The sequence below is a fragment of the Saccostrea cucullata genome, unplaced genomic scaffold (assembly GCF_032062105.1).
Source record: "Saccostrea cucullata isolate Sc308-1 unplaced genomic scaffold, CSIRO_AGI_Scuc_v1 ctg3014, whole genome shotgun sequence".
NCBI lineage: Eukaryota > Metazoa > Mollusca > Bivalvia > Ostreida > Ostreidae > Saccostrea > Saccostrea cuccullata.
The window spans coordinates 1-144,179 of NW_026918883.1; the positions used below are offsets into that span (position 1 = coordinate 1).

The 144,179-nt window shown below is 33.1% G+C and overlaps 6 protein-coding genes, 1 long non-coding RNA gene and 1 other non-coding gene across 8 annotated transcripts; 5 read left to right on the forward strand and 3 right to left on the reverse strand.

The window, feature by feature from the left end:
- Positions 1–376: 376 nt before the first annotated feature.
- On the forward strand, positions 377–11,332 carry LOC134274211 (ficolin-1-like; the record flags this gene model as incomplete). Its single annotated transcript, XM_062756463.1, has 5 exons — positions 377–516; positions 901–997; positions 6,917–7,081; positions 7,496–7,687; positions 11,226–11,332. Coding segments are annotated over 5 exons (701 nt in total), but the record flags the coding sequence as incomplete, so codon positions are not given.
- Positions 11,333–17,268: 5,936 nt separating this feature from the next.
- On the reverse strand, positions 17,269–17,351 carry Trnal-uaa (transfer RNA leucine (anticodon UAA)). Its single transcript has one exon. It is a non-coding gene; the product is annotated as a tRNA-Leu (tRNA).
- Positions 17,352–18,407: 1,056 nt separating this feature from the next.
- LOC134274241 (fibrillin-1-like) lies at positions 18,408–74,881 on the forward strand. Its single transcript, XM_062756504.1, has 24 exons — positions 18,408–18,754; positions 24,260–29,506; positions 29,649–30,539; positions 30,836–32,008; positions 32,873–32,999; positions 33,103–33,155; positions 33,727–33,852; positions 42,546–42,652; positions 43,199–43,286; positions 43,806–43,885; positions 44,077–44,113; positions 44,396–44,490; positions 45,343–45,468; positions 45,716–45,858; positions 46,060–46,195; positions 46,789–46,938; positions 47,043–47,133; positions 47,343–47,416; positions 47,793–47,927; positions 48,606–48,731; positions 71,572–71,598; positions 73,125–73,282; positions 73,693–73,828; positions 74,464–74,881. Exons 1-24 carry the CDS (start codon positions 18,691–18,693, stop codon positions 74,518–74,520), a joined length of 9,447 nt encoding a protein of 3,148 aa, XP_062612488.1. The 5' UTR covers positions 18,408–18,690; the 3' UTR covers positions 74,521–74,881.
- On the forward strand, positions 51,359–57,836 carry LOC134274175 (uncharacterized). The gene is made up of 7 exons (XM_062756435.1): positions 51,359–51,383; positions 51,648–51,744; positions 53,469–53,649; positions 54,673–54,758; positions 56,230–57,023; positions 57,269–57,408; positions 57,803–57,836. Exons 3-7 carry the CDS (start codon positions 53,549–53,551, stop codon positions 57,834–57,836), a joined length of 1,155 nt encoding a protein of 384 aa, XP_062612419.1. The 5' UTR covers positions 51,359–51,383; positions 51,648–51,744; positions 53,469–53,548.
- Positions 63,414–66,486, forward strand: LOC134274229 (uncharacterized). The gene is made up of 2 exons (XM_062756497.1): positions 63,414–63,681; positions 64,647–66,486. Exon 2 carries the CDS (start codon positions 64,727–64,729, stop codon positions 65,441–65,443), a length of 717 nt encoding a protein of 238 aa, XP_062612481.1. The 5' UTR covers positions 63,414–63,681; positions 64,647–64,726; the 3' UTR covers positions 65,444–66,486.
- Positions 74,882–75,797: 916 nt separating the features above from the next.
- Positions 75,798–78,907, reverse strand: LOC134274185 (neuropeptide-like protein 30). Its single transcript, XM_062756442.1, has 4 exons — positions 78,793–78,907; positions 78,313–78,327; positions 77,785–77,829; positions 75,798–76,054 (listed from the first exon to the last, which is right to left on the reverse strand). Exons 1-4 carry the CDS (start codon positions 78,824–78,826, stop codon positions 75,885–75,887), a joined length of 264 nt encoding a protein of 87 aa, XP_062612426.1. The 5' UTR covers positions 78,827–78,907; the 3' UTR covers positions 75,798–75,884.
- Positions 78,908–100,811: 21,904 nt separating this feature from the next.
- On the forward strand, positions 100,812–108,595 carry LOC134274220 (3'-5' ssDNA/RNA exonuclease TatD-like). Its single transcript, XM_062756472.1, has 2 exons — positions 100,812–100,943; positions 107,108–108,595. The coding sequence occupies exons 1-2, from the start codon at positions 100,812–100,814 to the stop codon at positions 108,035–108,037; spliced, it is 1,062 nt and encodes a 353-aa protein (XP_062612456.1). The 3' UTR covers positions 108,038–108,595.
- An 11,210-nt stretch (positions 108,596–119,805) lies between these two features.
- Positions 119,806–122,495, reverse strand: LOC134274202 (uncharacterized). Its single transcript, XR_009993564.1, has 4 exons — positions 122,347–122,495; positions 121,217–121,231; positions 120,309–120,443; positions 119,806–119,903 (listed from the first exon to the last, which is right to left on the reverse strand). It is a non-coding gene; the product is annotated as an uncharacterized LOC134274202 (long non-coding RNA).
- Between the last annotated feature and the right edge of the window lie 21,684 nt (positions 122,496–144,179).

Here is a 144,179-nt window from a genome sequence, read left to right on the forward strand (position 1 = left end):
TGTACGTCAGTAGCTATGGTTATGTATTTGACGTATAAATCTCGCGCGTCTGTCTTTGTATCTTACGCCAAGGAGGTTTGATATGCATATACATGTAAATCTCGTGCATCTGTCTTTGTGTTTGACTTCAGAGGGGCAGGAAGTATTGAAGTTGAGGCCTCTTGTAATTTAAAGCCTACTTTTTTATAATCGAAATTTACAATTTTATATTACAATAAATTGGAAATAAAAGGAAATACATGTAACTGATTAATTATATAGTAGGATATGCCAGGGACATCAGCGAAAGTTGACAGTGATTCCTTAGATGACGTGTATACACTAAAACCATGATATACAGAATGATATGAATTAATTCATGAATATTTTGTTTTAGATTCGTTCCCGTTCGACTGCTGGGAAATCCTGCATAATGGTTTTAATACCACTGGCATATACCAGATTTATCCCTGGGGATCCAGTGGAAAGTCGATGGACGTACTCTGTAATATGGATGTTGAACCAAAAGGATGGACGGTAGGGAAGATTATAATGATTGTTATTACAGATCTAATATCTTCTGCACTCAAAATGAACAAAAGAACTATGTCTTTTTTTACAATACGTTTTGCTTTCTTCTGATCCTTACAAAAACTTGAGATAAAACAATGATATGATTTGCACTTATTAAACATTGCTCTGACTCTGTTTAGCTAGAATATTGATTATAATTAAAAAAAATGATATTAAACATTTCCATTTGTATCATTTCCCTTTTTTTCCATACCTAAACAAAAATGAATTCTCACTGAATACTGCACAATATCACACAGCCGCCCTCTGTTATCTACTTATATTCTATGACATATTCTTTGTTGTTCATGAATACGAAACTGTTCATTGACGTAATATTTTTTCTAGGTGTTTCAATGGCGTCAGCCTTTAACTGAAAACTTTACTAGAAATTGGGAAGAGTACAAAAATGGTTTTGGGAATGTCAATGGTGAATTCTGGCTAGGTAAGGTTAATTATTAAATCACTCTTCGTCAAAATTAAATAAATAAATAATTATAAAACAATTTACAATTATGGACGTCAGTGTAGGTCGATATGTGGTAAAAAGGACTCATGGCAATTCATATTGACCGAAGACACAGAAAGTGATAGAGACCGAGCCTGCGAGGTCGCTATCATTTTCTGTGTCTGAGGTCAATATTCTTTCAGCCAATAAAAAATACGACAATAATCTTCTTATATAATATTTAATAACATTACACGCGCTTGCAGTATATGTATTGTAATGTTCTACCATTTGATTCCCCTAACTTCTACAAAAATTCCTCAAATTCAGAAAAGCATCATTCTTTAATTTCGTACACGCCGCTAAGAATCGCAGCCTTGGACCACAACGGAGACCCATGGATTACTCCTTTCAGCGTCAATTTCCAGTTTGTGGCCGATGTGGAATTGTCCATAGAACCAGTTGCCGTGCTCAAATGGAGAAGTGTTACAGATGTAAGCGTCATGGTCACTATGCTAGAATGTGCAGGACTGTCCTCTCTTCCCCTGTGAGGATGACCTTGAAGGCAAATACTAGTGCACCAATCCAAGAGCAACGTTCCGGTAGACGAAAGTCCAGAGACAAAATTCGTATGGAAAAATACATTGAAACAAAATCTCACCTCCGCGAATTGCCGTTCTACAATTTGAGAAATACCGCTTTCCAAGACGCCCTAAACATCCATCATGGCCTGAAAACAGAACTTCGTCAAATACACGCAAAAATAAAAGAGATTGAAATAATGTATACCGACGCAGTTAACATCATCATCAACCAAGAAGAAAAGCTTGACCAACTACTGACAAGACAACTGCCCGAATCATCGAATAACATTACCACTGAAGATAAAGTAAACATTTCAAAGTTGCAGCACGAGGTTAACACACTACGGATTGAAAACGCATCTTACAAACAATTAATAGATTCAATAAGTGCAAACGTCCAAGAAGAATGGATAGAAAACAGAGCGAAACTTCAAGAAAGGGACAACACCATTCTAACCCTGAAAACCGAAAATATTCAACTCTTGAACAACCAGGAATTTTATTTACAACGGATACGTGAACTAGAAAACGATGCTTATTATCGTTCCATCAAAATCCCAAATTACGGACAAAACCGGCACAATATTCATTTCGGACATCATATTCATTCAAGTGAACAAACATCTAGCGTACCAATTCAAAACACGAGGACGTGTTTTACTGGGGCAAGGGGGTATTGTCACAGATGAAAATGTACCATTGGACATTTTGACAATTTCTTAATTCTGTATTATTTCAATTTAAAATTCTCACATCTGTTTTTAATTTACTGAGCTGTCAGTGAGTTGCTTCAATCTGTCAGAATTATCTATTTTGTAATATTTAAGAGTCAAAATCAGCAAGTATCGAGCATTTAGTTAAAAAATGTGGAAAGTGGCATAGAAACAGATTTGGTTAAAACTCATATATAAATTTTCAGAACAAAGGGTTTGAAAGAAAAAAGCAAGTAAAAAAATAATTTTTCGCATTGTTGCTATGGAAACCACGCGCCTTTCAAATGGCGTGTTTTGTATACTTTATCATGACACTTGAATTTATGGTTAAACAAACACTTTTTTATTATTTGTCATTAAAAAAGCTTTTTAAATTATTATTTTATTTATATCAATATGCCCTATTTTAACAACTGTTGATTTTTGAAATTCTCTTCACCTTTTCATAAATAAATCTAGTTTTTGGAGGTTTATTTTGCTTTAAAAAACAGCAAATTTGAAGAACTCTATAAGAAATCTACAACCACATCAAAGCTTATCAACATAAAATATTTATTAAACAGTATCTGTTCTAGAAGAATCAAGAAAAAAAATTTGCAGGCAACTAAAGCATTTATATATGATAACTGATTTAAATCCATAATTTTCTGTCATTTTTGCTTCAAATTACGTCCCTTTGGTAGAGCTCTCTAACATAGGAGGAGTAAACGGTAGTTTGCTTACATTGTTTTCAATAACAACGTACAGAAGACTAGCAGAAAATTACAAACTTGGAGCAGTCTGAGCCTCAGTTTTGGCTCTTTTTATGAGTCTTAATTACGGTGAGTGATTGTTTTTACAATTTACCAGTACAACAGTTACTGAAGAATGTATAGCATAAATTAACCATTCAGTAAAATATGTAACACTTGGCAAGTGTTTTTGCATATTTCAATTTAATTCTGATTGATTATATATGCTCGCATTACTTTAGTATTTTATAACTAAAAAGAAAAGATTATGCTTGGCCTGAGGAACCTGGACTGGAGGAGGGGGGTATGCCCCCTCCCCCTCCATAATGTTGCCGATATTAATTTAAACTATATGATAAAATGAAATTAAATTCCCTAACTTAGATTGTTTCTGCGGGCCTAACGTGAAAAAGATGGTCATGATCAGTCACATAACTGTATCCCAAATTATAAAGTTTAATTTGAATTTAGTTTAATTTTAATTTGTTGTAACCAAAGTCACTCACCAGCTATAATGATTATAACTTGATTGATGGTCGGGTAAATAAAAATTTTGTATATAATAGTAGATATCTTTATTTAATATTTACCATTTAAGATACTACCTGCTTTTTACATGAAAAATTATGAATTTATGAAAACCAACACTATTATGAAATATTTGTAAAATGGAATGACCTTTGTTATGGCGTCCGTAAAAAAAGAAAAAGGGACAGGGAGTTAACGCTGTACTTAATATATCTTAGTTTAGGAAAGGGGATTACCTTGGAAGTATTGTGATACAGACAAGTATTGTGATACAGACAAGTGTATTATGTTGTGGACTAGTGGTAACTGAATTGTATATATACCACAGTAAAATAATTAATTAAAAAAATTAACTTTTTCATCCAGTGTTTACTTGTAAAAGAAAATTCATATTCAGCTAACATTTTCTCCGGTACCACTGAACTAATTTAAGTCAACCAGGTTCAAATAATAAGCTTTAGATTTAAAGCACGTAAATTTGTGAAATGAATATTTATACTCCATTTTTTCTTGGGGGGGGGTTATTTGAAAGAAATGAAAAACATAATTAAGAGTTTTGACAAAACCTAGAACCAATTGACCTTTTTATTGCAAGTATTTAAATTTAAAGAATATCTAAAATCAATACGGTCTCAACTTTGTGTTGTATACTTCTGGTTTTAGAATGAAATTCGGCACTTTGAAGCCAAACTCGGAAAGAAGCAGAAACAGAATTGGATGAGCTGATATAGAATTAGACAGGAAAAACATGTAAATAATACATTTAGTAAAAACGTTAACTTTTTAGAATAAAATGATAAATCATTGAGATCTCTTGGAATTTAATTGATTCCAATAAAAATGCTTTGCATTCATCATTATTGCTCAAGCTCAACTAGAAATGGTTCTAAGTATATGAAGGCAAAGCTGTATAGTATTATTACATTTTAATTTTATTACTTTTTCAGATTATGAGAAGACATTATTACAATACAGACCATTGATGCTGGAAGTGAGTGGATAGTGTTACCGGAGACTCAGGGATCCAGAAAATAGATCCATAAATTGTACAATGTATACATGAAAGTGGATCAAATAAAAATGTTCAATCCAAAAGTAACATTCTTTGTTTGTCTGTTAGCATTTTTTATTGATGTAAATCTAATAACTATCAATTTTTAGTATGCAGATTAATAATTAGACCATAGAAGAATCTAAAACATATCTTTATATTCTGCATTTTGAAGTATCATAATTAAAACAAGGTCAATATTAAATGATCAATCAACTAATTTCAAAACTGACAAAATGTTTTTGTTATAAAAAAGAAAGAGCGCTAGTTTATATATTGTACCTCACGTACTACTGATGTTGGTGTGAGTGAAATAAAAATGATGATGATGATGATTAACTAAAGTCAGTCGACACGTTCCTCAAATTTATGTTTTGTATCTCTTGGTATTATAAAAAAAGGTTCATATTCGTCATTCTCTTCTGATTTCTACATTGTTTTCAAAATGTTTTTAAATATGAGTACAACAAAAATTTTGATATATGCCATTCAAAAGATTGCCCATTAGGGTTATTAATGAATATCTTTTAGGGTCAGTTCAAGTTTAGACATTCATATACATTATAGCCCTTCCAGATTTTTATTTTAGGCACCAGTAGCTACTGAGGTCTTAGCTGTCTTGCAATATGTTTCTCAATTAGGACAACAGGAGAATATATCATCAGTTCAATACCAAAGGTTCCAGTCATTCGTTCTTGACAGACATGGTATCGTTTTTGAAAGTGCATGGTGTGGGGTAGGCATAAAAAACTGCAAGAAAAAAAGTGGGGAAATTCTCTAAACTCGGGGGTGGGGGGTTAAACATCAGGTTATGTTGAGAAAAAGGTTGGGTGGGGAATGTCATCCCCCCTACCCAACCCAAACCTGATGCTACATGCCTGATTGATATGGTTTTACTTTAAAATTATGTGAGCTGTCATAGTGACTCTTTCATAAACTAGAATTATTGTGAGCAAGCTCATAAAATGATACCCACTCTCCTGCTATTGCATCAAATGTTTTTTATTACAAAAAAGGTCTAAATATTAATTTAAAACCTTTTTTAAATTTTGTTAGTGCAGATATACATACCAAAAATGACTATGACATATACTAAAATCATAGGTAGTAAAACCGTTGTGTTGAGCACAAACTTCCAATTTCTCTTCATTCGAAGTTAAATATGTAAATGTGCCAAACTCATATAGTACACTTTTACTGCAGTGACCTTGAAAAAGCTATGTCCTTGAGTCAAGGTCAAACATGTCCAAATGAACTTTGGTCAAGGTCATGCAAAATGAAATATCATATTTTGTTCTTGGTATATGTTTTAAGGCTCTTTTTTCTATTATTTGGTCACATTTCATCCTATAATTGCTTTTTATTTTTACGTGTATGACTTTATAAAATTCAATGAATATTTTTTTTTTACTTTTGAATACTTTATTACCATAGTACCGTATGTAATAATTGATTTACCAAATATGTTTATCATGCATTTGAGACATCTGACCTTCAACTTTTGGAAACAGTCATTGCCAATTGTTTGCTTTGCCGCAAATGTTAACTATGGGGCTCTAAACATGTTAAAAAATGTCATTTTTCGAACTTTAAGACATGTTGCCATGGTAACTATAAAACATACCAACCAATTTCTGCCTGATTTCAGTTTAGGGTATCAATGACTTTTATCATAGAGAGTTTGGAGAAATTCTGAGACTATGCGTGCCACAGCTCCTATATAAAATTTCAAATCATTACAGAGAATGGCTCTTAATTAGCCATGAGTGATATGACCAGATGGACTGTGCTTTGTGTGACTTAATTATTGTTTATTTAAAATCATACTCTTTAACTCTACTTGTAAATCAAATTAACTCATGTCATATGTTACTCAAACTTGTCAATTATCAACATGTCTATAAATACAAATTTTTATTAACATTGGGAGAGTTGGAATCGGGACGTGCTTGTCCCTGATACTGTCCGACCCGACGAGAAATAAAGGTCTGCAAATCGTAAAGCGGTTTTATCTTCATTTACCCATTAGTCCACCTTAGTGGCTTTTACCGACAAGCCCACGCATCTAACGCAAGGGTGTGATACAAGTATAAGTACACGTAGGTCTTAACAAATTTTACTGTAATGTTCTTTTTTGTTCTTACTAAATTCAATCATGGCATAATATTTTTTAGTGAAAAAATGAAAAAAAAAAAATTTGAAATTGGTTCTTTGTTATTCTGAGCATCTCATCCAACATATTATGTTTCTTGAATGTGTATACACCCGTAGATGTTGGATATCTACATTTCCTCTTTTACTTTTGTCAGGAAACGAGATCGTTCATCTTTTGACAAAACCACACCGAACATTGTTTCACATTGGTATATCAAGTAAAAATGGAAGCTCTTGGTATGAAAGATTTGACGACATGAAATTAGCATCCGAAGCTCAAAAGTACATGATAACTCTCGGAAGGGCCTCAGGAACTGCTGGTAAACAATGATATATAACGACACCTAAAGTTACAAGACATTCTTCTTAAGTAATAGTCGCCCGCGTGGCGCAGTGGTTAGGGCGTCTGCTCTAGAGTCGCGGAGTAAGGAGTCTATCCTTACGTCGCGGATTCGAATCCCACTGTGGGACGTGGAGACCGGTCATTCGGATGAGACCGTATAAACCGAGGTCCCGTGTCGCAGTAGGTGCTGGCACGATAAAGATCCCTCCCTGCTCAATGGTCCTAAGTGCCAAGTGTAGGACAAAATTTGCAGCTCTCCATCGGCGAGTCCTTGCGTCTCCATATGAGTGGAGAATTCTCGAGAGGGACGTTAAAAAGTATACAATCAATTTTAAGTAATATCTATTTACAAAAAGAAATATCCCCTAATTAAACAAATGCAACTTTACAGGTGATGTAAGTTCAAGTGAATATGGTGGCGCTGGTACTATGGAGGGTCGTTCCTTTACGACATATGATAGAGACAATGATTTGTCACCTTATAACTGTGCAGCAAATTACAAAGGAGGATGGTGGTTCAATTACTGTCACTACGTTTTTCTAAATGGACCACGTTATTTTACTGGAGTCACCGTGTATACAGGTTGCCTTACCATGGCAACTTTTAACTCATCCATCCTAATGATAACTCGACTGTGACATCCAGCATTTTAACCAACATTCTTTGTTACATGTAGTCAAAAAAAACACATTTCTTTTTCTTGATAATAATTGTAATAATAATAAATAAAGATCAGACAAAATTTGATTTAGTGCATTTTTAATGAGGGTAAAATATTTAAATACTAAGTGCATGATTTCAGCTAGTAAGTATTCTGTACAAACGAGTGAAATATATACATGTGTATTGTTATAATGAGTCAGTTGCACATCTCTTTATACTAAGCTGAGCAAATATATACAAATTGAAACTTCAAAATCTAAACAGTGAAAGCAAACCCATTATTAATACGAGGGATGTCCCAGAAAAAAACGCAAACCTTTTGAATATTTCAAATCTATTCTACCAAAAATAATTATTTTTGACATGCTGTTGGGAAATCATCTTTTAGATATTCTGACAAAATATTATAGGCCTTTGATTTCATATGCATATAAAAACATCATTTAAAAGATGCTCAATATCGGTGGTCGGCGCACGACTTTTTTTTATTTTTACAAATAGCATTCTGAATGACGTTCTCGTTGTTAATTATTAGGCTATATGGCGATATAATGTCAAAAATTTTACTTACATCGATACTCTATAATTTGGTGCACTTGTGTTTAAAATTTTATTTATTTGACGTTATTAATGACAAATATATGACGATATATGCCAAAGCGCTTTGAATTAGATATTGTCAAAAAAGGTGACGTTTAGCAGTAATGTGAAGCACCAAATTATCAAGCCAACACATTATGTTGAGCGAGATATGACTCTTTTATATACAGAAAGGAGATTTAAAACTATAAAAAAAACTCAAACATAAGTATGGGAAACAGGTTTATATCTAGTAGAAGGTGTTTGAGGTTGACAGAACCACTTGAGAGAACAGACCACCTAAAAAAGACGAACTGAAAAGACAAGAGCGGGATGTCATACATTGTAGGCCTACGTGAAAAACACTGTTGATTCCATCGTCTCAAGCCACGGTCCAGAGTCCGCATATAGCTCTCTCCAGAATGGGAGAGGATCACACAATTTGGCCGTGGTTTGCGACGATGTGTTGATTCGATCAGGTGGGTTTATTATCGGGATTATGAAATTGTCTATGCAAAGAATTAACTCCCGAATCTTTTAATAACATTGGTATTTGAGATGTTTAACTTGGTAACTAAAACAAAATTAAATACATTGCCGAATGTGTGCTTAAATGAATATTTTTAGAGGCACAGTTTCCAGAACAAATTAGTAAACAAGTACATATATGAGGTACTTTTTGACGTCGTCATTGTTGCGCCGACAGCTGATTTGATAGATGCGTTTACAGGAGAGGAACATTTTATTTATAGAGTTATTTCACTGAAAGAATGACTCTTCATAACATTGCGATCTGGCCCCTTTTTAAACACGGATTTTTGCCTTTTTAAATCAGAACATTGACATATTTTAGCTAAAATGTACAAGTAAGGTATGAATACAAACACTTCAAAATCTTTTTTGATAGAGAGACTCTCAATATATACATCATATCAATGAAATAAAATTGCATACATCAGTGCCAAATCTCAACTTCGCCATTGCAGCTATGTAAGTCATTGTATTATTAGAATAAGGAGGCGGAGCGTCAGTCAAGCGTGCGACTGTTGTGAATATATTATCGAGTGTTCGACGTGTAGTTTTTTTAAGTGATATCTTTTTAAATAACTAAACAATCTTAAAACCCCCTCACCTTTTTTTCGGGCTTGGGACCGACAATATGTAATAATTTTGGCAGGTTTAGGTTTTGTTTTTGTCCCCCGCTTGAAAAGTGGGGGATATTAATTTGGGTCTGTCCGTCCGTCCGTCCGTCTTTCTGTCTGTCAGTTACGCTTTCGTTTCCACACGATTTCTCGAGAACCCTTTCAGCTTTTGCAATGAAATTTTGCATAGCAACTCCCTATAGACTAAAGAAGACCCCTATTGATTTTGAGGTCAAAGGTCAAGGTCATAAATTCGCAAATTCTCTCTGTCTGTTACGCTTTCGTTTCCACACGATATCTCGAGAATTCTTTCAGCTTTCGCAATGAAATTTTGCATAACAACTCCCTATAGACTAAATAAGACCCCTATTGATTTTGAGGTCAAAAGGTCAAAGATCAAGGTCATAAATTCGCAAATTCTGTCTGTTATAACACTTTCGTTTCCGCGCGATATCTCGAGAACCCTTTGAGCTTTTGCAATGAAATTTTACATATCAACTCCCTGTGGCGTAAGGAAGACCCCTATTGATTTTGAGGTCAAAAGGTCAAAGTTCAAGGTCGTAAATTTATACATTCTAACTGTATGAAACACTATCATTTTCGGCCGATATTTCAAGAAGATTGTGAGCTTTTGCAATGTAATTTTATACCAAAACTCCCTAGGACCTGTCTCACCCCTCTCAAAGTGTCCCGCCCCGTTTGTTTTATTAGTATTTATTGTATTACATGTCGCTAATTTTAGCACAGGGGCATGATGAGAGTTATTACGTATAAAACAGGTTCTCGGTGGACTTTACATTCTTATTACATCTATTAGAACTGTTTAACAAAGGTTAAATAATTAGATACCGTGCATTGTGTAAAATTTTGACAATATCGAACTTGAATATATACATGTATGTGACTTTATCTTTGCATATACATGTAATATTTTCCTGTTCGAAGCGTTTCCGTGGTGTAGTGGTATGTCTCTCGCTTCACATGTGAGAGGGCCCGGGTTCGATTCCAGAATGATCCATTTTTTATCTTTTTTCGAAATACACTTTTTTTTTTAACTAAATGATAGTAATCAGCATGTGAAATGAAAAAAATTATGAAGTCTGGTTTGTACAAACTCATAAAATCATCATTACAGTGTGATAAATATTCCAGAATCTTCTATACACATACATGTAATAAAGAATAAGCAATCAAACTTTTATATCCATATTGACATATTTTATTTGCTTCAGTATACATGTATACATTTAATAATTCTACAAATTCAGTCAAAGGGATCTAACCCCCATCCCCTCCCCTCCCCCGAACTGCGCATGGTTTACTTTTTCCCTAAGCGGGGGACACAAATTCTCTGAATTAGCTTGTTACTGCTTAGCTTTTAAACGAGTATATCAATGAAATAATTATTTTTGAAATTCGTTGAAATAAAATGTAAACACAATGTTATGGTTTCTGTAAACATAATGTCTTATAAAAGATAGTATTTTTAGGACTAAGTAAGTATTTTTAAGATTTTACAGTAACCTAGCTTATTTCTCAAGGGATAATTATTTTAATTCTAAAGCGATAATAATTTCATTAAAGTTTTTTTTTACATGTAGAATTGATTATCAATAGCATATAATTTTGCAAAAAATCTGAGTGTTCCATCAAATATATGTATGCGGTTGAATTTTAATAGAAAGCCAGGATATTCATGTAAGAATTAAATATCGGTATCTGTGTCTTTTGCACAGTCCAGAACGCTGTCGGGCATAATCTGACTCTGAAGCTCTGTGTCTGCGTGTCTCTGCACTGCTATGTACCACAGTACCGACTCAACATGCGCACAGCTGCCCACTAATGCCTAGGTCACATTTCCCGGCCAGTAGCTGTAGACCGGTGGTAATCGGTGGTAATCCGTGGTGTTAACGATGCCCTAACATCGGTCCACATCGGCCTAGTAGTCCTTACAGAATCAGTCACATTATCCAGCGATGAGTATTCGATGGCCAACCAATGCATTTTATGATAAAAATGGCGTTGTTGCCGGCCGGACTTTCAAAGGCCTAGCGATTTATTGCTAATTATAAAACGATGTTCCAGGATGATCGGCCGATGTTTATTACATCGATCATACATTGGTGAACATCGTTTGAACATCGGTTGACTACGGGCCAATGTTTGGTCGAAAATCGACCGATGATCGGCCGTTATCTGTTGAACACCTCTCAAACCCCGATGACCTCAGATTCAACGGATATTGGACGATGCTCGGCCATACATCGGCCGATCCGTGAAAGATGCGTTAATGATGGGTTGCCGATGAGGAGCGATGTGAGGCATCGTTGGAGACATCGCTGAATTTTAACTATGAATTATTTCCTACCGATGACCCCACCGATTCGCAAAATGGCCTCAGTCACCTTCCGATCACTAGTGGTGCCCGGCCGGCAACCACGCCATTTTCATCAAAAAACGCATCGGTTTCTCATCGTATACCCCATCGCTGGATAATGTGACTGATACTTAATGCCTAGGTCACATTTCCCCGGCCGGTAGCCGTAGACCGGTGGTAATCGGTAGTAATCCGTGGTGTTAACGATGCCCTAACATCGGTCCACATCGGCCAAGTAGTCCTTAAAGTATCAGTCACATTATCCAGCGATGAGTATTCGATGGCCAACCAATGCCTTTTATGATAAAAATGGCGTTGTTGCCGGCCGGACTTTCAAAGGCCTAGCGATTTATTGCTAATTATAAAACGATGTTCCAGGATGATCGGCCGATGTTTATTACATCGCTCATACATTGGTGAACATAGTTTGAACATCGGTTGACTACGGGCCAATGTTTGGTCGAAAATCGACCGATGATCGGCCGTTATCTGTTGAACACCTCTCAAACCCCGATGACCTCAGATTCAACGGATATTGGACGATGCTCGGCCATACATCGGCCGATCCGTGAAAGATGCGTTAATGATGGGTTGCCGATGAGGAGCGATGTGAGGCATCGTTGGAGACATCGCTGAATTTTAACTATGAATTATTTCCTACCGATGACCCCACCGATTCGCAAAATGGCCTCAGTCACCTTCCGATCACTAGTGGTGCCCGGCCGGCAACCACGCCATTATCATCAAAAAACGCATCGGTTTCTCATCGTATACCCCATCGCTGGATAATTTGACTGATACTTAATGCCTAGGTCACATTTCCCCGGCCGGTAGCCGTAGACCGGTGGTAATCGGTAGTAATCCGTGATGTTAACGATGCCCCAACATCGGTCCACATCGGCCAAGTAGTCCTTAAAGTATCAGTCACATTATCCAGCGATGGGTATACGATGGACAACCAATGCGTTTTATGATAAAAATGGCGTGGTTGCCGGCCGGACTTACAAAGGCCCAGCGATGCATTGCTAATCATAAAACGATGTTCCAGGATAATCGGCCGATGTATATTACATCGCTCATACATTGGTGAACAATGTTCGTACATCGGTCGACTACGGGCCAATGTTTGGTCGAACATCGACCGATGATCGGTCGTTATCTGTTGAACACCACTAAACTCCCCGATGACCTCAGATTCAACAGATATTGGACGATGCTAGGCCATACATCAGCCGATCCTTGAAAGATGTTTTAATGATGGGTTGCCGATGAGGAGCGATGTGAGGCATCGTTGGAGACATCGCTGAATTTTAACTAAGAATTATTTCCTACCGATGACCCCACCGATTTGCAAAAAAAGACTCAGTCACCGTCTGATCACTAGTGGTGCCCGGCCGGCAACCACGCCATTTTCATCAAAAAACGCATCGATTTCTCATCGTATACCCAATCGTTGGATAATGTGACTTATACTTAACCGTGCTCCAGACTAACACTGGCAGTACCAGTACACTGAAAAAAAAATAACAAGTGAAAGTCAAGAAGAAGACTAGTAAATTTACTGTCCATACAATCACTACCTTAAAAGTAGTTTTACTAGGCATTCGGTAGATTTACTAGATAATATTAGTAAATCTAAGAATTTATGAGTAACTTTCACTAGGTATTTAAGTATCTTTACGACCACTACTCCACTTTTAACTATCTTTGCTAGTAAATAGAGTGATTACTAATCATGAAGAATGCTTTACTAGGCATACTAGTTAAATCAACAAGGTATTTCTTTCAGTGTATATTTGATGGGATCTTCCTCGTCTGATGCATCAAATTGTATCCATAAATATTACGATTTTGACGAGACATGACTTGATTGTATTTTTGCTTGAAGAATATTTGACATAGTTTTAGTAACGAATATTTCGTATCCCCCCCCCCCTCATCCAAATCTTCGCGAGAATACGAAGACGCTTGCTTTATTTGATATATTCCGAATGTTAATGATCTTAAGTAGTTTTCTGACAATTTGGGAAAGTCGGGAACAGCATCAGCGGCATCAATTTTTGACATTTTATTTGATAAGATACGTTTTCCAGAAGAATTAATGAATAAGTCTTTTAAAGGATCTGTAGTAATTTTGGATTTTTCAAGCATTTTACGGGATATTTCAAGATCATCGTCCGAGTCACTCGCGAGAGATGGCCTAAATGCGTTAATTAATGAACCAACAATACGATCATAATCACCAGTAAATGGGATTTGAGTATTTGTCACGACGTTTGCCAAAAACTTCCACCTTTTTAACCTCCCATTTGCAGATTCTACAGCCCATCTTATTTTGGTTACTAATCTCGACGTATTTGCCTCAAATAGTGAATGTTGCTTTTCCCCCTTCCCTAGAAAATATGGTGACTCGGACCTCAAACCTACAGACTCGATTACATCTAACGAGTCTCTAAAACCTCTGTCTAATACAAAAATGTCATCTTCTTTTAACCAATTTAATAAAGCGTCATCTTTTAGTAAAGTTTTATTTAAAATATATATTAGCATCATTGTTTTTGCCATCCGCTAGATATGGACCCAGGATATCAACAATGTAGCCATCAGACGCAACAAACATCATTGGTTTTACAAGGGGTCGACCTTTGTACATACTAAAGGATCTTCTCTGAAAACTATATTTTGCGCTTTTCTCAATGTATATGTATGTACCATCAACTAATAATATGGCAGTGTCGTGGTCACCAGATGCAAGAAGTTCGCGCGCAAATATTGTTGTATGTTTTGCTATGATTTCATCCCTTGTAATGTGATTTAAGCCCATATATTTCGGAACAAACTGGTCCATCAAAACTGTTCTTGCACGTTTAACAATTTGACAAACGCACTTGCTCTTCTTGATGTTAAATATCGTCTTAAGCACTGTGCCTGAGAGACCTGTTCTAAGTTTCGTTAAAAGAATCCCTATAACCGTTTTCTTTGAATATTTCTTCTGTCTTAATCCATGAATCTGTGAACACAGTGCCTCAAAATCTTGTTTATTAATGCCAGTCAAATTCATATAATCCTCATCATTTAGGGATTCGTTGTCGAAATCTACTCCTGTACTATCGAATTTTAACAAAAGTTCCCTACACTGAGATAAATAATCACTTAATTCACCTGAGGACAATTTTTTAGTACCCATTTTCATCCTATGAAAATTCTCATTGATATGTTGATCTTTAATCATGCGTTCATTGGACAAGTGAGAGGGGCATACACGTGCTTTTTCGTGCAATATAACATTATGTTTAAGAAATACATGTGCGCAGGCTTTCTTAGAAACAGTTTTCATTGACTTTTTACGGGATCTGCAAATAGCACAATATTTGTGTGACTTTGTGCCGATGTAAAATGTTTTAGCGTCAACATTGCCCCCAGAAGTCTGAAGCTTCCCTCTATTCAAATCGAGGGTGCATTTTGTGCAGATGTGGTCATCCCCCGTGACTTTTCCTCCCGTAATACGCGCTAATTCAGTCCTCCGTACTTCGTTTATCTTTCCCTTAAGGGTTCTTCGATTAGATTTATTTGTGCGCTTTTTACAAACAACACAGTTTATACTTTTAGGCATGGTGAATACTAGTAAGTGTTTGCCGATTATAACACTATATAATGACGGTTTTAACAGAAAAAAGGACTGTATAACTTTAATATCTTCCAGCAGTTTAAGTGAGAGTTTTCTTGAAACAGACGCATGTGTATAATATATAAACATGATAAACACAGTAAAAAGCGGAATCAACGATACCTAAAGTGAATTTTTAATTATGTTTATTAAATATGAGCAGTGATTAAGTAACAGATGTATGCTATAGGCCCCCCGTAATAGATCGATAGATACTTACCGAAAGAAAAAACAAACGGAAATTGGCAAAAATAACGTTCAATAAGAGGTAAATAAAACAATTCAACCTAGCATATAGATGTATCAAGTATGCACTTTTTCAAAATATTTTCAAATAGAAGGGTTGTCCAAGTATTTTTAGCCGATGGAATAAGATTTGACAATGGATAGTTCGCAGACACTCTAGACACGATGTCGAAATGGTGTGCTCAAAGCGTGAAAGTGAATAGATTTAAATCACGTGTTTAATCCTTTGTTATTCATGAGGTCAAGACGGCTTTACTGTAGAGACAAGTACCCGTGATTTTGAGGTTTTTGGGAAAATAACACATGAGCGTACGATTGTTTCAATTTCTTTCTTGGATGTAAATGATTAGTATTACTTTTTACGTTGACCATAAAAAACGGCAAATTGAAACATCAATGCTCTCATATAAAAAATTGGCTTACAAAATGGGGGTGTGGCCTAAAGTCTATGAGAAATTGATGTAAACAACGTACCCCTGCTATATTAATTAGAAAAATACCTAATTACAGTTTATGAGAGCAAATTTTTAAATTGAAATTAATAAACTACAATGTTTAATTGTAAAATTGGGGCAAAATTATGTAGAAAATCTGAAAGTTATTTTTTGTGAATATTTGGGGGGCCAAATGTGGACGTTTAAACGATTCATTCTTTTTAAGGATCATTAATAAAATGTTTATCATGGCGTATGCCAGTTTTTAACTTTATAGTCGAAGTGAAACAAAAGACATTAAAATGTTCGCGTTTTTCTGGGACAACCCTGGTACATGAACCTTCTTAAAAAGCTGTGTTTTTTATGTGCAACATATCAATTAATTATTCATAACTTTTATTTTATACCCAAAATTATGATATAAACAATGTGGCTGCGGTCCAAACAAAATAAAAATCTCACTGTGTCTTGTTCAAAGGCCTGGTAGAAAGAACCTCGTTTTTTCGTATTTGTATGATTTTTTGCAAGACAAGTATTAATAAAGAAAGGAACTAGTGTTTTTTTTTCGTTATTTTTATTTATTTTTTTGTTTGGTTGTTTGTTTCTTTTAATTTAAGTTTGATAAGGTATTCGAACAAAACAATGAAGTTCTTAGGGTAAAATACATATTTATTCAGGAAAGTCTCGATTGTCTGACATATTTTCATCAAATTTCGGTGAAGAATTCTTTTTTTAAATACATGTACTAAATTTAACTGAACATGACTTTTATACATTTTGAAACTTTACAAACGTATGTATTATAGCAACTTGAAAGAAAATCTAATCGCCTTGTATCTTGCCTTATTATCTTGAAGAAACTTTACTAACAGATTAACATTATTTATATAAAACACAAGAATGAAATTATACATCTACATGTATTTTTAAAAAAAATTAATACTGTTTGTTTATAGTATATTATTACAGTTAATTTATCTCTAGAATTTTCAAACATTGTGGTGTATATAATAAGCTCCAATGCATAAGCAATAGGAAAATATATTAAAAAAAATTAGTACGGGTGGGGTTCGAACCCACGCGGACATTCGTCCATTGGAACTTAAGTCCAACGCCTTAACCACTCGGCCACCGTACTGCGTGCACAATTTGCTCGATAATTACGACCAAGCTGTAGGAAAAGCTGTTATCGTGGTCGGTATTCTGTTCAAAGCGGCATAACTCTTCTAATGATTTTGTTGAAAAGGGAAAATGTTTTCAATCAGTTCATTTAATTCACATGTAAGTTTTCCTTTTCTGATATTTTCTCACATTTAGTTTAGTTTAAGCTCGTCCTTATTTCATTTTATCCAAAGTTGTTCTTTTTTCTTTCTTTTTTTCTCTCTCTCTCTCTTTCTTTCTTTCTTTTGAGAGGGCGCGCATTTATCAATAGAAGTATATAAAACGGACAGCTCTAAGACTGCACATGGATCTGCATCAACAGTTCCCAATGCAGTTTCCACAAGTAATACTGAGTATATGTATAATAGATTGACGTTTAATGCGAGTGAATTTTTTATTTTTTAAATTATTTAATCGTCCGCGATCCAGCAAAAGCTAGCATTAAGTTTTTTGTTCTTGTTGGGGTCAAAAGAGAAGAAAAAACATGTTTCTCCTATGGTGATTAATATTTCACTTAAAAAAGGTCTTTTTGGCAAAATTAAATATATGCATGATCTGGATTTCATTTGATTTATGCATTAAATAATGTTTTATTTTTTCATGTACAAATTACATATTAAAGATAACAGAATAAGAAAATTACCACTTGTTATATATATAGGTCCAGGAATAAAAACAAAACAAAACAAAAAGAACAACAAATTGTGTAGAATTTACATTATATATTTAAAACACAAAAATATCTTTTTAAAAAGTTATTTTTTTTAAAAAAAAAATGGGGGAGGGGGAAAGACGACAAGCATATCGAAACGCATTATTTATTACAGGTTCCACTGTGCAATTATTTGTCTTTACCCATTGTTATGCTAGTAGAATAAGATTCCCAATACCCGCTGAACTGTTTAAAAGGCCCCGGCTTAGATCACAATAGGCGGCAAATGAACTAGAACCATTTACACAAGTATACGACCGACGACTTATAAATAAATTAAATATACGTAACTGACATACACCAGTTAGGGTGGGGACTTCGATTCGGACGAAGCGCGCACCTGCTGTGAGATTTGTTTAGGAGGGAAAATCTTGTCTCCGTCCCTTATCCGCGATTGAAGAGACGTGGAAATTAGAAACTCTGATTGGAGTTGGTATATGGAGATTTTTTCTCTGGGAATTACATCGATTTATTAGGTGCAGTTCCTGCTATAGATAAAATTTTACTTTTAACTGGAAGACATTTCTGTTCTGGGACACAGATCGATCTAATACCATGATGCTGTGATAAGTGATTCTGGAAGTTGATATACATTCATTGAATCATGGAGACGTTTAGATTCCTGTGTGCCATTTTATCATTTTATGTGGGAATTTCTGTTGTGAAAGGTAAAGTTGAGCTACTGATCCATTAAATATGCTTTCATAGGCTCTAAATCATCATTTAACAAGGATATACTGTCAAGTTTTCTGAAGCTGAAAAAAGCTTAGCGCAATTACTTTCTTTGAGGTGGTAATAAAAATCTGTCATCCCCACATATTTAGCGGGTATTTAAACCTACGAGTATAACGCTTCTCTTTTAATTAAGCTTCACTGACAGAGAATTCATTTACTTGATATATAAATAAATGAAATACTTTCCTTTTGCAGTGTAAATGCTGAAATATACTTGTTCGAACAAGACATGCATTCAATCAATACAAACGTGCACGATGTTTTTTTTTAATATTCAACTTCAAGCCGGATGTATTTTACGCTATGAATCGTTGGAGTTTTAAATAAAATTGAATCCTAGGGTATCTGCCAGTTTTTTTTATTTAACTTCAAAAGAGAATATTTATATAAAATATTTTACGAATTGATAGAATTGAGCACGCAATTACATGGCTAATAAAATTTAACAAAGAATAAACAATAAAGACCTGGAAAAAGAGTGATCTTTGAGCAATCTCTCGTAATTCACTACTCAAGCAACTCTTTAAATAATTCTTTTAAAGTAATGCATTATAATTTGACCTCTCCTTCATAAACGTATATATAAAATTGAGTTCAATGTACTTGGCAGTGTATATCTATCTGTAATTTATACGAATGTCAAAAGGGGAAAATGAGGAAAAAACAACCCCGTTACCCCTCCTCTGCACCCCCCCCACCCCTTAAATGGTTTCTGATTCATGTTTCCTTCTGTGTTCTCCGAGGAAGTTGGGCAGATGTTCCATTTTTCGAACAGGTTGCGTCACTTTGTTTACGAAATAGAAATACCAATGTCATTAATTAATTTCATCAATAAATAAGTATATTCATGAACATATAGTGCAATTAAAAGCCCACTTTGTATGAAGATTATTGATCAGAATCATTGATTTTTCAAAATATATTTCTATCAAATGCACGATTAATAATACATTAGCGATAATGGATTTTGAGATCTTATATGCTTCAGTCAGTTGTATGTGTGGGTATTCAGCTTGGATATGTGCATTATACATGTTATAGAAGTGGGTTAGAGCTAAACTAGGGTTAGACAAAGAACTGATCATCATGCATAAGGGGGGAGGGGGGGGGGGGGGGCTAGACAAAGGAGCGGTGCACAATTAACCGTAATAAGAAGTAGTCGATAATCATTGGAATTAACGCTATTTAATCCATAATGGTACGCGCCGTGCAATTCCTTAATACCTTTATCAACAATAAATTCCACTCAATGGAATGGTTGATCAGATTTTGATATCAGATAGACTGAGAGCTCTACAAATAGTTAAAGCGATTAATTCCAGCTGTAGTGCAGGTCGAAGGAGATATAAACAAATAATTTAAAATCATTTTAACGATCGACTGAGTTTGTTTAAACTTAAAAGTAAATATCATTCGTCAATGTATACATCCGGAAATACATTACCCTAGAATGCATGTATACCACAGAGTGGTAAAATAATACTAAATATGAATAAATTTCTCATCCACTTCCATTATATATTAAATGACACCCCCACCCCCAACCCCCACTCCCCAAAAAAGGGATTTCTTCATTTTTCATTGAAGTTTCGGAAACATTTTTACCATATATTTGGACTTAATTAATCCCAAGCGAAAGACAATGCTACAAATATGCATGCGGATATTAAGCCCCCCACCCTTCCCACGAAAAAATAAAATAAAATAAAAACGGCCAATCAGACTCATCAAAATAACGAGGTATGATATCAAAATTGAAGGACAAAACTGTGTTCAAGGTAATATCTAAAATCTAGAACGATTTTAATTTTTTCATCAGCGAGATGTGTTGTTAAGAGAATAAAAAGGTCTCAAAGTCAAGTCCAATTTCATGTTCCTGTAAATATGAACAAAAGTGCCGAGACAAAATTTCATTTCCTATTTCCTTTTTTGAATAGATCAGACAAACTTTAATATTGATTCTAGGGATAAACAAATATTTTAAACCTCAGACTTGACGATTGAGTAAATTGTACGATCAAATGACCTTCGTTTAAAATGATTCATTTGAATGACTAGCGTAATATTTTGACCTCGCTATGATATTGTAAAATTTGATGACTTGATGCTAAATTAAGGGACAATAATCAATTTGAAATCTTCCCCTTCCCCTATATGTTTAACTCAAATACACCATGAAAAAGAACCAAATTTAACGTAGCACGGATGCTCTCTCTCTCTCTCTCTCTGCTGATACTGTATTAATTTTTAATTGTAAATTTCTGCGAAGTTTTCCTTTCTGTTTCGTTCCTTTAAATAACAGTTACCTAATTTATTTGATATCAGTGGACATTGGTGTCGGAAATAAACTGAAAAAGGGGGGGAGGGCTAAACGAGGAAAAAAACCGTTTGGAGGTTTAAACCCAATTTTCAATGCTTGAAAAATGTTTATATCTCTGCGTAAAAATTTACAAGTTCGAGAGGAAGGGGGTTTTACCCTTAACTTGGTTCTTTTGGGGAGTGATATTAATTGTAGCCTGATCCAATGCTTAAATGATAATTTCTGAAAATTCTCATATGTCAGTATTTCCGTTTGAAATGATTCTTTGTTTCGAAGTTTCATAACTGTTCTATTTATTGATTATGAAATGTTATGACCTTTGTAATTGTATGACCTTGAGGAAGCCAAAGTAAGGTACATATATTTCTTTTGAGTTGTTCCCTTTCAATGTATATGTTTAAAAATACTAATTATTAGTGTTTTACAAAAAAGTTAGTATGATACCGACAGAGAAGAAAATAAAAAAAAAAAACCCTTCTCCAAAATGATCCTAATACAATTTAGATTTTTTTCAATGGAGGAAAATTAAATGATTGTTATTATTTACTGATACACATACATTTATACTGTCACATAATTTTACATTCCCAATCTAATTGACATAATCATGATAATTATAATTTGAAATAAAATCATGCCTGAATTTATCAAGAAATGCTATCAAATACATGTATAGTGTGTAAGATATCTCCAATATCATTCATTGTTTGAATGTTATGAAGTCAACAAAATAATGCATTTGAGACTCCTTTTATATCGGAACAATATAACAAGTATAAAGTTTCATAAATACATGTATTTGATAATTTAAACAAAACATTTGATTATGGTTCGGTGATCACAAACCTAGGACGTAAAATTTTCAAGCATGTTTTTTGTTGTTTTGGTTTGCTTGCTTGTTTGTTTTGTTTGTTTTTTTTTCTGTTGAAAGAAGGATATCTGGAATAACAAAACAACACATATGACTTTCCAAAAACCATTGTGCTGTCTTGCAAGCTTCTTCATCTTTTGTGAAGTACACATTACATAATAGAATAAAAATTTTCTACATGAATATGGTAGAACCGTAGAATATCAAAGCACATTAATTTCTTCCAGTTTATCAATTATTAGCTTACAAGACATAGTTAACTAGGCATTGCAAACATACTTTCCCCTTCTATGAGTAAAAGAGTAATTCTCAAACGATTGATTGATTGTATATTGTTTAACGCCGAGTCGGCAATTTTTCAGCCATGTTTCGGCGGATAAAAAGATACATGCCTGTATGTAAAGCAGCAATGAAACAAGTAATACATGTACGTGACTAGTTAGCATCATACATTTGTTTTTATTCATTTTTTTTTTTCACATGAGACATTGAAAGAGTCAATTTCTAAGGTGTTTTTTTTTTTTTTTTTTGGAAAATAGATACTTATATTTATTTAAAAGAATTCTCTAGATATAATTTACACAAATGAAGTTGTTTATAATATTTTGATAAGGATAATAAGTTTTAGAGGAGGAAATCAAATATTTTTAATTAAAAAAAAATTACTATTTTAGACGATTGGAATCTTCATCATTTCAATAACATACATGTGTATATATGCAAATTATCAATAAATGATAAAACCTCAGATATACTTCATGCAGCTAAAAAATATTCATTCATAATTTAGCTGACAGCCCCGCCTATAATATTTTTACACGTCGCTGATTACAATTGTTGGCTCGAGATATTGTTCTAAAATTACAAAACCGGTTTACAAACTTGTTAAAACAATGAGGACTGCAATCTGATCTGATTCTACATTTTTGACTGCATAGTATATATTAAATGGACACGATATCGCTCTTCGTTACTGACAAAGATAGGTCCTAAAAAGAATTTATCAATGTTTATGGAGTAGATTTTCCACTCTGATATTAAAAAAAAATAATGCAATTAATTCATTTGGAGGATATGTGAAAAAAGGCATCAAAGATGCACCCCGTCCCTGAGTTTAGTCGTTTGTTGAAGTAATATTTGTGTAATTTCTTTTAAATCAATAAATGCTGCCTCTTCCCTTTTTTCGGTAGGACGCAATTTCTAATACGATGTTTGTAAAAAAAACGATACATGCGCTGAATACAGATAATGATAACATCATTACAGAGTACATTGTATAAATTTAACATTTAACAACTATATACAGCACTCATAGCCCAGTGACCTTAATTGCCAAGTGAACGAAATGGCGAGACAATGAATTCTACATGTATTGGTAAAATTTAAAGACTGAAACAAAGAACCGAGCACGCATGAATTCCTCTTCACCCCGTAATGGGGGTAACGTGCTGTCACTTTGAGGTATAAAACTGTGTCACACGTTGACTTATCTAAAAGTACACTTGTTAATTTAAGTTCAATTCTTTCCCTAAAACTCGCCCGTGTATCTACGTTTCTTGTAAGTTACTTTTTTACGTTTAGCGCCCTTATCCCTGTTTCCGGAACAAAATGTAGACCAATACACCAATACAACACCAGGCGCTGTGAATCCCTGCGTGATATTTAACGAGCTCGAGACAGCAATCAGTTAAACGCTGATAAAAGATGTTTTTCGCAAATTTCTCTGACATCTCTATTGTAATATTGGACCACACGTGAAATCTGTGAATGGCAATTAAAGCGGGTAATTAGGGATACCCGATAACTGATGTGAATGATTATATGGATTGCACCTTACCTGTAGAATTACAAATAGCTCTATTCTCACGATGTCGGGAAAATGTAACCTCTTTCCCCTGTTATCTGACGGTAACACGTTTTTGATATGTTTTAAACTGCAGATATATATCGTGTCACTAAAATTTTACGTAGAAAACCAATGTTGCAGATAAAAACGTTAAAAAGGAAGAAAATACTAAAAAGTTAATAGAAGAATGTTGACCATTTCTTATAAGTACAACTTTTAAAGTTCCTTAAACCTATTTTTTTAGGTCATTTAATATCAAATATTTAATTTGTCACCTCCATTAGTTTGTAAAAGATTCGCGAATTAATCGTTTATGTTGCAGGCATTGTTTTACATTATTATCTTTTTTTTCAAATAAAACTTTTGACATTGCTTTGACAATACGTTTTTTTTTATTATAGGCCAGTGTAGTATAACGAATTGTCAGACATGCAGACAAGAATCTGGTGTGACGTCATGCTCACGGTGCAATAGTGGTTTCTTCCCCTTGTCAACGACTTGTCAACCCTGTAGCCAGGGATGTAGAGCAGTGACATCAGGATCAACATGTGATGGATCAACCGGAATTTGTGCCAGCGGTTGTAATACTGGTTGGATTGGAGAAAAATGTGATCGGTGTGATAGTAATTATTACAGTGCAGGTGGGAGTTGTTACCAGTGTAGTGCAAATTGTGCAAGTTCATGTGACGGTACCACTGGCAGTTGCTTTGGAGGATGTCGTCATGGTTACTGGGGAATACGTTGTGAAAATACCTGTAGTCCTTTCTGTGTAGGACAAAGCTGTTACTACACAAACGCCACCTGTACAACCGGATGTGTTAACGGATTTTACGACAATCGTTGTGAGTCTCCTTGCGGAGCGTGTCAGTGTGAAAGGCAGTCAGGAAATTGTACCGGGTCGTGCGATGCTGGATGGTTTGGAGAAAAATGTGACAAAAGATGTAATTCTGCTTGTTATCTTGAGACCTGTGAACGGGATGATGGCCACTGCACGTACGACTGTCCTACTGGTTTTTACGGACCTTTCTGTTCTAAGAATTGCAGTGACGGGTGTGATGGAAAGTGCAATCGAGACACCGGAGTATGTTCAACTGGATGCAAGCCTGGGTTTTATGGAGACATTTGCACGAATCCATGTAATCCAAACTGCAAGACTGGATATTGCTCAAGATCCGATGGATTGTGTGTTGGTGATTGCAAAGATGGATTTTTTGGTGATTACTGCTCTAGGAGTTGTGCCAGTTCCTGCAGTGGAAACTGCAATAAAGACTCGGGCCTTTGTTCAGGTAATTGCCAAGACGGCAGATTCGGCGATTTTTGTGAAAAGTTTTGTACCGCTGGATGTTCGTCTAACACTTGCGATCGAACCTCAGGGGTATGCACGTCCGACTGCATCTCTGGATTGTTCGGATTATATTGTAACCAATCTTGTGCGACTTGTGATTCAACTGGCTGTGATAAGTCTAGTGGAATCTGTAATAGTCAGTGCGATCCTGGATATTTCGGTAGCATGTGCACAAATCGTTGCTCCTTTGGTTGTCTTAATGAAGCATGTCAGAAAAGCAATGGAGATTGTATAGGAAATTGTAAGGTTGGTTATTTCGGTGCAAACTGTTCTCAGTTTTGTAGTTCTAACTGTAATAGCTCTGTTTGCTCCAAAACCTCTGGTGATTGTTTCAGTTGTACTAACGGTCGATATTATGGTCCAAAATGTCAAAGTGCATGTCCAAATTGCGATTCACAGGGTTGTTCGTTTGAAACTGGTGTGTGCATTGGGTCTTGTTTGCCTGGATATCACGGGGCTAAATGTGATCTTCAATGTAGCGCAAATTGTGAAAGTCAGTCGTGTGACCGAACGTCTGGGAAATGTTTAAAATGTAAAGTAGGTTTTCACGGGTTTAATTGTACAATGCCTTGTAATGGAAATTGTCCGTCAAATTTATGTGAACAAGATACTGGTTACTGTTCTCAGAATTGCTCAATAGGTTCATGGGGCCACACCTGCACAGAAAGATGCAGTTCGACATGTTTTCAAAACACATGCGATAGAGATACAGGGTATTGTCATGCTTGTGACGACGGATTTTACGGTTTAACTTGCAATTTAAATTGCAGTAATCAGTGCTCGTCGGGAACTTGTGATCGCTCCATTGGTTCCTGTATCGGGTCTTGCAATGTTGGGTATTATGGATATAAATGCGAGTTTAAATGTGTTGAGTACTGCAATGGCTCTTGCAACCAGGTTACTGGCATGTGTGACAATCCTTGTCCACATGGACGTTTTGGTGATTACTGCTCTATGCTCTGCCAGGAAACTTGCTATGGAGACGATAACAAATGCATTCGATCTTCAGGTCATTGTGAAACGGGTTGTGATGTGGGCTATTTTGGCAACTTTTGTGACTTAACTTGTCCGAATTGCGACGCTGCTGGTTGTCACAGATCGAATGGCTCTTGCATCGCTTCCTGTAAAATAGGATACTATGGACCATCTTGTAACCGTACATGTAGTCAGACTTGCAATATCCTGATGTGTGCCAAAGATACTGGTTATTGTACTAACGGCTGTACATTGGGGTATTTTGGCAACACCTGTGAAGACATATGCAACCCAAACTGCGATTCCTCTGGTTGTCACAGATCTACTGGTGTCTGTTTGGGATCTTGTAAACCAGGCTATTATAATCCAACTTGCTCAGGAGTATGCAGCCCACAGTGCAAAGGCGGATCCTGTGAACGATTTAATGGTACCTGCTCGGAATGTAATATCGGTTATTATGGGGCCTTCTGCAATTCAACTTGCAGCAAATGTGACAGTCAAGGATGCAATCAAGCTGAGGGAAAATGTTTTGGAGAGTGTCAGGTAGGATATTTTGGAGAAAAGTGCGACAGACTTTGTAGCCAAAACTGCGCTACCGCATCGTGTAATAAACTTGATGGTCAATGCTCTGCTTGCAGAGATGGTTATTTCGGTCCAACCTGTGCATCCACATGTAACTCATTTTGCATTAGTAATAAATGTAACCAAACCTCTGGTTATTGTACATATGATTGTCCAAATGGATACAAAGGCAATTATTGCAATGAACTGTGCGATTCAGCATGTGCAGATAATACCTGTGATAGATATAGCGGTGCATGTGTTGGTAGTTGCAACGCTGGTAAACATGGTCAATATTGTCAGCTAAATTGCAGCACGAACTGTGGTTCTGGAACTTGTCTTAAAGAAAATGGGGACTGCATTGGTGGTTGTCGTACAGGGTATTACGGTAAACAATGTGATATTTTGTGTAGCCGTCAGTGTTCGTCTTCATGCGATCAGATTTCTGGATTTTGTTTTGGCCAATGTAAAACCGGTCATTATGGAAACTTTTGTGAAACTCAGTGTAGCGCTTTTTGTAAAAGTGACACATGCGATAAAACCACAGGGGCTTGTACCATTGGATGTGACACAGGGTATTATAGTACATATTGTAACCAGACGTGTAGTACATGTGATGACAACGGTTGTAACGACAGAACAGGTGCTTGCTTAGCCAACTGTGATGTAGGTTTTTATGGCTCCCATTGTACATCACAATGCCAAAGCACCTGTCAAGGCGCTTGTCAAAAATCGACAGGACTTTGTTTAAATTGCCCTACTGGATACTACGGAGATTACTGCTTACAAAGCTGTGCCAACTGCGATAGCAACGGATGTGCCATATCGGACGGAACGTGCATTGGACTATGTAGAGACAATTTGTTCCATGGTCAGTATTGTAAGTCATCTTGCAATGGAAATTGTTTAAACGGTACCTGTAATAAAATCTCCGGAAATTGTGATGCTTGTATTCAGGGTTACTATGGTCCAACATGCACATTAGCATGCAATGGTAATTGTCAGCAGAATGTATGCAGAAGAAATGACGGATATTGCACGAACCCTTGCTCTGAACGGTACTATGGACCAACTTGTAATTCAATTTGCAGTGTATACTGTCGAGGCGGTTGCGACCGAGGAACTGGTGTGTGTAATGCCTGTATTGATGGCCGTTATGGTGATTATTGTGATAAAACCTGTAACACTACCTGTGGAACTGGATTGTGTAATAAAAACGACGGAAAATGCATTGGTTCCTGCGTACAAGGGTATTTTGGAGATTACTGTTCATTTCAGTGTAGTGCTTCCTGTGGAGGAAGTTGTAACAAAACAACCGCTTATTGCGTCGGAGATTGTCAGAATGGGTACTACGGGAACTTTTGTGAGTTAGACTGTAGCATTGGTTGCATAGGAGCAGTATGTGCCAGAAGTAATGGGGTTTGTGGCAGTGGTTGTAAAGCTGGTTTTTATGGAACCTTCTGCAATAACACCTGTCCAACTTGTGACGCTAATGGATGTCACCAAACAAGTGGAACCTGCCTCTCTCAATGTTTGCCTGGGTACTACGGCGGGGATTGTTCTCTTCCATGTAGCTCAAACTGTAAGGGTGGTCGATGTGCTCGGTCGTCAGGCATTTGTTCTGAATGCAAAGATGGTTACTTTGGAGAAAAATGTGAGACTCTTTGCAGTACGGGATGTACTGATAACGCCTGTGATCAAAATACCGGTGTATGTAAGTCTGGTTGTAAACAAGGCTTTTACGGCACAAGCTGCAGCAGGGCTTGCGTTGGATGTAATGAATGTTTTCGTGACACAGGCTACTGTGCCAACTGCACTTCGAATAGATATGGAACCATCTGTCAGTTTACATGTAGTTCTAATTGTAAGTTGTCTTCGAGTGGGCAACTGATGTGCGACAAGGACTCTGGGGCATGTCGTTATCAATGTAGAGATGGTTGGTGGGGAGCAAAATGTGATCAAGCCTGCAACAGAGGTTCGGGATGTCAAAGTTCTGCATGCGATATCAATACGGGATTTTGCTTAACGCAGTGCTCTGATGGTTATTTTGGAGATCGATGTGAAAAGCAATGCAGTGCCACTTGTGCTGGCAACAGATGTGATAAGGCTTTGGGTACTTGTTCAAATGGATGCAACAACGGTTATTTCGGATCAACGTGCTCTCAACAGTGTGGCCAAAACTGTTTGTCTTGCGATTTTCAGACTGGTAGTTGTAATGTATGTGATAAAGGAAGATACGGAAATACCTGCCAGTTCAGTTGTAATAGTAATTGTAATGTTAGTAGTGGACCGGATCAAACATGTTCAAAGGACTTAGGTTATTGTCTGCATAATTGTAAATCAGGATATTTCGGAAACGATTGCTCTCAAACATGTCCAGGCCAATGTTTAAGTGGAAGCTGCAACAGGGCAAACGGACAATGTGACGATGATTGTAAGAATGGTTATTACGGTCTTTTCTGTAACCACACCTGTCCTAACTGCTTAGAGGGAGGCGGGGGATCCTTGTGTCATCGAACAACAGGTGCTTGTTTAAATGGATGCAAACTTGGATTTTTCAACGATCAGTGTTCTCAGATGTGCTCTTTAGATTGCCAGTCCCATGCATGTTCTGGAACCGAAAGAAATTGTACTGTTGGATGTGTTCAGGGACTGTTTGGTTCCGACTGCACATCCAAATGTAACCCGAATTGCATCAACGACATTTGTGTACGGGCGACCGGGGAATGTATCGTCGGATGTCGACCAGGTTCATATGGATCTTTATGTATGTATATTTTTATTTGATTTCTCAAAGTTTCAAAATCTAGTTAATAATCGCCGTTGAAGAATAAAAAATTCTTAATTAGTTTATATTATTTTCAAATTTTAAGCGTATAACGTATATGAACACTATGCTTTAATCACAGGTGACTTTAACTGCAGTAACATAGGATGCCCCAGTGGAAATTGCGACCGGCAAACAGGCGCCTGTCAGTCAGTCTGTGGGGCGGGGTATTATGGTTCTTACTGCAACTTGACCTGTTCCCAGTGTGACAGTGCTGGCTGTGACAAATCCACTGGGTCTTGCTTGGGTTCTTGTAAAGCTGGATTCTATGGCGTAAATTGTGAACGATCTTGTAGCAGCAACTGCAATGGAATCAGTTGTGAAAGAATCTATGGAAAGTGCTCTGCTAATTGCATAGCTGGATGGTTTGGAGATAAATGTGATCAGGCATGTCATTCAAATTGTGCAAATGGAATTTGCGATCGGGAAACAGGGGACTGTGAAAGTTGCATTGCAGGTCATTATGGGGGAAAATGTTCCTTCTTTTGCAGTTCTAACTGCAATACAACAATCTGCGATCGTACGAATGGGACTTGCACTGCCTGTGCATCAGGTTGGTACGGCGAGAGCTGCAACATCAGGTGTGGAGATAAATGTGAAAACCTTATTTGCTTGCAGGACACGGGCAACTGCCGGAAATGCAAACCAGGATATTACGGAACGAAATGCGATTCGACATGTTCAGGATGTGCCCCTTACAACAATCAGTCTAACTGCGCACAGGTAGATGGTATGTGTTTGAACAAGTGTAAGACAGGGTTTTATGGCAATAAGTGCACAGGGGTTTGCAACAACAAGTGCAAAAACAACAATTGTGAAAATACAGCAACAAATTGTCTAGATGGCTGCCAAATAGGTTACTTTGGGACCGATTGTCAATCTGATTGCAGTACCAATTGTCTGAACTCAGAGTGCAGTAAAACAACAGGAGATTGTTCGCAGGGATGCAAAGCGGGCTGGTATGGACCTAGATGTAAGTGTATCTTACATGTAATTTAAATTTCTGTACAAGATGATCCAGTATAAAACGACTTTATTTCTTGATCTCCTTTCCGTCTTACTTTAAAAATGTTTTAGTGGCATTTTATTATTGATAAATTGAGACGGCTAAAAGGTGACAATTGTCTACTTTCCGGTACTGAGGCTTATTTCGTTGATTGGATTTTTCATGCTAGAAAAATAAATAAACCTTGACAAGTAATACAAACATAATATCACACACCACACATTTTCGATAGGTTACATTTTGTTTTATTTAATTCATTTTAGGTTCAAATGCATGTAATAGTGCTTGCCTGAACAGCTTATGCAATGCTGAGAATGGTATTTGCTTCGCTTGCCCCGACGGCCTTTATGGAAATCTGTGTGATCAGCAGTGCCACACAAACTGTCAAGGGGGTGTTTGCGACAGGAACGGAACTTGTTTGGAATGCAAACCCGGATTTTATGGCAAAATGTGCAACGAGACTTGTGGAAACTGCACGAACTGTGACCGAACGACGGGATGTAAGGCTTGCTCGACAGGAAAATGGGGAAATGCTTGCCAGAATGATTGCAATCAAAACTGCCAATTAAGTAGATGTAAGAAGGATGATGGAACGTGCGAGGAATGTAAGGCAGGGTTTTTCGGAGCCCTCTGTAATAAGGTCTGCAATATTACAAATTATTGTATTGGTAATGCATGCGACCAGTTTACCGGAGCATGCAGTGGAAATTGCGTTGCTGGTTGGTACAGTAGCCGGTGCGAGATCGCTTGTCCAGTGAACTGCAAAAATAAAGCTTGCAACCGTCAGAGCGCCGTTTGCAGTTATGGATGCAGCCCTGGGTATTATGATGATCTTTGCCAGACACTATGCCCAGTGGGATGTTATAATTGCAGCTCTACCGGTATCTGTTTATCTTGCAAAACTGACTATTACAATCAGGGGTGCCTTACCCAATGCAATACAAACTGCAAACAGCCTACGGACAATTCCCGAGTTTGTGAAGCCAATACTGGTAACTGTGTAGAGGGATGTAAAGATGGGCATTATGGTGCCATGTGTCAAATGAGTTGCTCTGTAAATTGTAAGGGTCTGTCTTGTGCAAGAGACACTGGAAGATGCACTGGAATTTGCAACGCAAATTTCTTTGGCCCCTTTTGCAACGAATCATGTAGTGGTTGCGAGACCATAGGTGGATCTAGTTGCGAGCAATCAACTGGAAGATGTTTACATGGCTGTAAATCTGGTTTCTTTGGCACGTACTGCAGAGATCAGTGTAGCACAAACTGCCTTAACCTGAAATGTGAAACTTCTAAAGATAATTGTATGGATGGTTGTATCGCTGGGAAATATGGATTTGACTGTAAACAGGACTGCAATGCTAACTGCTTTGGAGGAACCTGCGTTCGGTCCACTGGGGCCTGTGAAAACTGCGTAAGCGGGATGCAAGGTGCCGCGTGTAAGTATGCAATGTAGACGGATTTGGTCTGATACTGTGTGGCTTATAACACATAATAGCAAGTATTAAGTGTGAAATAATAAGGAGGTACATGTAGAGGTTTAAGGCAAGTAGTTCAATATGTTTATTAGAATATTCAATAGGAGTCTGTGCATTGTAAGTTTGTATATGTTTTATGCTTTTATGTAACACCGAGCTTATATGAATTATTTTTGACAAATTATTTTTTTTCTAAATTTAGAGCTTACAAAAATCTTTGTTTTTTATAGTATTCAAAATGGTGTTTCAATCTTTATTATAAAGCTTTTTAACAATAAACAATTTCATAACAAATTAATGTTGCTTTTTAATTCTGTGTGCCTGAAAAGACAGCAGGTTGATTTTGGACTAGATGTAGAGAGTTTTATGGTTGGTGTGTTTTGTTTGGATTTTTACAGGTTTTGGGGATTTCGTTTTGCACATGCTACCGGATATATATGAAAGACTATTTAGAGTTTCTGTCTATCAGGTTACATAGACAATTAATAGCTTGTTAACAAGATGTGAGTATGCAAGTAGAGGAAGAAGAGAAACACATGGTACAAATTGATATGGTTTTTAAACTTATTCGAAAGAAATAACGAAGAAACTGTTAAAATATTTAATAAAAAGACATGTTAAAATATATTTAATGCTGTAAATAAAAACCTTATTTGATAAATAAAGATAAAAAAGAATAAGTATTGTAAATATATATCTATAAAATATAATGAAAAGTAAAATGTACTATGACAATAAGTGGTTATAATCTTTGCAGATATTTTTTTCATGATAAATGCTTTTTGTGTATTTTAAGATATGACGTAATTCATTATCTATATATAGGTAGCCAGAGGATAGTTTCCTCAGACAACGACAATATTCCCCTTATTGTCGGTCTCTCAGCTGGTGGTGGGGCGCTGTTGATCATCATCATAATAACCTTGATATGTATGCAGCAACGCCGATCAAGGTATACATGTACAAAAATCTTTTGTAATGATAACACCTTGTTTGTTAATTTTATGTACATTGTTCATATAAATCAATTAAATTTTGAGATTATTTTCTTCCAGTAAGCGTCGACTAGAGAAGATCTTAGCCATGAAAGCTTTCCAAGACAATAATGGTAAATCTCTCTCTGTCCTGTTTGTCTGTCTGTCTGTCTGTCTCTCTCTCTGAAAAAGCACGTATATTATTTGAGTCAAAGTTTCGTGGTAAATATAGTTGTCTTCGAACAAGGATAACTGGCACATCGTTAAAAATTGAACCACTTATCATGAGTGTTGAGAAGGAGTAAAAAATATGAAAAGTTAAAATACTACCAACGTACAGCCATCCTACGAAATAATCCATGATGTTAACTGTTAACTTCAATACTACAAAATATATTAAATTAATTCATAAGGAGGGTTGGGACCCCACTCTAGTAGAAAATGAGATAGGGAATTTATCTAGATTTGTTCTCCTCCGTATAACATGTATATCCCCGGGGTCAAGTGGGATAAATTTTACTGTTGAATTGAATTTCCAGTAGGGAAATCTTATTGAAATAGAATGCACCAATCAATTCATGAAAAAAAAAATTGTACACGAAATTCATAATCTATTATATATTTATCTAAATATCACAAAAAGCCAAAAAAATATATAATATATATACTAAAGAATACTATAGAATACCGTTTTTTTCGATTTAGGCTGGACGTTTGATGACGAACGACTAGCCCCGAGCCAGTACGGAAGGAGTTCACATAACGGAAGTTTACATGGCAGTATCCATGGCAGTGTGCACGGAAGTCAGTTCCACGGAAGTCAATACTTCGGTAAGCCTTCCTCATGACCTCGACCTTAATATTTTAGAACAACACATATAATCTTTACAGTATTGCTTATGCATTGATGATAATTGTTATGATCTTGACAGTAATTTTGGAATGTGTGAATTTCAAAGATAACTTAGATTTTGTTATCTCGAACATCGATTCACGTATCCTCAACAAATTCGTAATTGTTTCTGCTCTTATTTCGATTTCCCAACCATTTATGATAGGCGTATTTTTTTTAAAAAAATTATCTAACCTTCGAAATCTCAAATTATCAGTTATCTGGGAGTTTTTATTCAGTCTTTTCCAGTTCGAGTTTCAGCTGTATAGAATATGAAAAAAAAATGAAAGTGGAAATGTTGCATTCCAACACAGTGGAAACGATAGAATTTCTTATATATATATATTTAATTCCCTTGATAACCATTTTTTTCATTCATACGTACATGTATAACTGTAGTCTCTCTTGACGTTGTAACTTCATTCAGAATTGAATATAAATTTTGACCTGAAAATAGTTCTAACAATGTCATACATCTTAGAGATACGTAGTAGAATAGCGGTCTATGCTATTTAACAACATCGTAGACAAAACTAGATAAAAGTAATTTAATAAAATAAAATATAACATGATTGAAAAGCCATTTTCTTATCTATATTCAATATCATGTAGACAATAAGGGGTTTTCATTTAGCATAGGAAGGTTCGAAGGTACGACTTTCATGTAAATATGTCTGTCATCTTGTGTTTGATATATGTATGATAAAATGTAAAGATAATTCATAAAAATTCATCTTTTAATAAAACAAAAACCAGGTGATAGACGCCAGAGTGAAATTAATTATCCTTATGAAGAAGAAGGTGAGAATTAGAGTGCTGTGGCAGGTTTTGGGCAGATCAAGTTAATGAGGCCATTTTTCTATCTCAGCAAGCTTAGTTCTTTTTGGCAGATGAAGAGTTATACGTACAAATTGTGATTTTTAAGGCTTTTTTTCTTGTAAAGAAAGTACAGTGGCCCAAAATTGAATAATAAAATCCTATATCTTGTATTAAGAGTTTGTAAACGTTTAAAATTGAAATGAAAGTAAAGGACACAAAATGGTGTAAAATGGAATGCAAGAGTTACGTTTGAGAAAGATTTCACTGCTTGTGCTACTTTAAAGAAATGTTTCTTTAATCATACGTGAAAATATCTTTTCTATTTTGATACTGGAAAATCCAAGATAAAAGTAAAATCACAGGAACAAATTTGTCTAAAACTTTTCCGAGAGATAACACTAAAAACTTGCTGAGATAGAAAATTAAAAATGCAACTGAAAAAAACTTTAATTTTGGCGATGTCGTGATGGTAGTAACAATTTGTTGCTTTTACTCAACGCTTATTGAGGAAAAGGGTTGTTGTTTAAAAATAATCAAAAGCATTGTATTGTTTGTAACTAAATTGTTTGGTTTTGATAAGTTAAAAGGGAGTGAACATAACTTGTTGTTGTTTCCGTGTAACTTGGTACATGTATATTGGACATTAAAATCGAGATATTCATTTATTTACATCCAAAACTTTATGTTTGCGTTTTCTAAATATACAAGCACTACCATTTACAGAGCATATGTAGTTTGCACCGTCGATGGTATAATATTACATCTTTGAACTATTCAAGGGATCGCGTAGTTGGAAAAAAATCTTTTCTACTATCAAGTTCAAGAATTCAGCTACATGTAGTTGAAATTATCACTGATAATATGGCTGTAGTTCAGATAAATTTGGAAACAAATGAATAAACTCTAGTTAATTACTGAATGCAAATCAAAAGGAAGATATTTTAATCAAAATGACGCCAGGGAATTTTTCACGTACATGTTGAACAACTCGAAGACCATTATTTCATCTAAGACTCTTGTTTAATTTGTTCCCTTGGATTTAAAAAATAAACTTTATTCAAGTGAAAAGAGACTGCTCAAAATCTTATTTAAAAAAGAGTATTAATGTTAATTTTATACGAACTATAATAGTTAAGCGTATTTACAATAAGGTGAACATGACATTCATCAATTTCGCCCACAAGTAAGACAAATATCTAACGCCTTGCGAGGTATATATTTTAATATGCCTATTGTTGTAAAAAGACTGTATTTTTTCAAATATAACGAAGCAAGGGACATTATTTTTCGAAAGACATCATTTTAGATCACCAGTAAAAGTCCTCCAACATTTATTTGAAAACTTGCAACTAGATGTTTCTCTGTAAAGCGGGGATGTTTTTAGTGTATTGTGTTGAAAAGTATGTGTAGCTTTTTATGTTTAACAAAATGCCTAACAGCTAACAGAAATGTTGTTTTCTGGATTTTATTTGAAAATTAAAGGAGTACACAACGCTTTTTTTTAATTTTCAAGTAAAATTTCCAGTTAACGACAGAGAGCGTAGTCAATCTAATTAAAAGATGTTAGATCCGCCCGCATGCTCTTTACACTAACTTCTAACAACATCATCCGCCGAAACATGGCTGAAAAATTGCCGTGTGTTGATTAATTCTAACAACATTGTGTGTAGATTTATGAAAAAAAATATCGATGATTTTGCGATGTGATGGCTTTATACATGTTTATTTGATTATGTATAAGGTTTTAAAAAATATTCAATAGAGAATGTTGTTAATTAATTCTGTGTGTATATTATGGTTTTAAACATGTATTTTTGGTGTACTATTTTTAAAAATAATTATATTTGACACATTATATTTATGTATCAATCCAATCATTTAATAAACGAAAAATGTATTTACGTTTTTCTAATATACATTCGTGTGGTTTCTTCCTTTGAATAAGAAAATGGAGAGTATCGAATGGACGGCGGCTCCGTTTCCGGTCAAGGTAAGTCTTTTACTGTGTGTTTTTGTGCTCTAGGAGTATGTGGGTTTTTTTTTTTGACGTGGTTACAAGGAAGATTTTTTCAAGAATGTTTTAATGTTATTAGTTTTTGTTCTTGATTATTTATTTCTTTTTCAGTAAGAGATTTTATGTGATATTTTGTGTTTTTAGTAAGGTTGAAATGGTAGAGGTACGGACATATATATACCAATAGTTGGCTATTTACACGTAGATCTATATAAATTTAAAGCTAGAAAACAGATTCTTTAATCCATTAAACAAAGTCATGAAATGCTCCTCTTTCGAAAAAAAAAGCTTTCTATCATATACATAGAAACATTAATCCTCATTTCAAGCTGAAATCCTGTTTCTATACTTATGAAAATACATGAGATTTATTTTCACATGTTGACATCGTATTTATATTCAAGAAAATATATGAATAGAATATATGATCCTTTGCATTAGTTTAGAAAAAGTAAACTTTCTATCGAGCTTATAGAAAATATTTTAATTAGAATCTGAAATTAGTGCTGACCTCTCTTTACAGAAATAGAAGATTCCTTTTCTTCAAATACTTAAATACTGCACATTACAAAAGATGGATTCACCTCTTTCTGTTTGCTTTTGCATCATCTATTGCTCATTTAGATAATACTAAGAATTGAATTATTTCTTATGTTTCTGAATGAATATCAAATAAACTCTGCTTCAACAAAATATCTGATTCAGTTATACGAATACGAAAAGAAAATATAGGTTTTAAAAATTGAGTTAAAATTTGTTATTACAATAAAGACTAATTTTTCAATAAAATGTTTCATTTGCGAATTAATACTACTCTACTTTTCATGCAGATGTAATTTTTTGTCATTATCGAAAATATAAATTTCTCTAGTCACTAAATGAAGCTGAATTGAGAAAAAAACTTTATTTCTTTGAATTTTGTCTTGTTTGTAGAAAAGTACATTATCAAACTTTAATTCATGCATGTTCTTATAGCATGAAGACGCTAATAATGATGAACTGTGACTTTTAGTAACATTTCTTTTAAAGCAATAAAAAGCAGTCATTTAAAAAATCAGTATCCATACATAAATCATTTAGAGATGTCATGCATTTTTAACCATACATAGATTATCCAATAAACAAATATATCATGGTTAATTTTTTGGTTATTTTTTCACCGGCATACTTTGAAAGTGAAAACTTTAGAGGGACGTTAAACAATATACAATCAATCAATCCAACTAACAGATATATCATGGTTTATTATTTTTTTTCTTTATTTTTCAGAGACTTTGAAAGTTTTAGAAGCCAAAAAAATCCAAAACTTTTATGACTAGATATAATTAAAACTGCTGCTTTTTTGACAACTGTTCAAAGAGCGGAAAACAAACAATTTTACATGGAGTTTCTGAATATATTTTTTTTTACTTTAAATGTTTTGAATAGTGGTAAAAATAGCATACATGAATATTGTTTACTTTATTTAAGTTTCAGTAATAGACAATATAGACAATAGACATTATAGACAATATTTTATTTCCAATCAAGGGCCCCAAGCGAAGCATGAATGCTACGTTATTGATATGTCATCTATTGATGTATTTCAGTCCAACATAGGGTCGTTTTGTTCGGTTATTAAAAAAATCAAAATATACCAAGAAGGTACATGTAAGGGAAAATAGCTTGAAATTATCAGCGGCTAAGATGTCCTGTTCTATTTACCAATGGTCTATTGCTTGATTTGGTTTAATATTCAGAAATGTGTGTTACAATGTATTTATGTGCATGAAATCAAAAGTTATATTTATGTTTGCCATATATATTTATGATGAGTGTGCTATATATGTTTTACTTATTATTATTTTTACCATTAATTGTATGTAATATTATCATAATGTTGACGTGTATGAGAGACAAAACACATAATCACGTCTTGGTCACTGTGATAATATCCTTTGAAATGTGCCATGAATTGCCGAAAAATACTTTCGAAATGTATTTAACTGAATATTTTATTTGTGGTTTTATTTGTATTTATCATTAAATTTAAGAGTGAAGATGTTTCCAATAAGCTTTCTGTTTCTTTTTTTTGCCGACATATGGCTGAATTACTGCCAACTTAGCGTTAATCAATCAATCAATTAATCAATCAATCAATCAATCAATTGTACATTATCTTAAGTTAATTATATATTTTTTATAAAGAAATCATCATTTAAAGATATTTTTATTATCTACGTGAAACATACTTATTTTATCTGGGTTTTGAAAGAGTTTCTATGGTTAAAGAAACGTTTTCATCTTTTTTATATTACATTCTCGCACAAACATATTTTTTGCTCAAAACTTTTTTGTCCCCATTAAAATTTACATGTACATGAATAAATGTATTTGTAATGATATATATATATTTTTTACTTTTTATATATGCCAGATATACGACTATAAAGGTACATGTAGGAGTAAGGGCACTCAGCCCGTCATTTGGAATCACAACATTTGCCTAAGTTTATATGGTTTCATAAGAAAGAACAATGACTTACAGAACAGTCAGTACCGGATGCTAATGAAGGTGCAGTCATTTCCTATAATGGTGCGTCTTAGTCATTGCTCTTTCTGATGAAAACATATAAATAAGGCTTTATGTCATGGTAGACGTTTGCAGGAGAAGAAAAAAACTCTTAAACACATATGGATATATTCTTTTGTTGTAAAGTAAAATTTGAAATTTTATCAAAAAAAAATTGGATTAAAGGTTATTTATACTTGTTCACTCAATATTATGAATTGAATTAAATCGAATTTTACCTAAAAGTAAATTTATTATTTTAAACTCTGAATCCCACTGTGGGACAAGACCGTATTGGATAATTCAATAAGACCTTTTGAACCGAGGTCCCATGTCGCAGTAGGTTTTGGTTCGAAAAAAATACTTCATGCACTGCTCAATAGCCCTGAGTATCGAGTAAAGAACAGAATTTGCAGCTCTCCAGCGGCAAATGGTGGTGTCTCCATATGAGTTAAAAATTATAGAGAGGGAGGTTAAACCACTAAAAATAAATAAATATTTAATCCCACACCAAACCATGTGCAAAATCATATACCAATTAGCTGATGCTTCTAATCAAACAAACCTTATGCTTATCAACCTACAAAAATTATGAACTTTTAAAACCTTTGCAATTTAAAACAAAATCGGATGTTTCAATCCTGTCAATTACTTTTTTCATTAATATTTGCAAGTATCTGATTATTTTTGAACTACACAAAATATAAACACATAAATAAAATAATTACATTTTTTTCTTGACTATGTAAAATATAAGCATACATGTCAAAAAAAATTAATTGAATTCTTGCATCATAATTTATTATTATATCATCTATTGATGACGACATAAACGTGTTTTTAAAACAAAATCTAAACATTTCATTAAAGTTTTGAATAATCCTTTTAATTTCATATGATGTAATCTAAAAAAAATAATAATCTTTTAAGATAATCAAAGACAAAAATATAGATACATGTACGTGCGCATAAATGTATAAAATCCTTAAGTAGTTTGTTCAACAAGTCATGATTATTTTCACTGCTGATTAAATTTTAAATATAAATTAAAACAATAATTTCGAACACTTGCTGCTGATTGAATCTAGAATTTATCTCGATATTTGCTTCTCCTTATGTAACAATTATCAAGCTAAAACATACAAAAGCAGTCAGGAACAGTAAAAGTCTAACCGGCTTTAGGTCATATATTATGATAAGATAGATATAATTATTTGTCGTCAAATTCAGTACTTATAAAATCAGTAGCGATCTCATCTCAATTAAGGGACGGATAGGTTTATATCTTCAAACAATTCATTAGAATTCCTATGGAATTCCTATTCCTATTCCTTGTAAGCAGACCTATTTCTGTATTCATATGAAGCAGAATTAATTTAAAATATTCAAAATATTTTACGTATAAAGAACAAAAAACTTGTAAGGTTCAACACTACATTAAGATATATCTACAACGTATTGTCAATTGTCAACAGTTATTTCAATTGCTTTGTCTATAACACCCAGGTCACCTTGAAATAAAAGATACCACAGAGTCTGACACATCTCTTACATATTTGGATATTTTACTAGAAAAAGAAATCAATGGTTGTCTAACAACAACGTCTTTTTGATAATTGTGTTGAGTATACATTTTCAATCGTCTTCTTCCCTTATGCAGCAATATACCCTTATCAGCTGCGTTCGGGGTTTTTAGTTTTCAGTAGATTTTGTAGGCATATAGTTCTTATTTTACGTATGACCAATTTCTAGAGATGTAAGCTATTGACAACCAAGTTCATGAAACAAAACTTTTGACAATCTCGTTAAAATTCATCAATGATAGATACAATGACCTTGTTAGCAAATACAATTTGTCATTAGGTCAAATGCTGACTGGTATTTTTTTTTTAAATTTAATGTTAGTCCATTATTTATACACTGAATTGACGACGGATTTGTCCGCTATTTCCTGATCATGACAGTTAGCACACGGCGGGTGTGACCGGTCGGCAGAGGATGCTCACTCCTCTATTGCACCTGTTCCCCCTCTAATGTTTTGGAGGTCCATGTTTGCTCTGCTCCTACTTTGTATTGTTTTATGGATTTTTGATCTGGAATACTGTTCGTTATATCGTTATGTTTATTTTATGTTAGAAAATTAGTTGCACACAGAATTGTCGACGGATTTTTCTATTATTTCCCGACCAAGACAAAGAGCACAGAATGGGATTTACCGGTCAACAGGGAATGTCCACTCCTGCATTGCACCTGATCCCACATCTGATGTTTTATGAGTTTGTGTTTGCTCTGCTCCTGATATGTAATGTTACACAGACTACGATCAAAGATAAAGAACACATCTTTAAATCCAATAACTTTCACATTTAAAAGCAAATAGGTAGCATGAAGGGCCTTCGTGGGTTGGGGTGGTAACTGCATTTTCGAAATATTTTTACTATTGAAAATATTCATTTAAAGACAGATGGTCACATTCTCCTTGTAGTATATCCAAATCAGCATAATGTGGTTAAGTATTCATATCGAAGCTTAGTTAAAATTTTCTTCTAAGTATCCGTATATACTTAGTCTAATGTTTATTAGCATGATATTACATAAGAAGTGATTAAGCGTGTTTTGCAATTATACGAAATGCTTAATAAAATATGCATTTGAAAATCATTGATGTAATAGTAAAAGTATGAATATCACGGAATCATCCCTCAAACAGACTAAATACCTTAAATTTTTCATAATTAAATGCATCTGTTAATCAATTTTGAAATAGGAAATGCATAGTATGTGTTTTTCTTAAAAAACCTGAACATTTATTGAAAATTTACTAAATTGACCTAATTAGGTGAAGTTTGAAAAGTTAAAATTGGTAAATAGATTGTACACAGTGTATGAAATTTCAGAGGCATTTTCATTTGTATTTTCAAGTATTCAATCCCAAATTGTCAGAACCTGAGGATCAGAATACTTTAAATGAATCATTTTTATTAACCGGGACAAACTGAGTTGATTAAGTGTGTATTACTGCTCTTTTGATTATGTTAAGCAAATGAAATATGCACGTTAATATTCATCATGTTTGTTTTCATCGATGCTACAAAAACTGATACAGGTAATCTACAAAGATTAATAGAATATATTTATTCCTACGTCGACAAAGGGGATTTACACGTACATCCCTTGAACGTGAAATCGATTATAAATTAGTCATACACATAGACAAATACAGTTCAAAATTATTATATGATTTTCAGGATATGATAATGTGGTTGTTGCTGGTGGTGACATTGCTGTAAGAGACTTAAACCAATATGTTGCCAGAATGATAGCAACAGAGGGCGCTTTTGAAAAGGAACACAAGGTAGATAACTCTAAGAAAAATTTCAAATTTTTATTTCTTCACATGTTGTATTTTTAAGCTAGTTACTATGCAGAGTAAAAACTTTATAAAAGAATGAAAAGTTTTCGTAAATATTGATTAAAAATGATGCTGAATTAAATAATTTAGCTGGTTTTGCACCTTCTATGGAACTCAGAAATCTGAAAAAGAAAATTACGGATTTAGATTAACGTGTTTAATATATTTGAAAAATGAATTTTATGAAACGTTACATCATCAACTGATTTTCATTATTATCTATTCCCCAAAAAATAAGGCGTTTTCACTCATAATCACGCACATGCAAAGACTTTAAAATATTTTCATAAAATTTGAAAATCTTAATTTCATTCTTTTTTGCTTGATATCTTGTGAATGTTGTACATGTAGGATATGTAGGTAATCAAATAAAGTTATTCAAATTAATTTAATTACCGATGTTTTATTTAAAAATTGACAAAAAATTAGCCCAAATGATCATTACATGATATCTATCCGGAATTACGTACTTTCATATACGTATTTCAGCGGCTTCAAATTGGATTAATTGCTCCATGTACAGAGGCAGAGAAACAGGAAAATGCCAGGAAAAATAGATACAAGAATATATATGCTTGTAAGTTTATAATACATCATATAAATACTTATCCGGAAATTTTATTTAAAAAAGACATATATTAAAAGAAAAAGAATCATTAAAATAAGTCCATTTTTGATCATGATTTATTGAAATAACGAACAATTACAGCTCCATTATTTAAAAGTTCGCTGAATCATGCGGTTATTAGCGCAAAGAAAACTCGGACCACTATATATCAAGAGATGAATCAGGTGCAAGTAATGTGAAGGCATTCTGTCGATCGGTTACAACCACCTTGTGCTCTCTGTCATGAAGGGGCAAACAAAATTTTCATAAACAATTCAATGTGAAAACAAATGGTATATGTTACTGAGTATATAAGTCCTATTTATCATTCGATTTAATGAGAGTGGAGAAGCTGACAAGGTCCTGATATCGTCACTAAAATTTACAAAGTGTTGACGTTAGACGAGACTATTCTTTCCTTGTTGTGTCAACTTGTTTGTTAATAGCTCAAATTAAATGTATCTATTATTAATATCTTCCCTTTTTTAGATGACCATAGTCGTGTTTTGTTAAATAAAGAAAGTGACACGGATTCCATGCCAAGCTATATTAACGCAAATTTTATAAATGTAAGTAATTTTTTGTGTATTTTTGTGATTTGATAGAGCTATGGGAAAAACAATTATGGTAAAGTTTGATATAATTAAAATACGTCGAAAAAACAATATAAATTTCAAAATATTTTAATTTACTAATATATGTAAATGAAAAGGAGAACTCGATGTTTGTGTTTTTATTTATTTTTTTTTTATTCATACAGGGGTTTGAAAAAGAAAGCAGATATATTGCTGCTCAAGGTAATTTGACTTAAAACTTACTATTTTATTATTTTAAATTAGTGTGGAGTATGGAAATAATTTTAATGATAATTTGATATCAATACTTCTTCTAAAAGGTAAACACGACTCGGATATGGATGTGATACGCGTATTTGTATTTTTTGTCATAGCTTACATTTATACACAAACTTCAAAGACGTTTGAGAGAGTCGTTTGGTACATCTTTTAACCCCCCTCCCCCCAAAAAATGATATGACATTCTTGCTGTCAATGAGAGTTGATAGAAAAATCTATTTCCAGGACCAACAGAGAATACAGTAGATGAGTTTTGGAAAATGGTGTGGCAGAATAAATGTTCAGTTATTGTAATGTTGACAAAACTGATTGAATGTGGGGTATGTATAAATTTTACACATAAACGTTTTCCTGAATGTACACATACATACATCTAAATATATGTTCAAGTCATTTCAACACCTATATGCAAAAAGGAGAGCTGATTAATTATTTGTAAATGGACTTTATTAGTTACATAATCAGAGGGACCTATTCAATACGAAATCGAGTCCAAATACGGAGTTCCGTTTCACACCCTGTATAACTCTGTATAACTCTGTTTCAGGTCCCAAACTGAAATTGAAACTGCTATGAATTAAAACTGAGATTTTTTTTTTCAATTATTAAAGAAATTTTTGAGAATGTCAGTCAACATAAAAGATCATAACAAGTGACAAGAAACGTCTTACGCAAACCGTTTTTCATTTTTATTTAAAGAAATGTTTAAGAAATCACGTGTCCATGAAAATATTTAAAGTTTTATGTGATAACCTTTTATAAAATCAGTAATCTACAAAATTGTCTGAAGCGGGATAAATAAGTTTATGTATAGATACTTAGAAAAGCATCCCTTTATCAGTAACGTAATATGCTAAGAACGACACGTATAGATTTGAACAAAGCAATACTAAGTATTTCTGATGTAAAAACATGATGCATTATTTCCCTCCTTTTGTGATAACGTTGCTTCCCTCGCGGCACTAAAACTATAAAATCATCTGCAATTTAAAACGAAAATTAATCTATGAAGTATGAAAATTTACCGTTCACATTATCTAAGTCTTTTAATTGTTGGTTAAATGTTTAGGAATATTTTATTAAAGACGTATACTTTAGGAAATGTGTTTAATGACATTGAAATCTGAATGCATTAGTTAAAGTGATTCAGTAGTAGAATTTGATATTTGTAGGTTAGTAAGTGCTTATCATACTGGCCGATAGATGACAATGAATACGTGAATGCTGACATTCGAATAAAGTTTAAAGGCAAAGAAGAGTTTGCTGATTTCACCATTACTTACCTTTCCCTAACAAAAGTAGGTGCTTGTATTAGAATTATACCTTCAAATTATTTTTACAATCGTGATTTGAATATATATTTTATATTAAATTAATTTCGAAGTATTAGAGACGTAATTTCATGTAAATCAATAATATTTGGAAAGAAATTATGTGATTGATTAAATTTTCAACTTTTTAATACTTAAATGAGTAAATTACATGTACATATTTTTGAAATCAAAATTTCTAAATATAGAAAAAGATTTACTTATTTTTGCTTAGGGTGCAGATGAACTGGAAGTCACTCACTGTCAGTTTACTACGTGGCCAGATAAAGGCGTTCCCATTTATGTCACGCCCCTTGTAGAATTTCTGCACAAAATAAAGTCTATCGAAGATGATTCGCCATTATTAGTTCACTGCAGGTGTGTTACGTTTTCCCAAAATTTCTCCTATTGTTTTCATACGGTGTCTTTAGTAAAATATATGCACATATGCATATATGCAACATTTGCAACGAATTTATATCTTCCAAAATATTGTTTCTTGAAAAAAAAACTTCCTTTTTATTCTTATTCCTTTTTATCACGATCTGTCAGGGTTTTTGATTGGATATCTATTTTTAGCGCTGGTGTTGGAAGAACAGGTGCCTTCATCGCTGTACATTATCTATGTGAGCAAGCAGAAAAGGAACAAAAGATAAACATATTTAATTGTGTAAAGAGCATGCGCGAACAAAGAATCAATATGGTGCAAACTCCGGTAAGTAAACTAGGAGAACGTTTATATTAGTTCATTTAAAAGTGGTTAATCTGAGAATGATTTAAATGTCAACATAGGGTACTGAATTGCCTGATGCATGCGTGTTAAAATGCTGTGGGATTTCAGTTTCAATTTAATTGCAGTTTGCTGAAATACTAGTCTGTGAATACATTCTTGATCAGCAAATCTTGGTTAAAAGGAACACTTTAAAAAAATTCTTGCAAAAGATTGTGTATTATAATCCTTATACAGTTTTGTGTATTATTATCCTTATACAGTTAGATAACGTTTTGTTTGAAGGAAAGCAAAATTTTTTTCAATCGTGATTTCATTATAGCTGTTTTTATCTGGGTAAGTTCCAGAAGAAAAGGACGATTTTTTACACTTAGAAAATTTACGTTAAAATGTTTGAAAGTTTGCTCCCAAACAGGAAATATTAATACAAGATTAAAAGATGCTCAAAGTTAAATAAAATGTGTATTATAAAATTGTTGATGAATTTGTATCATCTACTTATTATCTTATTGACATCCCCAGTTTTAGAATAATTTCACTTGTTTGACAGAATAATACAACTTCAAGTATCATTGTAGGAGCAGTACAGGTTTATACACGAGTGTGTCTTAGAGTCGCTTACATTTTCAAAATCCATTGTTAAATCATCAGAGTTTAGACAATACTATGCTCAAATGATGGAAATTCAGAATGGGTCTACAACTCGACAATTAGAGCTACAGTTCTTGGTAAGAATTTTTTATTGAAATATATTTGTGAGCAATTTACTAGTAAGTGTTTTAACTTGCTGTTTGGAAAATACATGCACTTATCCAATTTTGTTTTCTTTTAGAAAATAAAATCTTTATCCAAGAACATAGAAAGAGAAGATAGTGCCAATTTACCAGAAAACCAACCTAAAAATAGAACAAATATAGTTGCCCGTAAGTACAAGCGAATTAAAAAAATATATAGTCATTTACTTAAAAATACTTAAGTTATGAGTTGATAAGTAACATAAAATATTTTCAGATTCTAAATCTCTAAGACAACGATACTTTGCAACTGCTTAACATTCTTTTTAAAATTGATGCATTGGGCAAAATACTCTTTTGTTTAATTAAATTTAATTTCAAGTTTATCTTTTTGGCAGCTGATTTTTGTCGAGTTTTCCTTTGGTCAAGTGTTCAGGGTTGCAACGATTACATCAATGCTATATATGTACCGGTAAGTACAAACAAGTAAACGTTTCACTGTCAAGTCCAAACATAAGTGCATTGTTACAAATCTTGTTTATTTATCTTTCATACACATGAAGATACAGTAAAACACGATTATAGCAAACATGTATTAAAACGAATTTACGCATACAGCTATTTATTTTTCATTCTCCGTGATGTTAAAGCGTGATTTATTGTACATATGTACATATAGCATTTTAAGAATGAAAGAAATATCCATCTCGCTATCATCTGTTTTCTTTTCCTTCGTCTGGGTTTTCTAATTAAAGAATTTTTTTTGATTGATGAAATGGTATTGATGACAAAGTTTTAAGTTGTTTGTAAGATGACATAAAATACAACTACCCTACTTGATGTTACAGACCTACCGGCGACGATATGCCTACATTATCACAGAAATGCCACAAACACACACAATCATTGATTTCTGTAGACTCCTACAGCAAGAGGAATGTAGAACCATTGTGATGCTCAACAGTGATAAAACAGAAACACAGGTAAAAATAAAGATTGATTGATTGTATGTTGTTTAACGTCCTTATCGAGAATATTTCACTCATATGGAGCCACCACCACTTGCCGGTGGAGAGCTTAAAAGGTGTCTAATACTTGGCAATTGTCAATTTGAATTCTTGATTGCGTAAAAAAAAAACTATTCATGCATATGTATAAAAATTATCCGAGATTGAGAAATAAAATTAACATGGACAAATCCACTTGATTGCTTGGCATATAAATTATGACTGCAAATACCGTTTTTAAAAATAAAACAATGGAGAGATATTTTAAAAGAATCAAGTTTCATTACATTAATTTGTGAGTTAATAATAAACAACAACGAAATACACACTCAGCAATAATTCCACAGATGGGCATTGAAAGACTCTTGGAAGATCGTTCAATTGTAGAACTGCTATTCAGTCGTTTTTTCCAGACACTTAATCGACTAAACTACATGTACATAACTTTAACCGTGAACAATTTATTGCTGACAAGCATAAGTGAAACTATTTATTCTAGAAATGTAGCACTTTAAAAATGGTAAAGTTTTCCAAAGTTTATGTAAGTACACATTTAAATTTTATATTTATCATGTAACTCTCTAGGATAAGAAATACTGGGCGTATCAATGAGAGAGCGTATTTAAACTGTAAATTTGTCATGTGACTTTATAGGATGGGAAGTACTGGGCGGATCCAGGGGAAAGTGTGGTGTGTGGGCCGTTTCGTATTGCAGTTAAGAACGTTTCGGAGGAAGAGCATTATATCTGCAGGACAATAGATCTTCACTATAGTATAGGGGTAAGCTGGATCATAATTTATTCATATTTATTTTGATTTCCTAAAACAGTTCGCTGAGAATTTTTTATCATTACTTTAGATTTTAAAGGAAGTTTTTCCAAGATTTTTATAAAATCAACCACTGTTTATTTTTCATGTTAATTTGAAAATGCGTGTTTTTTTTTATCAGTTTGTTCCTTGGATATTTAGCATATTTAGTTTCCAGATTGCCTTGATTCCTTTCTGAGGGATATGGTACAGGAACATTTGTCATTTATAAGATCGATTGATTGATAACTATTGTTTAACCCCCTTCGAGTCACGCATTTTAATGCATTTTAACGCATATACCATTTCCTATTTCTAACGCAAAATCATGCATACACCTTTTCTCCGCAATCCCGCATTTTCACGCACTTTAAAAAGTTCATTTCATTTTTAATTAAGGTGTTTCGCTTCTGACGAAATTGAATTCACCGCGCAACTCGAACTGCCGGAAATTGGTCTGAATGTCGTTATAATAAAGAATTCAATACGGCAGAGAATTAATAGTTTCTACAAATAATTATAATCATCATCCATAGAAAGTAACATTATAACGATTTTTTATGCCAGAAAACAAACATATAATAAGCATTTTACATTTCGCGGATGTGAACCGGATTACGATAAATAATGTAAACAAAAAGCAGACGAGAAGTCAAGGTCTGCGCGGTAACTTTGGTTGAGATGGTGAAACCAAAGTACAGACGCCATGGGTTCGTCTCGAAAAAGCAGAAGGAGAGATATGATAAAGTATCTGCAGGGCAATTGACTCGATGGATTAGGGGAGCTATCCTTACAGACCACAATTACTCCGCCAGTGCAACCCCTGTCAGCGTTGATCACGATCACGGTTTGTACATGTAAAATACGTAATCTAAAAGACTCGTTTTCATATCTGCATCTAAATTACCATGATTACACATAGGTCTATTAGAAATATTAGAAATATTAAAGGGAGGTACATGAATTTGTTGATGTTCATTTTATATACCAGGTCCAATCTAAAGACTTTTTGAACTATGACTACGTGTAGCTATTTAAAAAAAAATTATAGTAGTTAAAGATGTGCACCAAAAGAGAAGATATTGAATTTTTCTCAATATTTCATTGAAAAACAACATGACATAACTAAGACATTGAAAACTTGTTTTTATCAAGTATATAATTGAATTTTCAAAGATATATTTTGATAAAAACAAGTTTTCATCTGATTGACAACAAAGTTTTAAAAATATAATTTTTTTTTGGGGGGGGGGGGGGTATTTTATTGAAAACCACATGGCCTATTGTAATCAAAGTGCAACATGGAAATTTGAATCATATTTGATAATAATAAATTTAACTATACATGATGTTATATGTGGATTTCAATAATATATATATATATACTAGGCCTAGCTGTTACAAAAAAAAATTACATTTGCTGATGTCTTACCTTACATGACAATACTAATCAAAGATAATTACTGTATTTTATTTTAATACACTGCACGTGATGAAAGATATACTCATTTGACCCACAGGCCTTTAGATCACTTAGAAAAAAAATTGAGGTGTTAAAAAAAAAAATAAAGGTATGGAACTCTTTTCATAGGGTACCTACTTTCACCAATAAAATTCTTTTAAATTGAATGCTTTACAAATTTACTTTTTATCCATATATAAACAATCTTCATTCCTTCAAATTTCATTCCATAATTCCTTATACTTCTTAAGATATTATGAAATCAATTCCGAAATTGACCTGAATTTTTTAAACTGACATCAGCTTGCCAATGGGCCCAACACTAATTGTTAAGCGGGAACGACAGGACAAATTTTCTCCAAAGTCTATTCTAAACTCAATGAATATTTGCTCATTTGAATTTGAGATTTACATGATTTTTCTTTAATTGGATCATATGATCTTACTAAGTCACAAACAAAATGTTAGCAGTCTAATTGTTTTGAAAATAGAAAGGTATATAATCATGATAATGCATTACGGGAAAAAATTGTTCAACCATATAGCTTCTTTTACATTCATAATCAAAATGGCGGTGTAGTTGTTGATGCAGATTTTAACTTATTAATACAGACTACTTAACCTTACAATCTGGAGTAAGAAATCAACTTTAAAATGTTGAAAGATCTTGCAAATGCTATGCAACTCTTCGCTGCACCTCACACACCGTCTGTTTACATGTGAATGACCAGGGGCCCAAGCAAATGTAGAGTAAAAGAAAGTAGATCATATTTTAGATTGATTTCAGAATATCTTGAGAAATATCGGTATATGGAAAAATATGTTGGCACTATGAATTATTTTGAAAACTGGTTCTTGGAATTTAGTAAGTGTATCTAAACAGTAAACTAGTCAGGATGTGTTACAGTAGATAATAAAGAATGTGTAATGGTGATAATTTTTATTCATTATTCATAGAATTGCCAAATTTGAATATACTGGAAAGAGAGGAGATGGTGGATGGGGAAGAAGTGACTACATCTGAGGATTGGAAGGAGGGGAGGAGAGTAGTAGAACTTGGAGTGTTAGCTGAGGGCTTGCGGGGATGTTGTAAATGTGGCTTACCATTACAACTTTCACACACTATTTCAGTGTTGACATATGGTTTAGCTTCTTTGTTAAAGGTATGAACTCACCAATTTTTGCACAGTTTGTATAAAAACAACCTTGAAAGGTTTTTCCTTGAATTTTTCTCCATATCAAACAGGCAGTATTCCATATATCCATATTTTTAGTTTTGAAAGATGTTACATTTTTTTCTTTGAAGTAATATGAAGTAATGCATATTTAAATTCTTTTTTCCCAAGCATTTGATTTCATTAATGGTGAATGAATTTAGAACAGTGACCTGTAATTAGGGATTCATTGATTTTACATTAACATTTCAGGTCTGTTGCAGCAATACAAAGTGTAATCATATTAACCATGTAAAAACGGGGAAAAAACATGGAAGAGTGTGGGATGTAAATACAAAGCTATCAGCAGGTAAGAAGTTTAACGTACACATCCCCTACATCAGTTACATGTATATTTATTATTGTCAAGTCACAAGAGCCTGATTGAGTTTTACCTGTATATTCCAATATAAGCAAGTTTGTTGTCCCCCTCAACAGCAACTTGGACGCACCTTGAGAAATTGTTGCTGTCTTGGGGGACAATAAACTTGCTTTTGTCCTCATAGCCAGTAAATAGGTATATGTATCTATAAATTGATGTAATCAGTGGCGGATTTAAGGGGGGGCACACCCGGCGTGCACCCCCCCCCCCCCTGAAATTGTCAAAGTTAGCATAAAACATAGTTTTGTCGAGGAAATGTTTCTGATGTCTACTCGGTAGACCTCATTTTTACCCTACAAAACCTCTAGAATCCAAGAGCTTCGGGGGGCTTCGCCCCCTTGGCCCCCACCAGGGCTTTGCCTCAAGGCGGCCCCCAGAACCCCTGCCTGAATCTGGCGCCCAACCCGCCAGGGTTCGACACTAACATTTTTCGGCGTTGGTCTAGCCGGACTAGTGCATCTTTAATTTTATTAGTCCACAGGCAATTTTATGAGTCCGTCAAAAATATAATTAAACAATAGAATTTACATTTCAAGGTACTTTTTATACTTTTTTTGTAATAAACAAAGCATGCGTTTACATGAAATGTTTTATACCAATATTTGTTGAAATTGCCTGATCAGGAACTAGGATCGTGTTCCCGATCTCATTATTCTCTATAAATGATTACGACATCCAAATGCCCGACATCTTTCTTTATGAGTCATAATAAATCATAATCCCTAAAATGTTTAATTTCATTCCAATGAGTCCTAAAATTAAGTGCCGAATTGACTCAGAATTACATAACTTTCCGCCAAGATGCAAGAAAGCTAAAAATACATACGGGTTTTCCAGTGAAAGTTGTCGAGAACTTCGGTAATTTTTTCCCCCAGAAAACTTTATTAGTCCATTCGGACTAATACGCCACAACTTTTATTAGTCCAAATGAAAATGTATTAGTCTGGGACTAACGGACTAACGTTAATGTCGAACCCTGCCCGTCTAACTTCAATTCCTGGATCCGCCCCTGATAATGTTTAATTCAGAATAAAAACTTGATGAGAAGGCAAGCTATTTTTAACTTATTGAAGCCAGAGGCTCATTTCAGCTTTCTGATCTTTTTCCATTTATCTGTCTGTCAACTTTTCAAAATATGCTTTAAAGGAGAGGGAAGTGGGTACTGGTATACTGTTTTACTCTTGTGTTTTACCACACAGTCACACCTTGTTTTGGCAATATGCCATATGATGGAATTCACTTTTATAGAAATCCAATGTCTGCTTCCTATTTATCCATGTGTCTGCCTGTATATTCACAAAAGAACCTATATTCACATCATAGAAAGGGTATAACAAGTTAGAATGGGACTTTTTTTGATTTGTTCTCTAAACCACTTGACTATTCAGATGGAAAAAATTCTCTGTAGAACAGCAAAGCCTTATTACTGTATTAATCATATTGATATTGAATCATCCTAATGTAGATCAATTCAAGTTTTGTTGCCATTACCCCTAGGGGTTTAGTTTGTTAAAAGTATGGGTTCTATTTTTAATTTCTGGTAATAAAGAGAGAAAATAAATGAGACTAAGGTGAGTGTTGTATTTCACAAGCTTCTTGTTTTAAGTGATTAGATTGATTTTTTTTTTACATTTATGAATTTGTATTTACAGCAATTGTACATGTTGGTATTGGTGCAACGCAAGTCAACAGTCTCCTTTCTGAGCTGAATATACCACCTGTAAGCCATGCCATGCTGGACAAAAGACAGAAAGAGATAGGCAGAGCTGTTGAAGATATTGCTGCAGAGTCTATGTCTGATGCTTTGCAGAAGGAACTGGAAATGATGAATGAGTGTGTAAACAATATAAATTCAGTTTAAATCTCACTATTTAGCTCAAATGAGCCAAAGGCGCAATAGAGCTTTTTTGATCAGATCAATGGGTGTCCAGCATACATGTGTAGTGGTCATATGGTATAACCTGTGTTGGTTAAGTCACAATTACTAACATGTATGTCACAAACATAACAACCCATTTAATTTTACATATAAGATACATGTATGTACTAATTGCATGCATTTTTGAAGGAAAAATTGTCTTATTTTCTTTACTTATTGATGGAGAATTAAATTATAAGGAATTAACTTCATAGTTATCCAAGTTATAATAGTGTAACCTGCTTTGAAATGAAAGCCTCGCTGTATAGAAAGCCAAAACTGGCACAACCCAGGATATACAGTATAACTTGGGTAGCTATTAAATTCATTCCTAGAATGAATTAAAAAAGGAAAATTTGATTGAAGAAAAAAAATTGAAGAGTGACAGAGACACAGTCTAATCAAAATTAGATGTTAGATCTGCTCGCATAATTGCTACACTAGCATCTAACAACATCCTATAGAGGGTCACTCAGAGTTCAAATTCGGAACAACCCTAGACTTATTTTCTTCAATTACGTCAACAAATAAACAATGATTTTGCAAGAGACAATTTGATTGGTTGATTAGAATTTGACCTCTGACGTGACCCTCAATGAGATGTTGTTAGATGTTTGTGTAGCGAGTATGCAAGTGGATCTAACAAATAATTTTAATTAGATTGGACAGAGACAGTGACTTCCTAGAGTATTGTGGCCCAAGCCCCAAGAGCCTCGTGTTTTAGTTTTGATCCCCAAATGAAAATCATAGGGAATACCTAATAATAATTGATAGTGATCAAGTTAATAGAATCTGATATACTGATAAATATAAGGTTTAGTCATGTACAGTATAATTTGTGTTGATAAATATGCAGAATGTTATGCACATTAGGGGGTGTTCTAAAGGAGACAGGTTCACAGTTAATAACTGATGTCTGTTATTTAACTATTTTTCAGAGAGATGAACGAAAATGGACTAGTTGTTGCTGTAGATGCTGGATGGCAAAAACGGGGTAGCGGAAAGACATATGATAGTTTATCAGGTAAAAATACTGTAAAAGCACAAATATTCGGGGGGATCAAATTTTGTTTATTCCGTTAACAAAATTCAACAAAATAAAATCCCACACGAAATTTTATATGACTATATATTGAATAGGGCTTTAAAAAAAATATGTTTGTTTCCTGTAACATTCCAAAAAAATTAAGGGTCGGTAGGTCGGGATTTTTTTTTTCTTATGAATTGTCAAACATCCCTGGACTCAATATACCAGGTGTCATATTTACAGTGGACATCCAACATGGCATCCAAAATGGCTGCCTAGCGGCAGAAAACGATCTTCAGAAAGTTGTAGGGGGAAATTGTTGTTATAATAATGATTACTCTTTATAACTAATCAAACTTAAATGTAAACTAGGTTGACATATTTTATGTCTCAAGTTAAGCTACAAGCTAATTTTCTTTTTTTAATAAATGGAATCAGCTGATTGATCAAACGAAGTTTTGCCATTTGTCAGAAAAAAAATTCACCCGGGGGTAATTTGAATGGGTCGGTCGGGTTACAGGAAACAAACATATTTTTTTTAGACCTAGGGTTAGTTTTAAAACAACGACGAGATTATTTTTGATGTCAAAGCAACAAAATTTTATGCCCACGAAAATTTATGCTTCTACAGTAGACAAATTTTAGGAAAATAAAAAAAAATATTGATGATTAGAGTGATTACTTTACTTCGTGCCCAACATAAACTATGCATTAAGTTTGCTTAGGACTTGATTCCATTAAATATGTATGCAAACAGATGCAGTAAATTTAGAAAGACACATATCTCAAAGTTCAACTGTCAAATATTCTTCTAAAGAACAGCCATGAATAGTTATGTTGCTCATGCAGGTAAAGCATATTCAGTTTTGTTCGAAATATGGACCCAAGGTGGGATAATGGAGCCAAAAAAGGATATAATGTTTACACGGGAATATATATAGGAGAAAAATCATTAAGAGTCATAATGAGTCAAATCAAAATATTAAAATATTAGGTGATTTTACACAGTTAGCGTATTCGCTAATCGCTCTATGGCACGCAACCAATTTTTAACGACACTTATTAAAAACATTATTTACCAAAGCATTGTCAATACTTAGAACACTAACTTCAAAGAAGTAGGAATTTGGTCCCTATTGCATCCTGCAAACACGTTTTATAGCAACTGTTTACTTTTTTAAAGTTAAACGATTTGCATTAATTATACAGCACCCCTCATGAAAAATAAATATTTGACCTACATGTAATTATGCTATAGTGCACTGGACGCACAGGTTCATTGCTGACTAAAGGGGTTAAAGGTTATTACCAAATGCATACATGTAACATCAGTGATCGAGTTTGATTTTCCTTGCCAAAGTATTAAGACATACATTTTATCAAGTTAAGAAATGCATGAAAAATGCTTTAATAAAAACAACGAATACATCTATAAGTTATACAGTTTTTCTAATTTGTAATTTTTCAGGTCATTGTTCCATGGTTGGTCCTCTCTCCGACAAAGTATTGTCATACTCTCTGAGGTCTAAGAATTGCAGAGTATGCAGTGTAGCTGAATCAACCAACAAGAATCCAGCAGCCCATGAGTGCTCAAAGAATTGGGAGGGTAGTTCAAAGGCCATGGAGGCAGATATGGTTATTGAGATGGTCCAAGATCTACAGAAAAGTAAAGGAATAACCATTGATGGAATCATTGGAGATGAGGACTCTACCACTATTGCAAGACTGAAAGCTAATGTCAATGCTGATATTAAGAAGTTGTCTGATAAAAATCATCTAAAGAAACTGTTTACAAACTCTTTGTTTACCTTGAAGAAAAAACATTCATCTCTGACTTTGTCTGTGATAAAGTACATTCAGAAATGCTTCAGTTACTCCATAGCACAGGGAAAAGGAAATGCTTCTCAAATCAAAGAAGACCTTTCATCAATTCCATTACACATATTTGGAGATCACCAACACTGCTCCTCAAGGTGGTGCAACTTCATTAACAACCCTAACCTGAGGTACAAGTCACTTCCACATGGAAAACCCCTGAAAGATAGGTTCCTTCAGGATGATCTGAAAGAAGTCTTCAGTTCATATGCAAGTCATTCTGATCGTCTTTCATGCTTAGGAAGCACACAGTCGAATGAGAGTTTTCACAGAATGGTGTCTGCAAAAGCCCCAAAGACCCATCATTACAGCTCTTCTTCAAGCCTCAGATATAGAGTTGCTGCATGTGTAGCCCAGAAAAATGTTGGACACAGATATCTTGTAAAGGTTTGTAAATTTTTATTTTTTCATGCTTATTGTGTCATATCTGAGTTGAACCACTCAAGTTATCTCTTACATTTGAAAATTCTGCAAATTTTAATCAAAAGCAGATTGTATTGTATATCTGAGTTGAACCACTCAAGTTATCTCTTACATTTGAAGATTCTGCAAATTTTAATCAAAAGCAGATTGTATTGTATATGTATGTACATTGTAGTTGTACATAATAGATTCTTTTATCCTTATTAAAGGTTAACAAGAAATTGGGCCTCTCTCCTGGCTACTATACTCGACGACAGTGCATTCTGAGGGATTTACAAAGAAAGCGACAGAAGGCCATTTCAGTGACACAGAAATTTAAAAGGAGAAGGAGAGAATTGAAAGCCAGGAAGTACGTACTAGTATACTTTGATTGTCATTTGTCAGGTGTAAAAAACCTTTTGTCAACCTCAAAAATGAAAATAATAGTCCAGTCAATTTAGCAAAATTTGGGGGGTGACCTTAAACAAATTGCAACAGAAAAAAATTTTGTGGCATACGTCTCTATACTTTCATATTATACTTAAATAAAAAATCCACCAAAATCCTCTTGAGGGAAATATTTTTTTTTTTGCTTGAAATAAATGATATTTTGGGTCACAAATTTGTCCAAAAATAATTCAATTGATTCATTGTTACAAACTTTTATCTTAGAGTTTACCATCAAAATAAATACAGACATAAATGTATTTTAAAAATTAATTAATAAATGTTTAAAATATAAGGATTTTTGAATTTTTTGATAGTTTGAGTCGATTTCAAGTCGATAAAAGTTCATAAAGTGATCCTCATTCATCATCAAAATTAATGTCTCCATCAATAGAATTAGAGCAACTCGTACCACGGCATTCCCCACAACTCATGGAACAAACAATACCATGTCGTTTACAATTGCAACGTTTGGATTCACAATTTGATTTGCAGTTACAGCGAATTATTTTCAATAATTCCTCAGGTGCAGGGGGGAGATGTGTTTTTGTTGGAACCAGAATCCCGTTTTCCAACTTCCATCCCCAGTCTTTTGGCTCCAGGTTATTACCTATCCATTCTTGTACTTGATGGTATACTCGGTAAATGTGATATATTGCAGCTGCATATGTCGGTGGCAGACTGCATACTTGTACCTGTTTTTCAACACGGGATGTTTTGGTGACAAATTTCCGAAATCTCAGTAGATCTAGTCCTTCGCAAGGTTGAGCGCCAAACAAACCAGCTATAACCTCTTCCCCTTGAGATGCAAGCATTTCTTTAAATGGCATCGGCGAATTTGTTAGAAAGTAAGAGGAAACCTCCTTGTAATAAGCTGAATTAGCTTTTACTTTCTTTAACATTTGTCCCTTACTCAAACCATATATTCTAGAGGTAGTGTCACAGCCTGTCAATGCATGTAAAAACAAAATACACTCGCAAACTTCGTCTGTTAAATGTATCTTTGTCTTTTTAATGTCCCATATTTTTCCAGTTTTGTTAATTCTGTCAGAGAGAAAATAAACTTCTTTGCTTTCCGCAAGATCAATATGATGCAATAAAAGCACTAAAAGGTCTGTGTCTTCTCCAATAAGAGCGACATTATTTTCTTTTCCTTGCGATAACGTCGTTTGAACAATCAGAAGATCTGCATCACAGTGTGCATTTATTGTGCAACATCCTGACTTTTGTAGGTCATTCTGTAAGAGCTCGATAAATTTCTGTTTGTTTGATTGATTAGACAGAAACACTTCTTTTTTGGAACGAAACGGTGTATTTTCATTGAAGAAAACATCACGTCCTGTCAGACCCTTGGAGCGTCTGATGTGAGCAACATCTTTGGTTGTGGGGCCGTTTGAGTAACCATCAAAGACAACCATGCAGTTTGGAAATTTGGAAGCAACGTATCTTGAATACATTTTGGATATATCGCCAAATGTTGATTTGGAAGTCCATGGTAATTTGTGCAATAAAGACCCACCATCCAGTACATATTTAGTATCGACCGGTAAGGCATCAATCCCGCATTCACCCGACGTCCAAATTGCATCTGCAAGGGTGCTTTTGTGCGCTTCTCGTGGCATTCCCGAATTATCAAACAGAGAAGAGGGATGACTTGACAGTTCAAATTTAAAAAGTTCACTCATTTCGGGAAATGCGTCTCGAGCTACAGTTGTTATCCTCTGAAATAAAAGTTGGGGATCTACTTGGGAAGTTTCATTATCGATTGTTACGGCTTGTTTAGTGTGCATGGTTATGACTTTGTTCTTTTTCTTGAAAGAGAAGGTGGTTGCATCATTTCCAGGCAATGAAGAAATTATCTTAGATCCAATCTCATTGCATCTGTCAACATTCACATCTTTTTCTGTTGTCATCCCTGTTTCCATACTTCGAAGTTGATCAACATTTCTATCAAAAGGGTTCCGCTCCGCTATCCGATTCACAAGCACTAACAGGTCTTTATGATCTCTTTCTTGTCTGCTTTTTGAAGTTTCTTTATGCTGCTCACTTGTGCTGTAGTTTACTTCTGTCAATATCTGTAGACTCTGAGTAATCTCTGCACATATTGGGCTGGACAACAACCACAACGCTCTTTGATACTCGGACATTCCTCTGCCTCTGGTAAGTCCACCTGTTGTTTTCAGACTACGCATCAAGATCTGTTCAATTGATAAATCGGTAGATAATCCTGCCCAGTACTTATTGGATCTGCGAACAACATGATAGCCTGCTGCAAAAAGACTATGGACATCAGGATGTGTCTCTTCTAGTTCGCACATTTCACTCAAGTAAATATATGCAGATTTAACATATAGGTTATGTCCAGCAGCAGCTAAATATGGCAGCATTTTTTGAACTGTTTGTAGGTGTAGAAACCAATCCCCTGTCCTTTCAGCTTTTATAAATGTGTGCAGGAGGGAAACCATGTTAAGGTATTCAAACCAAAGGGTAGCTGTGCGATTCGTGGAGAGATCTCTCATAAATCCTGACATTTTGTCTTTTATGCCCTTAAAAACATCATTTTTACAAGCTTCATCCGCTGATAAGTTTTCATTGCACATATCGTCATACAGTGCACAAATAACTTGTAAGTCAGGATGCCACATGTGGAAGCTATCATCTCTGCCACTCAAGTCCTCATCTGCATTACCGCTGTCCTTCTGTGCAAGATTGCAATCTGACGAGTTTTCTGCAGAATGATTCTCCATATCTAAATCTGTGTCATCAGGTTGAAGTTCCCTTGATTCATCGTTTGGATTTTTTTCCCCTCCATTTTCTTCATTTGGAATTTGTATTCCATAAATCTCAGACAGAATTAGGGCATAAAGAGTAGATTCAACCAAAAAATGACCTCTGACGGCTCTTGAAACAGCCTTTCCACTGAGCATATGTACAACGGCATTTGGAGCATAGACACATTCAAGAAGCTCTTGTAAACCTGATCCCCCCATGATATGTCCAATGGCACCGAGGAAGCTCATCTGTAAATGAAAACCTCCAAGGCGTATTACTATTCTATTTAAGTCACTTTCTCTTTCATTTCTAGTAATAAGAAGCGCTTTCCAGTACAAGGGTTGATCGAAAGTTATTACGGGCGTTTTGTTGTACCTCGAAGCTTCCTTACCAACAAATTTGAGTGTTGTGTAGATGCAAGACATGTTACTTGGATCAAGGTCTATCATTGGGAAAAAAAACTGACGAAGACTGTCCAGGGAAGGTTCCACTACTAAACATCTGTAAAAATCCAGACCATGCAGGTCTTGGATATTTCAACGGCCAAATTATGGATGACATGAAGTCTAATTCCCAAAATTTATTTTTTGCTTCCAAGATTCTGAGTTTGGCAAATGGTATCTTTTCAGTCTTTGTTTTCTGCTGGTACAGAGATACATCAATTGTTCCAATGTTCAGTACTTCCTCTTTTGAAACATCTCTTCTTGGAACTTGAAAATCTTTTTTCACAACTGGTGTTATTGCTGCCATGATTCCCATTCCATGGAAAGTATTCAGACCATCAATCGTACAGGAATTGTGATCAACATTGTCTGCGACAAACTGCAAACAAGACTCCTCTCCAACATCAACCTGAAGTGAATTGCCCTGTACCACAGCAGCGGATGATTGGAACTTTTTAATTTCAGAGTAGGATGTGCAGAAGCCAAGATTATGCAAGGTGTCGATAAGGAAACGAGAGGCAAAGTGTTGATGCAGAACAACACCCAGGCTGATTTGTAATGGTGAAATAATGACCCTTGGCCTTGCCGCCTGAATCATCGCTTAACCAATAGCTGCTATCTTCAGACTAGGATTTTTTTCTATGAAAATGCTATCTAAAAATTTTTTCAGTGACAGCGGTAAGAAACTTGTATGAAAATTCATCGATCCTACTTCTGTTGGGGATGGATAAGATTGCTTTGAAATGGACATGCACTTAATGTCACTGCGTATGATCTTGGATGCAGCGGTTATTAGAGCAATCTTGTCTGACTCAGGATCTTTTTTCTGTTGCATGTAGAAGTCATGAAGAATTGATTTAGCTGTGTAACAAAATGTGACAACATCCACTTTGCCATTCACATCAGTGAAGACAATGTCTTTGTTATATTTTTGTTGAAGCTTTTGCTTCATGTACACAACACTGTAAGGGATTTCACAAAATTCTTCCATTTTTTTAACAAGATCTACTATGGTAATTTGCTCATCGTCATTTGCTTCGAAATAATCAGTTTTTTTCAAGAATGCTTTCTGTTGTATGAGCTCTACTGGTCTACCTGAGGTACATTCCTTTTTTTGTTTCGCTGGTGTTGGAGAAAATGTGCTTGGAATGTTTTTTCTGGTACGGAAATTGACACTACAGGTTTGGTGATATACAGCATCAGCTGCATGTAAGTCATTTATAACTCTCAGCCTTCCTTTAACTTCACGGCTCCAACTGTCATTCCTTTCTTCGCAAATTTTCCCAATGGTCTTCTGAAATTCAAATGTTCTAACACTAAAAGCATCGTTTCCACGTTTCCTGTCATTTATTTTAGCTGGAAATCCACAGAACAAACAGTGGTCCCGGAAGTCAAAAAATGAATGAGATCTGAGTTTTGGACGTTCTGAGGTATCGTTGCAATTTGCTATTCTCCGCCTTGCTACAAGAATTCTTCTCTTATCAGTAAGGAATTTTCTGCAGTCTGTATGAACGACATCACCAGGGATACAAAGTATGTCCTGTCCTCTTTCTTCACTCGCTGCATTAATAGTTTTGCTTCCTTTCGAAGTCAAGCATACAGTGCTGCTGGTAGCAAGGGGACCGTGACATATTTTGCAGACCTCCATAATTGCTGAAAGGTTTGAAAAGAAAATACATTTGTAGACGTGTTGCATTTGTCACTCTTGATCAATCAAAATTAGTATTAGTAAAATCGGCAATTAAATTCTGATTTTAACTTTAAATCTCAAGCAATACACTGAGTATAGAATTATAGAAGGTACATTTATATCAACAATTTGATTTTTAAAACAAAATTAATTTTAAAATGAATGAGATTGGGATACGTCATACATTTAAAGTTGAAATACAATTACATACACTGTATTTGATGAATATAATCATCTTATTTATTCAAAAAGAAATTCATTATTCCATTGCGAAAAAAAATAAAAAGAAATGAAGCCTTATGCTGTATTTTGTTACTTTTTGACTCAAATTGCGTTCCATAATTTTTTTTTCCAATATGTATGACCCCCAACGAATAGGTTTAATTTCGCACAAATTATAAAAGATAGGTTTTATTATCTAATGCAGCACAATATAACTCTTAAATTAAATGAAAACTTTTAATTTTTTCTAAATAAATATGGGCATTTATAACATATGCCATCGTATTCGAGATCGTACTACTGACCTATTCACGTCTGCTGTGGATTGATTATTTTTTAAATGTAAGAGGATCAAAACATGTAAAAATGTTTTACAATGTTTTACTGCATATTCAATTATAACTTACCTCCTAGAAATACGGCAAGGTACAAATAACTCTCATAAATTCTCATCTCTCATGATGTTGTTGACGTAAGATCCACCAATAATACGTCATAAACTTGAGGTACGGTAGCGCATAAAAGACATTGAACGTAAGCAAAATATAGCGAGTTTTATTCGATAAAAAAATATTTTAAATTACAATATTTTGAAGTGGATTTTTCTCATTATGATTACTAACAGAACACCTTTGAACTGCTGTAAAAAAAATTTTTGTTGCAATTTGTTTAAGGTCAATACTTCTTCTTTACTGGACTATAAACCAAGAACAAGTGAATGATGATAAGTATGAATTTAAGTGGGAATTAATATCAGGATTTTCATTTATTTACAACTCCTAATTTATTAGCTGTACATTAGGTGATTGTTTATTTTGCTAGGCCTTTTGTAAGACCTCAGTTTAGAATCATTTGTTTTACAGTATACATCTTCTTTACAGAATTCAAAGTATTTCTACAAAAGAAACAAGGGAAGGCATCAGTTATTTAACAGGATGTGATCTCCAGCAGGCCTCTGACATCGTTGAAATTCCAGCTCCAAAAACAATTCCAAAGTATGATCATCTCCCTTCAAGTCAGCTGTTAAATGCTGAAGAGATCTATTTTGATTTGGAAACTACTGGACTCGGTAAGAACCTAGATTTAAATGTTAAGTCAATGCTGATGGTTATGGCCCTCTTCCGGTATTTCTTTTGTATGCATTTTGAAGGAATAATACTAGAGTTATCATAGAAAACGAATAGAAATAGAGACTCTTGCATAATTCCGGTATTGGTACAAGTAGTTGAGCATGTTTTATATCTTTCAAAACTTTACCCTTCCTTCTGAGGACACTGATTAAAAAGAAATTGCATATTCTGAAAGAATTCAAGCATCTTTGAAGGAGTTAAGTCTTGGGGAAGAGGGTTACTATTATTATAATGTTTCAAAATTTTTTAAATCATGCATACTGTAAACGGATTACATTTGGCTGTGTATTCTAATAGCGGATTTGGCGAAACGCAGCAACCGCTAAATCAAGTACAACGCTAAATGTCTTGCACATATACACATAAAGAAGAAAATGAAGAAATGCGCTAAATCAAATCTACGCTTACTTATTCAAAAGTCAATTTCTGCCAAATATCATACATGCTAAATATAATACATTTACAATATATCAATTTTTGTATGTATTTTTTTTAATGCTTTTAATTTTAAAAACTTGAATTTACTTAAGGAATGAATTAAATAGCAACCCAAATTATACTGTATTACCTGGGTTGGGGCAGTTTACGCTTTCTAAACCTCAAAGCGGTTTATAAAAAAGCGTAAACTGCTCCAACCCAGGTTGTAGCAGTATAATTTGGGTTGCCATTTAATTCACTCCTTATGATTTAATTTTCAATCATCAAGAATATAAAACAAGACAAATTTTCTCTTTATAACGCCTTCAAATAGTTCATATTTTAAACGTAACGTCAAGCGGATTGATACAATTTGATGTAAGTCATTGTGACGTAAGCAAACCAGATTATACAATTTAGATTAATTTTTTATCCAATCAAATGATGCGTTACAATCAAAATTAAATTATTTGTTTTTTATTTTCAGCAAGGGATTCTCATATTGTGCAGTTGTCTGCAGTTAGAAATGATGAGGTTTTCAACAAATACATCATTCCAGAAAAACCAATGTCCTCAAAAGCTACAGAAATTACTGGAATAAAAGTAGTCAACAATAAAATGTACCACAATGATGAGGAAGTTGAGACAGTCAGCATTAAGGATGCACTGATCCAGTTTATCGACTTCATGAAGAAATCGGAGTCAGATGCTGTTCTAGTTGGACACAACTCCAAAGTGTTTGACCTTCCTGTGCTGTTCAACATTTTGAGTAAATTAAACATTTTGGAGGCATTCTCATCTGCAGTCATTGGTTTCATTGATACCTTACCTCTTTTCAAAATTTCGCATCCAAACCTTTCATCATACTCACAGTTACACCTCTTTGAAGAAATTCTACAAGACAAATACAGTGCGCATGACTCATTACAGGATGTCTTAGCCTTGAAGAGATTGTTGGACCATACAGGACCTTCCCCTGAAGTCAAACTTGCTGCATCTTTCACTTCAAACTCTGCCTTTGCCATATTCCATCACAAGAACACAACAAAAAGTCTAATGAGCACACTAAAGCCTTTATTGGACCAAAAGGTGATTTCGAATGGAATGGGAAATAAGATTGCCAGCAGTGGACTCTCCTTATCACACTTACAACTGGCTTATCGCAGAAATGGTAGGGAGGGAGTACAGGATGTGCTGACAGAGATAACAGATAACAGTGTGCGTGTGACAAAATCTAGAAAAATCATTGATTCTGTTGCAGATTTTCTCAGATCTGAGCAGTAACGCAGTTGTATGATGTTCTTTGTATGTAACTATGTTATTGTTTGTTTGGTTGTTTGTTTGTTTGTTTGTTTGATTTCTGTGAGCCAGTGCTCACTAGTAATACCCTCACTCTGATGTGAATATGGACAGACAGGAATAAACAAAGTTAATTGACAATGGATTCGTACAAAAATGAATCCAACCATATTTCATGTCTAAAAAATTTCAAGCATCTGTGATGAGTAGTTGTGGAGAAAACTGTGACAAAAATTTATTATTTGTGGTACAGACAGATGCACAGATAAACAGGAAGTTGAAATCAGATTCGTCTAAAACCAATTCCAACTGTGATGAGTAGTTGTGGAGAAAACTGTGACAAAAATTTGTTATTTGTGGTACAGACAGATGCACAGATAAACAGGAAGTTGACATCAGATTCGTCTAAAACCAATTCCAACTGTGATGAGTAGTTGTGGAGAAAACTGACAAAAATTTATTATTTGTGGTACAGACAGATGCACAGATAAACAGGAAGTTGACATCAGATTCGTCTAAAACCAATTCCAACTGTGATGAGTAGTTGTGGAGAAAACTGTGACAAAAATTTACTATTTGTGGTACAGACAGATGCACAGACAATCAGGAATTTGACATCAGATTCGTCTAAAACCAATTCCAAATGTGATGAGTAGTTGTGGAGAAAACTGTGACAAAAATTTACTATTTGTGGTACAGACAGATGCACAGATAATCAGGAAGTTGACATCAGATTCGTCTAAAACCAATTCCAACATACGGCATGGCTAAAGAAAGAGTGTGCTAAAACTTAAAGCATCTGTGATGAGCAATTGAGCATGATGAGTGATTGCTGAGAAAAATTGGACAAAAATTTGTTACTGACAGAAAGACACACAAGTGTAGAAAGAAAAACATTATAAACCCTGTGCTTCAGAGCAGGGGTATAATTATGCCATGTACTATTGTTTTTTTCAATGTTTATTGTTATAGGTAGTTTGTAGTTGAACAAAACATTTTCTTTCCATTCAAAATAAATCCTTATTTAGAAATTGACAACATTTTATTTTCATTACCCATATTTTGAGCATACATGAAAAATTAAAAGGTGTTCATTGATATTTATTGAAGAAGACTATGTGCATATTAAATTGAAACATGCACAAATGAATATGAAAGGAAATTCTGTAAATGTTTAATATTGTGTATGACCTATACTTGGCAGTAATCTATTTTTCAACAATCGGGCTAGGTTTGATTTCTAGCAAAATTTTTATTGTGTACTTATAAATACGCAGGTCATAAAAATAGCGATGTTCTTGATATAGCAACAGCAGTTTTCTGTCAAAGGCACAAAAAATCTAATGTTTACAGTATATAAAAATGTTGTATGTTACTTGTAAAGGTAACGATTTGATAGATCTCTATCACAAGGAACATGGATCTGAATAAAGTTAAATAGTTGATCATTTTTCATCTTGAATAAAGAACATTTTGTTTGATACAATGAAATCAAGAGAGATTTACATTGCATGACGCAAATTAAACTAGCTGTTAATTATTGGTACAACTAGTAGTTCAAAACATTCATTTAGTCTTTTTTTTATTTCCTTCATTTTCAATAACTGGAATTTTCCCATACCAAACCATTCTCACAATTTGCTCATGAGCAGCTCACGTGAGGACTAACCAGATTTCCTCACCTGAGTTGCTCACGTGAGTCTCATGTGCAATTTAACATGCAAATTAGGTGAAATTTGCTCACGTGAGCAGGGTTCTGCACATTAGCATTTTTTGCTCACGTGAGGAATCATTTTGCTCACCTAGAATATTGCTCACGTGAGGCTCATGAGTCTCATGAGACTCACATGTGCAACAATTGCTCACTTGAACAAGCAACAATAGAACAAAATTCAGATTACAAACATTATATAATTATATATGTAATTTTAAATTTGATTCATCAATTACATTTTAAATAATCTTGAGCAACATTTACATGTAAATAGATGCATGCATAATTATGTACGGTGAACTTCATATTTTAAACTTAAAATGAAATAAAAAATTAAATTAAATTATTATAATTATGTAAAGTACATATCAATCAAAGTATTATTATTCAATAGTTCCATTTCCAGTAGATTAACATAGAACATCCAATGTAAATGTCCAGTCAACATTTTTGACTGCATTAGTACTAGATGGATTAAAATTGTCTTAAAGTTGTCTTGGAGGCTTATAAGGTAGATGTTTCTGCCTTTACTGAATATATGAGTGGATGCAGTCATACTTGGGTGTAAAATAATAATCCAGTGGTCATAAGAATCATAAATCAATTCATTCTGTTCCACTTTTTTTCCTTGCATTTCCTTTAAATGAGTGCTAACATCAGAACTCCGTCATGTATGCAAGCTCAGCTAGGGTCCGTTATTAATCTGCAGATCCTATGATTCCAACTTTTATCTGCAAAAAATTTGAAGTTATAGTTAGCTAGTATATTTTCAAGGTTCCATTGGTCATGAAAAGCCAGTCAATAGAAAAATCATATGCATCAATATTTAATTAGCAACATAAATACAATATGTACATGTAATTCATAGCTAGAATACTAGTACTGGACTGAGGCTGTCAATTGTACACTCTGGCCTAATCTGTTCTTACCATATTTATAGTTCTTAATTAAACTGTAATTCCTGATAAAATTCTGCATTAAATACATGTATATCAAAATTAAATACACTGATAATTAACACACAAACATATTATTTTTCTAATTAGTAATATCTGAAGTGAGAGGGGGGATAAATTTCAAAGCACTTACCCTAATCTCAGATCAGCAAATCTTTGTAATTTTCCTTCATTGTGGCTGCAACATGGTAATATCTAATTGATCTTTAATCATTTCCTCATCCCATGGACATACTGGATACATTAGTAACTTTTAAAGGCTGGCTTCTAGTTCAATATGGTGATGACATGTATTTCCAAAAGCATATTTCAGTTCTTTACTGTATTAATCCATATACCCGGTACTTTCAATGTCCTTCACAAACATTTTGTATTGAAATTTTGAACTGGTCTGAGACTAGGCGCACAAATCCTGACTGGCTCTCCTCATTGGATAATGCACTACTTCAAGTAACAGTGGGGGACACAACAGGATAAAGCATTTTCAAATTGATGGGAATATGAAGATTAGAAGCTCAAGAAATTAAGATATTCCTGCCTGGTCCCCAATCATTTGTGATGCTATCAACAGGAAGTGTTAACACTTAACACATGGTCAATTGTAATAAAGGCTTGGGAAAGCTTGGACCACATAGAGTGTCAAAGTATTGTATTTCCTCACGTGAGTCTCACGTGAGGAATTGAGACTTGTAATTCTTTGGTTTTGGTTCTACTTGTAATACTGAATTTTGACTATGTCCAATTTCCTCACCTCTTGCTCACCTCTTGCTCACATGAGAAAACTGAACTTAGAATATAATCACTACCAATGTAAGGCTGTTCTTAGGTGAGCAAATTGAATAGACTTTTGCTCATGAGCATTGAGGTGAGCATAATTTTGCACATGTGCATTCTGGTTAGTATTTTCCTCCCTAACAAAGACTAACAATCTGCACATGAGCAAAATTCAATTCTACCTGATTTGCATGCAATTCTTACCTGATTCTCATGTGAGTCTCATGAGCTGCTCATGAGCATTTGTTAGAATGTTTGGTACGGGTTGCTGTGAAACGTTTATAGTGAAATGATTACTATGTGGTGGTTTTTAGCTCACCTGACACGGAAGCCCGAGTGAGCTTTTCTGATCAAAGATTGTCTGGCAATCGGTCTTTTGTCTGGGGTGTGTAAAGTTTGATATATTTTATTTCTTTGAAAGACCAACTGGCCCAATTTCAATTAAGGGGATTTAACTTTGTTCATAGGAAGTGTCTCGCCCTCTTGAAGTGGGGGATAATTAAGAATTTTGGTGGCATTATTCAAAAATCTTCTGAAGAACTACTGAAGAAAAGATGACATTTACGTGAAATTTAGCTTCATTACATACCCTATATTCAATCATTCCTGGGGGAAGGATGGGCCACAAGTGGAGCAAAGTATGCATAGAAAAATATTTGAAATGTCTGTAAAATTCTCTCAACTCAGAACAGGCAAAGCCATGATTAGTCAAACTATTAAAGAATTATCCTCAGGTAATGTGAGTGGACATGAAAATAGATATATTAACCCCCCCCCCACCCTCCCCTCTTTCCCCATAGTCTTAAATAGTCCCCCAAAAAATGAAATGTCCCTTTTCTTTTAAAGAAAAAGATTGAGTTTCAATACACTTATTCATTTAGGCAAATAGAAAATCCCCCAAAATCATGGAAGAGGCAAACAGAATCAATCCGAATTTCCTCTGGTCAAAATTTGAGAAAAATGGGTCAGAGGAAATTCAAGTTAAAATATCTTTAAAAGTAACTCATATTGATATACAATTTTTTACACCATTTGAAAGCACTTCATCTAAGTAACAAATATATAGAAAACAAAATACTTGTTAATTATTTCTAATTTATTTTCCAAGATCATTTTATAAGCCCTGTGAAAGGAAAAAAAGGCATTTTTTTGTATGAGGGTGTGTGCTTTTTGATAAGAATTAAATTTTATCTTCTATCAATTATCATTATTATTTTATCAATATTTATATTCCCTATGACTACTTTTAAAAGATAGCAAAAGGTTGGAATGATTTGAAAACATTTCATAGTTTAAAATAAATATTAAATATGTTGGACACAAATTTGGTCTTTTTCTTTACTAAAATGAGAGAATTACCTCCCTTTGTCAGGAACACCTATGGCTTGAAAATTAAATCATATTCATATGCATTTTTCTGGCTTAAAATAATTTATTATGTTTATTCTTACAATTAAAAAAGAAAAAAATCATTTTCAATTATTTTTAATGTCAGAAGCCAAACACCTTAATTGCCTAATTTCTTCTTTTTATACTTGCATAAATCTCATAAAAGATGACAAGTTATTTTCTTATTCAAATATTACGTCATTATATTATTTACGCTAAACTTTAGAGAAACTTGTACCACGCTATAAAGTGCTTGCGGAGAAATGGTAACGTCATATAATAAAAAAAAATCTTTTTGAAATTAATTAACAATGTACGTAGACTACAAAATCTATTTTATATTCTGTGAAATCACTAATTTTCGTTGGAGTTTAATTTTGTTTGTTTTCGAGGCATGAAGAGATCGACGAATTTATGACCACAACGAGATATTTAATTTAATTAAGGAATGAATTTAATAGCTACCCATTTTATACGGTATAAACTGGGTTGGAACAGTTTACGCTTTTTCATAAACCGCGAAATTCATTGCTTATAATTTAATTTTCATTCATTTGATGTAAGAAAAAAAGATGATTGTTCTAACAAAATGACTTCAATTTGTACAAAATTTGAATGTAACGTCAGGCGGATTGATACGTTTTTGACGAAAGTCATTGTGACGTAGGCAACCCATTTCATACGATATGAAGTAAATTTTTTATCCAATCAAATACAGCGTTACAACCAGAATTGAATTATTATGTATTATTACAAAACATTCTCCAGCCACAAAATCAAGTCCCCAGAAACCAATATTTTTTTTCCTCAAACCTAGAAAATTTGACCCAACGAAAATATGTGATTTTTAAATACTTTAAGGATTAATTATTTTTTATGATACATCATATCCACAAAAGAAAATGCAATAAAATTACAAGGAAATCGAATAGGATGTATGCATGGTATCTAAGTATTCATTGTATGTTCAATCAGTCTATCTTATTTTTTTCTTTAGCCATGACACAAAGTTCCATATTCTTTGGATAATCTTACAAGAATGGTTTTGTCTGTGTCTTCTTTGGTTAAACGATAACCATAGCTAAAATTAAGCAATTTAATCTTGAAATTCAAAGTTTTAATTATTAATTCAATGTTGATACAAATTCTGTTGAAAATTATTGTTAAAAGTGATAGAAAGAAAACCAAGCTTCATTTTCTATGTTCATATCATACTTATATATATTTAGATTTTCAACATTCCAGTAAGATAAAAGTGCTTTCAATTGTTCGCCTTTCAGAGTGATCGTGACAGTATAAATATAGTAGTGAGTAAATTTCATTTAAAGATCACAGTGTGCTGTTCATTTTATAATTCACACATCTTTTTTGTTTAAAACAAACTTATGTATTTTTTCAACGAATTGTTTGGTCTAAAATTTATTTATTTGCTTCATTGATATAACTTCGCTTCACTTCGCAGTTTAACGCTATTTACAAGACGGAGGAAAAAATATGTTTTTCTGCTTATTTATACAAATATAACCTTGTTCTTAAACTCAATATAAGCTTTTGCTTGGATATTGTTTTCTTTGCAAAAAATCCAAGCATGAAAATACATACCTTATTAAGGACAGATGATAGAATGAATTTTTTTCTTTGAAAAAGATATAATATCATGTCACAAGTTTAGAAAATTGGATAGTTCGTAGAATTTATTCTCCTAAGAACTGGAATATGAAAAAAACTTGGAAAATATTAGTAATATTTCAATGAAAAAACAAATATAGACAAATCACATTCAGTAAAGGTTTACAGGTGAAAACTGATTTCAGAATATGTTAACATGGTGTTAAAAATGTAATATAAACTTAAGAAAAATATACCAAGCCAGGTGAATTTTATTAGGAAAAGCTAAATGGTAAAAATCAGCCTATGTGATATTGCTAATTTTTTGTCATTTTGATCTTCCTCTTAAAATTCACCTGGCTTGGTAAATTTTTCTAAAGTTTATATTACACTTTTAGCGCCAAGATAACATATTCTGAAATTTGTTTTCACCTGTAAACCTTTAATGAATATGATTTGTCTATATTTGTTTTTTTTATTGAAATATTACTAATATTTTCAAAGTCTATATCATTTTCCAATTTTTGAAGAAAAAATTCTAAGAACCATCCACTTTCCTAAACTTGTGACATAATATCAAATCTTTTTCAAAGAAAAAATTTGTTTGTATCATCTGTCCTTAATAATATAAGTACAAGATACTCAGAATATTATGCTTCTTAAAAAAGAAAGAATTGTGTGACAATATCAAGGTCAGAGAAGCAAAAGACTTCCTGACTTTTTGTTCGATAGACTAAGTATATTTGATACTGATATTTATTTATTTTTTTTGGGGGGGGGGGGGGGGGGGGAGGGGGGCTCTTTCCTAAAGAATTCGAATAAAATGCTTGAAAAAGAAAAAAAGATAACGAACAGTGATTAATCTAATAGAAAAAAAATTAAACACAAAACACAAACCCTTGGAGTTCCAGGGGTGGGAATAGGTGCCTCCGAAGAGTAAGCATTCCCTGTTGAAATGCACTTGATAGAAATATGCTTAATCTTATTTGGAATGCATCATTCATCTTACATGTACATTATGTTTCAGTCATATAAATCCTATTTGATCAATTATTACATTTTTTGGTAAAGATTTCGTACATAAATCTTTTTGTCATGTTGATAATCTATTTTGCAAGCATTTAATTTTCTCCCAGTCTCCATCATAACATCCATAAGCATAAAGGAAAGCATTATGATATTTAATTTCTGCTGGATTATTTCCCTTGTACAACATTTTTAACAGGACATGGAAGGTGTAGTGGAAGTTCGGCAGTATCAGATAAAATCCTGGTTGGAATCGTCGCCTGTTCCGGGTTCCGTATTTTCTGTACTTGATATCGTGAAGGACATGTTGCCGTGGCAAAACCAGTCTGGTAATCATCCCGTCTTAGTGCATTGCAAGTAAGTTTGATTGACTGATTGATTGATGTATGTTTTTTTACGTCCCATTTTGGAATATTTCACTCATATAGAGACGTCTCAAGTAAGTTTGCAGAGAAAGAGAAAATATGCATTTTTGTTTTTATTGATTTATTGTGCTTTAATATCCATTGAGAATTTTTCAGTCTTATACCAATAAAACGTCATAGCAAACCAGTGAATTTTTGATGAATAAATTCTTTTCTCTTTTACTATATCAGGGGAAATATTTTTGCAAAATTAACGTTTCTTGATTTGAAGTTGGAGACCATATTTCTAGTATCATAAAAGTGCAAACCGTTTCCCGTATTCATTAATGTATTTTAAAAGTATTTAACTTTTGTCATATATTTCATTACCCTATTTATTTTATATAAATGTGTTTCTTTAAGAAATGGTGCAGATCGGAGTGGTCTTTTTTGCCTCTGTGCTTCTGCAATCGACAGAGTTATTTCGGACGGCAGTGTAGCAATGCCATACATGCTGAATCATATAAGAGCGAGGCGAAGGGAGCTAGTTCCATATTATGTAAGAAAAAACATTTCATTATTTACTTAAAGTATCCAATTCAAATTCAATAAATTAATTCTTTAAACAGCCATGTATGAAACGCAAATGATATAAATTCTTATATTTGCAAAACGTTATTGCAAAACATATTCACCGAGAAACCATCATCTATATTGAGATAATGATTTTTAAAAAGATATAAATACCTATGTTAACTGCAATTAATCTTCAAGGGACTTTCTGTATAGCGGAAAAGCAACCTCGAATGTATTATGTAGACGCCATGACACCCCCCCCCCTTTCACAAACTTTGAAATAAATGTCGATAGACCTCTTATCTGCAGAGTTTGGAGATTTACGTTATTTAAAGTAAGAAATCACCCAAAACAAACTGTGGAAGAGAGTTTTAACTCCGTCTATCTTATATCTATAAACAGAAGATGTATGAATTCTTAACATCCAATGATGTGAATACATTTGAGGTTGTTTTTGCGACCTCTGACGGAAGGACCCGAGATGATGCGATTGATATTAACTGTTTATTTCGCTTGTTGGTCTCTGATTGACCATCTACTTGGCATACAATAAATCCTTAGATTTGGTTGATTTTTTTTATGTTTGTTCTTTCACAAATTTGTTTTTTTTTATTTCAGGTACAATACAAATTTTGTCACGACGCTGTTGATAGATTTATAGGTCAATGTGATTAGAAGCTCTCCTTAAAGTCATAAACAAATCTTTAGTATTGATATATTTAATCCTTAAGAAACAGTATTATTTATTTGCTATTGAGTTTTTGTATTTGCAACATTGATTGGTGCTTGACGATTTGAATATTTTGCATTAAAATATCTGTTACTCTTAAATTGCTGAATGTATACATGTATGTCGAGTTGTCTTTTTCAGTTTTCGTGGATGTCATGACCTTTCTCCAATTGGGTCGAATAGTGTTTCCCTTTTATTTTTTCAGTTTTGATTCGGTGCTATCTTGAGTTTATCGTATATGTTATTTGAGGGTAAAAATGATTGTTTTAAATGGTCATATTACAATTGCGCATCGGTTTGCTTATTTATGGAGGAGATTAGTTAATTATTTGAGAAATAAAGATATTTTATAGTACGTATACAGTACCTTTATTTTTTTTATCGTTGATTTCTCGTCCAATAATGAAACAAACTTTAGGTTACTAGTATTAAGTACCTCTTTTTAGCCGAGGGCTCAGGTGAGCTTTTCTAATCAAAATTTGTCCGATGTCTGTCGTCGTTGTCTTCGTTGTTGTCGTAAACTTTCACATTTTCATCTTCTCAAACACGTAGCCCGCATGGTGCATTGGTTAGAACGTCTGCTCTAGAGCCGCGAAGTAAGGAGTCGTTCCTTACATCACGGCTTTCAATCCCACTGTGGTACGTGGAGACTGTTCCTTCGGATGAGACTTATAAATCGAGGTCCCGGATCGTAGTAAGTCCTGGCACAAAAACTCCCTCATTTCTCATTAGAATACAAAAGGCAATTTTTTAAAATCTTCTCAAAAACCACTGTGCTAGAAAAGATGTAACTCATGTAGAAGCATCCTCTGGTAGTGTAGATTCAAATTTGTTCAAAACCTGACCCCCGGGGTAGGGTTGTGACACAGTGGGGTAAGAAAATTTAACTTATGAATAGAAAGGAGAAATCTTTAAAAAATCTATTCAAGAACAGTAAAGCCATAATTCGTCGTAGTTACACTGAAGCATCCTCTGATGGTGTAGATTACAGTTTGTTCAAATCATGAGCCCCAGGGGTAGGGTGGGGCCACGATTGGGGATTCCTAAATACGTGCATAGATACACAAATATAGTTAAATAGATACCATTGTATACATCTGATGAGGGATTTGTCCTGAGAAAAAAAATGATTCTGATTATTTATGCAATGTATATCATTCATTTATCCCAAGGCTTTTAAATGCAGTTGAAATTCCCTTTTTAATTTCATAAAAAGAAAGTATTATTATTTTTATACAAATTTTAATAATAGTTGAACAATTAACATCAATCAGTAAAACCAGGTCATTAACCTGGGATAACAGCACGATCAGTAAACGGGATGGTCAAAATCATGGTGGCTGTGGGTGTGAAGTCCATGGACTGGGTTGTAGTACAGACCTCCGTGGTACCCACCATAACCGTACCCGCGGTAGGGATATCCATAATATCCACCAAAACCACTGTATAGGCCACGACCAAAGAATCCTCCATATAAACCTAAAAAAAAGAAAAAATGGTATGAAATCTGTAATTTGTTAATGTTTATAAATGCTTATGAGGAGTACAATATTATATATATATATATATATATATATATATATATATATATATATATATATATATATATATATATATATATATATATAAGAAATATCTTCCATGAATGCTTTAAGAATAAAGGGATATGTATATGAAAGCGTTTCTTTAAGGATGTTTGCCTTCCCCTTTCCTGACCTTAGATAAAAAAGAGAGGGTATGTAGGTGAAAAAACCACATTAATAAAAAGTTAAGAATTGATTACGTGTGATTGGGAAGATAATTTTTTCTAAAGGAAATGAGGTGTGAATACAAATGTATTTCCTTATTTTTGAAAAATTTTACAAGAACTTTAAGGAAAAAAATTTGACACTCTCCCAGTCATACATGTATCACCTAAAGTGTGTATTGCCGAATATGCCATTTTATACTAGTTGTTCAAAGAAGTGCATAGCTGCAGATCTCTAGCGTGTTTGATATTTGCATTTCTCCTTTACAAATGAGTCGTTGAAAGAAAATCAAATATCACCGATTAAAACCAATGTTCCGTGTCGAAGCTTAAAAACAACAAAACTGTATTTTGAGGCACGTGTTTTGTACATTTAGCATCTTTTTGTAATCATTATCAAATTTTAAAAACTGGTTTCTCTAAAAACACAAAACATTGGCCAAATGACCATTGAGAAAGAATGGAGAGCCGTTGGAAAGTTGATATCTGGATCATCATTGCACCATGTTTTACTTTTTTTCAACCTCTAATTGTCTTGGATATTACTTTTAAAAATTAACAACCAGTATCAAAACCCATTTAAACCCATTTCTCTTTATACGGCTGTGCGTCATTTTCATCGCAAATTTATTACAATTTGAATGCTTTGGACAAAATATAACCAAACAGGAAGTGATTTTGATCTTCGTCCAAGGCCAAGGTTTCGCATCACACCAGGTTAAACGATAGTTAAATTGTCCTGAAACAATCTTAGAAATATGAAAACAAACAATTTCAATGTTATGAAAATGATAAGAAATCGGTGCTCGATGCAGTCTAACATCATCTCAAGCAGTCTAAACCATCCTAAAAGCAGTACGCTTACATGCTAAACCTCCAAGGATATTGACAAAAATGTCTCTATGTGATGATGCACTGTCAAATCCCCGGATCTGAATCCCATTGAACACATTTGGGATTTTTATAAGAAATGTCAACCCCTTCCCCCTCTACAGAGTTTCAACGGTTTGGAATGATCAATGCAGCAGGTGTAGCAGCAGATGGGTCAACCTCCTATTCAGGGGTACATGTTATGCAACAGTAAAGGATGTCTTTATGTAATGAGAGCGAGTGGAGGTCTAACGCCATGGAGATAATTTCGTATGAATTTTCATTTTGAATGTACATCATTTCCTCGACACTTTGCTTAAAATTCTGGCGAGATACTTACATGAAATTTACTCAACATCGAACTGAAATATGCATCATTAACTATGAATTAAAGAAATTATTAATTATATGCTTTTGTTCTTTAAAACTTTAAAATTTTAACACTTAGAAATTTGATTCGGTGTATATTTGTCTGTAATAGTCAGAGACAAATATTTCATGCAACAGTTCTACAACTTTGAAGTGAACTGTTATGGTGATCATATATTGCACAGGTACATGTAGTATGTATACTATATATATAAATACTAACCTCTGCCATATCCACCATATCCATAGTAATATCCTTCAACAGTAACTGAAATAAAAAACAAAATAAATATCTGTCATCTGTTCTGTATATTTCTTATCTTAATTTCATGCAAATAAATCTTAAGTTATGATAATTATTCAATACTTTTTCCGAATAAAACAAATTGAAATATCAAAGCTTAAATAAAATAAAAAAAATACTAAGTATCTGGCGGTGATTGTTTATAAGAGAAATAATAAATAAAATCGTTTGAATTCATTAGAAGAATTCAATATTTTTTCTTCGTAAATTAAAAAAAAATTCATTACGAAGCCATTACAGTCGTATATAATGAAAAAAGTCACATGATGAAAGCAAAAAATCGTATAACATAGGAATATATATAACCGACATTAAAGATGTGAAATTTGTCTTATTACTAATTTATTATTAGTAATAAGTTGTTAATTAATCATTTGAAATTCTTTAGATAATTATTGGAAAAGATTAAATTAATTTAATTACTACGAAAAAATGAATGTTACTCACCAGCTGCCAATGTGCCTTGAAAAAAAAAGTTGGTTCAGAGATCAAATTCTTTTAAACCAAATAATAATAATAAAAAAAAGCAATGACCATTTAGATTAAATATTTATAAAAAGCAAACATTTCACAATTATTTTAAAATGCTACACATGTAAAACTTTTACCAAAAGGATAGGTATAATGAATTTTTATTTCTTTTTTATACAAAGTGTTACATTTTAAATCAGATATATAATATTAATTATTTTTGATGCAATAAAATAACCTTGTTATTTTCAGAGTGACATTAAAATATTTTTTTTCTTATTTTTCAATCGTTTTTATTTATACTTATGTATAACGTATTTAAACAGCGGTATCTAACTAGATTTTTAAAAGCATTCTTCGAAAAAGGAAATATTTTTTTAATGTAATCACGATCGATTGATCGACTGTATACAGGATATATCAATATAATAAAGTACATAAATTCAGAATACTTACAGAGTAACAGAGCGATAGCCAAGTAAGATTTCATTCTGGACCTGTCTAAAAGCTAATCACCGGAGAGGATAAATTTCACTTGCACCTGCTGACGATGTAACTGATGAGCGACGATTAGTGTACTAAGGTTTATATACAAATCCAAATCCGATGGATTCATGCAATATCCTTATATATCAACCTCGCGCTATTAAGCGTAAAACCATCATCTTTAAACGAACTCTGGTTCTGTGTGGATTTTGACTCATTTGTCTTAATTTGTCTTCATGTATCTCAATTTAAATTTCGTTCCTCTCATATTTGAAAATATTGGATAAGAAATGTATTTTTTCCACTAATGATCACTGAACTTTAACGTAAACAATAACTTGCACTAACCATGAACATGAATTGTTAAATATATATTAAGTACATTTTCTTTCATGCAAGTTTATTATTCAGCTGAAAACAATATAGTCAAAAGTATATAAAAAAAAGTTCCCTTCCTTGATATATCTCATTTTATTTTCAGATATATGCGAGGATCTTTTTTTCTCCTCATAATTCGCATTACTGCCTAATACAGATTCTGTTTATTGTTCATTATAGTTTTCATTAGCAAATACTCTAATATTTAGTTTACTATAGAACCAAACTCTACATTTTTCTTTCGAGAGTTACAGTCTCAATGTTTATTATCTATCTTTTCAGTATGTAAAATCTCAAAATTACATCTTTATTAATGTCCTTTAATATCAAATCTCTTTTCATGTTTTCCTCCCTTAATTCAGATTGACCTTTTGAAATTCATCCTATCAATGATGTTGGTGAATTAGTTAATAATAGAAAACTTCATATATGAATTTTAATGATTAAAACTTTTTTTTTCTTTTTTGTTATCTTCTTGAATGTCGCAAAATATGTTACAATATTCTAATGATTTTTTTTTACAATTAAAAAATTACTCTTTCTGAAATGCAAAGTTGAATGCAATATTTACTCATATTTGGAACAAATATTATTTTTTGGATATACTTACCAAGACACATGCACTATATTAAAACAATTAAATTATCAACATCCTGGAATAAACCTTAGGAATTTCCATGTCAAAATATCTACTCTACCGCAGATAATCAGTTGTAGTTAAGTCAAAGGTTGATGGCCGAGATAATACAATTTCAAAGTAGGGAATTCTCAAGTAGCAAAACAGGTTTTTTTCTTAAGGTACAAAAGAATTATTATAAAATAGCACTGACAAGAAGGTAATCAAACTGAGGGGAACACACATAATGGGACAGAATCAAAAGGTTTTTTTTTTTTGACAAAACTTAATTAGAAATAGGTTTGTTTCGTAATCGAGGATTAAAATAAACAGTATATTTTTACAAATGTGTCTGTTTGTTTCATCTATACATCATTCCTGAAATGAGCTGATTGTGTTTGGATGGGATTATTTCTTTTTAAAGTAAGACACGCGTCTAGTGGGAGTTACAAACAGTCTTTGAAATAACCTTATATAGAAATTACGCATGAGATGGTCCTTCTTTTAAAACATTTTTTCAATATTTTTTTCATGATGATAAATCTTCTGAATTGGTTACATATTCAGAGGAAAGAAATAGGACATTGTTTTAACAACTTGACTTGTCGACTACTTCCAAAATACTTTCTTGTTTCTTAGGTCTTCTTATTCTTAAAAGGACGTTTACTTTAAGGAAATGGATACATTCTTGTGTTTCTTTTGATAGGCTTTTCACTAATTAAAATATAAACTTTCTGAAGATGAAGAGGTTTTTAATAGAAAAGTAAGCTAAACAGACAGAATCTAGTCACCAGATGTGGGCTTTGTCGAGAAAAAATCACATCTCTTTATCGTCTCCAATGAATCTGAAAAACTAAAAAAAGTAAACAGAAATATATTAATTTAAAAAAAAAATCATGAGGCCTTCATATTAATTTAATTTTTTTTTTTAATTCTTTATGTCCTTCTCAATTTAAATTCTATCAAAAATTGAAGTTAATGATACTTGTGACATACATTTTAATCGAATTCCATGGACGAAGACATTGACTGGTCTGAACTAAATCCGAATGGAAACCCTCCACCGTAGTATCCGGATCTTTGTCCATAGCCGTACGGACTAAGGTTTGAAGCTCGACCGCGCATGTTCAATGCATGGCCATAAAACTGACTTACGAAAGGGTTGAAATCACCTTTAAACAAATTAACCAAAGATCAGAATTGTAGAGAAAATTTCGATTAGCTGTAAACATATGTAATTTTTTTTAATTTTTTTATATGATAAACTTCATTCTTAAATCAACAACATTAATGAGCACAAATCTAGTTTGGCATGCTACATCAAACTAAATTACTATGACACATTTTTGCGAATGACATTTTGTAACAGTTTACATTTATTTATTTCATATACGGGAAATGACACCTTAAAATTCCAGAAAACATTTTTTGCAGTAAAATGCATACAAATGTATCATATAGATTTGACTAACAAAAAATGTCTTACCTGCTACAAATCCAACTAAAATAAAACAAGAGATGCTTTAATATACGAGAAACACAAACGAATTCAATACATTAATTGAATAAATAAAAGAATTAATGAAGGCATGCCATTCCGTCCTCCTCTCCGATAAAAATCCGTCACGGCATCATTTCAAAGTACATGTATAACTGAAGTTTAAGAAAATTATTTCATGATAACGGTTTATCACTTGAAAAAGAAATCTGAGGAAGTTAAAAGCATCGACTTGATTCTTACACCTTTTAAGGATTATAAACAAAAATTTTTAGTGTTTATTAAAGATCTTTTTGTTATAGAAATTTGAGCGTGAAAACAAATTGAAGAGATACATCTGCTCTAGGATACTTATTAGTATTATTGAAATCAAAAAAATTAAGGACTAATTTTTATTCATGAAACTAGCTTTTTAAAAAACACTATCTTTCATTTTTAACAACCGATTATTTAATCTTAATCTAATAGCCAATTAATTTTATTTATTTGTATTTTCATTTCATCTATTTTTTCATATTATATTTCTATTTTTTAAATTTCGCATTAATCTGTTAAAGCATAATGAGCTGCATTTATGACAATTTGATTATGCTGTTAAAATATGCTGTTTTGGAAAATTTGTATGTAAAAAAAAACCTTAATGATAAATAAGAACAAAATAGAGTACTAAATATAATAGTTTCTGAAGAAAAGAAATCTGTTCGATTGAATGTTTAATATTGTATACAAAATTCATATTGTGAAGGACGACAGTCAAACCTTATAAATAATTCTTCGACTGCAAATATAAACTACTAATTATTTTTTATGTTCTTTTAATGATATATGAATAGTTAATTACAATGTTTTAACCAGAATTTCTGACATCAAAGTTGCTTTAAATTTGCTGATTGAATTTATTCTCTTTTTTCAATATAATGATACTCACCAACCACAAACAGGAGAATGAAGATACCTATTCCCTTCATTGTCACGGTTGAATAAACTTTTAATGAAGTAAACCAATTCTATTTATCAATGTGGTGACGTCACTTATCAATTGACCAAATCTGTCATAAGATTCGAACAGGATTATGGCTCAAGGCTAATTAAATCAAAGTTTGATTGATTATGCGACTAGGGAGGTATCGTAGACAGCAACAATTTGTCCTTCCAATGTAAAATTATCTGTTCCTTGTAGCATTCTGTCATTGTCTAGAATCCTGGGCACGTAGTCGTATTTTGAGCTTGGAACAATTTTTCTTGAGTTCTTTTTATATAATCTAAGGAGAGAAACGAGTTAACATTGATTTCCTTCTAGTTAGTCTGAATTATACACAATTGACCCAGGGCGGCTCAGTTTCCAAGGAAGATTTAAGCATCCCGTTTTTACCAGTCAGGACTTTGGAATCAAGATTATTACATCGATCACGTTATGTGGGAAATGGTGCCTTTGAATGAAAATTGTTATAAAATCAAATCACCCGGATAAAACTATTAAAAGGTTATAACTCTAAGAAATAATAAAGAGGTTTGTAAATTACACACTATAGAGCTACATGTTTTGTTGTTAGATGCTACATATACACATTTAAAAAGATCAGGTCAAATTTGACATGAGATGAAAAAATGTTCGCTTTTTGTTTCCTTATGACGATTTCACATTTCAAAAGAAAAGAGAGAGAGAGAGAGAGGTACTGTTAATGGGATTGAGGATGTTGTTCTGCTACATTTTATTGATAATACAGAAGTTAAGGGTCCTCCACACACCCACAGCTTATGTTTTCATATTACTGAGCATTGCTTTTAACAAGCATATCAACCTTTAAAAAGTTGCAGGATATTTTTCACAACACAGCTAGGTTTAGGACTCCTTTGGGTACCTCAGCTAATGCAGAGCTTCAGAAATCAATTATGACGTCGCGGTAAAATAAATCTCAGGAAATAAATACTTATTTTCTTTTTTAAACAATCTTACATGCAGTCATTTATCATAAATATTGTAAATATAAATCAATATGTAACTTATCTTGTCGTAAAAAAAACTACGGTATTTGAATGTAGAATTAAAGCCACCTTGATCTCGCTGTACTGACTGCGATGACGTCAGGGACTAGTTTGACTCGCAGTTTCTCTGTACTTAGACATAGATGAAGCTTCTATGAAAGCTTTTTAATATGAAAATTAAGATTAAATAGGTGTGCTCTGACAAAAATTGAGTTATATTTTTGAATGCATCAATCAATAATTCCAGTCTTATTAAATTGAAAGCGATTATGTCTCATAGTAAGCCACAGTAATGCACATTTATATATATTTACAATTGCAAATGTTTTCCCTTATATAACACTGTTTGAACAAGGCGTTTTTACATCTACGTAAAACACGTTCGTCAATGACCATAAATTGATTGTATAGTCATAAGCGATCTACGTACATGTAATTTGATAGTGACGTCAAAAGCGATAGACGTTATCAACACATTCAATTTATACCGTTGAGTTTTGAAAAACTAACTTTATGGATTTCAAACTGTACTAAAGTACTTTATTATTTGTAATAAATTAACCACAATTGTAAATATAAGTAATAAGGTATCATTTTTTTGAATTTTATTCGGATGTAAAAGGGGTTGGCACATGATCAAATCTTTCATAAAGCCATTCGGGCTTAATGAGATTTGATCACGTGACCAACCCGTTTTACATCCCAATAAAAGTTAAAAATGATACCTTATTTCTTAAATAAATGCACTGAAATCATAGGCACAACCACTCAAGAACCTCAAAAGTTCAACGATATCCGCTTAACTATAGATTATGATTTTTTTGTACACTTGTAGCTATTGTCCCTACTATTTTTAGAAGTGCTGGGAGCAAGTTGTGAGCTGTTGTTTTTTTTCCCCGAAATCTTACATTATTTCAATGTGTATAAACCTAATATACAAAGTTTATCAAAAGACGGCTAGATTTTATCTCATTCCCGGGCATCAAGAAGTTGCTCCCAGCACTTCTCTGGTTAAGGAATTTATCCTAAACAAAACACAATCAATTTTATAGTGAATAAATTATTTGTATATCGTTGTACTTATACGATCTTTGGAGTCCTACACTCCTTTTCTAATTTTAGACGTGTCCCATGACAAACAGCTGATGGAAGTGAAGTCGGTTTGGCAAACTCAGCAGAGACCCCATACATGCATATGCAATAGTAAAATCCCCATTGAATAAAAACTCATCTTTATAAAATAATATCAACTTTATATTGATCTTCACGGAATATTTTGAGATGTATTTCATATTGGCGGTCTTAACCTAGCTGCGAAGGCTTTTTCATACGTAGAACAAAAAAAAAATGTCTTACCCTATCGTATATTTTTAAGCTCACAGAATAACCATAAAAACGTAATTCTATTCAATCGACATATTTTTTTTTAGAGAAATTTATTTAATTTATAAAAAAATAAATGAAACTCAATTTCTCTAAAATACATCTTTAGAAAAATCAAGGAAGACCCATTTTGTATAGAAGAAGCTTTAATGAATTAGATTACATGTACACCAGAAAATTCAATTGAGATTAGATGCACTGATGTTGAAAAAATATTCTCAAAATTTTTGGTATCAAATTTTCTTTTTGGAGTTATCTTTCTTGTTGCCCGGGACTCAAACCTTTCGGCAAGTTTCCGCATACGTCACCATACTATAGAAAGTTTATCATTATTGGCTACTGAACTGGACAGATATAAAAGAGGAAAACTAGAAACACACACTAATGCATCAATATTTATAAACATACAATGGGATAATGTTTTATTAAAACGTACAAATGAGTGTGCAAAAATATCAACTTTCAACACAGACTCTGTTGACGATCGTATGGCATTGGGTTTATTAGCCTGAAAGTATAAATAAGTATCCTAAAAGTTCTCGTCATACCGGCACCTGTTATTTACGAATTATTATGTATTATTATACCTCTATTGATAATACTCCAATTTGATTGGCCGGTAAGAAAGCTTTAAAACACAACGATGACTCCAAATTGTATAGTTTACCGCAAATAATGACCTAGGAATCACTGCACATGGGATATAATGTCCTGGTCATTATAATTAAAAATCGCTTAATAATGACCTCTTAATCAAAAATTCCTTTTTGAGTGTATTAAATGCATAAAATAATAATTATTCGAGAAAACAACATTTTTTTTAAAATTGTGCATGGTCTGTTTCGAATTGACATGCAGAATACGGCAAAATTTTATCGTTAACTTAAACGGTTTAAATTTACTTATTTCAATATATCGTTTCAATTCAGTTCTGGAATGTAGAAGCGGCTCTGTAAAGAGTTGAATTCTGTGTTAGATTTTGACTGGGTAGAGGAAATATAATCGTTAGTTATAACAATGTATGTCGCTATCAACCAAATATAATTTTAATCAGTAAAACATTATGCAAAAACTTACACGACTTGCAGACGTCAATGTAAACAACTTCACTATACGGAGTGTAGCAAATCCTGACCCGATCAAAGAAAGAATTGATAACGGTTAGAAATTCATGTTTTTCAATATATATCGGTTTAACAAAACAATTGATTACCCCTTTTGAGGTCAACATGGTGAAATAAGGACCCGGGACCTGGCCCACGAGGTGACCTGACCTGACCGAGGCCGCGTGGGCCAGGTCGTCATACTGGCACCTGTTATTTACGAATTATTATGTAATATAAACCCAGATGTCTGTTGTTCTTTTATAGAAAAAAATCGGACATCTTTTTCTATCGGTCACTCTTGACCATGCCATGTGTTCATTGTTTATGATTAGGGTGTCGCTTTCAGTGTACTGGCTACTTTTCCCATGACAAAACCCTATCTCTAAAGCGTTTCTAAGTCTCTCTTATAGGCGACGCTGGGCAAATCGTAACCGCACAAACTACATAAAACCAGAAGTAAAAGTATTTTTTCTCTACATACGTCACAAGTCACATGGTGTGGAGGACCCTTAAAGGAATATGAGCTGCAATTTTGATGTCGGAAATTTTTGTTGAAAAATTGCAATTAGATCTATCCATTTTAATAAAAGGAATAAGAACGTATTTAAACTTCTGTCGTTCATATTTGCGATGGAAGAACTATTTATGAGCTTAGATTGACGCAAAAACTCATAATTGTCGTCTGGAACTTTTTAATCATTTCTTTATGTTGTCTAGCTTATCATAAAGGTTTAAATTACATCAAAATATCTTAACAGCACTTTCGAATAGCAAAATAAAATTCTCAAAATATGCAGCTCATATTGCTTTTAACTAACGTTTTTTTTAACAGTTTAGTAGTCCGTTTATCTCAATGTCTTTTTACAGAAACGCAACAGATTATAAATCAGCTATTCTAGTTGAAGGAAAGTTGTTAAATTTATTTGTAGGAATAATTGCAAAGCTTTTCGATGGATAACTTACTGCATGCTACCTTACTGCATGTGGATATTCATAAATAAATTTTGTTTCTTATGAATTCCATTCCAAAACAGGACTGCTTTTAAAAGTTTTCAGTTAGAACCCTTGCTTGAAGACTTTATCTCCTCGAGAACATACTAAACATCAGTATCATATCATGATTGAGATTTTCATGTTAATTATTTAGCACTAATACCAAACTTTTACGTAGAATTTAACGTATACTTGCATTTTTTATAATACAAATACATGAATTAAATCTGCACAACAACAGATAGCTATACTGACTGCGTATGAGCAAAAAAAAAAAAAAAAAAAAAAAAAAACAGAAAACATAAAAAATAAATAAATAAATGAATTAATAATAATATGAAAAACCTTAAAAAGCACTTTATTTTCTAGGTGTTGAAAATTTGTTAATAATAGACTGAAACATGAGATGGGAAAAAATACATGACTGATTGTAAAAATACGTCAAAAAACCTGACTTGATAATAACATTCAGAACATTTTAAATCCTTCGTTTTCAAAAGAGTTACCTTTCTTTAAAAGTGTACAAACTGCATTTATGTTAGTCTGTAATAATGGGTATTCTAAACTTCTCGTGTATTATTAACAAGAATAAACAGACACAACTTGTAAAATGCAACTGTGAATCTATAGGATAGGAAGGTACAAATTAACTTGTTTAAACGATACATTTGTTTTTCTATCGTTTTAATGTTCATAAGTTTTGGTCGTGTTATGTGGTTGAGATTCATATTTTTCTTCGAAAATTGCTTTTTCTTCTTTTTTAATGTGGGGTTAAGGAATTACTTCAAGGTAAGTTTTATAATCAGGATGAGAATAATTGTAAAAATATTGTGATAGTACAAAGAGCTAAGTTATTCAAGTTTCAGGAATATATGGAGATAAATGTAACAAACAAGATTAAATGTCCATTTAACAATAAAAAAAAAATTAGAACAGAGTAATCACGGACCTCCAAAACATCTGATATGGTGACATAGAGGATTGAGCATCCATGTCGACCGGTCACACCCGCCGCGTGCTCTTTGTAATGATCTGAGGAGGGGGAGGGATCTGTCAACGATTCCTTGTTAACTTACTATACATCAAGAAGTTCAATGGTGAGTAACTTGTTTTATACCAGTTATAAAAAATATTTTTAAGTACTGTTCTTTGTGGATTGTGTAGTATGTTCATTAATCTTCGTTGTTTGCTTATAAATATACTCACAAGCTTTAATTGACTTCGGTGACACGGAAATGCAAATAAACTTTAAGATAACAAAAATCAGGTCACTTGTCTACTTATTCATAAATGAAAAACAAAAGGGAAATTTATGTAATAAAAATGTGCAATCAGGAAAGCTTTAAAGAATCTTTGATGTTTTGAACTAAAACATTAATGCCTTACGGAAAAAAAAACAAAAAACAAAAAAACATACAAACATAATTATTTAAAACTTGAACCATACTGCTATTTGCTATTTCTCATAAAAAAAAGCATCAGATGATTATAATAGATGTTACATTACGTGGCTTAAATGTTGTAATGTATTTAGTGATTTTACTTAAATAAATGTTTCATTGATGCAGATAAATCCTTACATTTCCCAGACAAATTATCTAATAATAATACAATTGCCCCAATTCTCTTATTTTCACTGATCTATTTTATATATTACATTACACACTTAACATGACATTAAATACTTTCATTTTTTGTTTGATAAAATACATGTACAAATAAATATATTTCTTTTTGAATGAAAAGTCCAAAAAATGAAAAGAAAAAAAAAAAGGTTCTGGAAATTCTTCCTTTAAACTTTCAATATGTCTTCTTCATTTGTAGAAGAAATTATCTCCGATTCAAAATACTTAATATACAATGACAAATGCTTTTCTGGTCTAACGATTCCCTTAAAATACCGTATAAGTAGAATTTTAGCGAGGGTTATTGGCAATATTACCGAGGGTACTGAGATCGCTAAATTGAATGTCGCTAAAAATTAATTGCATTTTATTTGTTATAGCTTCTTTAGTAAACATTAAAAAAATCGCAAAAATTACCTCTCGCTTAAAATGAAGTACCCATTTGTAAGAAGAAATCGTTAAATTTGCTCTTCGCTAAAATTTACACTAATACGGTAGTAGATTCGAAAGATATTTGTAAATAAAAATTTCACTCTTAAAGTCCAATTCATTTGTAAATCAAGAGTTTAAAGGGGATTGTGGTAAGGGGAAACGGACACTCATCCACTGTAATATTTTTGTTTTACCTTGAAGGAACATCTCGGAGCTTTTCCTGTCAATAATTATTGAGTGGAAGAAGGACCTGAAGCTGAAAGAATACTTGTCATTTAATTTTTTTTCATATTTTGTATATTTCTAATTAAGTATGTCCCACATATATTAAAGTAATAATATCAATAGGTTTCTAGGCGTGTTTTTGAGATATTGCGTCACATTACTATGCCTCACAATGTCTATGTGGCGTTTTGATTCTCCATGTTTCTGGGCCAATTTCTCCGTCCATAATGTGCTTTTTTCGCGCATAGATAAACATATGTTTGTAGACATATGTCTTGTAAGAGTATGAATAGGGTTTAAAATTTAAAAATTAAAAATTTAAAAAGCAAGTTTCTTCTGTCACACTGCATCTGGAGAAGGAAAATTGCGTAATTTTTAAGACAACTTAAACAACAAAAAAACTTATTTTGAAAAAAAGTCTATCATTCAATATTTGAAAATTTACATTTAAATGCAACTTCTTCATTTTGTTGATAAACTGTAAAAATATCAAATGGTGAAGCTGACATCAATATTGCACAGGGCATAGTTAATCAAGATATAAGAATAAAAAAAAACGTGTCATGTTTACATTCCTCGAGCACGGGAAAAAACTACTATGGTTTCACATATTTTCAAAGTAACCGAAATAAGACGTGGTTAAAAAAGATTTCCCTCAACAACCATGTAAAGTCATTTTCTGTGTGTTCCGAGATCATTCTTATTCACAAAATACCCAACCATGTTCTTATCATGGCTCAATTTTCATGTTTTAATTCTGTCCGTATTTTACGGTGTAACATCTCACTGCACTACAAAAACGACTCGTTGGACGCACAGAGCTTGGAAACAGAACAATGGACCAATCTTTTCCATAATTTGTTAATATTTACAAGAAAGTTTAAAACTTTTAAAATGTTTTTACAAGATGTTGAAGTTAAAAAAACTGACACAAAATTATACAAGTACTTTTGTTCAAATCAGGTTATGTACATACATTTATATTATGAGAGACTATGACGTAATTAAACTGAGTCATGTGACCATGTATCCTTCATTGCCTTAACATTGCTTTTCCTATATTCTAAAGTTGACGTATTATTATTCTTGTGTATATCTTTGTGGATTTAAGTAGCAAATTTATCAAATCCAAAGCATTTAAAATATTATTTATAAGAAATTTTTTTTTAAAATCATTTTTAAAATTAAAATTAAACCATATATTATATTTTATGGAAAAGTAAAGTTTAACAGTTTATAGATATTTTATACAATTTGGTTTATTCAAGATTATTTGATTTTATATCGAATAGTAAATTATTAATTTAGGACAGGGTTCTTAATGTTTGGTTAGTTGGGATGAAGTGTTCCAAGTTATTACATCAGGAATATACAAAGATGTATTACGAGTCAAACTACGTACGAATTAATTATAAAGGTGCACCGGAAGTTATATCTCTTTTCAAACCAGCAAATTGTTGAAATCAATTTTTCAACACTAAAGCAATCAAAAGCCATCACGTTACCAGAACCGAAATCATGCCGCCAGTTAGAACGAGAGTGACTAAGAGAGCGTCCAGGAAGCGGAGGGAGACCATGGACACCCCATCGAGAGGCAGAGGGCACCTCTGCAGTCAAAGCACTAGGCCCAGGACAAATCTCACACCAACACGCCCAGCCCCGGCCGAGGCAACAGACGCCGGTGGAATTCCCCCAGAGGCTCTTCCTCTGCCATCCGATACTATACGCTGACACCATAAATAGATCAAAGCATCCCTGAAATCCCCAGTGGAAGCGGTGAGTCAAATTTAAATTTTTCAAGTCAACCACTACAAGAAATCAGTTGTTATGATTCCGTAGGTTCACACGTCCCTCAGAAAATTAAAAACCAAATATGGGAGGGCAAAAATATCGATCTCTTAATTACTGCTTACTAAAACAGCTTGTGAATTACAAGATTATGAATCACAAGGGGACATAAAAATTAAAGAAGGGCGGCTATGCATTGTGAAACCAAAAAGAAACACTTTTCTCACAATCGATAAGTGGACATCGGCTTTTATTATATTTACAAGCATAATGATGGAGAAATTTCCAAAACGGGCTCAAGAACTACTCAAGTATCTCAGAGATATCAGAATCGCTGCTACTAGGTCAAATAATTGGTTTAAATATGACGAGCAATTTCGTTTAAAAATGGCCAACCAACCCCAGTTGTCATGGGGTCAAATTAATCAGGAATTTTGGCTTTTGTACATATCTAACAGGCATGAAACTATTCAAACGTATAATCGTACCTCTTCTCAAAGTCAAAGTTCTTACCCAAGCAATTCAAACCGTACTTCGGCATTTTATTGTAATCATTTTAACAAGGGAGTAAGTTGCCCTTTCTTCCCCAGGTGAAAGTACAGACATGCATGCAGCAAGTGCGGAGCTAACCACCCAAGTGCCAGGTGTTCAAAATAATGGTTCAATATATTCTTTGGGCACAACACCAATCAAGTTACAAAATTTATGTAAACATTTAGTTGGATACTCTGATTGTGAATTCATATTCCAGGGTTTTAAGTATGGTTTTAATCTCCAATATTTGGGCCCCAGGGCACCCCGCGAATCTTGTAACCTCCCTCGCCTCAAGGCTAATACAGTAATAGCTGAAAGTAAAATTCAAAAAGAAGTAGCTTTAAAACGAATTGCAGGCCCTTTTGTTCACCCACCATTTCCAAACCTGCAGGTCTCCCCCTTAGGCCTTGTGCTTAAAAAAGATGGTGACATGCGACTCATACATCATCTCTCTTACCCAGAAAACAAGTCAATTAATGATTTTATTGACTCTGAAGCATGTACAGTACATTACAGCAATATTGATCAAGCAGCAGAAATGATAGCTAAGGTGGGGAAAGGGGCCTATTTAGCTAAGACGGACATTAAGTCAGCATTTAGGCTGATCCCAGTATCCCCAGGTGACTTTGACCTGCTTGGTTTCAGATTTCAGGACAAATACTATTTTGATAAAATGTTACCTTTTGGCTCTTCAATTAGCTGCGCATTATTTGACAGGTTTGCATCGTTCCTACATTGGCTTACTCAAAACTACTCCCAAAATGATTTGATAATTCACTACCTTGACGATTTCCTTTTCTGCGGCCCACCAGGCACATCCACTTGCCACAATGCCTTAAATGTTTTTAAATCCATATGTTCAGATATTGGTGTCCCAATTGCTCACGACAAAACAGTCGAACCTACACAAGTCCTAACATTCTTGGGAATAGAATTCGACGCGGTCAATATGACTATGAAACTCCCCTCAGAAAAATTAAACCAGATTAATGGCGTATTAGAACACTTTTTGAATGCAAAGAAAGTCTCCCTGAGAGAAATGCAGTCACTTATTGGCTTATTAAACTTTGCGTGCAAGGTCATTGCCCCTGGCCGGGCGTTCTGTCGCCGCCTTATAAATTCAACCATAGGTATTACTAAACAGCATCACAGAATAAGGGTAACAAAGAACATAAAAGCTGACCTCACAGTATGGAAAACTTTTTTGCAATCTTACAATGGTATATCGGTTATATTTACCCAACCCTGGATTCACAATGACACAATTAAACTTTTCACAGATAGCTCAGGGAGAACTAATTGAGGGTTTGGTATTCACTTTAGGGGGAAATGGGCTTATGGGGTCTGGCCAAGCCTTTGGGTTGAACTAGGTATTACTAGGGACATGACTTTCCTGGAATTTTTCCCCGTCATCGTCGCTATTATGTTATGGCAGAGCCACTTTGCCAATTCAAGACTTGTCTTCCACATTGACAACATGTCAGTTGTCCACATCATCAACAACTCAACGTCTAAATCTGATAGGGTCATGAATCTTGTCCGCAAGCTTGTGTTAATATGCCTAAAGTCAAATATCTGTATTAACGCCTTACATATCCCCACAAAACAAAACTTCATTGCAGACTCTTTATCTCGATTTCAGTGGGGCAGATTCAGGTGACTGGCACCGCAGGCAGACCTAGGGCCCACCCCACTACCAAGCCACATATGGGAAATATAATGCTTGAAGCCGATCGATTACTGCAATGTTCAATAGCACAATCAACACATCGAGCATATTCAACAGCTCTGAACAAATTTCAAAACTTCCTTTCAGAATTTAATTGCCAAATTATTTGGCCAGCACCAGTGCAACAGCTCGTGAATTTTATTGGTTTCCTCTCACTTAATAATATGTCATACAGAACAGTATCACTGTACCTAAATGCAATCTCATACATACACAAAATGCATGGCTTTCAGGACACAACAAAATGTTTCATAGTTTCTAAAACCCTGGAAGGGCTGCGTAGATCAGTAGGTACAAACAAAGACCAAAGAATCCCTATTTCATTTGAGCTTTTTCACAAAATTATCCATTCCCTGCCAAATGTTTGCAATTCCGGATATGAATCCGCTCTCTTTTCAGCAGCATTTACTCTTACATTTTATGGTTTGTTAAGAGTGGTTGAAACACTGGCACTCAATTTCTCAGACATTACAATAAAGAATCAAAACCTTTGCCAAATTAACATTCAAAGGTCTAAAACGGACCAAATCGGACAATCTGTTATAATAGATATCGCCTCTCATACGGAATCCATTATCAGCCCAATCACAATCTTAAATAATTTTATGCGTTTAAGGGAGGGGTTGCAAAGAAATGACAAGCTTCTTACACATCTAAATTCTAAGCCCCTTACAAAGTACCAGTTTCAAGCCATTTTACAAAAAGCATTACAATTTATTGGGGTTACAGGGCACTTTAGGTTACATAGTTTCAGAATTGGCATGGCAACCGAGCTTGCCAAACAAGGTCTCTCTGATACTAAAATAAAAGCAAAACGAAGATGGCGGTCAACTTCATATTTAACTTATATTAGGAGACAGTAAAGCTGTCCCCTGTGATTGTAGCACATACTAACTCTACCAAAGATTTTTCAGGTACCCCAACCATTTGGATACTCGGATCATCAATTCCATTCTGGGCAGGCCATCATGCTGCAACCTATCGATCAGGGGGAAGTAACCTTAATTTACCTGCCACAATTTCTTGGCTAGGGCGTAGGGGTATGCTTTGATCAGTTAGACAAGGCAGTTTCAGATAATTTACTTCAGTATCCTACACCCAAATTTCTATTGATACACCTTGGGTCTAATGATTTAACTACACCAGATTTAACAAGCATCAAACTTATTCATCAAATACAGTGCAACCTGTATCGCTATAACGCACTTCTCCCAAGTACCACTTTAATTTTTTCTTCAATATTACCTAGGCTGTACTGGCATGGTGCCCCTCCCAAAGCAGGTGCAAAAATTAACAAGAAAAGGCTCAAAGTTAACAAGTGTATCAAAAGGTTTATAACTACTGAAGTTAATGGCTGTTACATAAACAATGACTCAACCATTAAAATCTCTGAAATACAATTGTTCAGGCATGATGGTACCCACTTGTCAAAAACTGGTCTTGAGGTTTACCTTAATAACCTGCAGTCTGCTCTACACATGTTTTTAAACAAGAGAACCAATGTATATCCTCCAAATTAACTCAATGTTTTATTACAAGTACTTAATTTTTGTGGGGGGAAATAGTGTCTATGTCCTGTGGCGGGGACTGGGGGATACTTTTGTGTATGTTGGGATCAAGTGGCCCCATAACCTGGTTGTCTCCCCACCCTGCCTCAAAGCAGGGGGGCGTTTTGGTATGTAATACATAAGTACATGTAGCACATAAGTTGTCTAAAGTAACATTATATGGTAGCATCCGTGGTTCATGGCCTGTCATGGCTGGTTCCACCTCCACCTCGCACAAGCGGGGTGAGACCACAGTCTAGTAAAGTAAGTGGGTACACCAGGTGGCGCTGGAGACAGGGAGAAGGGCAGTCCCGCATTCACTGGTCCAGAACGTGGTGACCGTTCGGATCGGGCACTTGTGCTTACACTCGGCCCCCCATGTGCCCATGGTTATTTTGGTACATTTGTAGGTATCCCCCGTCCCCCACAAAAAATTGCGGCCTTTTTATCTCCAATTATGTTGATTGTAACAAATGTGTGTTTTGTGCTCAAAGTGTCAATAATAAAGTGATAAAACTTAATACAGGTGTTATCATTACAGGTGTTTACATGATAGGATGGGTCTGGTCTGAGTTGTCTGTATGTCTTCTATCTTAGTAGGGGATGGACTCGAAGCAAAGCGCTTGCGCTGCAAGTGCATTGTATAAGGGTAGTGTGATAGTATTGATTTTATAGTGATTTTAATTTATTGTATTTTTCTTTCAGATGCCATTGAAAGTTATAAAATAACTTTCAATAATAAACTTGATTTAAAATAAATGTTTTATTTAAACATTAAACATGTGAATGAATTTGTAACAACTTCCTATAATTAAAGTCTAGAAATCTCTAGAGCCCTTAACTTAAAATTTAACTTTTAACCTTGAATAAATACATAAGTAACTAGTGCTAATTGTAACGGGAACCGTTACAGATGTTCCCCAAACGCTCCCCAACTCCCTTTTAGTGCCATATTCCCTGTAATATACTATATAGGAAAGCATTCAGTCCAAAAGTATTACAAATCACTCATTCAAGTGTATTTTTTATTTCATTCGTTCCAAATGCACGCACGTGTGTGCACGTGCATGATGACCATACCTTCTTGTAGGAGTCCCTTATATGTATCTATGTTCTGAATCCCATCCTGTTTGGTTGAAAAACAAGGGAGTTATAGCCATTTCAAGTTTCAGCCAATCAGATTGCAGCACACGTGCATGCGCATGATTTCATGATTTTTTTCTATATCGCATTGTAGGATATCCCAATGAATGACTATGTTTTAAATTTCAAAGCATTTCGTAAAAAAACAAAGGAGATATATAGTCATTTAAAGTTTCAGCCAATCAGATCGCAGCACACGTGCATGCGCGTAATTTCTTGAAATTTTTTGTGTATCATATTGCAGGACATCCTAATGTATGATTATGTTTTAAATTTCAAAGCATTTCGTCAAAAAACAAAGGCGATATAGTCATTAAAATGTCAGCCAATCAGATTGCAGTACACGTGCATGCACGTGATTTCATGAAATTTTTTCTTTGTTTGCATGCGCGTGAGATCGTGCTAATTTGACAGTGTCACATTATCTACACTATTAATATATCTTTATATAATGAGTTTCAAATCATTTCATTAAAAAATGTAAAAATTATAGCTATATTAAGTAAATAAGTCATTTCACGTGTTGCACGCGAACGCACGTGCAGGCGTATGCGCGCAAAATGACCTTCGTTCCGCACACCTACAGTACACACCCATTAACCCTAAAAAGGTTTTAGGTCAGTTGGGTGAACAGTTTCTGAGAACACTTCCGGACAAAAAAGTACCGGAGAACAAATAAGAAAAAAAAGAATAATAACTAGAGCAAAGCTCGTTGCAAAGCAACGAGTAGGTCTTCCGTCCGGTTTTTACCGGAAATGCCGGAAGTGACGGAACAAAGGAAAGCATTGAGCTAAGTAGTCTCCAGTGACTTTATAATTTCAATTTTGCATCAAAAACTTCAAAATGAGCCATTTTTTGCGACTTCCGGTTTGACCGGAAGATACAACGACGGACGGAAAAATTACCTTTCATGCTCTCAGAGACATATATAACCCAAAAAATTGTTAAGAACGGCAAAAAAACATGATTTTCCACTACTTCCTGTTTGGCCGGAAGTGACGACGCCGGACGTATTTTGACGACTCCAATAGATTAAGCTTGACATTTTGAACAACTTTGCTTCTTTGACGTATTACAAGTTCTCAATACTTTTTGAGATATAAAGGAAAAACGTTCGGCCCCTCTAGGTCCCTTATTTTAGGGGCCAGCCCTTTTTTCGAGATATCATTTGAAAGATCTTGAAATTCTACACTTCTTTTGTTCTATGTGTTTTCACAAAATATTTCTAGGTAAAAAGTTAGAGATGAAAAGGTGATAAAAATTTTGAAAAATGTGATAGGACTATTTTTGGGCCATAGCGAGCGCCGATGTGCGGCACTTCCGATAAAAATGAAATTTGTTGTACATATCTATAGACTTTGGTCTATCTTACCTGAAAGTTTCAAGTTTCTATCTTGAGCCATTATTGAGAAAGTCTGCGGACAAACTGACCTTTCAAAAATCATAAAATCAGCAATATCTCCAAACCAGAAGTGACGTCATCAAATCGGAAAAAAATGCATAAGGTTCAAGTAATGTAACATAAGTCCTGAAAGTTTCATGGAAATCCATCGAGCCGTTTTTGAGAAATCGCGTGCATAATATCGGTAAGAAAAAAAAGAATAATAAAAGTGGAAAAGAAACCTAAGAATAACAATAAGGTCTTCCGCTGAAGACGGAAGACCTTAATAATAATAATAATAACTAGAGCAAAGCTCGTTGCAAAGCAACGAGTAGGTCTTCCGTCATGTTTGACCGGAAGTGGTTTCATTTTTAACAGAAAGGAGAAATAACGTCCAAAAATGGTTTGATTCCTCTAAATCCATGTTAATTATTGCAAAAATAAGCCATTTTCTGTTACTTCCGGTTTTACCGGAAGTGACGACGACGGAAAAATTAATTTTAACGCTCCCAGAAATATGTGTTACCAAAAAACTTGTCAAGAACGGCAAAAATACGCGTTTTCCGACTACTTCCGGTTTGGCCGGAAGTGACGACGCCGGACGTATTTTGACGATTTCAATAGATTAAGCTTGACATTTTGAACAACTTTGATTCTTTGACGTATCACAAATTCTCAATACTTTTTGAGATATAAAGGAAAAACTTTCGGCCCCTCCAGGCCCCTGAATTAAGGGGCCAGCCCTTTTTTTCGAGATGTCATTTGAAAGATCTTTAAATTCTACACCATTTTTGTTCATAATGGTTTAACAAAATATTTCTAGGTAAAAAGTTATCGTTGAAAAGGTGCTTAAAATTTTGAAATTCTTGATAGGACTATTTTCGGGCCATAGCGAGCGTCGGCGCTTCGTACTTCCGGTAGTTGTGATATACTTAGTGCACTTCTCCAAAAATGCTCTAGCATCACTGAAAATTTCAAGCTTCTGTGATAAGTGCTTTTTGAGAAAACTGCTGGACAAAGTGACCCTCTAAAAATCACTAAATCGCAGGAAACTCCGAACCGGAAGTGAAGTCATCAAAATAAAAAAAATATATATCTAGATTTTTTGATGTTCTATCAGACCTGAAAGTTTCATGAAAATCGATCGAGCCGTTCTCGAGAAATCGCGCGTACAAAATCGGTAAGAAAAAAAAACAATAATAACTAGATGAGATCTCGTTGCGAGCAACGAGTAGGTCTTCCGTTGTATTTCTCGATAAGATGAGATTTGATTTTGACTGAGATATTCGTTAAAAGAGAATGACATTAAGTATTCCTTCATTAATTTGAAAGTTTCTGATTTTATTTCAAGATTTTCCGAACATCTTTTGTTCAATATGGCTTATAAAAATACTCCCACTTTTCGAGATGTAAAGCATAAAAAATCGACCCCTTATTACGTAAGATATGACCAAATTTTATAATATGTTGTTGCAAATCGTAAAGATGAATATCTTTGCTTCTGTAATGTATTACAAAATATTGATCATTGAAGTGGTACAGATGCAAGATATTTAGCCCCTTTAAACACTTAATTTAAGGAGTCAGCCCCTTTTTCTTGATATCAAATGAAAGGTATTAGGATTTTGAAGATTTGTTGTATCACAAAATATTGATCACTAGAGAATTATAGATAAAAGAATTCTGGCCCCTCTGAGCCCCTAATTTGAGGGGTCAGCCCCTTTTTCTTGATATCAAATAAAAGGTCTTGTGATTTTGAAGATATTTTGTTCAACACTTATTCAGAGATTTCTATTTGTTGTTGAGATATGCTAAATGGGAATATTAAGGGACCACCCCTAAAAGTCCTTAATAGGTCCATTTTTCAAAAATGGAAAGTATGCATATTGTTTTGAACATTATTCTGACCATCTTTTGTTCAATATTGCTTATCAAAATATTCCCCCTTTTTGAGATATAAAGCGTCAAAGATGTGATATTCTGGCCCCTTGTGACCCTTAATTACGTAACATATGATCCAAATTGTATCATATATTGTTGCAAATCGTTAAGATAAATACCTTTGCTTCAGTAATGTATGGAGGAAAATTGATGATTATAGAGTTATAGATGAAAGACTTTTGGCCCCTCTGAGCCCCTAATTTGAGGGGTCAGCCCCTTTTTCTTGATATCAAATGAAAAGTCTTGTGATTTTAAAGATTTTTTGCCCAACACTTATCTAGAGATTTCTTTTCATTGTGGAGATATGTTATATTGGAGAATTCTTTAAAACCACTGACAGTAAGTTGACTTTTTGACACTTCTATTTCATATTAATACTTTCCTATTAATTATTATTATTATTATTATTATCTGATTTTATTATGACAAAAGATTATATAAGATTATATAAAGTTTAGTTAAATAGAGAAATTTTATTTTCAGGAATTACATCGTGCGTTTTCTTTGAATTATTTTCGTGCGTTTTCCGTCATACTTAATCGAGCGGTTTCTTTATACTTTTCAAACATTTGTTTTATTTATTTTTTTTTTTTTGCATTGCTTTGCAGCAGCTTGCGCTATATAGAATTTATGCATTGCATTTATTGCGCAGCATGCTTGAGCTTGCTTGCTTGAATTATTTTTTTTTGCAGCCACTGTTGTTTACACAACATTATCATTTGCTTGCATAAAATCATTTGTGTGAAACATATTGAATTTTTACAATGTCTGACAAAAAGACAGGTGATGAAATTCTTGAATTTCAAGAAAATGTTGAAGAAGATATTCAAGAAAATGTTGAAGAAAATATTCCACAGACAACAGCTGGTGAGTTGTCAACAGCAGAAAAAGAGAAAGTCATTAAGTACCTACAAGATCATGAGTACAAAGTCTTTACAAATGAAGCTTTTAATAATGTTGAACAGCATAAGACTGTGAAGAAAGAGATACCCAGTCCATCTCCTTTCTATTTACCAACATTTACGGCACCTATCACTCCAACGAGTTATAAGGACCTTAAACCAGCATCACTTCAATCATCAACAATGACTCACATTCCAAAGTTATCGACATTCTCCGGAGATCCAAGCAGATAGAGTGATGTGCCATACGAAGTGTGGAAGTATGAGGTTGAATGTCTTTCACGCGAAGGATACCCTGAGAGTGCGGTCCTTCAAGCTATTAGAAGGTCATTAAGAGGTCAAGCGAGTCAATTTCCTATGAGATTGGGTCCAGATGCACCTCTAAGCCAAGTCTTACAGAAATGGAGAGGATATATGGAACTATGGAGAAAGGTGAATCATTGTTGACTCAATTTTACAGTGCGACGCGGAAACCAGATGACCACACCACGTCATGGGGATGTCGTCTTGAGGAACTTTTGAGTAGAGCAGTCGACAAAGGAAAAGTTCACCATCAAGATGTTGATGACATGTTGAAAACCAAATTCTGGTCAGGATTACGACAAGACTTCAAAGACATATCGGGTTATCTGTATGATAAATGTGAAACATTTGATGAACTCAGAAAAGAGATCAGACTTATTGAGAAAGAACACCCTACAGATACGAAGAAACTATACATGAATATTGCAGCAAAATGATAAGATTTAACATCTTCCAGTGAAATATCAGAATTGAAAGCGATGATTAGAAAATTATCTACAAAGGTCGACGCATTAGAGAGTAAGAAAATTCCACAAGAGGATACCCATCAATTCTATCAAAGAAGGACTGACCAACCACCATCAACTTGGTTCAGCAGAGGTAGACCAAGAGTCAGATCATCTTATCCAAACAGAATGGGTATGAGAGGAAAGGATAGACAATCATGTTATCATAATGAGCCTATATGCAGAAGGTGTGGACAATCAGGACATTTAGCCTTTGGATGCTGAGTGAATCTACAAAGAACATGAAGAACATAAGAACATGAAAAATCAACAAGACCTGTAAGAACGAAGACCAAACCTGCTTGGATGAAGACAGGAGAATACTCTATGTCCGTACAACCAGCTAAAGATCCAGATTGGATATTAAAATGTAATTATTTAAAATCTCTTGTTTCAGATAACTATCTCTCTGGTGTAGATCAGAAGCAGCTATCCCTCGCATTCCTTGAAATCCTGTTGCAGAAATGATTTTTTATGACTGATAATTCACTTTGATTGTATTTTTAATTTTCAGATTATTCGTTCGCACTTCTACAGAGATGAGATGACGAGGACGTCATTTCAAAAGAGGGGAAGTGTGTGATAGTATTGACTTTATAGTGATTTTAATTTATTGTATTTTTCTTTCAGATGCCATTGAAAGTTATAAAATAACTTTCAATAATAAACTTGATTTAAAATAAATATGTTTTATTTAAACATTAAACATGTGAATAAATTTGTAACAACTATAATTAAAGTCTAGAAATCTCTAGAGCCCTAAACTTAAAATTTAACTTTTAACATTGAATAAATACATAATTAAAAAATAGCCATTGGTCAATATTTCCCGCCAAAACCTCTGACCCCCTTTGTCCAGTGTGTCCAGCTAATTAATAGCCTAGGAGCAGCCAAAGTGTTTAGTTGTGTTTTTGTTATATTGGAGAATTCTTTAAGACCACTGACAGTAAGTTGACTTTTTGACACTTCTATTTCATATTAATACTTTCCTATTAATAACTGAATGAAAGAGGCATATGAGAGAATTTATTAAATTATTTACGTTTGTCAAAAGCTGATGAACTAGTTGATTTTAAACTTTGTAATAGATGTATTTTATGACACAAAGAATATAATATATAGTGTATGGATGTTATTTATAAATTGTAGATACTGATAATCCATATGCCATACACACAATCATGTATTAGAGAGGGATTCATACCCATAGTCTGGTATGTTGCTATATGTACATAAAGCAAGTATATTAATTTATTGTAAACAGTCATTATATCCACAATTATGAAGTGAATAAGAGTAATATCATTTGTATATATAAAGTCAAAAGGTATAACTCATTGATATGTGTCAATATTCATTATTTTATTACCTAATTAAATATATAGTAATTATCTGATTTTATTATGACAAAAGATTCTGCTGATATATGTGATTTCAAATTTAGTAAATGTACTTTATATTGTTTTGTAGAATCTTCTATATGATATGCTACTGTAATAAACATCATCACAGTGAATAAGCATCTTGTGTTACTTGCTGCTCCCGCTACAGTAGTACACTAAGCAGAAAGTTGTGTAAAGGGATCATGCTCCCTGTATCTATAATTAATAAGATAAGTTAGACTGCAGCATGTAACTAAAGAATGAATACGACTTGTATATTCAACAATTCCTCATGATATTCAACAATTCCTCATGATACCATACATTCAAATATCAAACTTTATGATTAATGTACGTTACTGACTCGAGGCCATACATGCATAAAGCCAATAAAAAACATTCATTTAGCTATTTACAGAATATATTACTCAGGGGCAAAGAAAAAAAAAGCAAAAATTGAAACGATTAAAGAATCAATCTCAATTAGTCAAACTAGGTCGTGTTTTTTTTTTAAAGGAAATTCATTCATCTCAATTGAGTGGTCTTTAAACCGGACTGGTCTGATAACCTATATTGAATTTTTTGTTCAATGGCGCCTTGAATTGTTCTCGATTTTGCTCTGATTTATGTTGCTTGATGGAATTAGCTTAATGGAATACGCAATGAATCTCATTGATTAAGAGGCTCAACAATACCATCATTTTCCTAAATATATCACGTTTTTGGGTGGAGTAAAATAACTTTATTACAAAATAAGAAGTAATAATTCTTCAGGGGTTGAAGGACTTCTGGTTTCAAGACACTGTTCTTCTGCGTCTTCGTATCCATTTATATAAAGTAAAAAAGGTGTAAACAAGTTTGAAAACTGTTTTGCACCTGAACCCACCTGTGATGTTTAAGAGCTCCGCGTTTGCTCTGCTCCTACCTAATATTGTTTATTGGACTTTTGAGCTTGAATATTATTAGTAAGTATGGAATACAACCCGGGCTTAATCCCCGTACACCCTTGATTGGTCCTGCATAACGAATTTATTTCTTATATACCCATATAAATTCTTTGTAAACATAACAGTCTAATCAACTGTGTCTCAATCTGTTGATAAGATAACTACGTACTACATTGAATTGTGTCAGGTCATTTGCTTTTTATTATATAAAAAAACTATGCACTGAGAATTGACGTTTTATTTACCCCAGACTCAAGTGGGGGTGCACGGAAATTTACAACCTTTTCTGTTACCAAAGCTCGTGTTACAAGCTACAAAGGAAATAATGTTCGTTATACCCATATACCGCAAAATCAAAAATTTTCCATGGGTTAAATTTTCGTGGGTTGAGGAAAATATATTGGTTCAATGGGATTTGCTTTGGTGGTAGAATAATTGTTTTTTAGTAATATATGTGAACTTTTGCATTTCGTGGTGTATATAAAGTTGTAGGTCTCTTCACACCTTAAAAAGAACGAAAACTAAACTCCATGAAAATTAGTGAATTTGTAGTATTTTTAAAAAATACTTTATTACCATGTTATATAAAAGTTCTAGTAAACATTAACAAATTAAGTAATATGTTGTTTCTACCACATAAAACAAAGATGGCATGTTAACCTAGCTAGTGTTCCGAAGGCATCCCATTCGACTTCAGTTAGCTCAAACCTAGATGGTTGGCCTTTCAATGAAGTCTTGTGACAACATCACTTGCCTTTTTATAAAGGAAACCAAGAGACGGTGAATAGGGGAAGCATGTCACACGTAATCATTCTGATTATTATTAAGTGTATAGCAAAATTGTAAAGGTGTACAGCTGTTGATCTGTTGAAAGCAGGAAAAAAATTAACTTAGGCATTAAGATGTAGATAATCAAGGTACATGTATCATATAAAGACTCAGTCGGCACTTTTTGACAGTAATTAAACAAAGCCGATAAAATGCATTTTCGAGGTAGATTACACTTATTTTGTGCCCCGCTTACGAGAAAGCGGGGGGTAAATTAAACGTCATATTTCTGTCAGTATGTCTGTATGTAACAAAATCTTTAACCTTGGCCATATGTTTTGAATGAGAAGAGATAGGACTTTTATATTACACGTGTGAATTACCAGTGACAAGACCTTTGTAAAATATGATTACTAGGATTTTTATACTGTGTCCTTACACTTCATGGATATTGACATTTAAAAAAAAGAAATTAAACATTGCTTTAAATATGTTCAACATTATTAAATGTGAAGAGATAAGTCTTCCATTATAAACGTATGAATTGCCGTTGAGAAGACAATTCTAATTACTGACTTTTAAAAACTTTTGAAAAACTTTACCTTGGGTCATAACTTTTGGATGACAAGATATAGGGCGTCCACATTTCACAGGTATTTTATCTGTGACAAGACATTTCTTAATACACTATGATTTTGCCCCCCTGACTTTAACCTTTACGTTTGTCCTACTTTTCAAAAATATTATTTATTTCTCTAAAGTTATGATAGCTTACATATTTGACATGTATATAACCTTTGACAAGATATTTCCAAACCTGCTAAGATTTATTAGACCGTGACCTTTTATATCACCCAATTAAAAAAAACACTTTTAAAACCTTTAAATGACATACATGTATGATTGAGCGTTCATATTTGTCAAAATATGCTATAATTATATTGAACCAAATGAAAGTGCTCATTTAACAAATTTTTCCGCAGCCAGAATTAAATTACCTTCCAGACAGAGAATGGACTCTTTTTAGACAACCCTGAACTTAAAAAGATGTAATTAATATAAAGGCATAGCCATTATCTTCATTAATGAAAAATACTAACATTTTACTAATAGATATTTAAGGAATCACTGTCTAGTTAGTATAGTATGCCAGGGCATCAACGATAGAGTGGGGAGCATAGGATAATTGGAATAACGGGCGAAGCCCGTTATGCATAAATTATCCCATATTTCCAACTACTGTTGATGCCTTGGCATACTTTACTAACTAGACAGTGGTTTCCTATAATTCTACCGTTCACGGTAACGCAGTCGGTAGAGCGCTCGCTCCGTGATCGGGAGGTCGTGAGTTCGTATCTTGGCCGCGACTGACCTAGTCGATAAAATAGGTAGTAACTGTTCCTTCGCCACGCGCTCGGCACTTTGAAGTGAAAGTTGCTGGTCTTTCGGATGAGACCTTAAAAACCGAGGCCCCGTGTCAGCGGCAGGCGTTGGCACGATAAAGATCCCTCACTGCTCAATGGCCCTGAGTGCCGAGTAAAGGTCAAAATTTGAAGCCCTTCACCGGCATACGGTGACGTCTCCATATGAGTGAAAAATTCTCGAGAGGGACGTTAAACAATATACAATCAATCAATCAATCAATCAAACCTATATTTCCATTTCATTGTGCAAAAAAATTGCAGATTCAGACTTTAGAAATTTAGATATAGATTTTAAACTACACGAAGACTCCCATGCCAATTTCAATAGTCCTCGCTTACTGACATCAAAGACAAAGGCTGCCGCACGAGATTTACATGATTACATGTATTTGGCCTCATTAGAGTCAGACACAGAGACGGATGCGCACAAGTTTTGCATGCATATTAGGCCTTCTTGTCTCCTAACCTATCGACCTGCCTAATTTACATACCGGCAGATTTATTCAGAAATCAACTTCGCTAACTTTCAAAGAGTTATCACAGAGAAAAAAAATAAGAAATGGAAATATTAAATTATCAAATACTTTATTTGGTTTATCGAAGTGGTCACTGATATACATGTAGGCTAATCTTTCAAAAGATTCTCAACCCTTAAATAAAGACAGCAGAAATGTGGGAATTAAAGCAATAGCGGTAAAGTTCATACTGGAATATATATCGATTGTAGTCTTCTTTTAATTTTTTTTTCAACAAAGTGACATTGATACTTTCTTTATTTTAAATCATGGCTACCACTTGTGGAACAATAATGATGAACAGATAAGTAGTACCAGTTAAAAACCTACAAAAGGAGACATTTTCACACTTAGTATGTACAAAATATATTTTACTCTAAATCATGATAGGAACAATGCTATTTTCAGAAAAATTTTATGTATCTTTTAAATTCTTAAAGCATGTAAACGATAATAAATCAATAATCAATGAAAGTTAACATGAATAAAAACAAATATCTAATACCTGATAAATTATATTTGAATTGCAATGTAAATAAAAGACAATCATGAGAATCAGAAAAGATTTTTTAAAAAAACGTCCATCTACAAGGAGTCTTACGGAGAGTGTAGAAAAGTATTAAAATCATTGATTTTTGAGAAAAAGTGATTTTTTTTCTAAATTGATCAAAAGTCTGACAATGTTTCTAGTACATCTGAAGCTTCATACTGTTGTAAAGAATTACCTAACGTACGACTTACTTAAGGACTTTCCCGATTCTAAAATTAGATCAACAGAGACTCTCTTCCCGCCAGCCCGTGCAGAACTTTGCTTATTGTATTGTTATATATTTGTACTTGCTTGCTTATAGTGTGATTACAGAATACATTCTAAAGTAAGTAAAGGTGTATTTTTTCTATATTGGCGTCGCCGGTAACAGAACTAAACGCTCGTTGACTGATAACTTGTGAGTTAGTTCAAATTTCGTGCGTAGTCACTGTAGAATTTTGAGCAGGTTTCACGATTTAATATTGTGAAAATTGCTTGTTACTTCAGAGGTTCTACAACAGCTGAAAACGAAATAAGCGGTATATTTTGAATTAATTTGCATTGTTTACATTTTTCACACGATAAACTTGCACTCAAGAAAAATTATAGTCGACAATTTGTCATTGTTATTTATGGCAATAACATATTGTTGATTAATTGAGAAAGTGTTAGTGCTAGGACTTTGATTCTGGACTTTGATTTAGGATTCTGAACTGCCGTCAGACTTGGAGGAATTTATCCTGGTAGATGAGGCTGATTCAGACCAAGACGAATCTACAGTACTGGCCAACACATCATTGCCTCAGGTATTTGATGCCCATTTCCACCTAGACCGTTCACTTAGGGCAGTCTGGGGGAGGTCTGGAGGACGTACTGTAGAGGAATTACTGCAATACAGCTTCTCCAGTGATGTTTCCTATAAGCCAGCCATCAAAGTAGACGTAGTTGGGGGAATTATTGTATATAGTGAACCCAAGTCCTATCCAGAGGTAAACTTCACCTTACAAGGTCCCTGGAAAGTGGCTATTGGAGTTCATCCCAAGCATTATGATACCCTCACCGTCGAAAAAACGATGAAGATGCAACAACTCCTAGATCATCCTAAAGTAGTGGCATTGGGGGAATGCGGCCTGGACAGAACCATTGCTCCTTCCCAGTGGTGGAGACAAGAAGAAGTGTTTGTTAGGCTTCTGAAGTTATCAAAAGTCGAGCAGCCCCTTGTTCTCCACCTCAGAGGACCAAGAGGAGACACTTATTCCTCAGATGTTCATGGCCGTTGCCTCATGTTAATGGAGGATATCTGTGACCCAGAACAGAAAATCCATGTACACTGCTTCATGGGAAGAGCTGACGTGGTGAGGACTTGGCTGCGGAAATTTCCAAACACATACTTTGGAGTGACAGCTGCCGTCCGAGCCTTTGACCGTGAACAGCTGGAAGGGTTACAGGCTATCCCTCATAATAAGCTGCTCCTGGAGACCGATGCGCCCTACTTTCCTTTAGGAGGTGCCATCGTGAGTACTCCAGCTTATTTGGGAGAAGTAGCAGCTTATTTATCCGTCCATTTGAACATGCGCCCCCCAGAGCTGATGAGAACAACCGTCATGAATGCACGGAAGCTCTACGGATGTTAAAACAGAGAAGACTGGTGACCAAGTGCATGCCGCTTTATTAGTGTGCTGAAGATATCTAATGTTTATTTTAAAGATGCCTTCATGCCGCTATAAAGTGTGCTGACAGTGATACATTCAGTCTCCATTGCATCAAATTTCTCGAACAGCTCCAGATGTGATGATGTCTTTTGTGTTCTACTTTATCATCGCTGGATGTTATTATGTGTTCCATATTCTGCTTCTCGACGCTGGATGTGATACGCTATTTTATATTCTTATATGGCCATGTTAACAGTAATTCAGTTTTTGTTGTTTGTATAATTGTTTTAAAAATTTTTTGGCCATTATAGTATCCAATAGGTTTTGTTATAAAGTAATATTTTGTATATTAAATTAATATTGAAAATTTAAATAACTCAAATACAGAACATTCCAATTGGAACGGGGAGGAGTGTTGTAAAGAATTACCTAACGTACGACTTACTTAAGGACTTTCCCGATTCTAAAATTAGATCAACAGAGACTCTCTTCCCGCCAGCCCGTGCAGAACTTTGCTTATTGTATTGTTATATATTTGTACTTGCTTGCTTATAGTGTGATTACAGAATACATTCTAAAGTAAGTAAAGGTGTATTTTTTCTATAATACATACTTTTCCCCGCGATCTCAGTCGTACAATTCATCATAAAACTTGCTCATCATGTACATCTGTGGATTCAACCAAGGATTATAGTAGCCTTGTTGTTGCCATGGGTTAGGTGACCAGGTAGGATAATATGGTGGAAATGCTAAAACAAGCAGATGTATACATATACATAAAACAAGGGTCTTTATGTAGGTATGCCTTGATTAACTTATATTTTGTTTATGGACTGAATTATTTAAAAAGACTCTCAAGGATTAAAAAATCCCATTGGTAGTATTTGATATTGCATTTAAATAATCTAAGTCATTTTGCAAGAACTACGATTTTAAATTCCTTTGAAAACTGATTTGTCACAAAAAGGGAAGAAAAATTAAATCATGAAATGTTTACAATTTTGTAGGTTTTGAGTTACTTAAGGAATGAAGCTTATTTCAACTTATATAATACGATATAACATAACTTGGGGCAGTTTACGCTTTATAAACCGCGAACTGCCCCAGGTTTTGTTATATCGTGTAATATAAGTTGAAATAAGCTTCATTCCTTATCATTAATTTCAGTGCAGACAATGAGACAAGTTTTCCCCCCAGAGTAAGGCTTCACATTGATTAAATTTTAAAAGTAACGTTAAGCGGAGTAATACGTTTTTTGACGCAACTCATTGTGACGTAAGCAAGTTATGTTATACAAAATGGATAAAATCTTTTATCCAATCAAATGACGTGTTACAAGTAAAATTAAATTATAAGGAAATGGATCAATGGAAGTTATCCTTACTTTTTCCCGATGTTTACCACGATGCAAATTTCTTTATATTTCCGATATTTTTTTTTTCAATGATATGTTAACTTCTTTGTTTTTATGAAAAGATATAAGAAATATGAAGGAAAGATAATGAATTATCCAAAAATATCTGTTTTTATAAACATGTTAAAATATATGAACTGATTTATAGGTTTGTCAAGTATAATTGAAATAAACATGCATAAATTTGCATTCCTTGAATGTGTTAACTAAACTAACTTTTCTCTTTATTTTATCATGTATTTCTTTGCATATTGCGGTCAAGCTAAAACAGTTCTTGTGGTTCTGGAATGCAATTCGTTGTTTATGTTTTCCTTATAATAATGTTCTCTTCTTTTGCTTCTTTCACATATAAATATGCGATAGGTTTAAAATCTAATTAAAAATGTGGATATTATGTCCCTGGAATAAGTCATTTTATTTACTTGCCTGCTATAAGATGAACTGAAAATACAAGAAAAAAGACAGTTTCAGTGAAATATGAATACATGAGTAACAAGCAAATAAAGATTTTTTTTTTAAAAATGACATGATAAAAAAATGGCCTTGTTAATTCATATACTGATTTGTTTATTTCCTATACAGCTGGCACAATTTGATATACATAATCATTTGAGAAGATTCATTATTTCGAAGAAAAAAGATTCTCTCTGTTAGCTTATTAAAATACATTTTGTTTAGAATAGTACTTTCATATTTTTAAAGTTGATATTTCCTAACTAATTATAACAAATTTCCGGCTTTAAATGTAGATTGTGTTTTCTTCCTTAGTCATTCCAAGGCCATTTTATGCATCGAATGATTAATACAACGACTTTAATTAACATAACAGTGGTTGAATAAATTAACTTATTAATTAATTACCTTTCAAGATATATTGCGTTTCCCTTACAGTATCAAAGATCCAGCATAAATTTCAAAGTTTAATTAAATGCATACTAGTATATTTATAAGTTTTATTCTTCATTTATTTGTCAGGTCCAGTACAATCACTAGATTTAGCTACGTAGCTTGATTTACCTTCTTAGCTTGATTTACCTACCTGCGGTAGCTTTATTTAGCTACCAAATCAATTTATCTCTATAAAAAAGCATTTTTCTCAAGGTGTGCAGAAAATCTCATTTTGATGCAGTGATCATTTGTAACTTTGAATTCGTCTGAAAACAATTCAAGAAAAAATCACTCTTGAAGAAATGTCTTTTTCTGCGCAATTGCAAACAAAGTTCTGAAAGTTTTGGGGCTATGTATGACAGTTACTCCTTGAATGAAATGACAAAGAAGTCCAGTTCCGGTTAACATGATAATAGGTCCGTAACTATCCAGCACAATGTGAAGTATTCATACTCAGTCATGCCTCACCGCACGCAATAGAGAGGACAGTTAGTGGCAAGCCAAACAATGGAATTATACATGTTTTGCACTAAATTGTCCAAACGCAGCAATGTATAAACTATCAATGCTTTGGATTGTTTCTTTAAACCTTCATAATATAAATATTAATAGTCATTTAATTGCGATTTTTTGTCTCTTTTTAATAAAAAGAAAAAGTTTGAGAAGATGCATTGAAATAGCTAAATAAAACTACCTGAGGTAGACAAATTAAGCTACGTAGGTAATTCTACCTACGTACATGTAGCTAAATCTAGTGATTGTGCTGGCCCTGTTTGTATTGTAACTGAAAGAAAACATCGTATTCTTGAACTATTTGGTCATTATAAATCTAATATTTTATTCAACAGTAATTGCAATTTTTCTGAATTATACAATTATTAAAATAAACTGTTGACAACATACTAATAACAATCAAGAACATACACTGACGTACAGTATAATAACTAATCATGAAATATTTCTACCGTGTTGGAGTTTTAAATGATCGGTTAAAAAATAACTGTGGCAAAATGGTTAAAATAGTTAAAAATGGTTAAAATAATAAAAAAATCTCTTGAACATGACAGAAAGCTTACAGTGGAAATATAAATATCACGGAACCTTTCTTTAGCATATTAAATATACATACCAATTATTCCCACAAGCACGACAAGAAATAACTCCTTCATATTTCAAAACAGAACTCAACGAACCTATTTTGCAGAGGAAAAATTTTTACGTGCAATTCGGCCAACTGACTAAGAAACCCTTTTATATAGTGTTCAGATCAATCCGTCACCTTGTGTGCAACTTCGATACACCTGATAAACAGGTCACCATTACTGAAATCTCTTGGATTCAAAATGACCAACTGGTCACCTTCATAGATATCTTTTAAATTCAACATTGTTTCTATACATTTCTTAGATTTAAAATTGTGAAGAGGATACTTTTCTATAAATCTGTTAAATACAACAAGCTGAAGGGTTCAAATAAGTTTTAATTTCTGACATTATTAAAAAAAATCTTTAAAAATGGTTTAAAAGCCTTGAAATAAGAAGGAATTAAGATTTATGTACGTTTTATTTTTCATAAAAAGCAATCGGGTTGTAATTAAAATTTATTTTAAAAGCAATTGTCTTCATATGGAGACAACGAAGAGTATTTAATCTCAAGGGTCCCTTACACAATACAAAACTGGAGCAGAGCAAACATTGAACCCTATGAAGTCAGAGGTGGGATCATGTGCCATTGAGGAGTGAGCATCTCCTGCCGATCGGTCATAATTTAGTTTTGAAAACTTCCATGCTATCATTTTAACTCATCTATATAGATTCATATATAAATACGTCATAAATTCCCTATCGGGTCATTATTGATTTATTAGATGTTAAAATCCTATTCTATGAAATGAAAGATAGTCTATACATTGGATATTAGACTATATAATTCTTTTTTGGAAGTAATTAAACCCCGGTATAAATAAGGGGGGAAATCATTGTTACATGTAGAAGACTAACAGTTTCATTATGTACGAGGAGTCTTCAGTAATAAAGTCGGTCATATTGACGTTAAAATATTAATTTATCTAATACACTATAACTCAGTAGAGTAATTCGTTATTGATTTTAACTATGATTCAAAATTTCGTTAAAAAATATATTTGTATTCTCAGATAATTGAATAATTACTGTTTTTCACTATGATAAGCTGGAAGTTATTTTAATTTAAAAGGGAAAAACATCTTTTTTTGCAAATTACGTCCAGTAATATTGAATGAATCTTATTTTTTCTCCACACAGATTAAAGAAAACATGAAGGGCAAAATATTTCATGATTATACATTCCTTTAAATTGAACCATGAGAACTGAAAAAAAAATGCTAATGCTTAACGCTACAAAGAAATACGCACGCTAATTCTCGATTCACGTCTACATTTTGCAACAATTTAATTCAATACAAATGGCAATTTGACCATAAAATCTCTGTTTAAAACAAAGAATAGTTCAATGGTAGTTGATGAATTGTTTAATACCAACGTTAAACAGTAAATTTTCCATATTCCAGCTCCTGGAAACAGGGGTTAGGCAATATTTTCCTTTGAAATCGGACTTTCAAGCATCACCATATTTTGAAATAGTATTCGATATGATTAAATGCTCCTTATATCCTTTCTTATATTTTAGGCAAACAAATAAAACATAAATGAATTAATAAAATATAATGTGTCAGTTGAAAATTTCTTGGAAATTGGTAAAAAATAAGCATTTTTTTTGTCGTTTTTCGTCAATAAACATTTGCCCCCCCCCCTCCCGCATCTCCCGTAAAACACAAAAAGCTTTGGTATGCATTTGTGAAACAACTGTCCATATTTTCTGTAAAAGGAATTTTTGTGTCACGGGGTATGTTTTGAAAATATTTTCCCTTTTCCGTTTATTTCTGTAGTGAAAAACACAGCTTAAGAGTTATCTCTCATTCTTTTTCCAAATCAATATAATTATCTCTAAAAATATTAAAAATTCATCGAATATATTAGCTTTTTTTTTAAAATTGTCTTTGAGGTAGACGGGAGAACATTACTATCGCAGTTCCTTGTTGCAAGAAAATCCAGTGTCAATAAATACATGTACCTAACTCTCAATGTGGTTGGTGGAAATGTCAACTCAATTGTTTGGTAATTTTCGTTACTTATTGAACATTTATTGAGATTTTATTACTAGAATCTTGGATCTTATGAAAATGAAATCTCACTATGTAAAAAGGTGAAGCTATATAGAACACTGGTCAGTCCCCTGGAAAGTTCAGAGTTTGGATCAGGAGCTTCAAAGAGATTATGATGTCAATGAATATTCAATAATATGGTACATTTAATCAATATATATGGTTTTATCTTTTACATGTAGGAAAAATAAACAAGTTTGTTGTTCTTAAGCAAACAAGTATGACAAGAACATGTAAATACATGTAAATAAAGGACATCAGAAGAAAAACATCATTGAATGAATTAGATTTAAATTCCTCAAGAGTGCAAGAAGTCTTATAAAACAATCTTCAACGCTAATTTGTTTAATTTATTCCTTTTTATCATATATATATGCAGTTTATAATTAGTAAATGACATCTTGTCTGACCTCATAATTACGAAAGTAGCTCCACAAAAATGCTGTCAGTTGACAAACAATGTTGCACATTTGCGAAGGAAAAAAGGTTCACGGCGGATCTATTGACCGGGTCGGCAAAGGATGCTCACACTGTCACGGCACCTTAACAAACCTCTGATATGTTAGAGGTCCGTGTTTGCTTTGCCTCTAATTTATATTATTTGAATGGAGTTTTGAGCTTGAATATTGTTATTATCTCCCTATACTTCATATTCCATTGTATTCAAGCTTTTTATCAGCTTTTGTTTAGAGAATTATATACTGTTAGGTTTCTTTTTTTTTTCTTTATTGTATCTTACATAAAACAAATCAGCTATTTATTAAAAAAAATATTTGTATCCTTTGATTTCCAAAGATTCTTCTTGAGCAAGAGCACACTTTTTTGGTAAAATATGAATGCATAAAACAAAATGCTAAAACCATTTCAGCATATTATTAACTCCTTTTCCCTATTTTCCTATTCTGGAATCTATGAAAAATATTCAATGTATATATGATAACTGAGTACCGTTTAATGAAAATGAAAGTCCTTGAAATATATTTTCAAAAAGGTTTTTTCCGTGTGAGGCATTAAAACTGAAGATTTATGGTCGTATGATCCTTAGTAATGAAGGGCCTTTGTGGCATAAATTCATGAGATTTTCAATACCTTTCTCCTTAATGTACATTTTTGGTGCATTTTGGTCAGGTGAAAAATGAAAACCATTTTCGGAAAAGAAGTTATGCATCCATATGTATAAAAATAATTTTGAAGAATTATCGACATACTTTTAGTAAAGTGATTATACATGTACATGTACCAACTCTTCAAGTACTAGAGTAGATTTGGTAAATAAAATATAAGAATTTCAAAACCATGGTAATCGTTAATGTAATTAAAATAATCACATTTATTTCTAGAAAATCACATGAAATCGAATCCGACTTGGAATAAAATCAAACTATACATATACACGGTACATGTTCATTTAATGAAATACTAGCATTTCGTTGTTGTAAAGGATTTGCCAGTTTTATTCACCATTGAGGGCATCATGACAACAAATCAGCAATACAATAAGCGTAAAGTGACTACTTGGGCGGAAACGTAATGCGTATTTAGTTGCAAAGTTTACCAAAGCTGTTAATATTTCCTTTTCATACTCATTTTCAATGGACTTTTTTCCCGGCACACAGTAATCTGTATAAAACACTAGACCTATGAAAAACATGTAGAAAGATATATTTTACTATAGGAATAGGTTTACAAATTTAGGAAAATGTCTATTTTACCTTCCTTTATATTTTACCAAAAATGATGATTGATCGCATGAAGTATTGTATATGTATTCAAAAAGGTACAAAACTAGATGAATCTGGACAACTTAAATATATATAGGTTATAAGTTATTCAGATATGAAAGGAATGTGTCAATATTCGTGTTTCAGAGTTATTTTAGAGTCATACAAAATTTTGGCGCCTTATTCCGCAAAAAAGGAAAGGACACAAACTGCATTTCTTCTTTTTTTCCTAAGTCTATACTCACTGAAAATCTTTTTAAAAATAATTTTAGCCCTTTAGGCAAAATCAGGAAATAGTCGATATTTCACTGAAGGAAATGATACTATCTGTACTATATTCTGCTTGCTCCAAATATTTTTCTTCATTTCATCTAGGAATGGAATAATGGTCTTTCATTGAGCTCAAAAGCGGACTTGTATCTTTTGTTTGTTATATCACAATGTTTGCTTCATACATGTACAGTGAGAAAAGACCACATAAGAGGGGGAGGGGGCATATAATTTTTTTAAGTTTGACTTGGGACATTAAAACAACGAAATCTGCTTTATTTGATAAATCTGACAAGTCAGTGTACAACAAAAAGTTTGATCGAATTGATCATTATACAGAAGATATGTTTATTACTATTATTTGTATTGTTTTATGGACCTTTGATCTTGAATACTGTTCGTTATCTCCATATGTTTCATAGCAACTATTGACAATGACAGGTGTTGGTAAAACACGTGTAAATATACCGTACCTGTTACAATTTCGTGATAGATATATATTCCTATATGTATAATGTGCATATATGTAAATTTATGTAGAAATGAATTTACATTATTGCAATATTCATTTCTTTGCACTTTGACGTATATGAGAAAATGAAAAAAAAAATAATGATATGGGAGATTGTGCCCTTTGATGAAGTACAAGGGTTAATAACGACGCTGTTCGGAGAATTGTCCTATACATCCTTCTATGTCTGGAAATGAATTAATAAATGATAAAAAACATTGTAGTAGACAGTACATTAGATCTGATAATAAGTTCCAGTGAATTTGAAAATTTTAATGTCCTATATTTCAGCACCTCATCTGTAATTTTTGATTATCATATGTTGCAAATAGAATCTGCAGAACCAAAAAATAATGTAGTTGTGCCAAAAATACTTTTTCATCCTATACAACATATATCTAAATTCTTAAGTTGTAATATCCCTCTCTGATAGGAGAAATAAGTTTCTTATTAGATGGGTATGAGAGTAAATATTATTTTCATATAAATTTTCTTCACATCATTATTATGTTCCCCAAACGAAGTTGGGGAACATATTGTTTTTACTCTGTTTCTTATTATTATTAAGGTCTTCCGTCTTCACGGAAGACCTAATAGTGATTCTACTGTTTCTTATTATTATTCTTATTATTATTCTTTTTTTTGACAAAATTTTGTGCAGGCGATTTCTCGAAAACTATTCAGCGGTTTTTCATAAAACTTTCACAAAATATGTGTCATTATATGAAGTTGTTACATCCGAAGAGAAATTTGGAAAATTCTCTTCTGGTGCCAAGTTATGGACAATTTCCTGATTTTAAAATGCAATTTTGTCGCCCCTTTTTCTCAAAAATAGCTAAGTATATGAAATGGAGACTTATTGGAGATGATAGATCATGACTTTGTGGTTTGCAGAATCACTTTTTCGTGCGTCGTCAATACTTCCGGTCGTTACGAGATGCAAATTAAAAAATATCGTATTTTCTAACTTTTTTGTTTTTCAATATTTTTCATTTATTTTTTGTATGTTAATAGAAACCCTTCTTATGATGCTTACTTTATAATTTGTTTGAATATTCATTAATCCAAACTCCAGATAAAAGCATTCAAAAATCTGAAGCGGGTCCAAAATGGCGGCTGTCTCCGGTATTTCGCAATCGGGGTTTACGAAGGCAGCCGAGCGTTTGCTTGAACGAAGGTATCATAAGGATAAATGAAATGTAAAGGAATTCTTGGATTAACACCTCGTAGAAACGTCGCAATTCTGTTTCAAACTAACATATCTTCTATAATGGGTTTTCGCTGGATCTCAAAGTAAAAAAAAAAGAAGAGACTAAATAATATTATGCAAATGAAATTCGATGCTTAATATCTTGTGCACGACGGAAAAACAGATCTTAAATCATAGTTATAAGTAATACTCTCTCAGAAAGAATATCAATGAAATTGTAAGTACAAAAATTAACCACTGACTTTCCGATGCACATTCGTGTCATATTAAACTAATAGAAATGACAAAAATAAAAGAACCATTTTTTGACAGATCGTTTCATGGAGTTTATATCAGTATTCTTGTCTCAAAGAGCTGATTCAAGTTATTGAGCATAAATGGTATCCAATTCCCTGACCGTCGTAAGGCGAGCATTTTTTTCGGCGAAACAGTTAAACCTTTTCATGAAAGTTTTACTAATCGGGAGAGTTCACTTTGGGGATAAACAGGGAATTTTAAAAAAGTTAAAAATCCATAGGTGTTTCACCGCTTTAGTGTCACTTGCTTACAAACGATATGGAATATGTAAAATGTGTTTAATATACCGGGTACTTTCTTATCCTCGAATTTTAGGCTATAAGAACATATTTTTTATTTCATTGAAGCTATCACACCTATTTAATAGAACATTCCAAAGAAAAGGCGCTATGATTAAATCGTAGCGTTTGGCGCGAAATTATGAATAGTGACTCGCCTTTCATAATTCTAAGACAAAAAGCACTGTTATACAGAGGTATATACAAGAAGATTCAGAGCAGAGGTCCCAATACTGTAATATTTAGCTCGTTGGATTTTCATGCTGGCAACTCAATCCCTCTTGTGTGCAATTTTTGTTTACTTTTTCAGGTCGATTTTACGCTTTCTTACCGGAATCGGACGGAAGACCTCTCGTTGCTCGCAACGAGTTTCTCATCTAGTTATTCTTATTATTTTTCTTCCTGGGAAAATTTTGTCCGCGAGTGATCTTGTAAACTACACATCCGACTTAGGTGAAACCTTTTTAGGGTAAGTAGGCATGTTATGTAGATTTGCGGAATCAAGGTCATTTTGCGCGCACGTGCTTGCAACAGCGCGCACGTGCAAAACTTCAAATGACCAATATAAAATGGATATAACCGTAACTTTTCTATTTTGTGACGAAATGTTTTGAAACTTATAATGTAAGGATATATTAGTAGTAAGCACAAGATGACATAGTCAAAATAGCAAGATCGCACGCGCATGCACGTGCGCTTAGCTCTGATTGGCTGAAACTAAAGTCTCAATATCTTTTTTGTTTTTTGATAAAATCATTTGAAATTTTGAACATAGTCATATATTAGGGAGATCTACAGCCTGTATTATAAGATTTATCATGAAAGCATGTGCATGCACATGTGCTTGCAAGAGCTCGCACGTGCAACACGAGAAATGTCCAATATAATTGATACAGACGAAACTATTTAAATTATTGATGAAATGCTTTGAAACTCATATTATAAGTATATATTGGAAGCATAGACAAAATGACATGGTCATAAAAGTAAGATCTCACGCGCATGCACGTGCGCTTCGCTCTGATTGGCTGAAAGTAAAGTCTCAATATCTTTCTTGTTTCTTGTCATAATCCTTTGAAATTTTGAACATAGACCTACATAATGAAGATCTACAGCATGATGTATAAGAATTTTCATGAAAGCATGCGTATGTACGTGTGCTGCAATCTGATTGGCTGAAACTTTAAATGGCTATATCTCCTTTGTTTTTTGACGAAATGCTTTGAAATTTAAAACATAGTCATGCATTAGGATATCCTACAATATGATATAGAAAACAAATCATGAAATCACGTGCATGCACGTGCGCTGCAATCTGATTGGCTTAAACTTGAAATGGCTAAAACTCCCTTGTTTTTCAACCAAACAGGATGGGATTTAGAACATAGAAAGATATAAGGGACTCCTACAAGAAGGTATGGTCATCATGCACGTGCACGCACGTGCGTGCATTTGGAACGAGTGTAATAAAAAAACATTTGAGAGTGATTTTTCATACTTTTGGACCGAATGCTTTAATATATTGTATATTTAAATATGTAGATAGTGTAGACAAGATGATATGATTATAACGCACATGCATTAACATGTGCATTTGAATATAATTGGTATCCTTCTGTGAAAACGTTGTTAAAGTCAAAAATGCACAGAGTTTGTCTTATTTAATTAAGGTTACAGGGAATATGGCACAAAAAAAGGAGTTGGGGAGCGTTTGGGGAACATCTGTAACGGTTCCCGTTACAATTAGCACTAGTTTGACATATTATTCACTTCTGAAAAAGTAAGCTACGCTTTATACTTCAAACTATTTTCCATTTGAATCTAATGCTATTGTTATTGATGAAAATCAATGTTTGGAATTTAAAAAAAAAGGCTAAATTTGAAGCAGAGGGATATTTTCCATTAATTGTGCTAAGCTCCAGATTTTTTAAAGAAAACAAATCAACAAATTCAACAAAAAACAAAAAACAAAATTTATTTATTTCATTTATATAAATATAATCGGGACACTATGAACAACTTGTAAAAGGCAACATGTTTCAATCCAAGATGGCAACCTAGAATTGAAAAAAAACTATTATAAATTGCCGTCAAGTAAACAAAACTAATTAAATTTATAACTGTATCAAATAAGTAGTAAGACAACAAAATATCAAGAATATAATAGATTGATTACAGGAAAAGGCTTTAATAATATTTGAGAATTTTTTTAATTGCTGAAAGATTTAGGTAAGTATGCCTTAATTCATATAAGAGGACAGAAGCAGACGCATTTTTGAAATGAATATCTAATTTCTGAAGGATAATACATATATTAAAATTTAAACACCGTTATAGAATTGCCAAGCATAACATCGGGCAAAACAATAAGAAATATACAAAATAGAAAAAAATAGATAATCGAAAACAAACCAGCAAACAAAATTCAAGAAAGTTTGCATTCCACATGATATGTTACTTACCTGACTTATATTGTAATTAGTCGAAAACTTCATCATAAAACTCCTTCAAGAAGTATGCCCGTGGGTTAAACCCTGGAAAATATCCTCTCTGTTGCTGCCAGGGGTTACCACCATACCAGGAGGGCACGTAATAGGCTGTATTAGAAATTAAAATACCCCGGTAATAAAATGCTTTCTTAGGTTGTTAGTATAGGAATTAATGTAGCTAATCAGCTATTGCAGAGAAAAATACATAACCCGCGTAAGCGGGTTAGTATATTTTTCTGCATAGCTGTGATATGGATTCCCGTACTAACAAACAAGGAAAGCATTTTATTGTTAACATTTACATCTGTGTTAAAAATCATTCAAAGTAAAATTAAATTTGTTAACTATTGTTTTTAGATGAATATGTCATTGTATGTAGAACTGATGGAACAGTCATTGTTCAAGAAAACTTCGCACGTGACTTGTTCAGTGTTGTTCATGCACTGGTTAACGGCAATGGTCTTCATAAGTAATGAAGGAAAAAAAAATAGTCAGTGGATGTAAATATAAAACCATGATCACGCACGCTTAAGTCATGCTTTCAGCGCATAAAAAATTCAATAGATCATGTAAACAGATTTTAATATTTAAACACTAACGTTATGGTACTGCTGTGAATTATTTGGTAATTAACATTTCAAAAATTGATATCATCTAAGAATATCATAATTTTTGAGATAAAACACAGTGTTATTTTCTGGCTATATACAAATTAAAATATTTTTTTCTCAATAAAATAAATACTAATATATGAAAAATAAAACCTTTTCTGACTAACGAACAACACTAAATTATGTTGCAAAGAATAAACATGTTATACCCTAAGTGTCCCTGATGCATGAATTACTATAGATAATGAAGAGAAATCCTTATCTGCTTACCTGATATTACTTCAACTGAAAATAAAAGAAGAAATAATTTATCATTTTGTCCAATCAAATTAAATGGAAGAACTCCTGCATGTAAATTACGTTTATTAGCATGATGGTTAAAAAAAACAACACATGAATAGAATATTTATTGGAATAATTATGATATGGAATAATTTATTTGAAAAATGTTTCACAGAAAAAGCAATTTATAAAACCTATTTTGTATATCACTAAAACAAGTCTCTCACTTTTTATTGAATGTTAACGTCATCTTTTCATTTTCTATTTGTTTAACTCATAATTTATACCTAAGTATTCAGCAATCAATATTTATATTCTCCATGTATTACATGAATCATATTTTGGAATTTATTGTGGTCGCCTATATTAAAGAAAATACATAATTAACATTGTTTACATTAGACATTTTTAAGGTTTTACATTGTTCAAATCAAAACTTGTGTTTAATTTATTCACACTGTTATTAAACGTTGAGAAAAGCCATAAGAAAAGTCGTTGTGCTGAAGTTTAAATTAGGGATTTACTAATTACACAGTGTATCACATTAACACAAATTAATACTTATTTGATGCCAAACTTTCCCCTCATGCAGACAAGTAACAAATAAGCTGTCTTAATATGACACTTTCAGAAACAAAAGGTCCTACTTGAGTGAATAATCAACATGCGGTTTAAAATTTATTTCTACTTTCTGGACTTATTGCCTTGTGTATGCAAACATTTTACAGAAAAAAAAATATCTTCATTAAACATTTATAATATAATAATAATTATTTGTTCATTGAAACGAAATGAAAAATGAGAGGGAGGATGATTAAATAATTGTCTTATTTTCGTTGTTGTTTTCGTCCTATTCTAAATAAGAAGTAGAGTTGATTCTTTGTTGCTTTCACTGTACCTTTAACAGCATATCAAATTATTTCAAAGTTTTTCACTCTAGTAGTTAAAAAAAATATATTTCTTTTGGTATACATGGCATCATATTCATTTTCAAAAGTTTAGGCCAAAGTGACACAGCATAGGATTGAATCATTTACGAAGGATGAAGTTAGAATTTAACAAAAAGAAGTTTGCTCCTTAATGATAAGTTTTGAATTTTGATAGAAGAAAACACATACCAATAATCAGAAAAAGTAAGCAAATTAACAAATCCTTCATTTTGATGATCAGTCACAAAAGTATCAGCTATATGTAAGTCCAATATGATACCCTCCTCTTTATCTGTATAGAATGAAATTTCAGAATCCTCTTTATATATTGACAGAATCAATACGTCACACATTTATAAATTCCAGTCATACACCACTTGGTGTCACTGTTCGTGAAAATATTATTTTCTTGGTCAGAATCATAAATTTCAAAACATGAATAATTATGCAAGTGTTACCTATTTATTTCGTCATAAGTCAGAAAAGGCATGCCATATGATTTTCCTTTACACATCCTTCAGAATTTGAGACAAATTGCATTTCTACACCGAAAGTAAGATTGATGGATATCTTTTAATTGATAAACATTTATATAACTATAAAAAGAAACATGATATAGATACACGCCTATATTATACAACAATTTCTTTAAGAATCCTATGGATGAATAATATATTGATTGATTTGATCGTACATTTAGATATGCAGTCATAAGTCAATTTTTATGTGAGAGGTTGAATAAAGATTATTTGTCTAACGATTGCTTTATAATTGGATTGTGTAAGCTTTCATTCTTATGAAAAACCTCAAGCACTGTGTTTTTCATTTGTCGAGGCAGTAGAAATTGGGTTACAGTCCATAAAACAATCAAAAGAAATAAGGAATTTATATTTTATTTTTCTTTTAATTTTCACATTTTACTTTAAAAGAAATGAAACTTTTAAGCTTATTTTGCTTTTTTTAACTGATTTTATGCTTTGTTTGAAATCATATAAAAGAAAAAAAAATCTGACAGAACATAACAATAAAGAAAGCGAATACATTTCAAATGCTTTCAGATAGACTTTTAAAACAGTCAATGATTAAACTAAAGTATAAAGACACGGTTTTCTGGCCCCGAGTGCCTAATAGTCTGGTCCTGATTTTTAAAAAGAAGGCTAGATATAACTTCTAACGGCAAATAATTATTATTTGGTCCAGCATAGTTTTCTAACCTATTTCGAGTATGCTGAATCCGAAAAAAATATGCTGGCCTTCATGAAAATGGCGTTAAAGAGGTCAAAATGGCGATTCAAAATAGCGGACATCCAATTTTTCTAATTTTCTCTTAATGTCGTTCAAAATGGAGAAGTAATGAGTGAACATCTAACTGAGTGTAATAAAACTATAAAAATTATAATACAAAGCTAACATTATTAGTTTAACTTTAGTCGTATCAACACTTAATTCGAATTTTCTCTGATTTATTTGTCTATTGTTTCTATATTCTTCTTTGTTCGGGATTTTACATTAGCAAATATTCATAAACTGCAGATTTGTATTTTGTCCTCTACATCTCACTATTCTACAGTTGAATGATGGTGCAGCTGTAAGTTAAAAGTCAAAATGTCGATTGAAGATGGCGGATATTTTTCTTTTCAAATTATTTCTTAATGTCGTTTACATGGGAGAAAGGAATTGTGAATGTCTTACTGAGCTTAGTACAGCTGTGTAAAATGACAATAGAACACTAATATGATCACTTTAAGTCGGAAAATTAAGTTGTTTAAATTTAAAATGTGTTAATTAGCTCAATATGGCAATTCAAATGACGACATATTCACTCAAATTTCGTAAATACCCAAACTTCTTATGTCTGATTTGTTTTGCAGAGAATAGATTATTGTTTAAATTTTTTTTTTTAATGAAATCAAATATACAATGAAAGTTGGAGGATATTTTTGTTGATAACTTAAGATTTTTATAACGCGGATTTTTGTTTAATTGATTCTATTATTAAGATCAAATTTTTGACGACAATTCCGAAGACATTTTACCTATTACCTGTCTCACCATGCTTCTCATATAAAAAGTTAATAATATCATACAATAATTTCTATTGAAATACGACCACTATTGATATAATTATTTCAATAGTGGTTGAGAGTACATTTCAATAGCAAACATAGTATGCAACCACTGTTGAAATATGGCCACTATTGAAATTATTCTTTCAATAGCGGTTGAGAGTGCATTTCAATAGCAAACATAATATGCAACCACTATTGAAATATGGCCACTATTGAAATAATTCTTTCAATAGCGGTTGAGAGTGCATTTCAATAGCAAACATAGTATGCAACCACCATTGAAATATGGCCACTATTGAAATAATTCTTTCAATAGCGGTTGAGAGTGCATTTCAATAGCAAACATAGTATGCAACCACTATTGAAATATGGCCACTATTGAAATAATACTTTCAATAGCGGTTGAGAGTGCATTTCAATAGCAAACATAGTATGCAACCACTATTGAAATATGGCCACTATTGAAATAATTCTTTCAATAGCGGTTGAGAGTGCATTTCAATAGCAAACATAGTATGCAACCACCATTGAAATATGGCCACTATTGAAATAATTCTTTCAATAGCGGTTGAGAGTGCATTTCAATAGCAAACATAGTATGCAACCACTATTGAAATATGGCCACTATTGAAATAATACTTTCAATAGCGGTTGAGAGTGCATTTCAATAGCAAACATAGTATGCAACCACTATTGAAATATGGCAACTATTGAAATAATTCTTTCAATAGCGGTTGAGAGTACATTTCAAAAGCATTTACATAGTTCGTAACTACTATTGAAATACGACCACTATTGAAATAATTATATCAATAGTGGTTGAGTATGCATTTTAAAAGCAAACATAGTTAGTAATCACTGTTGAAATACGACCACTATTGAAATAATTATTTAATAGTGGGGAAGAGTGCATTTCAATATGATAACCATAGGTTTCAACCACTATTGAAATACGACCAGCATTGAAAAAAAAGTTTCACTGCGTAATTTTTAAGTTTTTATCGTAATTTTTAAGTTTTTATCCAAAATTTCACAAAAATTGGATTCGGAGTGAAAAATATATAGATTAATAATTAAAGTGTATAATTAATAAATGAAGATTAAGATAGTTATTGAAATAGTTATTGAAATAATTTCAAAAGTGATTTAATTAATCATTTTGATAGTTACTGATAATAATTCAAAACTAAAACCATTACTGTAAACTAACTTTTATTCGCGACGACTTTATTTCGCTATTTACCGGAAGTTCACTCCTTCCCGACGATTAATTTTCGCGATCAAGCCGTTTTTGGAAGTGTTTTAATACAAAAAGAGACTTTGAGGACCCGTTCGCGGCGAGAAATATTCGCGATGACGAGGATCTCGCAAACATCGCGAAAATTTCTCGCACGCGAATAAAAGTTGGTTTACAGTATTTAATCAATATGCATATTGAAATCTTTATTTCAAAAGTGAAAATTATTTCAATAGTGGTTGCAACGTATGTTTGTTATTGAAATGAATTTCACCCACAATTCAAATAATTATTGCAAGAGTGTTCGTATTTCAATAGTGGTTATTACCTATGTTTGTTATTGAAATACTATCTCAACCACTATTAATATAATTATTTCAATAGTGGTCGTATTTCAATAGTGGTTACTAACTATGTTTGCTATTGAAATGCACTCTCAAACACTATTGAAAGAATTATTTCAATAGTGGCCATATTTCAATAGTGGTTGCATACTATGTTTGCTATTGAAATTCACTCTCAACCACTATTGATATAATTATTTCAATAGTGGTCGTTATTTCAATAGTGGTTGCAACACCCCCCGTTTTAAAAGCGGGAGGGTATATAGTAATCGGTATGTCCGTCCGTCCGTCTGTTACGCTTTGGGGTACCGATCTCTTATCCACAATTCCTCTCATACCCCCGAATGAAATTTGATGAAACTTTCACAGAATCTTTATAACATATTGCCATTGTGCATCTATTATTTTACTTATTGATCTGACACATATTTTGGATTTCCCAAAGCAGAACATGGACACTGTCATTATATTCATATTGAAGACGGGGGTATCATTTAGTGAGCTAATTTCTCACAGTACCTCTAAGACATTTTGCATAAGGTTTTGGAAAACAAAATACACTTTTAACATTGGAACATAAATATGTTGTTCTTGAGGGTTAATTGATTGTATATTGATTAATACCGAGTCGGCAATTTTGCAGCCATGTTTCGGCGAACTATCAGTTTAAATAATTGGTTTATGAAGGATTTTGGTTTCTCTGGTGGCCCCTAGTGAGCTTACTCTTTTTTGAGCTCCAGAGAAACGATCTTTTACGTGCCAAGGGGAATGTCATCCTTGACACGGGGCATCATTTTACTTGAGTGTTTAAAATACCAAAATCCCAAAGACAGACTGAAACATATAGCAAATAAACCTGGAATAGATGTTAGGGGATAATAATTGTAAGTTCTTATAAGTGCTAATTTCAAAAGCTAGTACAAAGTGTTCGATGAAATCGGACAAGAATTTCTTCAGTTATATTTGATGGTGTGCTGAGGGATGTTAAAGTAGAAGTGCGAGTTTATAATGACAGCGATTCAGGAGTGATTTTAGGTGGACGGGAGCTCAAAGGCTTTGGAACACGGTCAAATACGAGGGGGAAAATTTGGAAACTCTGAAGTGGAGTTTGTTTTAACTATTTCCAAAAAGAATGAATCATTTGTAGTATTTTTTGTTCATATTTAATGGACTAATCAATATACTATATATAGTATATATATATATTAAAAAACAAACAAATCGTTATTTATTTTTTGCAAGAACGACTCAGAATTAAGCAATTTGAGTATTTTTACGAAATTCGAGTGAATATGACGTAATTTTGAATCGCCATTTTGAGCTAATTAACACATTTTAAATTTAAACAACTAAATTTTCCGAATTAAAGTGAAAATATTAGTGTTCTATTGGCATTTTTATTAGTTGTAGTTGTACTACGCTCAGTAAGATATTCATAATTTTTTTTTTCTCCCATGTAAACGACGTTAAGAAATAATTTGAAAAAAAAAATGATAATCCGCCATTTTGAATCGCCATTTTGACTTTTTCACTTACAGGTGCACCATCATTCAATTGTAGAACAGTGAGATGCAGAGGAAAAATACAAATCTGCAGTGTGTAGATGTTTGCATAGAATATAGAAACAAAAGACAAATAAATCAGAGAAAATTCGAATTAAGTGTCAATTTTCTGAATTAAACTTATAATGTTAGCATTCTATTATCATTTTTATACCTGTATTACACTCAGTGAGATATTCACACATTATTTCTCCTTTTTGAAAGATATTAACAGAAGATTAGAAAAATTTGATGCCCATCATTTTGAATCGCCATTTTGACCTCTTTACCACCATATTCATGAAGGCCAACATATTTTTTCGGATTTAGCATACTCGAAATAGGTTAGAAAACTATGCTGGACCAAATAATAATCATTTGCTGTCAGACGTATTCTTTTTATAAATCGGACCAGACTATAAAATGTTAGACAAATTTTGCAGCTCTCTACTGACAAATGTCGACGTCTCAATATGAGTGAAAGATTCTCCAGACGAACATAAAACATACAATTAAATATAAGCTGCTATGTGTCGTTGCTAAGTCCAAATGGCGTGTTGTTATTTATCATACTATTATCTTTCAGAATTGAATGGATATTTTTCCGACAAAGGGGTCATTTTTATAATTTTATGTCATTCTTTCTTGTCATATACATTAAATAAGAACTTCTACTGAATTATGTATGTCGCAAAGGAGAACTGTTCACTTAGATGTGCACGAAACAGATATGCAGTTGAAGGGATGCCAGAGATGCACAAGATCATTGAGAATTTTTTTTTTTTATCTAGCCAGGAAATCATCGGATTTCAAGTTCCTTTTAGTCTTTCCTTTTTATAGGTGAAGGAACTCTCAAGAGGATAACCTTTCATTATATTGTACGTAGAAGGTGCCAGAGAATCGAACAACATCCTCCTAAAACATGAATCGAAGGCCACGCCATTTAGATACTCCTAGGTTTTGATGAGAAGAAATGAGAAATGGTATCCTTGTTATATTTTACTAGAAAAAAACGTTAATAGTAATCTAACAACCGACTGGAGTTGTTTGATAAATGTGATTGTTTTGCTTCAAAATCGTCAACATCCCTTACTCATCCAAAATAAACCTTCATCACTTACCAGGGAGTATTATATCTCAGATGATTTGATATTCGAGAGCATGCGCTACGTATATAATTATGTACAATTTCTTAGATAAGGTAAATTATTGACAAACAAGTCGATGAAACAAGATTTCAGCAGTCTCCTGTAAAGTCATCATTTCGTAAGTTCAATGGTCAATATAATGATCTTATCAGCAAATTCATATTATCATTGAGTCAAATGCTGACTGAATATTTCATTCTAATTGACAGTCCCTTATTTACACACCACTGAATTGACGACGGATTTTTCGTTATTTTCCGATATGACAACGAACATACGACGGGTGTGACCGGTCGACATGGGATGCTCTCTCCTTTATGGTACTTCATCATATCTCTCCGATGTTTTGGAGGTCCGTGATTGCTCCCCTCCTATTTCATATTGTTTAACAGGCTTTTAAAGCTTGAATACAGTTTATTATATCTCCATGTATATTATTTCAATGAACAGTATTTAGTACAAGGAAACAAGATTGCACAGTTTACAATTTTTAAAAAAATTCCCCAGTTTTTTTTTCTAAAGATCTTGACATTTAAGCAATAATTGATGGATTACAAAGGAATACAATGACTTTTATTAACCTAATGCGTAAATACACAAGATACACGCAGGAAGATTACGTATTTAAAAACAAAATGGCAACATGAAAAGTTAAAGTTTTATAAATATAATCCTCCTTACATCTGTTTTTTAACGTTAAAAAGGTCTTTATAGGTTTGATTTCCTAATAATTCCTGAAGTAAAGATCAACAACATTTAATAGAGGAAGACTATGGGGAAACATTAATAAAATTAATGTCTCTGTCTTGTGGTATTTCCTTTTTTTAAATATTTTAAAATAATTTTTTTTTTTCAAACTACATGCTGTTGTTTTGAGAGTGATCAGTGAAACATTTTTCAGCAATGAATAAGATTTCCAAAAAATAAAAATCAAAAAAAAAATTTAAGTTTTGTTATTTACCATTCAATTAGGTTTCCTTATTCTGCAAAATATCAAGGCAAATATCCTTATTTTAGTTTGAATAGGGTGAAGAAATAGAACAATGATCATTCTTTTATGTTCTATGAACAATGCTGATATGAAGATGGCATTAGAACAAATCTTTGGAAATCCACAAGTTGGAACATGAAAATGGGGGGGGGGGGATCCCCCGTGGACCGATTTCGCTCGCCATGAAGCCTATGTATTTATAAGTGAAGGGCACTATTATGTATAGTAAAGGTCAGTTTAAAACACAAAAAGCCAAAAGTTCGTATGCAGGCCAATGAGAGTTTATTATTGCTTGTTATGATAAATTAATTTTAACGACCAGAGGATATTGTTGATTGCTGCTTAATCACAAGAACAATAATTGGTAAGTGGTTGATTGATCAGAAAATATATTAAATAAAGTCATCGTCTCAAGCCACGGTTTGGAGTCCGCCTCTACCTCTCTGTTACCCGTGGCTGCTTGATCACATGAATTGTCGCCTCTATGTTGTAACATTATGTACAGCCAATGAGTATATTTCTTTCAATCGCAATTAAAATCAACATTTACATTTTCAGTACACAAAAATATTTCAAGAACTGCGATTTGGTATTGAAAGCTCATGACAAAGTTCATTTTCGGACAATACTTTACTCGCATTGGTCAACATTTTAATGAAGAACGAAATATTCTCTTCTCATTCAACTGCGGCCAGAATGACATAGAATTGTACATATTGGTTTGTGACGATGTATGAAAGTAAACGCGGGTCATTTTATTTCGCAATTCCTGTTTTCTCTAAATTCTGCGATAATTGAATCACTGTGTGCATTTCGTAATTAATACTGTTAAATATGTTGACTTGAAAGAAATTGTTTGAATTGTGTTAACATCAACTCACCTGCCAGTAGACTCTTGAAAAAATTGACTTAGAGTATCAAAAAGGGAAGATCTAAGCATTACATAGAGGTGATATCGAGATATCATGACCAACTCTGTATATATACAGAAAAAACATGAAATATGTGAAAACAACGGCAGAACATAAACTTTAAGATAAATGAATAAATAAATATATATATAAATAAATGCTTGATAATATACATAAATTTGAAAAAAAAATTATCATTTGAAAGACCATGATTTGCCTACTTTCTATTAGAATAACCATGCATTTTCTGCGCTTTAAACATGAAGAAAAACTCGATTTCAAAGCCACCAAACGATAATTACTTCTGACCAATCATAAAATTGAAGTTAACATAGAATGTCTTAATTTGCCATTCAATAACACCAAAATTGAACGATTTGTGTTTTTTTTTCGATTATACCTGAACCTCTTCCCAACAATCATGCAAAGGACTTTATTGTATAATTTGCCCCAACAAAAGTCGTTTGAAAACTTGAAAAGTTTTGAATTGTGTACTTGTATACATTGTATAAAAAAGCTATATTAACAAAACATATCACAGTTTCGAAGCAGGGTATCGACATTTTCTTTTATGATTGATTGATTGTATGTTGTTTTACGTTCACTTCGAGATCTTTTCACTCATATAAAGACGACACCATAATTCGGTAAAGGGCTTCAAATTTTGACCTTTACTCGGCACTCAGGGCAATTGAGCAGTGGGGGATCTTTACCGTGCCAACGCCTTGTCGTGGCACGGGGCCTCGGTTTTTAAGATCTCAGCCGAAGGACCTGCATCTTTCACTTAATAGTGCCTAGCGCATGGCGAAAGAACTGTTGCTACCCATTTTTTTTTATCGACTTAAGTCAGTCGCGGCAGAGACTCTAACTCACGACCTCCAGATCAGGGAGCTAGCACTCTACCGACTGAGCTTCCCCAACCCATTCTCATTTTGTATTTTTTTTTCGAAAAAGAGAAAAAAATGACAAGATTTGCTCAATTTTTACTATAAAATTAATAGAGAGCAGGACTGCTCCAAAACAATATTTACACATTGAATTGATAGCATCATTCTACACATTATATTAAAATATTGACTTTTTACTCAAAATATCGACTTAATAAACTCTTTTGTCGGTCGAAATCATGGATTTTCCAAATTTACGTCACTTTCATAACGTCATGGCAGACATATGGCGTCATGGCTCGTAAAAATATCGAGTGCTTTGAAGTCTGCAGATATTCCTCTGTTGTAGAACATACATTTCTCCGTCAAATTCTGATTTGGTAGGCAAATACTGTCATTACCGAGTAAAGTCCTTTGATAAAGTTCGAAAATTAGTCACTGATCTTTTATAATATGATTTTTATGAATAATGACGTTATTCTATGAGAAAATTGAAAAATAATTTTTCAACTAGTTTTACATTATCTTTTCACACTTATTGCACGAGCTCAAAGTCAATTGCTTGATTGTTGTAATTTTAATCTACGATAAAGATTTTGTTTGAATTTGCGATTTCTATGAAAAATAAATAATAAATGCACGTAAGGGGACGACCATTTGATCCTGAGGGGGGGGGGGGGGGGGCTGGCAAATTTTTTTGAGACGGATTATTTATTTTCATGCCTGTCAAGGACAGATTATTTATTTTCAAGATTATCGAGGACAGATTATTTATTTTCTTCTTTGTCTTACGGTACCTTGATTGATTGATTCTAAAAGACTAATCATTTATATACCATAGGCAGATTCAGGATGGGGGGGGGGGGGCGTGTATAAGTTCGTTCAGGCAAGAGGTCTGGGGCCGCATTAAGGCCCCCAGTGGGTCTTGGGCGAAGCACTGGTGGAGGCCAAGGGAGGGAAATTCCCCAGAAGCTCTTGGGTTTTCGGGCATTTTAAGAGTAAAACCAGGACAATTATAGTGGTATTGGTTATTATGTAGCAAAGTATGACATTATTGATTTTGGTCACATCATACTTTGAATGAAGGGTCCAGGGGGCAAAGCCCCCTGAAGCTCGTGGGTTTTTGTGTATTTTAAGAGTAAAACCAGGCACAATTATGTAGGAATTGGTTAGTTATGTTCCAAAGGATGACATAATTAATACTGGTCATATCATACTTTGAATGAAGGGGGCCCAGGGGGCGAAGCCCCCTGAAGCTCTTGGGTTTTTGTGTATTTTAAGAGTAAAACTAGGCACAAAATATTGGTATTGTACTAAAGTATGGCAATATTAATATAATTCATATCATACTTTGAAATTTTAGGGGAGGGGTCATACACATGTATGCCTTCCTTAAATCCGCCACTGTATACTTTGTATTAATTTATCGGGAAGTATAATTCTTTGACAAGAAAATTTATCTTTTGTGGTGTTTAAGAATTGGCTTGTATTTAAAGTGATTCATCACATCTACTGAGTGCACATTGTCATGTTGATCAACTGACTACAAGTATCCAGTCTGGCAATCTGATTTTAAATATTTGGTTCTAAAATGGCGAGTGAAGCGAGCCAAAAAAAAAATGCTGAATTGAAGATTCTGAGGTTAAATTACACGGAAATAAAAAGGTATTTTTACAATATTTAAATATCACAAGTCAAGGTCAGATTATTTATTTCCTTTGCAGAGGAGGACAGATTATTTATTTTCAACATTTTCAGGGACAGATTATTTATTTCCAAATTCTGCCAGCCCCCCCCCCACCTCCGAATCAAATGGTCGTCCCCTAATGTAAACAAAAAGAATTTAAAAGAAACAACCAAGCTTTAAAGAAGCAAATATTAACCATGGCATCGCTATAGGAATCTTACAAACATGTAATTTATGAACAAACGGCTACTAGGTATTGTATTTTAAAAGATGTCATAAAAACCACTGTCTAATTTCTCCTAAATTTACTGCGCAATTAAATCCTCCCTTTAGCGTTCTTAACATAACGTATTACCTCTTATCTTCTCGATCATTGTTAAATCTAAAAATAGATTATTTAAGAACAGATTAAAATAGATTGAATGGGATCAATCGAACTCTATTTTAGGTGAGTTTTGGTACACTTAAACTTAACCTATCTTGAGACAAGATATTTCAAACTTTAACGTTAAAAATATCTATGGAATCTGGAATCAATTTGTTGCCCCCAAGGAATTGCCTTTTATAATTTATTATGACTGAGTTCATGTTGGTAGCAATACCAGTGAAAAAGGCTTGTATTCCAGAGTAACCAATTAAGGAGTTGGCCCTTCCCTTTCCATTCACCTTTGGGAAGTTAAGACTGGTACATGTACTCAGGATGAAAACTTACCTATGTGTTTCCATGCTGCACAAAGAGCCGAGAACACAAAAGATTAATTCATTAATCTTAGGCGGTTGTACCGAGTGCAGGTCTAGATTTGAAGCAGTCATAAGGCAAGTGCGGCGTCACAATAAAATTGAAATAAAATTCAAAGTTACACTAAATCATCATCAACAACAACAACAACAACAAAATAAATAAAATACACAAATAAATTCGTTATACTTAAAAAAAAAATGCCTGGTTCACGTGATGAAAAAAATCGACCAAGAGCGCAATGTTTAAATAATGTGCAATAATCAGACTAGCTACAGTGTTCCTAGGAACATATGTGTTGCTTGTTTTTATACATGTACCAAAGAAAAATTGTGCTAAAAGTAATAAAACGAAATAAAGTGAAAATCCGAATACAATTCGGTATGTAAATAATGGCCTAACAATAAGTTTGAATAAATTCAGTCAGCATTTGACTAAATAATATATATATTATATGTTGACAAGGTCACTGTATCAACCATAGCACTTAATTACGAAATGATGACTTTAAACGAGACTTCTGAAATTCTTGTTTCAACTTGTTTGTCAACATCTTACCCCATTTTAGAATTGTTCAAAGGTAGGTCATGCTTTTCCGTATCGAATCAACTTAAAGATGTTAACCCCGTTGATAATGGGGTGTGTGATAAAGGAATATTGCAGCATAAGTAAGGGAAAATAGCGATTGAAAAGTATAAGTGAGCATATTTATAATGTTTACTATTTACATTTTATCTACATGTATGCTCGAAATGTAAAGAAAAGTTAATTAAGCTCTTATGTTCTTAAAATCATAACAATTGGAAGCTAACACAAACCTCTTAATATATCAAAAATAGGGATGGGTGCCCTGGAGGTGTAAGCATATATGAAAGAAACAGAAAAAAATATTGTCCTTAATAATGGATATCAACATATTATGTTAATTTCCAAAGGTTACTGACTCTGATTACAAATACTTCAGAGGAAAAAATGTGTCTTTTTGACACGCTTAAATTAAAGGTTCACTTGAAGTTCATGGAAATCCCAAACTGAGTACGCTTTTATAGATATTTTCATGTATAATTGTGAATTAAATACGCATTTTAAATGTAAATATAATTTACATGTAAATATTTTTAATGCAATGACGCAAAGCTTCAGTATAAGTAGAATCTTTTTTTTTCGTTCAAGAACTTGTTTTTCTTCTTCTAATTAAATCTTATCTTTGAGATCGTTTAATAATTCTCGTAGTATGCATGAAATTACAAAAGAAAAAAAGAAAATATATATACTTATTAAGTTTAATTCATCTGAAGGAATATATTAACATAATAAACATATTATGTATTTTTTATTTGATAAGATATGTATACTTCAGACATTCTGGATTCACTAAGTATTCCATTTTTGGTCAAAAATTAGAGTAGTTTGGGTTCTCTTAACAAATCCCCAATTTCTGTTTAATTCAACCAAGGGGAAGTCGTCCGCCATGTAATATAGTGTAATATAGAGAAAACAAACTGTATTTAAGCTCAAAGTATGTCGTACGAATACAGATTTTGAGCAGAACCAAAATTATCAGTGAGTTGAATCAGGTACAGTGAGCATCCCCTGCATTTTATTTTTTCATACAGATAAAAAGATCCTAGATTATAAGGATACAATTTCCACGTCCCTTGGATTTTTATGACCGGACACGACCAAGTTTAATATGTCAATTTGTTGTTTTGTGTTATATATTGTCGTTGTTTAGACTTGTTTGTAAAAACAAAATAACTCGTTCAACGTTTAAAATAACAAAACTGGTATATTGGTTATCTTCCATGTATCTTTTACGGCACACCTATACAGTGCAGTTGTTTTATCCTTTCACCCACACTATCCACAGATAAAACAAAGCGAAACGAATTGTCTTTCCATTGAATATGTAAATATTTACGTCTGGTAATTGACCATAAAATGTATGTGACACTTTGTGACAATCGGAGCAATTATTATTATGCGGTGATTTGTCAAGTTACATGTTAATTTGTACTCGACAACCTAGTGATTAATTTGTTTTATAATTTGACGTTTTGGATAGGAAAAGGTCTAAAAGTTAATAGAGTAAATAAAAAAATGAGAATAAAATAAGAATATAAAATTAACATAGTATGCATTACAATATATTTTACTATTATATATACGTCTATATATTTATTTCTTTCTAACTTTTCTTTTAAAATATGTGACTAAAGATGAGGTAAAATTTAAAATAAAAGTCTTCTGTGATTTTTTTCTTTTTCTTAATCGATGTTTGAAAGGGGTCTTAACGATTAACAGACTGCGATGTATTTGACATATTGTAAATTTACCACATTTAACATCTCTGTAGAACACCCATTCTGCAAACCATTACACATGAGCTTTTTCCGCCTTTTGACATTTGTCGTTATTTCCCTAACAACCGCAAATGCATTACATTAGACATAAAAAAGAGATTGCAAAACTAATTTTAAAGTTTTGTGAAATAAATGATTTTAAGGACATTATCTGTTCAAACAAACTTAATCTTGCACTTATTATACATATACAAAATCGTTAAAAATCTTCAATGAAATCTAATATTAGATCAAATATATCTCAGTTATTTTTTCTGTTTAAGCACTGGCAACAAGCGTTGATTGATTGCCCCGGCAACAAAAGCTTTACAAAATGTTATGTAAAATTCTGGTTAAAAACGACAATATAGCTTTTTTAAAAAGTGTTAATTTTAATTTCGGATAAAAACGACAATTAATATAACAATGAGAAAACAGACTTTTTAAAGTATGAACCAAGCGTCTAATATTGTAAAACAAAATGAAAAAAAAAATACTTAAATTATAATGATTACGTACAAATCGCAAAACTTCAACGTCATCGCTTTAATTATGTTAGGAATTTAATCACAAAAAATAAAGAACGAATTATATTTCGTTAAGATGATCAAGTATATTAAAAAAATAGAGAATAAGAACCCTGTTGCTCACATTGATATCATATCTTGGCATCAATTACACATCATAAAAAATAATAGTAGAGCGGTAACATTTTTTATGGTAATCAAAAATTAGCTGCTTTTAAGTCACAGATGACGATATATGTTAGTTAGCAAAAGAACAAAAAATACACCAATCAACATTAAGCCAAGATTCATTTCCTCGTATGTATTTATTTATGAATTCTTACACTTTTGTCGTAAACAAATCTTACAAGATAAAATGTTTGCGGTTTCTCATTAATACCAGTAACAGTATAACAAAAAACTAAGATTTGATTTAATTTATTTTTAAAAAAATTGTTTCATAACAAATTGTACCATTAACCTTACATTTACGTATACGTATATCATATTGCAAGATTTTCAGAACATGCCTTTAATTTGAAGCAACCACAAGATGAAACTCCTCCACTCAGTTCAATGGGCTGACTTACAGTTATATGAATGGCAGAATTTTATCCCGAGCAGTCATAAAATTAAAATTGTCACATAATTAATGCTGTTCAGTATGTCCATATTTATCTATCCATTATCTCGTCCAGATATTCTCGCATCATCCAAGACTGAGGCGAAAACCACGCCATTTCTGGTTCAGCTCTGAGAAATCCGAAATAATTCTGAGGAGAAGATTGTCTGTTGTCTCCTTGCCATCTATGGTTCACATCCCAGTTCACAGCTTTAAAAAGAAAACAAAACTTATCACTGTAATGAAAAAAGAATGTGAATTTATGACTACAAAATAATGCGTTTGAAACTAAAACTCCTAACTTTTAAATGTTGATAATTGAAAAAAAAAATTATGAATTCATGCTCTCCCTTTGATAAAGACTTTTTTTTATTTTATTAAAATCAATTTATTTGAGATAGTGAAAGAGCCATTTTTGAGTTGCGGACTATGAATTTATCAATACGTCGATTGTGCACATCTTAAATATTTTTGTAAGTGATGCTACATTTATCTGTTGTGTAAAACCAAGAGGTTTTCGACTTTAGTCAATTTTGAATGATCAAACAGTGCATTTCACAATTTACAGTAACTGTTATCTCTCTTACTAGATGGTTAATGTTGCAGTTTTTTCCTCTCTGAACATTATGCCAATGTGTCAAATGAAACAGATAATTATACTTGAGATAATAATTTTAAAAAATAATAACTACCATTTTGGAAATTTCTATAAACAAGGTAACGAACAAGACCCCTCATGATAAAGACAATAAAGCAAAGTAAAACACACATACACAAATTGGAATTGCTCATTTTCCGAACAAATGTATTTTTGAAATAACTTAGAATTTTTAAATTATTGAAGAACATTTGTATTTTAGATTAATTGTGCATACTACATTCTTACAAATGGAAAAAAAATACATTTTTCTGATAAAATACCTAGTTTCCTACCTTTTCTTGGTCTTGAATAAACTGAAAGAAAAATGAGACAGCAATTACTTGTTGAATAAACAAGGTCTTACATAGTAATAGTTTATATGTTTTTATCAGACATCAGTAACCTGTTGATCATGAAGTAAGAAACTTAAAAATATTAAAAAAAAACTTTAAAAAAGGATATATAATCGAACAGTTTTTGTTAAAAATGATAATTTTAAATGACAGGAATTCCATTTTAGCTTCAATTTTGAATGATTGCTTATTTTTCCCATAACACTTGTTTTACAAAACTAAAGCTGGTCATTTCAACGTCATTTTCTGCATCACTTCGAATCTTATATTAAGATTATAATCCGCAAAAGGCATAAAATATGTCATAGCAAATATAACAGCATTGAAAGGAATTAACGTTCTTCTTATTAAAAAAAAAAATCAGTGAATATAACATACCAGTAACTAAAATACAAGCAAGTAGTGATAAAATTATAATTCCAGTTTTAGTTCTTTTCAAATGCTGACACATTCTGCAAGGTACTTTTTTATGTCCAGGAAACTAACTGAAACCCTTATATACCCAAGATGGAGTGCAAATGACATCTGATTTATGAATTCTATGCACAAGTTCAATTTAATAAGTTATCTAATCTTCCTTAATGGTGACAAAAATAGTTTTAAAAACACATAAAATGAAGGTAGTAATTAGCAATGTTGCATGCAATAAATACAAATGGGATTCAAATAAAATCAAAACTAATTCTTTATGTTTAAATGAAAGACTGTCTGAAAATTATTAGGTATTGGCTTTTCATTCCGTGAGCTTTAATTTGTGTGAGTACATGCCAAAACAATGAGACACAAGTCCAGGTTATAAATTTTAATCAAATCTTTTTCCAGCGATAGAATTTTCTCTATTTCCTTATTGATATTATACATATGTTTTTGTGTAAAGAACTTTTGAAGATTTTGACTTGAAAAGAGACAAATCAAGAATTTAACTTGAAAATACAGAAATCATTAAAAAAACTGGTTTTCTTTGTTAAGTTAATACCATATAGGTACTGAAAACTTACCTAGACTGATTCATTTCTTAAGTAAAATTGAGGTTTCCTTCTATAAAACAGATAATGATTCAAGATGTGCCTTTAAATATGGAATATCAAAGAAAAACATTTGTTATGTTTTTTTTTTATTAAAATTAATGGAATAAAAAAAAAAAACGATTACACATTAGAAATTGCCCTAAAATATACTGGATGTAGTTATACAAATTATAATATTAGCATTATTTATTTCTCAAGACTTAGCTTGCATAAAACACTTTTGTAAGAACCAAAAAATAAAAACTTTAACAACGTGAAATAAAAGGAAATCAGACAGACCATTCCATAAATATATTTATTTAAATTTATGCAAAAGTCTGTGCAATAATCATTCGCATATAATTTGTTTTAAAGACAAGATAAAGCATTCCATGTAAATTATGATTGATTTATGACAAACTCCGTGACGTCAAAAAGGATAATAAATCACTAACCGTGTAAAAAGGGTAAATTTAAGGACCTGCTTAACTAATTGGAACATTTACAGGAGGAGGTTTGGCATAACGGAACATGTTTCAGTGTAACTTTATCTACAGAAAAAAAAAACTAGAGGTACTGTGAGAAATGAGCTCACTAAATGATACCCCCGTCTCCCATATTAATATAATGGCAGCGTCCATATTTTGTTATGGGAAACCCAAAATATGTGTTGAATCAAAAAGTAAATTAGGAGGTGCACAATGGCAATGTGTAATAAAGATTCTTTTAAATTATACATAACTGTGTTTTTTCAGATACATTCTGTTTGCATATAAAACATGTTTGAGATGACCTTCCAGTTAGGTTGTCAGTTTTGAATAAGATTAGCATAATGCTGTAAACATTGTATGATTAAGGTGTCCTTGCAATGCTTAAGTCCTCGTAACAGGAAAGATAACTTGCGAAAAATTGAAATTTGATACTATGGACTACGAATATTTTTAATCACTAACGATAAATTTTATAATGATTTATTCTCGTTTTGTAATTTATTTCATTAATGCTATTTCTATTTTTTTATATTACTACCAGACTTCTGTCTTTAACCTTAAACCAAGGATTTCAATTGACAGTGAAAATGTCGGTCAATAAATTCCTTTCGATTTCCTTTTTTTTTTTTTGGAAAAATTCAAAACTTTACATATATCACAATTTTCCCCAATTTTTATGTTATTTTATCAAAAGAAATGTTTGTAGATATAAGAAAATAATCTTAGCATATGTTAAGGGCCCTTGATATAACTCAGGAAAATAATTTGCCGATATTTATTTTTCAATAAGTAGTCTCTTCTAAAGTTACCATATGTTAAGTTCTTTCGTCGATAAATGACCTTGTCAGCAAAAAAATAATTAATCAGTAAATGAAATATTGGCTGAAGTTTTTCATCCTAATTTTTTGGCCTGTATATACACATTAAACTGTCAACGGAATTTCTGTGATTTCTTAATCATGACAAGGAGCACACAGCGGATGTGGCCGGTCAGCAGGCAGGCACGTAGCAACAAGGGGTGGGGGGGGGGCAGGCCAGCCCCCCCTTTTTTTGCCAACAATACTTTTACTAGTGAAAATGTTCATTGCAGGCCTCCCCCCCCCCCCCCCCCCCCACTTTATACTGAAGTAAAGTAATTTGAAAGAAAAATAGTATCGTAAGCTTTAAAAATGCATATTAAAAGGAATTGGTAGTGAAAAAAACTTGACCCTCTATATTTCATTTGAGCACATATCAATCCTATTTTGAATTGTTTAAAGTGCTTTTAAGTTTTATGTAATATGGGTCGAAAATTTTTCCCCAGTAAACGAGGGAATATTACCTACACCCGACCCTAAAGACCTAATTTAAAGTACCCAAGCAAATAATGTATATTCGAAAAAAAATGATTTTTTATTACATAGCTACGTAAAAGTACCCGGCAATAAATTCATAATTGAAAAACTGTGTAGTTTGCTCGATTAATTGCTTAATCAATTTTGTAGTCTCTACTTATATTCAGTGAACATGTTTTGTGTAGTTTTGTTTGTCGAGATGCCGCTCTTTCAACATGATAACATGATTTCCCTATTTTGAAAAGAAAGTTGAACTGTTAAAACTTTTAAATATAAGATAAAAGCTACTGCTTTTTGTTTGTTTTTCCCTCGTTTCAGCAACTGATATATTTTTAGGTGGGCTGCCTTCTTGGTGTATCATATCATTAGCCTAAAAGTTATCAACTTGTAAAATAACAACTACTGTAGTATTTTTATGCCCCCGTAATAGAATATATAGGGGTATGAATTTTTATCCTGACCGTCTGTCTATCTGTCTGTTTGTCAGTTTATCTGTTTGTCCTTGACCTTGTCGTTTGACCTATTTTTACTTAAAAATTTCGAACTTCAGTCAAAGCCATAAATTAAGGTGCTAGGGCTCTCATACTTCAGGTGTGTATTTATTGTGATAAGATATTTCATTGGATATAACAAATATTCAACTGCTTGATCTTATCTTGCAGTATGGCTGACTTTAAAAATAATTACCGTGGACATACTTTTGGACCTGTAAGTACCAGGGCTTTCATATTTCACAGGTTTATTCGATGTGAGTGAAGTTCCATCGGGTACCACCATTGACAATCTTTTGGCCTTGATCTTTGATTCTTTGATTTTTAAAGTCTGATTTTAAAGACCCTAAACTTTCATTTCAAGGAGCAAAGCGCTTGGCAAATGAACAGTTGCTACCCATTGCAATCGACTCACGTCACTCACAACTAATTGTCGAAGCTACAACCTTTCAATCATCTAGAGATCCATTTTCATGGTCACACTTGATTTTTAAAAAATAAATAAAGTTAAAGCTGTGGCCTTAAATCCGAGACGTCGTGTACCTAAGCAGTATTCTTTTCGATCCGACATTTGATATATATAATTGATCAAAAAAGGACAACATCAAATTATCTTCTGATTGGTGTCTTTTATACATGGATTTGTATGTTTTCTTGAAAGATACATTGATCTCAAATAATTTACAAACCTGATGAAATATGAAAAATGGATAATGGAGCTCAAAAGTTCATTGTAGCAGTAAGGTTTTGATCATATCAAACAAGGACATCTAAAACATCAGAGGAGGGACTGGGTGCCATGCATGCATGTTAATTGATTTTTTGTCGACTTGCACCTCTCACCATCTACTCAAGACTCGGCCAAATGTTTCATTGCATTTGCTGAAATGGTCATAATGTTGATTACAGTAAAGTGGTAACATGTAAACATGTTTTTTTCCCCTATTTTCAATTACCCATCTTAAATATACAGTTGTACAACAATAATATTTAGATAATCTTTTTTATTTTCTTTAACAGAGCATGTAACTGAAAAATTTAAAGGTTATCCAGGGTTGTAGACAAAGTTGTTTGAAGTCAATATTTTCGATAGTTCATTGTAAATACGATAAATGAAAGAAAAATATTGAAAGATATTGCGAATTAAGCGCAGCCTCATTATATTCTCACTAAGCCTCCGACAAGTTTTCCCTTTTTGACCGATCTACAGGAGATGTTCATCCCCCTAACTCCCAAACACACATACCCATTGACACCTGATCCCAGTTGGGTTTTAGAAGTCCTTGATGCTCTGCTGTACATTCAAATAAGATTTCTTTTAACGTTTTCTTTATATTTTGTTATGTCGTGGAAAACACCCATTGAAATGCGTAATACTGTGCAAAGTTGCTACACCTAGCAATGTTATAATCTTAAGGTATTTGTTGGCACCTGATCCCACCTCTGATGTTCCGGAGGTCCTATTTTATATTGTTTAATGGACTTTGAGATTGAATACTGTTCGTCATCTCCATATCCTTCTTGTTGATTAACAATGTCGGAATCTTCTTACAGAAATGACTTTCTATAACGAAGAGTATGTTCTGAGTTCTTTGCCAAACAAGACATGCATGAATATATGCCTTGAAAATTCAATTAAAAAGAGAACGTAAAATTAATTTTCAAAAACTTGTTTTATTAGCAACACAGTAATGTTACACTATTCAAGAAGAAATTACAAACTACGTAATAAAAAAGAAGTACAAGTACATTACAAAATTTTAGAAATCGTAAAATTTACTGTACAATATTGATTTTGTTCCTGGAATATTACAGTAATTGCTTTCTCTTTTATTCCCATGATTATGAAATGAAATCTAAAGAGTTTGCTAAGATATCAAAATTCATTTATTATGTTTTTTTACTACTTATACCCTTACTAGTGTTTAAAATGATATATTTCTTCCTTTGAATAAAAAAAAATGTTTTTAAAGCCATAGCACGAATCCATGAGCCACATTATCATTTCAAGAATATTATGTTCTTTTTATCAGTTCAATCTATACTACCCACTAGTCAATTAAATGCAAGTGGGTGATTTCAAAAGCATTAGAAAAAAAAGTAAATTCTGAAAATATAGGTTTTATACACTGTATTGTAATTAGAATATCTAAAGCTTTTACGTTAATAAGTAATTGCTATGATGCAACACTTTCATCTGTAGAGCTGATCTGTGTGTACTCATTTCTGCAATTTCTATGTGTGCAAAATGACACGTGGGTTTCTGAGAATGTTGGTCCATCATCTGAAGCCGAGTCTGTTTCTTCAAGGCTATAGCAGCAGCTACAATTGCCTTCATCTGTTACAGGGTTTTCAATGCATCCGCAACAACAATTACATATATCTCTTATACAGAGAATACAAAGCCCCATATCTCTGTCATCAGTCTCTACAGTAGAATCAATTTCACTTTCGCTTTCGAGCTCGTTTACGTTTAACAATATCCCTATTTGATTATCTAACTCGACGTGCATTCTTTCAACTTTGTCCGTATTGCTCTCGAAGAACAAAATTTCTAAAATTCCCGGTGTAAGGAAAATAAAGCCATACATCATGATTGTGTTTAAATTAATTGACGATCTATTATCTAGTTAATTGATCTCCGATAGCGTTTTATATATAATTATAACTAAGAATGTCATC

Excerpts from the sequence above, each read along its gene's own strand:
- LOC134274229 (XM_062756497.1), top strand. The coding sequence starts at position 64,727 with ATGTCCTCAAAAGCTACAGAAATTACTGGAATAAAAGTAGTCAACAAT.
- LOC134274220 (XM_062756472.1), top strand. The coding sequence starts at position 100,812 with ATGATTAGAAAATTATCTACAAAGGTCGACGCATTAGAGAGTAAGAAA. Across the intron at positions 100,944-107,107 it reads TCAGCAGAGGTAGACCAAGA|GATTCTGAACTGCCGTCAGA; the intron begins GTCAGATCATCT and ends ACTTTGATTTAG.
- LOC134274175 (XM_062756435.1), top strand. The coding sequence starts at position 53,549 with ATGCTGGACAAAAGACAGAAAGAGATAGGCAGAGCTGTTGAAGATATT. Across the intron at positions 57,024-57,268 it reads GACACAGATATCTTGTAAAG|GTTAACAAGAAATTGGGCCT; the intron begins GTTTGTAAATTT and ends TCCTTATTAAAG. Across the intron at positions 57,409-57,802 it reads AGAGAATTGAAAGCCAGGAA|TTTGAGTCGATTTCAAGTCG; the intron begins GTACGTACTAGT and ends ATTTTTTGATAG.
- LOC134274241 (XM_062756504.1), top strand. The coding sequence starts at position 18,691 with ATGGAGACGTTTAGATTCCTGTGTGCCATTTTATCATTTTATGTGGGA. Across the intron at positions 29,507-29,648 it reads AGGTTCATATGGATCTTTAT|GTGACTTTAACTGCAGTAAC; the intron begins GTATGTATATTT and ends CTTTAATCACAG. Across the intron at positions 73,829-74,463 it reads GGGAGCTAGTTCCATATTAT|GTACAATACAAATTTTGTCA; the intron begins GTAAGAAAAAAC and ends TTTTTATTTCAG.
- LOC134274185 (XM_062756442.1), bottom strand. The coding sequence starts at position 78,826 with ATGAAATCTTACTTGGCTATCGCTCTGTTACTCT. Across the intron at positions 76,055-77,784 it reads ATATGGTGGATATGGCAGAG|GTTTATATGGAGGATTCTTT; the intron begins GTTAGTATTTAT and ends TCTTTTTTTTAG.